The following is a 125,815-nucleotide window of genomic DNA, read 5'->3' as shown; positions in this document are numbered from 1 at the left end:
CCATGCTCACAAAGCATTCCTGCACTTCAATAAGCTTCTTGAGTTTCCTAGTCTTTTGACTGTTTACCTCCCTGTCATACTCTTTCAGAGTTTTTTTCTCTAGTGAAAGGGCATGACGAGGTACAGGGTCAGCCTCACGTAAATTCAAATCGCTCCCGACGAAACTGCTATCAGACACCCCTCATCCCCTGGTTGACTACTCTGGCTCTCAGACAACGTATATTCAGGGTTTTCCCTTCCAGTCTACTGCTGCAAATCCTCATATTCCAGTTCCAGCAGTCTCTTTTTTTCGCGCATCTCTATCTCGAGCAGTCTTTTCTTTTCACGCATTTCTAGCTCAAGCTGCTCCTTCTTAGCGCATGTCTCTTGCTCGAGCTTCTCTCTCCTAGCCCGTGTTTCTCGCTCAAAATCCTCTATCTTATCGTGTGTTTGCAATACAATCTGCTGCTTTCTAGCGCCTCATATCGCAGCCCGTTCCTCTTGCGCTTGAGTCATTTGCTTGTCGTACCACCCCTTGCACTCCGTTCCCTTGAGACCTATACTCTCCGCCAGATCTAATAATTTCAAAGTGCTTTTCATGACTTTCATCGCGTCAAAAAATCTACATGAAAAACAAACGGCTCTGTCCTGCCGCTGACACCAATTCGTCACGAGGCTGTTTAACGGGCAAGCTGTCGTGTCGGTTCGTGTAAAGCAAAAACCACCGATGACATGACCATCATTGAGAAAAGAGCCGACGAGACCGTTTGCTTCCACCAGATCCCCAACACTCAATATATTTAGAAACCCCTAAAAGACAAATAGCAGACAAAGAACACAGCATACATAACTATAAAGAAGTTAGCAAGAAGAAAAAACGGCTAAAGACGTGACCAGTGCATAGACATAAATGTTGAGAGGAAAATAAGCCTTGTCACGACATAGCGGGACGCGGTGCTTGCAGCGGAGACTCTGCTACCATGGCATGGACGCACTCACGCAAACGATGACAGCGGTGATGCGGGGCTTGCAACTGACGCGACGGAGTAACGGTGAAGACGCACTCTTGCAGCAAGGAAAGAATGGCAATTAGCTTGAGACGCTAACGTGGTTGACTGGCACGGAAAGAAGCGTCCGGCTGGTCGAAGCGTCGGGCTGGTGGATTTTTACCACTTACCTCTCCAGACTAGAACACGACCATGAGTAGGGCAGACCTAGAGGAACTGGCAAGACGCATGGGTCTAAAAGGCAATGAAATGGATGCTTGGTGTGAGGAACGCGAGAGGCGCATTCACAAAGACAGGGAGGAGGAAATGGAGTTTGAAAGTGAACTGAGAGAGAAGGAAAATGAAATTGAGGAGCTAAGGCAAAAGACGCTTCAGTTGCGGCTGAAACTGCCAGAGGACGAAGCCGTTTGTTTGACACCTTCATTTATTGACGCGGTTAAAATCATGTCGAATACGCGAGAGCTAATGGCCTTGGCGGGTCGCATGAGGATTGATGGGGTGGATTTTAAAGCATGGTACGAGGAGGAGGAGGCACGATTGCGAAAGGAAAGGGCTGCGGAACGAGTAGCTTGAAAGGAACAGTTGGAACGGGAGACGCAGGCCAAGAAGGACCAGCTTGAGCTAGAGACGCGCGAGAAAGAAAAACAGCTCGAACTGGAGACACGCGCGAATAAGGAGCAGCTTGAATTAGAGAACCAAAACCTGCAACTGCGTCTTAGACTTGCTGAAGCGAGGGCACTAAAAGGTAGAGACTGGCGAGAGGAATTTTTGTGTCTGAGTTCCAAAAAGCGGATAATCGATATGTGCTGCGATAGTAGAGCATTTTTTAGTAATTTCGTCTTTCTTTTCAACGGCAGACTTGAGAACGCTTGTGGTGAAACTTTAGGCGCAGATTCCCTACAAGTGGACGGCAGAGTCGAAGGGAAGAGTGAGGGCGAGACCAGTCGAGGTTTGGTGACCGTGATCAACACGGCTTCGTAGGAAGTTTCAGAGTAGGGACAGTCAAGCTCCTTAGATAGATATGTAGCTACACGAACTGGTGCAACCGAATTCACAGTTTTATAAGAGGTATGGAGTTCTCTAGACAACCCTGGTGAAAGGGCGGTCGATGTTCGCATCCGAAAACCAAGGGGCAGTCTCTAGAAGAGATGCCGATTCTTCCGGTGCACAAAGTAAAACAAGTGGTAAAACAAAGATCGTATGTCTTGTTGACGACTCTAAGTGGCTAGCCGTAAAGTCATCCTGCGTAACACTGCCAGATGTAGCAGTGGCACAGGTGTGGTCGAGGAACATACAGTTATTTCGCCTCAACTTGGCGCAATGATTACGTCATGTCAAAGTCAAGATTGTTGCGTTCCGTGCGAAGAGCAAGAAACGACTACGAAATCATTCAGTTTGAAAAGCAAAAGTGAGTCAGATGAAGGAGCGTGTGACTTGTGTGCAAGCTAAGCGGAAAACTCAGGGAGAGTTGTAGTGCCTGTCTGCGTGCAGCCAGCTAGAGTGACAAATGCTGTTGGTATGGCTGATGGCCATGTGGGTAACTATCTTATGAACAGACCGAACTTCATATTTAGTTCCGATGAGATTTACACAAGCGAGCTAACCAAAAGGGAGAAACACATGTCCAAGTGTGTATGGAGTGTCACAAGTGAAGCCAGTGACAAGTGATGATGATGAATGTCAGGAAGGCCAAAACATAAAGGTCGACTGTATTCATAGTAAAGCTGCTAGCCTTGCAGGAAGGGAACAAGACTGTAGCAAGCTAGCTCCATTTCAATGCTTTATGAGCAATGAATATGCTCAGGTGCCTTCTGAGGTGTCACCTAATCAGGAAATCGTTTGCGTTACAATTTTTGATGTCTCGAAGACTTTTGGGCATAGACGAGGCGATGATGCGACTAAGCAGGGCAGTGGAGCGTTCCAGACTGCTTACACTTGTAGAATACAACTACTGTTGTTGTCGAAGCATAGCCGCACTAAGGGAATCAGCTTGTTGAACTGTCAGATTACCTTGAGGCAGAACTACAAGCAGGTGTCCGATCGGAAACGCTGCAAGGTTTCAGTTTTGTATGCGGATAAAAAACAAATATGCTGTTCGTCTGGTGTGGAACGCTATAACCTCAAGGTCGAGTTTAAATAATCGGTGGCTGCATCCAGAATAAGACCACATAAACAAGGCCTTACATCGTTTGTATATATTTTGGGTTTAAAACTCCAACTTCAAAAGAATTGTGATTTTCCTAGTTTTGGGCAGGACGCTGTAGCCTGGCTGTGAACTGTGTACTGGACTTTCAGTAAATTTTGTCTGAACGTGCAAGGTATAATAAGTGTATTGATTGTAAGATTGAAGTGAACGTTGGGCAGCATATGTGTAGTGTGTGGTGAAACGCGCACTTATCTGCAGTTTTTTTCATTACAGAAAAAAACTTTTTGAAAGGGGCCCTTTGATTTGATTGCTATGTGGGGTTCAACGCCCCAAAACCACCATATGATTATGAGAGACGCCGTAGTGGAGGGCTCCGGAAATTTCGACCACCTGGGATTCTTTAACGTGCACCCAAATCTGAGCACACGGGCCTACAACATTTCCGCCTCCATAGAAAATGCAGCCGCCGCAGCCGGGATTCAAACCCGTGACCTGCGGGTCAGCAGCCGAGTACCTTAGCCACTAGACCACCGCGGCGGGGCTCGAAAGGGGGGCTTTTGTGATGTGATTGTGAGCGTTTATAAAAAGCACCACTCCAGCAACCAGAAGAAGATGAAGATAACGCTCGGTTGCGGAACGTATGGGCGTGAACTTTTTTGGTCAATGAGGTTCCTCCACGGAGATTTAGGAGAGCCACTGGAGAAGAACGGCGAAGCTACAGGCAGACGTGGCCGAGTCGGGACCGAGTGAAGGTGGCCAGGGCGTGGGAGTGGCGACCAGCAGAGCTCCTGCATCAAGGTCCCAGCGGGCTTCAACCTGGCCACAGAGCTTCTTCTCGTAGCCTGACGTGGGCCAAGCTGTTCTGGTCTTCTGGCGCTAGCCAAAAAACGTCTCCGGCTTCGTGTCCGAGCTGCGGCTCCCGAACGCCGAATGGTCACGGACTTCGACCAGCCCGACGCTTCCTTCCGTGCTTGTCAACGACGTGAGCGTCTCAAGCTAATCGCCATTCTTTCCCTGCTGCACAAGTGCGTCTTCACCGTTACTTCGTCGCATCAGTTGCAAGCCCCGCATCACCGCTGTCATCGTTTGCGTGAGTGCGTTCATGCCTTGGTAGCAGAGCCTCCGCTGCAAGCACCGCGTCCCGCTATGTCATGACAAGAATTATTTTTCTCTGAACATTTATGTCCATGCACTGGTCACGTCTTTAGCCTTTTATTCTTCTTGCTAACCTCTTTCTAGTTATGTATGGTGTGTTCTTTGTCTGCTATTTGTCTTTTAGGGGTTTCTACATATATTGAGTGTTGGGAATTTGGTGGAAGTAAATGGTCTCGTCGGCTCATTTTTGATGATGGTTAAGTCATCGGTGGTTTTTGCTTTATACGAACCTAGACGAGAGCTTGCCCATTGAACAGCCTCGTGACAGTCAGGAAGGTGAGGTTTGTTCACTGATACCAAAAACATGAAAATCAGCAGTGTTCGTTTCTCGCTAACGCATTAACACTGAGGCTAGCACAGCCTAAAAAAGAGTGACTGCGTAGTGCTGTTCACCGTCCTTCAGAAGATGCTACAATATTTTACTTGGTGGTGGCGACAGTCTATGGGCATTGATAATTGCAGTAGCGTTGGTTTTCAAGTCATGATTGTCATTTCTTCTGGGATCATATGCATACCAAACTGCACGTTTCCTCAACTCGTTTATTGATTGATATGAGGAGTTTAAGGTTCCCAAACCACCATATAATTATGAGAGACGCCGTAGTGGAGGGTTTCGAAAATTTCGACTACCCAGGGTTCTTTAACATGCACCCAAACCTGAGCACACGGGTCTACAGCATTTTCGCCCCCCTCGAAATGCTTCCTCAATTGTATGTTCTCTTAAACCATCCCAATTATACATATTGTTACAAGACTAAATCACGCTGAAAAAGCAAAACAGACAGCGAGAAAGACGACGTGATTCTGGGATGTGGGGGCGCGCTCTCGCTTGCCATCTCGGCTTAGATTTGGCGTCGTGCAAATATATCTCACCTGTCCCCTCGTTACTTTGTGTGCCCTCCCGTAACATTTTCGTGGAAGGTGCTGGGTAGCAAAGTACGACAGAGGTTCGCAGCGGACGCCAAGTTGCGGCTTATAACATGTCTACCGATAGGGATTCTGCGCCAACAGCCATGCCTCACGCATTGCTGGCGCCGACCTCACCTGTGATCATTGTGACCCCTCCAACCCACGATCCCGGGAACTTCTCGGGCACTGACAGCGAAGACGTCGACAAGCGGCTTAAACTCTACGAGCTTGTGAGTGAAAGCCAGAGGTGGGATCCAACCATGATGCTGGCAAACCTTATCTTTTACTCTAAAGGTACGGCCAAGGCGGCGTTAAACAGCAACGTGGAAGAGCTCACCAGCTGGGACGTCTGTAAGGCGAAGTTGCGCGAGTTGTTCGATCAATCTGCCGAGTGCAAGCATGTCGCTAAAAAAGAACTTGGTAACCGTGTCCGGATATCTACGGAGTTTTACCTGGCCTATATTCAAGATGTCTTGACCCTCTGCCGTAAGGCTGATACCACCGTGACCGAAGCCCACAAGGTTGTGCACGTACTCAAGGGCATCGCTGATTATCCCTTTAGCCTATTTGTAATTAAAGGCTGTTAAACAGTGCGAGACGTTTTTTAAGGAGTGACAACGCTTTCGAGAGGCTAAAATTCGTTGCATTGCCCACCACTTCGCCCGTATTCTTAACACCTGCAACGTCAACTTACGAGGACCTCCGTTTTGAGACCCAGCCCAATCCACCCTCTGCTGACATTACGAGGACCGTTCGACGCGAAATCGAAGTGATGTCACCAGCACCCTTGAGGGTCCTGATGCCCAATGATCCTCAGCCCACCATATCTCTCTCACAGAGCGTTTTGCGTCAAGAATTGGAAAACGTGCGTCTTCAAACGATCCGTTTTGTGCACCGACCCGATGTCCATCCGCCTACCTTGAACTCTCGTCAGCACTACCGTCGTCCTGCTCCACGTAACCGAGGTCCAAACGCAAGGAGAACGCCTGATGGCAGGCCAATTTGCTTCTGGTGCGATCAAGTGGGGCACATTTCGCGTCATTGCCAAAGCACGTGTACCTCGCCTCACGCACAAGCCCAAACTTCACGAACTTCGACGCATCAGCCACCCCTTTTTTCCAAGAACCACCCCGCCGCGACGACTCAGCTCATTACGATATCACCGCCACGACCAATGCCCAGTACAGCCGCTCGCCTTCACCACGACGTAGATTCCCACAGTCTCCTCCACCACCCCGTCCCGTTCCCCATCCCGGTCCTTCGCCCAACGGTTTCCTTCGAAAAACTAACTAGTGCAGCTCCTGGAGGTCACGCTACTGCTACTACTTGTCCTACAATTCCTCTGTTGACCCTCCCGACCAACCAGAACTTGATTGATGTAATAGTGGATAGTTTATCTGTTAAAGCTTTATTCGACACTGGCGCCCAAATTTCTGTTATGATCTCGCACATTCATGACCGCTTAAAGAAAGTCTTGACTCCAGCCCCTTAACACTGTGTTCCTGTTGCTGACGGCAGCGCAGCTGCCGTCGTTGGTGTCTACACAGCACGCGTTACTATAACCGACCATCGAAACTCCGTCCTCTTCACTGTTCTCACCAACTGCACCAATGATGTTATCTTCGCTCTAGTCTTTTTGTTCACCCATTCGGCTCTCATGGACTGTTCAGCTAGTAGGGTGCAACTTGGCCTGCCCTGTACGACTGATACGCCCAGTCCACCCCAAGTTCGTCTCTGATCTGCTGAACATGTCTGTTTGTCACCGCAAACAGCTACTTGCATTGCTGTAACAGCATCGCCACCTGTACCTGATGCAGACTACGTGCTCATGCCCATTACAACCGTCCTTCTGACACACAGTGTTACTTTCCGCACACTATTATTCTGTTACGGGAAAACAGAGCGTGCATCCCTTTGCTGAAGTTTGCTCTGTGTCCACAAGTGCTTCCGTGTGAAGTAGCCTTCGCCACGCTGACACCCTCTGAGTATTGCGTCTTCTGAGCTTTGTACTCCAATGATGTGCGTCGCCCCAACTGCACGCAAGTCTCTTCTTAGACAGAGTGTTCATCTTCTAATGTGGAAAAGTAATCACGGTGGACCTTTTGCCGCATCAAACTGAAGCGCTCCGTCACGTCCGCGAATCGTACTTGGACGTATTTGACTTCTGTGACCGTACGCTAGGTCAAACAAGCATTGTGAAGCACTACATTAACACTGGCAATGGATGGATATCCGGTACATCGAGGGCCGTACCACGTTTCTCCTGTGGAGCGTCAGATCATTCAAAAGAAAGTCGACAGGATGATCGCCAAAGACATAGCTGAGTCATCTTCTAGTCCATGGGCTTCCGCTGTTGTTTTTGTAAAAAAAAAGGACAACATTTGGTGATTCTGTGTCGACTACCGACATCTGAACTGGATCACTAAAAAAGACGTCTTCCCGCTACCGTGAATTGACGACGCCCTGGATTGCCTTCATGGCGCTAAGTATTTTTCCTCCATCGACTTTCGCTCAGGGTACTGGCAAATTGCTGTCGGCAACATGGACTGCGAGAAGACTGCTTTTGTGACCCCTGGTGGCCCTTATCAGTTTAGGGTCATGCCTTTCGAATTATGCGATGCTCCAGCCACATTCGAACGAGTGATCTACACTCTCTTACGCGGGTTCAAGTGGTCAATTTGGCTATGTTACCTCGACGACATCATTGCATTTTCTCCGACCTTTGAAACATACCTCTACTACCTTTCCTCCATCATTTCTGTTTTTCGTAACGCAGGACTGCAACCGAACTCATCGAAGTGCCACATCAGACGCCAGCAAATAACCATGTTGAGACATCTTGTCGGCTCCTCTAGCGTACGCCCTGATCCTGATAACGTTCGAGCTTTGCAAAGCTTCCCCGTACAGACCAGCACTAAGGAAGTCTGGAGCTTTTTAGGTCTATGTTCTTAGTTCCGAAGTTTTGTAAACAATTTTGCGGACGTGTCCCGGGCTCTTATGAACTTGCTGAAGAAGGATGTTCCATTTTCTTGGGGCTCAGCGCAGGCTTCGGCGTTCGCTAAACCTCATGACGCTGGTCACAACACCTATCCTGGCCCATTTTTACATGCCTGCCGCAACGGAAGTACGCAATGATGCCAGCGACCACGGAATCGGTATTGTTTCGGCCCAGCATCAAAGCGGCTGCACCAGCGTTGTCGCATATGCCAGCTGTCTGCTCTCTGCGGCCGAGCGGAACTACTCGATCAACGAACTGGAATGCCTTGCTCTAGTTTGGGCGGTTGACGAATTTCGGCCCTACTTAATTGGTCGCCATTTCACCGTCACAACTGATCAGCACGCCCTCTGCTGGCTCTCGTCCTTAAAGGATTCTGCTGGGCGTCTTTATCGCTGGGCACTATGGCTCCAAGAATATGACTACTCACTGTCTTACAAATCTGGCCGTTTACACAATGACGCTTACTGCGTGTCCAGCCATCCATTGGACCCCCGTGAGACTTTAGATGGAGCGCCGTCATGTGTGCTCTCTCTCTCTCTCTCTCTCTTTATTTGAGCAACATCCGTGATGAACAGCGCCGAGATCTCGTCTTGCGTGGCATTATTTAGAGGCTGAACACTCCAATGCTTCATCCGTCTACTCGACTGTTTGTGCTTAAAAAAGGCACCTCGTACCGCTACAATATCGATACAAACGGGCGCAAACTGCTCCTTGTGATGCCTTCCCACCTACATTCGAGTATTATCGCCCAGCTTCATGACGCCCCCACCGCCGGTCACCTTCATTTCTCTCGGACTTACTACCGCGTTCAGCGTCGATTTTACTAGCCCAGGCTTTATCGTTCCGTGCGCCCCTACGTCATCGCATGCGACCAGTGCCAACGTCAAACAAAAACCTATGTGTACTGCCAGACTCCTCCAGCCATTTGATGTTCCTATTGACCCGTTTTTTCGAGTTGGTCTTGACCTCCTAGGCCATTTCCCTCAGTCTACCTCCGGAAACAAAGGAATAGCTGTTGCTACGGATCATACGACCCGGCGCACTGTCACGTGGGCTTTGCAAACCAGCTGTGCCACAGATGTTGCCGATTTCCTTCTGTGCGTTGTCATCGTCTATCATGGTTCTCCATGCCAAATCCTCAGAGATCGTGGACGCTATTTTCTCTCTCGAGTTATTGACAACCTCCTTCGCTCTTGCGCAACCAAACAGAAATTTACGACGGCCTACCATCACCAAACTAATAGGCTTACCGAACGATTCAACCAGACTTTAACTGATATTCTCCCCATGTACGCCTCCTAAGACCACCTAGGCTGGGACGTTGCATTGTCCTTTGTTACATTTGCATACAATTCCTCCCGGCACGATACCGCTGGGGTTTCACCACTCTACCTCTTATTTGGCTGCAATACAACTCTATTTTTCGACACTATCTTTTCTACAGCTGCCGATTCGCCGACTGAATACACCCGTGACACTATCACCAGAGCTCGCAAACACGAGAAGTCGCTCGGAAGCGCCTCTTGGCATCACAAGAGCAACGGAAGCAATGTTACGACGCACATCATCGAGACGTCTTTTTTGTCCCGGGTTCCCTTGTGTTGTTGTGGGCCCCTACTCGGCATGTTGGTCTCTCAGAGAAGCTGCTTTCTCGGTACTCAAGACCCTACCGCGTGTTGCGCCAGGTGACCAACGTTACCTACGAGATAGCCCCACTTAAGTCGTCAGGTCCCTCCGCTCCATTGTCTACAGACATTGTTCTTGTCTACCGCCTTTAGCTCTACCACTCCTCAACACCATAGAAAGCACGAAGACGGTGCTTCTGCACCCGGGGGTGATTTTACAAGACTACATCACGCTGAAGAAGCAAGACAGACAGCGATAAAAACGACGTGATTCTGGGATCCGGGGAGCACTCTCGCTTGCCATCTCGGCTTAGGCTTGGCATCGTGCAAATATATCTCAACTGTCACCTCGTTTCTCTGTGTGCCCTCCCGTACAATATGCTTGTGAGAATGTTTGGTTCGGGAATATGTAATATGTGTCTTTTGTACTTCGTACGTGTGTCATTGGTGTTTGTAGGCACTCGTTTGGTTTGTAACCTGCAGAGGCAATCAGCCATCTGGTTTGGACGAGCCGCTAACTGGTTTGAGCTGGGACCAGCAAGTGGCAGCTGATTCCAGCTGGAACCACCTCGCAACTGGTTCCAGCTGGCAATCTTTCCTTAGCATAGTTAACTGGTTCCAACTTCAAGCAGTTAGAACCAGTGAACATCGCGGTTCTTCTATACTTGTTAACATGCCTTCTTCTTCTTTCACTCCCGTGTCTTTTTACATCGGTACTCTCATTGCCCTCGTCACAGAGTAAGCTATCTGTGAAACAATTCGTTTTGATTGTTCCGTCCCATACTCTGCCCAACACGTGACCTCTCAAACTGTGCGTGATAGGCGACAATCTTTCGTTCTTTGTATGGTATTTAAATTTGCGCGCTTGTAAAGCTGTCTTATTTTATTCATGACTGCTGAGTGTAACCTTAAAACCACCGCCGTACTATGACGACACCAGACATTAATGCGGCTTCAATCGGCGACTACAATAATTACTACTAGGCTTTTGTTGTCCTTCCTCCATGAAGTCAGGGTTTCGCGCAATTGCATTGTCACTTAAAAAAAGCAAAAGAAAGAGGAAGATTATGACAGCTTTTTTGCATTGATTATCTCCTCGCACTGCAACATGCAGTGCCTTTCTGAAAATCTGCCATGCACACCACAAATTTCATCCACCTAGGAATTCATTTATTTCTCAACGCCCTTAAAATTATGAGACTCATTTATATGTTTCTTTTTTTGTGCTAACGGAACACACTTTATTGGAAAGCAAGTCGACCTTACTGCCATATCCCCTAAATCTCTACTTTCATGTTTATCTCCTCATTTATTGCAGAATCATCACTCTTATTCACGAACAGCTTTATGTATGGGAACTCTATGCATAGCAACTCTGAGAACTATGCGTGGCAAGTTAAAGATACTAAAACTAGACACTGAGAGATATTTAAAGGCCAACATTGTGAATAACCTATCTGGCCAGGGGGACATGAAGTGCGATTTCAATTATCGCCATTAGTCTGACTAGCAACAATCTATAATAATGAAGTTTTTGCGCTAGAAAGTTGGAGGCAGTTGCGTTTCTCGCGCTTTCAAGTTGAAGAAGTGTTCTATCACGTCTGCGCTTTGAGATATCCTGCTGCAAAGTTTGATTGCGGTTCGAAGAAATACGCAAGCAGGGTTGTAAACATCGGCGCAATGTTGTTCGCTGATATGACGAGAAATCATTCTTTGTTATCACTAGCCCTTATTAGAAGGGTAACCATAATCGCTTTCTTCCGTGCCTTCGAAGCGTTGTCAGAGTAAACGTCATGCGCAAATGACATGGCACATAAGGCAGAAGTTTTGCGCCTTTCTACTCTCTCTTGAATGCATTATCACGCGAACGTACATGTACATTGCGTACAGGGACAGAGTGCTGCATGAATGTTCTGCGTAGAAAAGTAAGGGGAGGAGTGCTAGAAAGCGAGTGCGTCGCCTCCTAATCGGTGCTCCGTAAGAGTAATTGAATCCCTAGCTCACATGCTCACGAAGAGCCTATGCATAGTTTCGCCTTGGTTACTCGATATGTGGCTGTAAATTATGAGTACGAGCTTCCTGCAAAAAAAAATTAAAAACTGACCCCGTATTTGCATCTTTCACTGCAAATGTCGTCGAAAGGCGATAGTCTTGCATTTGGAGAGAGTGAACAAAACGTTCATTTGATGTTCTGCGTGAGAAAATTGGTGAATTGAATTCTGGAAGAGCTGGGTTAGAGATTCTCAATTCGTGCAGCGAACGTGAACGAGTGCATCGAGGCACGTTAGACACGAGCGCTATCTGGCAGGTATCTTCAAAAACGAAGGAAGGCATGTGCGCCCGCGGAGAAAGATGCGCGCCTGTTTCGGAGGCGATAAGGAGTAGAGCACAAATCGACGGGCAGGTGCCACCATCCTGTCGTCTTAGCAAAAAAAAAAAGCGTTGGAAACACTTGCCTTTTTGAGCATCGCGTCGCACTGTCAGCGCAGTGCGATACACACTACGGTACTTAGAATTACTTGTGTGCGCACTCTATAGTAAAAAGGCACACATACAAAACAACGACGTGTAGTTATGGTGCCTCAGATATGCGCAATAGTTGCTTTTCAATTGACAATCGTAAAAGTATGAACGCTGAAACTTGAGCCACATTGGTGGGCGTTGCGGATAGTGTTGGCTGTTTGAGGTATCGTTTGTTGTCATTAGGGGATCGTTAAAGCGGACAAACAGACAAATGTACCGACAGGCAGACAGACAGACCAAAATTTTTGCGTCAAAGGTCCCCATGCAAGACTATCATCTATAAAAAAAACAATGTTCGACAGTCAGTATTAATAAAGGAACCGATAACTATACAGAACAAGAATGAGGTGACTCCACTGATGAATAGATTGTCAATTGCATTAACTCAAGCCAACCCTGTCGTTTTTTTGTGAGAGATGTATTTAGATTTGTATTTGTTCATTTAAAGTCGGGAAGGATGACTTGTGGCGCCTCCGGCTGCAAATAATGAAACATCCGATGTGCCCAGCCACGTGACCGTTCATTGCTGTACGCGGTCACCAATTTTGTTTTGTTAACATTATAATATTACTCTTCCTTATACTCAAATATATTACCCTATAAAAATATGCATACAAACCCCTCTTAGTAGTGTGCATTAAAGTGACACGGCCTTCGTATGACGTAATTATTGCACTCGTCAGTGTGCCTTGAGCAACTTTTCAGCGCGCTCATGCGACCATGCACGCAGTTTACAGGTCGATAAAACTTGGAGTGACGTAGTTCTTCCACTTAGAGTTCATCTCAGAAATTACGCACTTTGCTGCTTGGTGCGCCCCGCCCCGGTGGTCTAGTGGCTAAGGTACTCGGCTGCTGACCCACAGGTGGCGGGATCAAATCCCGGCTGTGGCGGCTGCATATACGATGGAGGCAGAAATATTGTAGGCCCGTGTACTCAGATTGGGGGGCACGTTAAATAACCCCAGGTGGTCGGAATTTCCAGAGTCCTCTACTACGGCGTCTCTCATAATCATATGGTGGTTTTGGGACGTTAAACCCCAGAAATCAATCAATCAATCAATCAATCAATCAATCAATGCTGCTTGATGCAGCCGTTGGCGTTTTTGATGATTTGGCTTGGCTCATGTATCGAGATAGAAACGATGTTGCGACAAGCCAGTCAACCCAGGTGCAGGAACCCTTGGGCGCGCGCACGCATAGTGCTGAGGCTAACGGTGTACATATGCAAAAAAGGTGCGAAATATCACATCACCTCATTTGAAACAGCTTGTTATTTTCCAAAATAGTTAAAAAACTAAAAGTAAAGGTAGATAAGATTAGTTGCAGTAACACCTGCGAAAGCAGAACGACGACACCTTTCACTAATAGCAAGAAGCGCTGGTGGCATCACTATCAATTTTCAGCGTTGCTGAAGGAAAGGTACGTTTGTGTTCAAAGCTTTTGATATAAAGAATACTGCTTGAAAAAGAATTGTGTGCTTTTGGGATTAACTACTGCATATGCAAGCACTTCGAACGGTGAGCTTTCTGTCGCGCCGTAAAAAATTGGTAGGAAAAATAAGTTGCCGGTCTTTTTAACTTAGTTCACTGCATATAAATACAAGTTCTTATGACGTAACTCAGTTAACCGCCATCGCTATAGTGATATTGCAACACTAAAGAAATGATGGCGATGGAGTAGATGCACTGCAATAGCTTGTGTTATATTTACACCCTCTTCTAAATTCTCAGTTAGTTGTTAATACCCATTAAAGCCCAGTTTACTTTAGTGTGTATACTTTTTCCAAAATAGAAATTCACAGCAGAACATTATGTTTTTGCTCAATGGAATTCGCGACGCCAAAAGTTGCACTAAGACAACACTAACTTGGCGTATTGTCCCGGTTCTATTTTTTGTGTCCTAGTAATCGTTAAACTTTAAAAAAACAGAAATGCACTTGGTATGCGCAATGTTTCTCAACTTATTTGAGGTTTTACAATTTATATGTAGAAAAAACAGAATGCTCGTTCTTCGCCAAGAACAAAGCAATCATTGCAAAATATCAGAATCTTATAAAGTATATACTCTCTTTAGCACCTTATAAATAGCACTGCACAGGCTGAGCATTGCGGTCGAGCTGAAAATAGCTATACAATTTTTATGCCTGATAACAAGTGGTACCATTTTACTCAGATGATCGAAATGGTAGCCAACAGCACATACAGGGTCTTCTACTGCTCTGGAAGTTTCAAAAGACCCTGTATGCGTTGATTATTGCCCTTTAGTCGCCCAATAGCAAGACAATGAGTGAGTTTTGTTGTACACAGCAGATCTAGGAAGAAATCTCCAGCGTCCACAGTTCTTTCTGTTGCTCCCCCTACACACAGACATTTTTACAAGAAGCTTAGATAACTATGGAGGCCTGCCACAATACATTGAAATAGTGTGGTAAAAAGTGTGGTAGTGCGCTTTTCATAAAGCTCTGGTGCTTCAGTAAATTACATGAACCAAGATAACTTTGGATACGCTTGGAAGGGTCCTAGTGTATTCTCCATTCTTGCAACAGACCAGCCTTCAGATGCTATGCTGAGGACACAGCGTACTTTCTAATGTACAGTATAGTAATGCTTAAAAATGACTAAGAAAATTCCCGCGGGTTGTTTTTATTGCAGTTATTTAAATATGTGAAAGCCTAATAAAATCTAATCAGTAGTTCACGCAAGGCGCTCATGGGCTAACCAAATCTCAAAATCTCAAACGTGGTTGACCTCTCTTCTGAGCATCTGTATAACACAAAAGTGAAACGTGCCTTGACAGATGTAGTTGAGCGTATTTTGTGCAGTGTTTCGCCACAAGGGCAAAGGAATGAGTGCTACAAAAACCAATTGCAAAATTACGCGAACAACGACAACCAGCTCGAAACTTGCAGCGCGCACCTCAAGCAGAAAGCCCGCACAAAATGAGAATACACAAGATGCGCAAGCACTAGCAACTGTCGCAGCTTGACACTTAAAGCACGCAATTAAAAAAAACGACTCATGAAACGAACGCCAGAGTATACTCAATACAAGGTCGAGCAACTGTCACAATCCTTACTTCTTCGTGTGGGGGCCGCGTGGTCCTTTGGTAGGCGCGGCCTCGTCCACAAGTGAAGTGACCTTCGTGCTCTTCCGAATTACGACTCTCTTATGCAAGCGCGCAGAAGAGACGACTCTCTGTAGAGGTGGCACTGATCGAAACCCTAGAGGTGACAATTCTGAGAGCATGCCCAACATGAGACCTTCGTGCCATCTGGGTACCGGTGGCAGAAAGGCGCTCAAGCTACGAAGCTCTGAGAACCGCCGGATGGTATATGTTTTTAAATGGCTCGCCATTAGCAATCTTGCAACGTGCACTCTGTGGCGTAGTGGTTAGTGTCACGCGCTGGAGATAGAGATGCCACTGGTTCGACGCCACGCGATAAAATCTTTAAAGCCTTCTCGTTTTTTCTTCATGCAATCTGTTAAAATGAATTTTACATATTATCCGTGACGGAAATACGTCAATAGAGCCGTGGTAGACCCCAGCATTAAAACACTTTTATGTTAAAAAAGAACCTTATCTCATGTCAGACTTAGACGAAATGGTCTTCACTGAAGTTCTTTGCAGTCGTCTACAAACCAACACCTCGTAAGCTCATTTGCTCTTTTAAATGTGAAGCATTTCTCAGCGAACTTCAGCGACTTTGAGCATCTATCTATCTATCTATCTATCTATCTATCTATCTAGCTATCTATCTATCTATCTATCTATCTATTTATCTATCTATCTATCTATCTATCTATCTATCTATCTATCTATCTATCTATCCAACCACCAACGACTTGTAGCTCTTTTAGCATTTTCGATAATGGTATCGATACTACAATTGGTATGACGTAAAATGTCTGCATGACGAGCGTAAGTGACTAGTCATAAAATTAGTCATGACCTGTATGCCATAATCGTCATTATTTACATTTCATGGGCTTGCTGCTCCTGTGGTGGTTTTGTTCACATGATATGAGGCAAAATTGGTATGGAATGACATGGCTGCATTGTGAACACAAGCGACAAACCCTAACATAATAATCATGGGATGCGTGTCATGTAACAACATGACTACATGCCACGCTCATGATGCGCTCGCAGCCGTTTTGCTAGCTTCACTTATACCAAAATTGGTGTTACGTTATTTCTATGTGTGACGAATGTAAATGACAGGTTAAAACATAATATTCAAGATAAGCTTGTCATGTAAACCAAGACTACATGCCACGCATAGCAAATTTGGTACGAGGTGGCATGAATACATGATGAATGTAAATGAGACGTCCAAATATGATGATCACGACATGGAAGTCATGTACGGTACATTTACCTACGCCTCGTAACCTTGTGCTGATTTTAAAGTGACATGTTAACCTTTATCAATTGTGCTTTGCATATCATAATTGCCCACTGTATGCAGGATCTGACTTTTTTTTCCTTCGACGTATACATTTCTTTGAATTACAACCAACCTTGAGAATTACTACCAGCGCTTGCTTTAGGACTGTAACGGTGGTGTGTGGCATTTATCGGTGCACCTTGTAGGTAGAGTGATCTTCTTCAGTTATTGCACAACTGTTTGTCATCGCATCTTTGTAATTACGGAAGTTGACCTAGCGTCACCTTCACGCACTTCAGGTGCGCGAAGAGAAGAGGAAAAGATGAAGAGCGCGTCACGTACACACATCTCTTCGTTAGCAGAGTCAACTGAAATTGCTTGTACACTTTACCCTTAATTTCTTGCTGTCATTCATATCTGACTCACCAAATGTAATACGCTTCTCAAAAGGCCTTGGTGGAAAGTTGCGTCATGACGAACAATTAAAAAATGTTGCCGTGTTTCTTATGTTTGTTTTGTGACTGGTTGTTTGTTTAATTGTATCGATTATTTGCCGACGGGGCTTCGGCGAAATGGAAGCTAGCATAACTCTTTTACGTCAGTTACTATATTAGACTGTTCTCGAAAGTTCAGTGTACTTTCACCCGAGTGAGGATGCCATAGGACGACAACCACAATCAACCATCTCCTCTCTGGTGAAGATGAAAATGTTAATAATGAAGCATCTTCTTTGGTAAATTCTGGTACACCACATATAAAAAATTTTATACTTGAAAACATCGGAGTATTTTATTTGAAGACTGACGCTACGATGTTCAAAGCAAATACGAGTAATAATATATTATGAATTTGAGAATCGATCAATATATAATGGCGTGGTAAAAATAAAAAAAACAAGAAACGCCGATCAAGAAGTGCTGTAGATAAATATATAAGACGTTTCGCTTTCTACATGAAGTTTTATTCTTTGAGCTCGCAGGTCAAACCTTTCAACTTGAAGGAGCACTGGCACGTATTTTTAAATGTTTTGAATTGTTGCGTTAATTAGTAGTATTTGCGTCAGCGAATAAAAAAATACGAGTATTCTGGTGCCTGGGAATTTACAGGATATATTTTTATTACCACTACATTAAAATAACTCTTCCGGTTTCGATATCAACGCGGCGACATCTCATTGATGTGTTATAGCAGCACGACCTCACGGGCAGACAAAATATTGACGTACCAACTGAAAAGCTCTCGTCTACTTGTCGTGCACGTAAACAACTATTAGTGAATTGTCGTTCAGAGAACCTAGCAGTGACTTCTGTGATTAAGGGGCGTGCAAGACGCTGGGCACGCAAACTTAGGCATCTGAATTGAATCGGTGAAAAAATGACCGCTGCAGTGCTGCTGGTTTGCTAATGCTCAGCGACAAACATTAAAAAAATGGCACATCTCACGTTCAGTGGGAATCAATAATATATGAAGTATGAATGCGCAAGGTTGGTATGTTAAAATCAGCACGTCATTGCGAGCCAGACGGACGTAGTACCCAGTTAGCCCAAGTAAAATGTTATGTGCGCTCATGTATCTAGATAGCTTGCACGTGTGTTGTTTATAGTCGCGTAACGACAGCATGACTAACGCTTGCAATACCACCGCCAGCAGTGGTAGGCATGTAAATTATGCAATACATGACTTCCATGCAAAGATATTCACGCTGGCGCTAACATTTGTTTTCGTCGTCCACTTGTGTCACGCAATTCTAAATTAGGTATATGTGGAGTTACCGAAATGACCACGAGTGCATCATAAGTGTGACATGTAGTCATGTTCTTACATTGCACGCATGTCATGATTATCATGTTTGCACCAGTCATATACCTTCGTCATTCATACGAAAATTGGTAAATGTGAAGCCAAACGACCGCGAGTGTGGTATGAGTGCCACAGGTAATATAAAGCTTTACATAACGCGCTTATCATGATTATCATGTTTGGACGTGTCACTTACCTTTGTCGTCCATTCACGTTACTTAATACAAAGTTTCGTACATCAGCCAAACGCTGCAAGTGCATTATGAATGTGGCATGTAGTCGTATCACACACGTCATATGATTGTCAAGTTTGCACTAGTCACATACCTTTATCATGCCTTAACGTCACGTAACAGCAAATTTGGTATATGTGAAGCCAGCAAAACGGCGGTGAGTGCATTAAAGACAGCAGACTTTCCCCAGGCGGCGCTCCAAATAACGCCACCTTCAGCGCCCCCATCGACTCGCCGGCCATAATTGGGTAGTTCAAAGCGAGCCATCCGGAAGCGAACGTGCATAGGCCATCCTCTTTCGTTGGTGTTGAGGCGCGGTTTTCTGGAAATTAAGATCCTGGTAAGCTTCTTCTTTTAATCCAACCTCGCCTCAGAAAAGTAGGAAGCTCATCAAAACGAACGGCAGATACAATGCGAGAGATGTTTCAGTTATTTAGGCGTACTGCAACTGGCACGTCCAGTGCAAGCGAGCATTGCATGACATCGAGTAATCGCTCCGACGTTCGCTCTGTAAACTTCAATGCATTAAACTTGAGCCCACACATGACGTCAAAGCGATGAAGTACATACGCGAGCAACATAGCCTATGATCGATGGTACCAAGCTTGCTTTATCTGGCATGAAGAGCCCTGGCAATTTTCGCCTTTACAGGTACATTATCCACCGATATCTCGTTTCGTGTGCATTTTACTGTTTTATTACGCGTGCTAGAATGCCCTCTTGATGGTTGTCGTCTGTTTGTATCTACTGCAAATGGGGATGCATGTGTGCCCACTTTTTCGATGTACAACGAAAGGCATAGCTCCAGCAAACGCGGAGACCAACGGCAAAAAAAAATCATTTTGTGATTTACCTGTACCACGTACGTGTTCGCATTTCCTAGTTAAAGCTGCAGCTTAGAGTCTTCAAAGCTCTCAGACTTAAGGTTGTGCAACTTCAGATTATCGCTAGTCGCAGCGGGTGTGATACTTATCCCGTGCGTCACCTGTCTACAGCTGCATGGCACGCACCACGGTCAGAGGCTCTGTTAAGCTTCATAATCAAAGTTACCACGGTTGTCCGTCAAAGCTACAGAAAGCAAAAACCGGAGACCTACATGGGCACACTTTCTTATGCGAATTATTGTGGAGAACACGAGTAATTCGTCCACCGAACACGTTTGCAACGGCCCGTATCTTGCGCTCTCACCACTCTGCTTCTTGAAGGCTGCACAAATCAGTAAAACTGAGTCATTTACGTCCGTAGCAATTCACAACGCAACAGTAGCGTTGATTGATATCTTTTTTTTTTGTAGAGGGCGGAGGTGTTGCGTCTGCTTTTGTTTTCGTTGTCGTCCTGGTTAGTGAACCAGTAAGCACTTCACAGCAGTTCGTTGACGCATCTGACCAGCGGAGAGGAATTCGTAGCTGTTTTTCTGACTGTTCAATGCGAAAAGACGCCTAATATTTCGCTCAATTTTTGTTTCGTCCGCTGCAGCTGTACCTGGTTGCGCACCAAACTGTGCGAAGGAGTCGGGCTTTGCACTACCCAAAACTGCGTTGACTGGTGGCACTGCGTGTCCACAAAATTCAAGAGTCTATGAGCGTATCATGTAGTCATAATTTACATGACATGCATGCCGTGATTATCATGTTTAGACGGGGTATTTACCTTCTTCGTCCGTTCGTGTCACGTAATACTAAATTCGGTATATGTGTGGCTTTGTGAAACGACCGCGAGCGCATCGTCAGCGTGGCATGTAGTCATGTTCTTTCATGACACGCATCTCATCATTGCCATGTTTGCACCAGTCATATACCTTCATCTTCCATTCACGTCTCGTAATGCCATATTTGGTGTATTTAAATATAGCGAAACAACCGCGAGCGCATCATGAGCGTGGCATGTCGTCATGACTTACAGACATGCATGTCAGCATTTCCACGTTAGGGCCTGACGCTTATGTTCGCCATGCAGTCATGTTATACTGTCCCAGTTTTGCAACATGTCATGCGAACAAGACCACCGCAAGAGCAGCAAGATCATGACATGTAAATCATCACATTCATGATATACGTGTCAAGATTTTTATGTTATGAGTGGTCTCTTAAGCCTGTTATTGGTAATCTATTGCTTTCGTATATAAGCAGGGTGATTGTCTTCTGAACTGAAAAGAAGCATCCTTTTTTCCAGCGATTTTGTTAGCATAAATACTTATTTCTACGTACGTTTGCTTAACGTGGGCAGTCTTTCAAGAATCTATTAAAACTTATTTACGAATGCGTACTCTCGTCTCCTTGGAATGGCGAGCACTTGGGCATGCAACATCTGCGCCAACGAGAAAACGCTTGAGCACATTCTATGTCATTGCTCAGCATACCAGTCTCAACGACGTATTACGGAAGCCAAGCTCCGTCAGCTGGATTCACGGCCGCTTACAGAAGAAGGATCCTGGGACCTTGGCCGACGGTCTCCCATACACGCAAAGCCACGAAAGCCCTCTTGCACTTCTTAAGGACCACCAGACTTCACGACCCCTTGTGAAAGAACAGTGTGACACGATGCTGTGTAGTCTCGAGCTTACTATTCATCCTTCTCTTTCTTACTCCTCTTCTTTTCTATCTCTTTCTTTTCTATTATTCTCTCTTTCCCCCACACCATTTTAGGGTAGCCAACCAAGCCAAGCTTGGTTAACCTCCCTGCCTTTCCTCTCTATTTATCTCTCTCTCTCTCTATTAAACGTTGTTGCACAGTATACAATGGCACAATGCCAAACGTCTCATTTAAACGTGCTAACACTACTGCATTCCGCAGACTGCGCAGATAAACCTTCGTGCTCCGCACAAGAAAAAACAAATATAAACAAGAATGATGCACACAGCAGTTGACGGACAGCTGCTTTATGTACCTGTGTCATGCGAAGCGTTCAATCAGGCCCAGAATGCCCAGAAATACCACGTTTTTACCATACGTTCTTGAGGTAGCAACCTGCAGGTAAATAGGACTGTATTTCTTTATTTATCTATTTGTTTATTCGATTAAATATTTATTTATTTATTTTTGTTTCTCTATTTATGACTAAAATTTTAAAATAGGCCTTTTTATATGGAAGAATAGGATGAAAAACAAAAACAAATGTATGTATGACGTGGGTTAAATATTATATTCACGGGTATATAGGTTGCAGAAGTAGACAACAACTTTATTTGTTATTTTATACATATAAGTATTTCTTTTTATTGAAAAGTTTGTTAAAAATATGTTGCTGCGCGAATAGGGCACCAGCTGCTCTTTATTCCTTAAAGGTGTCTAACACACGTTGGGTGTAAATCTAAGAGCGTAACAAGTCCACAAAACATGCAGTATAGAACTTGGCGTAACATTCAAGGCTCGTACAGGTTTAGTGACGTTTCGCTAACACACTTATTCGCTAACGTTACTAAACCTGTAGGTATATATAACTGCTGCAAACAAGATAATCAGGACATGCGGGTCATGTAAGAAAAGGATAACATACTACGCCCAGGATGTGCTCGCTGCCGTTTCGCTAGCTTCACATATACCAAATTTGTTATTACTGACGTGAATGAAAAACGAAAATAAATGACAGTCCAAACATGATAATCATGATATGCGTGTCATGTAAACATGATTACATGCTACGCTTACGGCGTGCTCGTGGCCGTTCCGCTTGCTCCATATAAACCAAATTTGGTATCACGTGACGTAGATAGACGACGAAGGTAAATGACACTTAAAAACACAATAATCACGACATGGAGGTCATATAAGACATTATTTACGTCCTCCTCATAATGCTCTGCTATTATTGAAGTGACATACCAAGCTTTCTCATTCGCGCTTTGCAAATGATTGATTCCTAGTGTACGTGAGATCAGCTCATTATTATTATTATTATTATTATTATTATTATTATTATTATTATTATTATTATTATTATTATTATTATTATTATTATTATTATTATTATTATTATTATTATTATTATTATTATTATTATTATTATGGGAATTGTGTTGTTCTTGTTTAGACACATGAGGCGAAAAAGCAAATAAGGCAGAAATGGCTGCTCAAAGCCTTCCTGCTCCTAGGAGAAATGTTGTCACAAAGGAAAGGGGAAAAAAAGAAAGGGAAAATAAGAAACAAATATTACATAAGATGACAAAAATAATTAGTAATAAGAAAAAAGTCTTAGCTTCACCACAAGGGTGAAAAGCAATGAAGGTCATAGCAACAAATGAAAGAGTCACGCAAAGAACGGCAACCAGATATAACCTTCAAGTGCGCTACTCAATACAAAAGAACGCCCAAAAATAGCATACACAGGACTAGCGCGAGCTAACAACGTTCACATCTCAGCACTCAACGAGCTGCTCAAATTCAAAAGACGCACAAAACGTATACGCCCAGGTATGCACAGGGTGAGTGTGAGCTAACTACGCTTTAAAAAAAATTACTCCGAGGTCTGAGTACAACGCTTCTCTTCAGCGTCCCCCCTATTTGAAGCAATTTTTGCTCTGAATGTCCGGAGCAAAAAAAAATTTTTTTTCAGCTCGCCGGAGCGATTGCGTGGCGCCGCCGGAGTACTCTTTACTGGCATTTTCCCCCGGCTGGCCGGACTGATTCTGTGGCGCCTCCAGAACATTTTTCGCGGGTTTTTCACTCCAGCTATCTAGAGCTTTTGTATGGTACTTCCGGAGTATTTTACGAATGTACTTACTTCGTTCGGACGGAATTTCAGTAATTTGAACCAGTACTTTTTTAACGTGTTTGCTCCGCTCTTTATTTATTGTATGCTGATTGTTTCACGCATTGGTTCGATGAAGGAAGTCCCAATTCTCATGCAAGCACTGCAGAGGTACTGTGTATTCTTTTTCTACAGAGCTGTAGCAGATGAAATTCAAGGAAAAACTTGAGTTTTATTGTTTGATCTATTAAAAATAGATGCGAATTCTGGATGATTACCAAAAACTTCAAAAGAAGAGACATGAATAAACAAACATGCCAAAAGCCACCAAAAACAAAACACAATAAAACAGACCCTATGACATTAACAGCCCTCTTAATTTGTAGCGCAGCGCTTCAAAATGAACCCCACATAGCTGCGAAACGATGCACGACACACAAAGAGAGCGTGGCCACCGAGAACAACTCTTCACCACCCTCGAAGGACCATCAATCAGATTCATTGATGATGAACGGGTTGAGCTGATTGCTTCCTGCACAATTTTGCAAAAAAATAAATATACATGGGAACAGCAAATCATGCGAGAGGCACGTAAACTCAGCCACGGACACTATACAGTCTGTGAGTCTATGAGAAGAAGCAACATCTAAAACTGACCCCCCCAGACACACGAACACACGGGCACGCACACACACACGCACACGCACACACACGCTCACACACAGGCGCACACACACGCACACGCGGGCACATACACACACTCACACACGCACACACACGCACACACACACACACGCACTCACACACGCACACACACGCACACACGCGCACGCGAGCACGCACACACACACGCACACACACACACACACGCTTCCGTAGGAGACGGGAATGTTGTAGGCCCGTGTATTCAGATTTGGGTGCACGTTAAAGAACCGCAGGTGGTCAAAATTTCCGGAGCCCTCCACTACGGCGTCTCTCATAATCAAATTGTGATTTTGGGACGTTAAACCCCACAAATCAATCAAATCAATGAAATCACTCACACACACACGCACACGCGGGCACGCACACACGCTCACACACACACTCAAACACACACGCACACACACACGCGCACGCGGGCACGCACACACACACTCACACACACACGCACACACGCACACACACACGCGCGCGCACACGCACACGTGTGCACGCACACACACACGCACACACACACACGCATGCCCACACACACGCACACACACACACAAGCACACACACACAAGCACACACACAAGCACACACGCACTCACACACGCACACACACGCACACACGCACACGCGAGCACGCACACACAAACACGCACACGCACACACACACTCACACACTTTCGATGGAGGCGGGAATGTTGTAGGCCCGTGTATTCAGATTTGGGTGCACGTTAAAGAACCCCAGGTGGTCAAAATTTCCGGAGCCCTCCACAACGGCGTCTCTCATAATCAGATTGTGGTTTTGGGACGTTAAACCCCACCAATCAATCAAATCAATCAAATCACTCACACACACACACACACGCACACACACACACGCACACACACACGCACACACACACGCACACGCGGGTACGCACACACACACTCACACACACACGCAATCGCACACACACGCACACACACACACGCACACACACACGCGCGCGCACACGCACACACACACGCACACGCGGGCACGCACACACACACGCACACACACACACAAGCACACACACACAAGCACACACACACGCACACACACACGCACACACACACACACATAAACACACACACACAAGCGCGCACACGCGGGCACGCACACACACACGCACACACACACACACGCACGCGCACACACACGCACACGCGGGCACACACACACACACAAGCACACACACACGCACACACACATGCACACAAGCACACACACATAAACACACACACACACACGCACACGCGGGCACACACACACACACACACACAAGCACACACACACGCACACACACATGCACACAAGCACACACACATAAACACACACACACGCACACGCGGGCACGCACACGCACACACACACGCACACACGCACACACGCACAGACACACGCACACACGCACACGCACACGTGTGCACGCACACACACACGCACACGCAAACGCACACACACACACACTCACTCACACACTTCCGATGGAGGCGGGAATGTTGTAGGCCCGTGTATTCAGATTTGGGTGCACGTTAAAGAACCCCAGGTGGTCAAAATTTCCGGAGCCCTCCAATACGGCGTCTCTCATAATCAAATTGTGGTTTTGGGACGTTAAACCCCACAAATCAATCAAATCAATCAAATCACTTACACACACACACACGCACACACACACACACACACACGCACACGCGGGCACGCACACACACTCACACACACACACACACGCACACACACACACGCACACGCGGGCACGCACACATACACTTACACACACACGCAAGCGCACACACACGCACACACACACGCACACACGCACGCGCGCGCACACGCACACGTGTGCACGCACACACACACGCACACGCACACGCGGACACGCACACACACACACGCACACACACATAAACACACACACACACGCGCACACGCGGGCACGCACACACACACGCACACGCGGGCACGCACACACACACGCACACACAGCACGCACACACACACACACACAAGCACACGCACACACGCACACACACACACACACACGCGCGCGCACACGCACACGTGTGCATGCACACACATACGCACACGCGGGCACACACACACGCACACACACACACACGCAAACACACAAGCACACACACACATGCACACACACATGCACACAAGCACACACACATAAACACACACACACACGCACACGCGGGCACGCACACACACACGCACACACACACGCACACACAAGCACACACACACACACACGCACACACGCGCACACACACACACGCACACACGCACACGCGCGCGCGCGCACACGCACACACACGCGGGCACACACACACACACACGCACACACACACAAGTACACACACACACACGCACACACACACATGCACACACACACACGCGCGCACACGCGGGCACGCACACACACACGCACGCACACACACACAAGCACATGTGGGCACGCACACACACACGCACACACACTCACACACACGCACGCACACACGCACACGCGGGCACGCACACACACACACTCACACACACGCACACACACACAAAGACAGCAAGAGCCTTCAATATCAAGAAGCACATACGGTGTAATCTGGTTTCAGACAGCCGTCACATGATAGAAACACACCTCCCGGACGCGAACTAAGTTTAAAGCTGGGCAAAGTTTTCTATGTATTTCTAAATTAATAGCGCTACCTTTGCTGAAACATTCAAAAGAAATTTTTACTAAAAAAATTCTATTTCAGTACTTTTGTAGACGGCATCAGCAATGTTCCACCTAATTTCATCAAATGATAATTCTGAATATTACAGCCGCATTTTAGTGCGTGCTCATCGTCATACTTACACCAAAGTGGGCCTTTACAGTATGCATGGTTGCGGCCTGTTTTTAGAGAAAGCCTAGCTTCACCTCCTTTGTAAAATAATTTTCGAGATAACTTGGAATAATTCTAATTTGTAATTTGCTCTGCACGCTTTGTTTTGGTACTTGTCGTTGTGAACATTTTTCAAAGTAGTTATTGTATGAGAAAGCATTTCTTCAAGAAGAACAGCTTAAAGCACAAAATAAGGAAGAGTTCACTACAACGTAAAAAACAAATAGGCAATAATAGGTACAAACATTACTACATCTAAGCCAACTGCACTTTCACAGAAATAAGGGAAAGCCGACCAGTTTACTCCACTGTTCGGAGACTACAGAAGGTGGTGCACGTGTAAGCGTCACGACGAGCGTCTCACCCCCGTATTCTATAACGCCCTTTCGCTAATTGTTCCACCTTCACTTGAGAAAGCTGATGGGAGCGCCATCTCTAGGCAGGGAAAGTCACTACATATCAGTGATAAACTGTTGCCATTCTTGAGTAGCGCAGCGTCATTTTCAGCCGAGCAGCAGAGCAGTGCTCAACTATGTCAAGTGAAGGGTGACTGTCGGGCCGAGGAGCGTTTGTGAATACGGGGGTCAGGCTTAAAGAAATTTTCTCTTCCTTTCTTCGGTTAACAATCCAGCGTCGTTGCATTTTCTAGGTCAGAACTACGTGTCAGCACTGTTCGCACTTCCATCTTTCACCAAAAAAAAAACTGCAGCCACAGCCACGACAGCACGACTGAAAAGAGAAAAAAAAATACAGCAGCAAGGATAGTAATCTCCCCCGTCATACACAAAAAATATGGCTAGTTTTTCGAAAGGGTGCCTTCTTTCTCTCTTTCTTTCACTACAATGTCCCCTCCGTCTTAGAATGCTGAGCCGGGCTGTCATATCGGTTAACTTTACTACCCCCCCCCCTTTTCACAAAAACGTCGAACGCTGCACGACAAGTTCTGCCAAGCAACTGCTCTTCTTTTTTTTGTATTCCTCGTCTTTAGTATCGTCAATTTGTTTCGCCCCTCTCTTTCGTTTCCTGAAAGCACCACGTCCCGCGAAAAGTCTGTTATACTTCTAGATTAATATCTCAGATACCATTTATCCAACCAAAATCGCTTTTTCACAAGTATGAGTGTGTGTATGCGTTCTAAATGTATGTACCATTTACATTGCCCTACCTCAATTTACTACATTTTTAAAGAATTAACACTGAAATTATTTATTCTGGTTTTATTTGTTCAGCTTACATATTCTAACAAAATAAGTTTTTACGCAGTGGTAGACCTCGACCTGGCGTTTATTGATGTGGAAAGTGGACAAATTTAACCGATTATGTGTACTAACAAGACCAAAAATATATGTTAACCAGTTAGGTTTACCTATCACAATTATTAACGTTTGATATAATCAACCTAAAACTATGATCTTTTCTAATGTTGCATATCTAGTCAGCCTTCCAAATATTACAGTGACTTGATGCAATTTACCGAAGCTATTATGGCGTTAATGATGCGCAAAAAAGTACTGAACAACCACAAGCGCTTGTGGTGTTCACTTTTTTTCGCGCTACATTTACGCCATAATGATTCAGTACCAAGTCGCTGACCTCTCAATATCGCTTTACCGAGGTAATATTAAGAAATAAAACCCGTAGTACAAACAACGGATTATCGAAATTCCGCGGATTTCTCACTGACGTCTTGAGAAATTACCCAAATATTGAACACATCTTTGGTTTATCAACCGAAAATCATCTAATCTAAGCACTATCTCACAAGAATAACACAGTTTTTTCGAGGAGAACTAATTCACCACTTTTTCGCCGCACCAGCAACCGCCGGGTCCTTCAACACTCGCGAGATCACTATGTGTCATTCACTGCCAGGAACCATCACACGATTACCATTCGCACAACTCCCTGCTGTTGTTGATAACCTTCGTTGCTGCTTGTCGCTTGTGATATTCAGAAGGTGCTCACAACGATTTCTTTTTCTCCAACGCGGCCGAACGCTTCGCACAATCCTCACTGCACCGGCTTGGCCCGCGCGATTTTGGTTTGTGGGGAACGGCCTCCCGGCGGCGACGCTTCCTACGTCACTCCTCGAACAGCCAATGAATGTCAGTGAGCGATGACGTGGAGAAATTAGAGAGCATCCACCAAGGCAAGAGCGCTGCGCGGGAGCATTTCCGGAGGAACCACGGGAGCATAATCAGAAGAATTGCCCCATTTCTTTCAGGTTTCCTTTGTCCGGCATTCACTGGAGGAAAATGGTGGAAAACGAATGCATTTGCTCCGGTACAATCTGGTTTTAGTGAGGTCACCGGAGCAGAGTAGGCGCATCCTTCTGCGATTACTCCCAGATTCGTATATTTTTGTTTACAGCGATAGTCTGTCGCAGCTGTCACTTCACTTTGTTTGCAAAGCGCGCACTGTTCGCAAACGGAGAGACTGCCGCCAGCGAAGTAAGCTTTGTGCGCCCTGTGACGACAACGCAATCGTTCCGGTAAAAGCTCAAGACCAGCAACCACCCATTTTTTTTATATTGACGTGCGATCATTGGCCGGCTAATCTGTCAGCGCTCGTTCCGGGCGTCCAGTTATCTGATTCTCAAAACAGACTAGCAAAAGGCAGCTTTACAGGGCTGCCCATCGCAAGCGCGCACGTATTCTAGTTTGTTTTCCTGCTACGCTCCTTAAAACGCCGTTTATTCACTCGGTGGTCGAAACTCGCAAGTTCAGGTTACACGAAGACTGCGCCCTTTCAGCCATTTCGTAGGAAAAGCTGAGAACACGATGATGTATTCCCCGAGATCAGCCTACCGCAAGCGGTAATTGGCGAACATAAATAGGTAGCCGTTACTACGGCGAAGCACGTGCGCTTTTGTGGATCAGTAGCCATCAACGCGAACTGCAGAGTGACAGGTAGCCCGCTTACCTATATGGACGCCCTTTTACAGTCGTCACCGACCGCCACTCATTGTGTTGACTCGTCAACCTTCGGGATCCTTGCGGCCGTCTAGCGCGCTGGGCACTTCGGCTCCAAGAGTATAACTTCATAGTCTCGTACAAAAGCGGTCGACGACACGCCGACACAGATTGCCTTTCGCGCATGCCACTTAGCACTAAAGAGTGTGACGCCGATGACCTCGATCACCTCGTAGCTTCTGTGTCACCAATGTTTCCGAACCTCAGTACTTTCAAAGATGAACCGCGAAAGGACACCAAGCTATCATCGCTTTGCACAGCTCCTACGGCATGCCATTTCTGTGAACGCAATGGACTCCTATATAAGAAGAACTTTTCCAGCACTGCCGCACGTTTCCTCCTGGTAGTGCCAGAAAACCTTCGGACAATGATTTTAGGTGCTATGCACGACGATCCTACGTCCGGACATTTAGGTTCTGCGCGGATGCTTTACCGTGCTAAGGAACGCTTTTATTGGCCAGGAATGCGACAGTAAGTCGAGGCGTATGTGGCCAGCTGCACACAGTGTCAACGCCACAAACGCCCATCTACTGGTCCGGCTGGTCTTCTACAGCCCTTGCCACCTTCAAGCACACCTTTACAACAGGTGGGCATTGACCTCGTGGGCCCTTTTCGAAAGTCGGCTAAGGGCAATCGCTGGATAATTGTATGTGTCGATTACCTCAAGCGCTACTGCGAGATGGCGGCCATACCAACCGCAACTGCCAGTGACGTCTCTGTGTTCCTGCTGCAGCACGTTATCCTCCGACATGGCCCACCTCACGTGATCATCAGTGATCGTGGGCGACAATTTACGGCAGATATAGTAGAAGAGCTGCTTCGATTGAGTGAGTCCCGCCTTTGTCACTCGTCGCCATACCATCCGCAAACAAATGGGCTCACGGAGCGCACCAACCGAACAATTGTAAACATGCTCTCTATGTATGTGGCATCCGACCACAAGAACTGGAATGATGTGCTACCATTTATAACGTACGCGTTCAACACCGCTAAGCACGAGACAACAGGCTATAGCCCCTTTTTCTTGATGTACGCACGACGGCCACGGCACACACTCGACACAGTTTTGCCATTCTCGGCACACGAGAACCTCTCAGTCACCGAAATCCTCTGCCTTGCAGAAGAGCCGCGTCGTATTGCTCGTCTACGCACTTGGGCATCACAGGAAAAATCGAAGGTACGCTATGACGTCCGCCACCGGCCTGTAACTTACCATCCAGGCGACTTAGTGTGGCTGTGGACTCCGGTACGAAGACGCGGGTTATGCCAAAAGTTCTTGGCCACATACGAAGGACCGTTTGTCGTTCTCGACAAAATCACGGAAGTCACATACACAATAGCTCGCCTCACGAGAAGTGGTAGAACAGCCGCTAAAACCCAAGCAGTCCATGTCGCTCGGACTGAAGTTGTACACACCAAGGTGAATCAGTTACCTCGCCCGGCGGGCTTCGTTTGCGAGGGGAAGAATGTTACGCATGCCTGGGAAGAAAACGAAGATGGGTGAACATGCTGGCTGCCCCAAGCTGGAGGAAAAAAGGAAGACGACGACACTGCGATCATCAACCTGTTGGCCGCTCCGGCGCTTCCCTTCGCGACCAAAATAAACGGCCCCCTTCAGCCGTATACGTCCTGGTTCTCTTTGTGCGTAACAATATATATATATATATATATATATATATATATATATATATATATATATATATATATATATATATATATATATATATATATATATATATATATATATATATATGAGATACAACAGACAGTAATGCCAAGGAATGTACAAGGGAAGTTATTAGAACCAATGGAATGTAAATAAGAAGAAAGAAAAGTGGATGAAAAAATAAGCAGCCACGGCTGGTTATTTTTTTATCCACTTTTCTTTCTTCTTATTTACATTCCATTGGTTCTAATAAGTTCCCCTGTACATTCCTTGGCCTTACTGTCTGTTGTATCTTATTAATATTGTGTGAAAACAAGGAAAAACGAGCCCTTATTTATACACCTATTTCCCTTATATATATATATATATATATATATATATATATATATATATATATATATATATATATATATATATATATATATATATATATTGTAGTCAAGAATAGACGACGACGAAAGACACAACCAAGCAAGGAACCACCAGCATCACTATCAGCACCAGACTGCAGCTCACGCTTGCCCAGATTCTTGCTGCTTGACTCCCACCGCTTTTCGACGCTTCATGGTTAACGTTTGTCGGGCTTCTCTAATGCCCAGCTTCAATAAAACACGTCACAATACATATGTACGGGGAATGACGGCAGACACAAAGTCGACCGTCGATCAGCAACTTACATGCGGTGAAACGCGTCGATACCTATACACGTGCCGTTGAATAATCTAGCGTTATCGCTAGCGGCCACATAGGTTCCAGAATGAACGGTAATATTCGCGAAGTGGGCCTAACCTTAACGAAATTATCTATGACAGTTCCAATCCCAAAGCTTCTCGAACATTGCAGGTGCGATTTCCGCAGAGAATTCTGTACAGTGTAACGGGGCGATAACAAAAAAAAAAGCAAGGAATGTGACAATATTTCTTGATGAGCAGTGACTGCTACGTAGCGACACTCTAAAATAAGATGTTCACGTGTTTCACATGAGACGCGAGAGAGGCATAACGGACAATCCGCGTGTTTTGGACAATACGATCATTCACGCTTTATCACTGGGTGAACATTCACCTGACACCTATGAATGAACTTTGTCACTATAGGAGACATTCCATGACCACGCACGCAGAGAAAGAACGATCCGATTGTGAAACGCTGGCCTGGGTTATGGTTACAATCGCGATCAAGCAATAGAATGCCAAGCCGAAAAAATAACGTACTAAGGAAAATGTACCAATACATTTTAGCAGCAGCACAATTAGCTCTGAGGAAGCAAAAAATATTTAAAGAAGAGGAAGTGTTTTTAGGATAACTGAAAAGGTTTAACAAACCAATATAATAGTTTGAGCGACAAGTCAACGTACTGACTAAAACTAAGTTACAGCCATCTCTCCAGTCTCCTGTTGCACTTTTTGCCGCTCGCGTTTAACAAATTATCCCAATCTCAAACCTGGTTTAGTCTATGGGCTCTTCATAAGGTTTGCTGATTTTTCTGGTTGAATTTAATTTCATTTTTCTGGTGCATCTTATTCCACCTTCTTTGCAGGGGCACATCATTACGATGACATATGCGATTCACTTTAGCCACGTTGCATTGTCTGCCAGGCTGACTTTGAAGGTCGACCTATTCTCGGTGGAAACAATAATCCCGGCTTTGTTTTTGCCGACTGAAGAGAGGTCCCACTTCTTTTACTCTGCACATAAACAAGCCAGACACTTTTTTTCTCAATGTGCCAATAAACAAAATAGAAAGCAAGTAGCTGTCTTTAAGTTGGGCATTTTGTAGAGAATAACGTTGCAGTGACCGACTTATCGCATCAATGTAAGTGTAAAGTTAGTTTAGAGTAAGAATTTTTCGGCTCCTGTTCTAGTCAACTTCGCTGGGATGTTAAACCCCACTTATCAATTATTCAGTCAATTTTGTGACTGTCGCTATTTAGTGAAGTTTCTAGATTAATTTAGCGATAGGCACAAAAAGGGAGAGAGCAAGACGACATGACGCAGACCCAAGTGAACGAAGCTGAATCCGCCTATTGGCTGTTTTACACACGTGGAGAAGGATATCGGGGCGCATGCGAAATGCGATGCAAGAGTATTTTGCTCTTTTTTATTTATAAGTAGCGTTGAATATTGGCTACACTTTTTCTCTAATAAAGTGGTTTACTCATTGACGCACGTTTTCTCTTATGAATAATTCTGCTTCGATAGAACTTCGTGAATGCATTTGGGCACAGATTCGTCGTCTGCTCAGAACGAGTTGGAGCGTGTTTTCAGTGACGGCACACGAAAATCTGTTGCTTTCGGTATACGGCGAAAGCACTTGTGTAGCTGTCTCGCGCAGATTAAGTGTGATGTGGATTAAACTTTCATCATCACTAAGGCCTAGAACCGTACTGATAAGTAGAAGACTAATTTATGAGGCATATCGAATAAACGCGCATTTGTACACATTTTCAGTAATTCATTTAATCACTTCAATTACGAAAGCGGACGGTGTGACAATACAAGAGAGCATAGAGCAGGTAGGTATAAGTAAATATTCATGACAACAGTACGTCCGGTCGTCACAAAACGATCTATTGAAAACTCTTCGTTAAAAGAGCTGCCAGTGACTTGTGTTATGAAACCTATTAATACGAACGTGGCTGGAACTTTATAGGCGGCTAGTCAATGGCACACAGCACTGACGACGGAAACAAACTCGTGCGTTCAGCGCTGGAGTGGGACATATTTACTGAAAGCTTTCCCGGGGAAATTGTTTGTGAGATAAATTATTAACCAGACGTGTTGGCTGCATCTATACTCATAACGTGCAAATGGTCACTCAATCGAAAGAACAACTTACAAACAAAGAATTGTATATAGAATAAGAGCCAGAGAATAAATTACCCATGAAATGGTCCTTTTATTTGAATTACACATACACAACTGCCTTGAAAAAGTGAAAACAAGAGAGAATCAGTAGCAAGAATACCATGAAACTTTCTTAGGCTGCACATTTTTATTGTGCTATTACAATAATAAAAATCTAATTGTCTGCTAATTATAAAGCACTAATTTTCATTTGCAAGTTTGCTTTCATAGTGTTTGCGAAGGGCACAATTCGCGTCATTTGCCTTCAAATGTTTATTTTTTTTCGACGGTACTAAACCACAACAAGCCAGCGGTACAGCTGCAGACGGAACGACACAATGGGTACAATAGTAAACTCGAGAGTGACATACATGGCAGCCCTATCGCCGTCACACGGGCGCTTAGACAATCAGTTGTTCTTCAAACTGAGCGTGTTTAAAAAATTTCGCGCTCATAACCACGCCTGTCTGCGAGACTACGCTTATTTTCAACCGAATTCTGTATTCTTTTCTTCTTCGCTGTAGCCCACTCAATGTAAAACTTCCGTGTTTGGAGCCACTGGAAGCAGTTGCAATAAGGAGAAAGTTATGTTGGCAACGACCATTTGTGAGTAAACGTTGAAGTCTGTCATGCTCAGCAATTTTCACAAAAGCATTGATAAGTTTTCACACAAACGCCAACTTTAAAAATTTCTCATAATAAATAAATTGTCTATTGATACCAGTATTAGGTTTTCTCAAACTCACTTGGCGTAACAGTATACGCCTTCATTGCGAACCATACAAATTAACTGCACTAAAAATGTTATTCTTGTCCGTTTCTGATGAGACTGTATTGTTTTCATTGCACTACCAATTTTGTTGCAAAGTACTGCTGCTTTTAATGCAACATAAATGCTATGCATCTACCATGAGGCAAGTGAAAAGACCCTATGAAACTGAAAAGCCTTGGAAAACGAAGACAAATCACTACAAGGTTGGTACTCATTTGCTTATTACGGAGATATGTTTTCAACTTCCCATCTGCTGAAATAATAACATTTTACTGATATAAGAACGACGCACCATCAATAGACAACCCCCATCCGAATGTACGTTGAGGTTGCTTGAATTTTCTTCATATGTTAAGAACCTAAATGGCCGTTAGTTGACAGCCAGGTGGTTTGCAGCTGCGAGTCATCATTCAAGATGAATGAACTACTACCATCTTTCATAGCTCTTTAAGATTATAATAAACAGCTGATAGCATTACGGTCCATTCATGTAAAAGTGTTTTCAAACTAAGTGAGTATATCACTTTACACACTGATGCACACGGTAGACATTATCATCGTCTGTCTGAAAGCTTCATCTTTAAGATTCAGCGCAGTGCAGTGAAAGGTATTCAGCCCTTGAAATACAGTGAAGCACAGATATGTTGGATATTAATGCGTTGAGACACACAGGAGCCGAGTGCTAACATTCGCCGCTGTGATGCTGAATGCTTTCAAAATAACTGCGCAAAACACACAGAAGAGTTGTTCATTGATCGTTCATCTATTGTCGGTTGCATGGCTGCGCGTGCATTGCTAACAGACATGACAATCCACATTAGCACAACTCACGCAGTTCCCTAGACAATATACAGCAGATGGGCGATATGCCATAGAATATATTCAGGATATTGTATGACAGCATCATAATCCTTTCTAATAAACCATCTTTGAGCAGGCCCAAAAAAACTAGGCAGAGGAAGAGTGCCACCGTCAATCTTTCTGCACTATTTATGATTGGTGTTAAAATCAAAGGCCATACCAAATGGTGCTTTCATGAAGATATATCTCTGCCAGCGTGTCAGCTAAACCAACCTAATCAACAGTGTTGCTTATGTGTACACTGTAACCACGTGTTGAAAGCATGGAAAAAAATTCTCAGCATGTACAGAGCTGTCAGCATCCGCAAGCTGAAAAGAACTAGTGAAACATGATCCTCAAACATCTAATCAGTGATAACACATAGTGTGAACCAGGAGTAATGTGTTAAAGGGGCCCTGAATCACGCATCATGCCTGGGGAGATAACACAGACGTAAAAAGACATTCCTGTGAACTGTTCAGCTGAATCTTGTAGTCAAGCCTGGCATGAGTGTTCACAGTTGCGGAGCGCGCAATTGCCACTTTCTTATGCACCCTCTCTTTATTCAGAGGACTAGCTTCACTATCTTCGGAGGGCCGTCATACTACATATTCTACGTAGCACAGTAGTGTTGGTACTTGTGATCACTTTTCCTGACTCACTCTCATGTTCATGACTCATGCGTGACGTAGTTTATTTCCCCTGGCAATCCCTCTCTCTGTAGCTTCCAGGAAGCTCGTCAGGACGAAATAAAACAGAAAGCGCTGCGACAAATCGCTGTAACTCCTTTCGGTAGTTCTGGACAAATTCAAAGTTTCTTATGGTGATGTTTTCTTGAGGTAATAAAATGAGATACTGAGGTCTATCTGATTTTTGCCAAAAGTTGTGCAGGACCCTTTTAAAACCTAGGGATTTATGTGGTTGGAATAGCAACTCTATTTGGAAGATTTTGTGGCTGCCGTACTCTAGTCAAGTTTACCCGATGGTTAGCTGTGAAAATCATCCAAGCTTCGAGCGAGAATTTTTCATATCGCTCAGACACTTTGCTTTTGGGATGTTTATTGAGTCATTGCAATTTTCTCCGAAGAGTTAGCATTTCAAGACCTCAATAATAACCTTGTAGATGACACAGCAGTTATTCTCTTCTTCTCGTCGCCTCGCCCAAAAAAGACTGCAGGGCTAATCCTAAATAAAGTTTATTCATTCATTCATTCATACCATGTCGTTTACGTACAAGTAGTAGGGCACACATACTTCGTTGGAAAATTCATGACTGCGAGTATTGGTAAAGATTGCCGCTACGCTACTTGACCATGAAACACATGTGAATTGTAAGAATGATAAGAGATATATAATGCATGTACTATCTGAAAGGCTCACTTGACGTGGCGGTTTTATAAGACTACGTTTTAATGAACGTGAATATAACTATTATTTGTACATTATGGAACGTGCATACATTTTCGGAAAGCTTTAGGCAATTCATGAATATTCATACGTTAGAAATATCAATTTCATTGACGTATACGAGGGGCGACAGTACGTGTGCACGCATGTTCAGAAATTTTATTTCAAAGCAAAGTTGCATATTGCGTGATCTGGTTTAAAGGCCAGCATAACGAAAACTGAAACGGCTGGCGGCAAAGCGCGTCATTTATAAATCGTGTGATGCATTTCGATGCCCCTCTCGAGTGTTCACCCGTTTATGCAGCGCCATCGTGTGATGTTCTCGTGATTTTTTTTCGTAGCCTCCGAGATTATATTGGGGGTATGCAGGTGGACGCTAACGCTAATAATTTATTCCAAGCTTTGCTGTCCCTGGTCACGGTCGAAGTGACAAAGGAGCTACACTAAAACGAAAAAAAAAACAGTTCAACCCCATCCCCCCCCCCCCAAAAAAATTATGACAATGCCCTTGCCTCTGACTCTGGCCATCGCGACAGGGTAATTTTATTGTTTCATCAACATACTGCTCATATCTCGCTGCCTAGCCAGTTAATAGCGCACTATCTTGGCGAAAGCTCAAAAAGCAGGTTAAAAGAGCATTTTGGAACAAACTAATGCAGTGCAGCGTCATGCCCGCGAATGCACACACGTATCATAGTATTTCTTGGCAATACACTCATTTGTACCGAATGATTTCATAACGCTGATTGACTTACGAATGAATTATTGTTGCGGTTTAACATCCAAAAACCACCATATGACTATGAGAGACACCCTAGTGGAGGGCTCCGGGAATTTCTGCCAGGAGGGCTTTTTGAACGTGCTCCTAAATCTAAGCACATGAGCCTCAAGCACTTTCGCCTTCATCGAAAATTAGGCCACTGCGGCCAATATTTGATCCCACGATCAACCGTTAAGCAGCCGAGTGCTTAGCCACTAGACTACCGTGGCAGGTCAAAGCTGTTTAGCTTCGTAGGCTAGACCACACAATTCTATGAGTGTGTGGACAGTGCGTTTACTTGTCAATTACTTCCATATTCATGAGGGGAAGTGCCTGAGCACTTGCTTGCGGAGATGACGAAGAAGCTCTGTCAAGGTGGCCGCTTCAACAGAAACTATTGACTGTGACCGGCAGATGCGCCATGCTTACGAGTTCACAATTGAATGTACCACAACCATTGTCACCTTTAAAAGGGCATCATTGTCATGTAAACTGCTACCCAGCCTACCGTCTGTGATTCACCGCCGGCTATGGTGGCCCAGTGTTCTGGCTTGAGCGACTCCTTTCCTTCGTATTCTGGCACACTTTTCTCTATGGCAGGTAAGACACCAGCTACAGGTAAATGTGATATATCGATGCTGCTATACACCATAGCAAGCCTACTTCCCGCCCAGACGCATAAACTGTTCTGAACTGCCAAGGAACGCCAAGTTAGCAGGGTAAGCGGCTGCTCTGACACTTTAAAATCCAAAAAATCGCCTATTCGTGCTGCCAACGCTTACAACCAGCCGTCTGGGTATACCACTGCACCATTTTTGGATGCAAGAACAGCCAGTGTAAGAAGAAGAGATACAGGGCACTGTCTGTGAAGATTACAAGACAACTCGGGAATGGTGCCAGTGCGGTGTTTTCATGTTTTACAGATTTCCATCCGCAAAGAAACCTACCGATCTCCACCACCTGCGGATAATACGAATAACAAGAAAACTACGAGCCCAGTAAAAGGGTACGAGTAAGTAGACTGACTGCGTGTATTGAAGCGTGCCGCCAGCTGTTTCGCTTTACAGCAGTAATTTACATACAACATGTGGCACCAAATCATCGCCGTAGTCTTTCGCAGACAACATGCCAATGATAAAAAAACATTACGATTCACGCGTGCATGCACGCACTGCAGCCGCATGTTTAGTACAAATGCGACACCATACAATTGTGATGCAAAAAAAAACGCGAACAGCGGGAAGTGTGGATTTTGACTCGGTCGAACTGCGACATGCTTTGACTGTCGCTATGCAAATTTATTCTTTAAGCCGGCGTCCCCATAGCAGTAAAAAGTCAGGCTGTGGGGCGCTATGCCTTTGGATATGCAGGACGATCCGAGCTTCTCGGGCAGACGAGTTAACTCCGAGCTCCGTCTACGGTGGCCATGGCGCCAAGACAGTGGAAAACACGTGATAGCAGCGCTCATTAAAATGGCTAAAAGAACGCGCTTGCCGTCAGAAATGCATTCTGGGCATTTGCGCTGGTTATCAAAGAAACACCACATGCGTTCGCGTCAGCGCCGCCACTCAGACAACATTTAAGCAGTGCAGGAACGTCAGCCTGATTGTCACGCTATCTTTTTTCCAACTCAACAGACGCCTACCGCAGGCGTGTTCGTGGGAGTTTGTCCTCTTTCGGGCAAGTTTTTTCTGCCACCTGCAGCATAGCGATTTCCTCTCTCAAAGGCAGCAAGGGCGCACATGCAACACAGTCAAGCTCTTCGTTTTACTTATATCAACTAATATAAATAAATATAAGGACAGGTTGTCGCCAGGGGCGCTCGCATCATGGTGGCAGTAAGGTCCCTAGATGTAACAAGTTCCCAAGATAGCGGCACTTGATGTTCTCGATGCTGTCCTCCTCACTCTCTCGCTTACCCCTCCTTTTCTTTGTCATCTGCGCATGTAATCGGTTCATTCCTTGCTCGTGATCTTGCAAATGGCTGGAGGTGTTATTTATTAATATGCAAAAAGTTCAAAACGAGCACGCATGCACACATGACTCCAGCTGGTATCTCGCCTTGACCAGAGACGAAATCGCAGCCAGGACATAAACTGACGAGGAGGAGCATTTCAGTTGGCACCCAGTAGGCCAAGATGTTTTCGCGGTGCTCGTTCAATCCAATATCCGAGTTTTTCAACAATGCTGGGTTGCCGTAAAACAACTAAAAACGGTTTCGATCTTGTCAACACACATTGTGCTATCCTCAATGAAGCACGCTGGGAAGTGTAGCTATGAAATAGTTGACGGGAACGCTTTCGTGCAACTCTGTCGACGTACGTCGACGTGGATTCGCGAAACGAGTTTATTTTTCGGTTTTTATTGAAACGCCAGGAGTGTTTCTAAAGCGCGTTTAGTGCATACCAGTTGTTACAAACACTTGTGAGTATGTACGTATACAGAGCAGCTGGAGCATTTAATCAACACATCTCCAGTAACACTTCACGCTTGACGAGATGACCAGAACGCGCTGCTTCGGGACACCTCAGTAGTACTCTCACTTTTTAGGGAAGTCGGCGTACCGCACCAGAATCATCATGATTGTAATTATTATTGGCATCATGATTGTCAGAATGGGCACATTAAAAAACATCACCACAGTGCTGCTTCTCAAGCGCTGGTACTAGTCTGGCCGTGGTTTTTTCTTGTGTGTGCACAAGCCGGCTGTAATCACTCGTCACAACGTCACGCCCTGTGGTCACTGACAGGATCCCCAGTAAGAAGCGCGTTCACTGTGTCACAGCACGAACAAAACACATTTAGAGAACTGGCCTAGTTATAACAGGACGAACTACGATGTACGACGTGAGACGCCATGCCTAGTGGTGTAAAATATAGGACTGCACAACGTTGCCAGTGGAGCAAAGCGCATCCCGCTTACTCTTGTGTTGTACCGTTTATGCTATAAAATTAACCGTTTATTCTACAACTCAATTCGTTCTATTTTGATTAATTTACATCTATTCACCATCGCAACTGAACCCAAACATTCGCTTTTTGATGAAAGCTTTGAACCTTCTAGGTGTCCAGGAACATAAGCGTGGAGGTTTCGCTACCTTAGAAACTTGTTTCTTCTAGGGACCTTAGGTGGCAGTAGAGTAACTGTATATGGTCCCTATGGAACCAGAGTAAAGCAACTGTTTTCCAACGTCACCGGTTCCACCAGCAACCATGCAGTGCGAAGAAGCTGGCAATCAGGCCAATTTTGCGTTTTCCGACGGCGCTGCTGCATTGGCGCGAATCATCGCCAGTCAAGTTCAAAGCAAATCCGGCTAGTCTTCACGCCTTTTCTGAACGTGGTCCATGGATGCGTGCGGGTGACCGCGGATCAGCTTCACGTGCACAGGTCTACAGTTCTACCATCTCAGCCATCGGAATGTTACAATGACTGGGTAGACTGGTAAAAGACGTTTGACCCATTTTACCAGCTGCTGAATGCTCCTTCGTTCGTAGTGTACATGCTAAAAGAAAACTGCACTATTCTTTGTTGCGCATTCATATCTGTTCAAACGGAGCCTGGTGAATTATTTTCGCGCAAAAGAAATGTATTTATTCGCCACCGACGCAGCTAAAAGGTCGCGGTTGCTGAACTCGCTGAATTTTACAGCGAGAGCTCTCATGAGACCACAAGGGCTGATTCCGGCGCCGAAGCTGATCGCCGCCACCGTTTCCGTGATCAGTATTGCACGAAATAAAAATATATAAATAACCTACGTAAAAAAGCACACGTGCCCACTTGGGAATTGAACGTGTATTTTTGGCGTGGCAGTAAAGTACCATACCGCAAAGCTACGCCAAAACTCGTAGCAGAGCTCTAAACTTACTTTAAGTAGGCTGCTTACGGGGCACAAATTTGCATTTAGAAGTGTAAGAATTCATTTTGGAACACTGAAGGAACAACCGTGCGTCACGCAACGTGAATTGCGCAGAGTGCACCGTTCTGCTCTTACGCAATTCAAAAGCCTCGGGCATACTTCTTCATTGAGTTATGTTCACTGAGACAAATCTGGAGATTTCATGTACAGTCAAGGTCAACGAATGTCGCATCTTGTCAGTGCAATGTGAATACTGAATTTTCCCACTCGTTATCTGGCCGGAAGTCCCAATAAAAAGCGCAAAATATGAATGTCCCAAGACAAAAGAAGTTGACATTGTTCGCTCTGCACTTTTCGACACACGCTGAGCAAGGAAGTAAATTTTTGTACCACGTTATTTAGTCAGCTCCTATGTTACACTTTGTTGGCAATCGGGCAGAAAAGTGGCCTTCAAGCACTGCAAACAGCGTGCAAAGGACGCAAGCAAAGTGTGTCGATATGCAACACGACCGGGCTTATCGCCTGCAAAAACAGAATGTGACTTTGTCGCATAGCTGTGCTTGCAAGCCTAGCGACATGGCAGACCTATGTGCTACTCTGGTGCTGTAGATATATACAGTTACTCTAGGTGGCAGCGCGGCTGTAAGTCGATACGTCGTGAGCGCGGTGAAATTGAACGTGATACATAACAGCCAAGTGATGATATAACTTTTACTTGTGCGTGCGTGTTTGCATATATATATATATATATATATATATATATATATATATATATATATATATATATATATATATATATATATATATATATATATATATAGTATCAGCAAAAAAGGTAATAGGTGAGTCGTGCCGCTCGCTGAAATTGCGGCGTGAGCACTGCTCCTCGGAAAAAGTAAAAGTGGTGGGAGGACCCGATCTTCACCGCAGGCGCTTGGCAGGCGTTTGTCAATCAAATAGATTGACGCATGAACTCAGATACAAGCTCAGGTCGCGGGGTCGAATCCTGTCTGCGGCGGCTGCTTTATCGATGGAGGCGAAAATGCTGTATGCCCTTGTGCGCAACTTGGTGCACGCTAAAGAAGCCCAGGAGGTCGAAATTTCTGAAGCCCTCCACTAAACGTCTCTCATAGTGATATGCTGGTTTTGAGACGTGAAGTCCCGCATATCAATCAATCGGATACAAGCTCCTCGGTTACGAGAAGGCCCCTGTTCAACATGTGCCTGTCACGGTGCCTGTGCGAATGTCAAGCGTTTGATGCGGTTGACGCTAGGCAGTAGATACGTTTTACATAAAATAATGTGGTCATCTTGCACTGTTTTGCAAGGTTGGAGCCATAGAGGAGTTGTGATAACCTCGCTTCTTCCAGCTTTTTGATTCGGTCGTCTACTCATCCGTTGGTCTGCTTCCAAGGGAAGGCCGCATAAGCTCATTTATTTAATTGAATTAATTACCTGGGGCTTAATAAACATAACACTGAACAGTATTGTCTTAATTATTGTGGTTACAAATAAAACGGCAATAATTATCTCGAGTGCAATAAACAAATTCAACATTAGTGTAGAGCTTTCTAACGTAATTCTTATTAGCATGGTATAAAATATAGTCATAATGTCTATTTACCGCAGTTTTACGTAGTATGCTCCTTATTAAGATCACGTGTTAATCAGCATGGTTTACGTAATGCGTCAACTAGCATGCTTTGGTAGGCACAGTTCTACTTTCACGTGGCTTCATTACCATGATATTATTAGGATGTGGCGTAATTACCTCGGTGTAACTATGTCTTGGCCTAATTACAATGGTCATAGCATGTCCTGGCCTAACTAGCCAAGTATACCAGCCAGCCAAATAGCTGACCAGTCAGCTGTACCGGCTCGGGTGCTAGCGGATGATGAATAGGACGAAGAAGGCACGAAGCGGCCCAGCAGCACGCACGAATGCACAAGCTGACCACGATGATTAACACGTGGCCTCATGTTTAGCTCCGGTAGCAATATTTTGAAACACTCTGCCGGAACGAATCTAAGACGCTACCATGCTAATTATTCTAAAGCAGACGTAGTGCAAGCATGAAAACTTTCAAAATGAATCACAATAGCTCGTGCCTTTAAAAAGCTTCTGACGCTTTCATTGCATGGGTGCGCTTTTGCATTCAGGGGAAAGAAAAACAAATGAAAGACACCCCTGGTCTGAAAACACCACCCAAGTTTGTGGACCATTCTTGACGCACTGCCGGATTCCATCGTAACCAATGCAATGCAGTGCGCTTAGGGCTGGATTTGACTTCTTTGCTTTGTTGGCACATTCATATAGGGGTATTGCAAGAGCTCGGAACGATACCGAGTTTTCACTGGCTTTCGCCAAGCACAATTGATTCTGCATACCGCCCCTGGCGGGGATTTTAACGCAATAGAGTTAAAGAGCTCGTTTCGCAGAAAATCTGGTGTCGGCGTCGGCGTCCGTGTCGGCGTCATTGAATGTGAGCAAAAATCACCATCTAATGCGTGACCAAAAACTCGAGAACTATGCAAATAAAATACTTAATTGTTAAAGAAGCCTTGGAGCAGAGTGGAGACCAAACCAGTGTTGTTGGGGTTTGCGTGGCAAGTGGATGTTTTACCACACGGCCACTCCTCTGCTCATGAAAACAATGAAAATAATTACTCTGCTTGTAAATTCAGTGAAAGTAGCTTTCATGCCTCAGACACACGCCTCATGTATACTTGCTTCACAATGCAACATGAAATATTGCAGTAATAGTGAGTGGTTAAGTGTCCATTGCTAACGGGTGCCAAAATATCTTATTATCCTAATGACTCTCTGGTTGAAGGCAGATACACCACTAATTCATTGATTATTATGTGGAGTTTAACGTCCAAAAACCACCATATGATTATGAGAAACGCCGTATTGGAGGGCTTCGGAAATTTCGACCACCTGGTGTTCTTTAACGTGCGCACAAATCTGAGCACACGGGCCTACATTCCCGCCTCCTTCAGAAATGCCGCCGCAGTTGGGATTCGATTCCGCGACCTGTGGGTCAGCAGCCGAGTACCTTAGCCACTAGACCACTGTGGCGGGGCAGGTACACCACTACGAAAGGCAGACACGCTACCGCGCCTATTCTCTTAAGGCCAGGTAGTGGATGCATAGGAAATTCAAAAAGGTTTCATGCACTAAATGTTTGAAGTACACACTACAAACAGGATGACGCTATCGCGTTCAGCTCCTAAAGGCGAAGCTTTAGGGTCCCTAATTTTTCGCATGGCGTGTGTTTTACGAGTGCCAGGCATGACTGTCAAATTTAAGCCGAGCTGGTGCGTGAGCGCGAGCCGCAGGATAGCGCTACGGTGACGCCAGCTTAATGCATAATATTTGCCTAGCATTCATTCTTAGTGCATCAATTCTGTTTTTTTTTTTCATTCTGATGCGTATATCTACTCCTTTTATGTAGCACAAGCTTCGAATTTATTATCTACGTACACTTGGAATATTTATGTCCGCATGCCCAACCTCTATGTACACTCGCCACAGGCTGGGTTAACCTATTAACATAGACATGTTACCCAATACTCTTCTGATATTTTCTGTACAATTTAGTACACCTTTCACAACCATATTATTACATATACTACAATCATAACAATAGCTAAGCCAAGAAACCACGAAAGGAAATGTGTCAAAGAAACCTATGCAATACGAAATGGGTGGTAATATTCGAACAATATTGCAAAAACCTAAATAAATAAAAATGAGGAAAAAATACCAGTAATCTGATTATCCTAGCATATTTATGTAAAAAAATATATCAAAAAGCTGAATGTATAAGGACAGCCGCATGAATAAAAAAAACAGGCTCGTCTGGTAATTGGGCCTGCGGTCTTCTCCGCTTTTGGCGAGAATCGTAAGTCACAATTTATACTAACGAAAGCATATAACATTCTGGTGAGTTCCTTTGAGCTTGTTCAGAATAACTCTGTTTTACTTTGTCTAACTATAACAGAAGTGTTAGAATTTCAACCAAGAAAACTTGCCTTGCACTTCCTTCCTTACATCTCGCAGAATAGTCTCCTGTTTAACACTATTTTACCAGATATACAATCATCCCTTCTTGCATGACAACCATTTGTACGCCCACAACAGATATCTCGCCGCAGTGACCACCATTACAAAGTAGGAATCTGTTTATGCAACGCCAAAACTTTCTTCAATTCATTCTTGCCTCGTACATCAAACAAGTGAAACAGACTTCGCGGTGAGATTGTTACTAATATCAATCTTTTTTTTAGGTCTTAGTGTTGCAGTCACCAAAATTGTATAATTAGGTTCTGTGTTGTATTAGCTCACATGTATTCTATAGTGTATTAGCAGACGTTATATTTAGAGCAGATTTATTTTTACGATCTCACCGTATTCGCCACTTTTTGTTCATATAAATAATTTTTGTAACAAACCACCCCCTCTGTAATGCCATTTCACCCTGAGAGTAAAATCAGTGAAATTAAACAATAAATAATGTTAATTCGTACTATTTATGTACGTAAATAACTATAACATTAAAAACGCACTGGTATTTGAAATAACAATATTAATTACGATATTGATTATAATGTTACGGGTAACTTATTTAATAAATTAAATACGAAGCACTGTGCTCGGCGAACAAGATGGCGACTGTTCATAAACAACCAGCCACCAACGTCGTCTTTCTCTTTCTTCCAGACAGGCTGTGCCGGCTGTTGCGTATCATAACCCCCCGGTGGTAGAAGCACCGTCTCGGTGCTTGAGCGACTCGGATGCGGTAGAAGGAGGGTGATAGGGCTTGAGTCGAGCTATGTGCACGATGTCACTCGAAGGTGACGATGATGACGTTGAATCAACTGGAGCGATCTCGTATGTAACGTCAGTCACCTGGCGAACGACGCGGTATGGTCCAGTGTAGCGTGACAGCAGTTTTTCAGAAAGCCCTACACGCCGAGTGGGGGACCAGAGGAGGACAAGGGAACCCGGTGAAAAGTGCACGTTTCGATGATGGGAATCGTAGAGCTGTCTTTGGCGCTCCTGTGAAGCCTGCAGGCGGCTGCGGGCGAGTTGACGTGCGTGGTCGGCTCGCGCGATGGCTTCGCCGACATACTCAGTGACCGAGGGCAGCAAGGTGTCAAATGGTAGGGCGGGTTCTCGGCCGTATAGAAGATGGAATGGTGAATAGCCGGCAGTGTCGTGACGTGACGAATTATATGCGAACGTCACAAATGGCAAATGAACGTCCCAGTCCCGGTGGTCGGCCGCTACGTATTTAGAAAGCATGTCGATTATGGTGCGGTTGAGGCGCTCCGTAAGACCGTTCGTTTGTGGATGGTACGAAGTGGCAAACTTGTGCTTGGCAGAGCAAGAGCGCAGGATTTCATCAACGACAGCTGATAGGAAGGTGCGGCCCCGGTCAGTGAGAAGTTGGCGTGGAGCTCCGTGTACTAAAATGATATCATATACCAGAAAGTTCGCCACATTGGTTGCGCAACTCGTCGGAAGTGCTCGTGTGATAGCGTACCGTGTCGCAATATTAACGTTTATATAAACAATATAATTGATAGCAATCTCAGTGAATTACGTGATTATTCACCCAGAAAATATAATGACCAGGCACAAAATGCGTTGTTACCTAAGGCCGATGGTGACCACCAGGAAGTGGCAGCCTTGAGACAAGACGGTCAGATGGTGCTGCGCCGACGTCCCTCTGTACACAAGCACACTCTTGAGGATGAACTCCTCGGCGCACATGTGTGCATCCTGGGCTATCCGGGTGGGCCACTCGTGGGTTGGCGACACGACCACTACTTTCGGAGTTTCCACGGACTGGTAGGATAGGTTTTTGAGGCCAGTGTCACTCAGCAGCGTGTGCAGAATGGGTAGCACGAATGCCACCGTCTTTCCAGAACCAGTCTGTACGCAGGCTATGAAGTCCCGGCCGACCAAAGAAATATTGACGGCGTACTTCTGTACGGGCGTCAGCTTGACATACTTCGTGCCTCAATTTCCGCAACTGTAGATCCTACAGGCTCATTTCACCAATGCTGGTTAATGACATCCAAAACTGATGGTCACTAACTTCTCCGGGAATGACATTGTACTTGTCGAATTTGGTAGCGGTGGAGATGGTCGACAAGAGCGTGTCCTCATCCGTAGGAAGAGAAGCCGAAACACAGGGTGCCTCCATTGGTTTGCTGTCGAGAGCCCATTCGAGACAAAACCTCGTTCGTGCAGCATTGGCCATGTGGCCCTTCTGCTGGAACTTCAAGAAACCGCGGGGCCGGTAACCCCTGTCTTTGGAGAAGTCTCTCCCTCTTACGCCACCAGCGTCTGGGTTGGGGCACTCGCCACTCGTATGCCCCTCCTCGCCACACTTGAAACATTCTTTGGAGCACCACTCCTGCTGAGGATTTAGGTAGTGCCGGCTCATCTGAGTGTGCTATTCACAGATGAAGAAGCTCTTTCTGGGTCTGTTATCGCAGGAAGCTGTTGGGCAATCCCGACTGATGCAGATCTCCTCGCCATATTTGAAGCAGCCTATTTAACCGCCTCTACCACCATGGGAGGAATTAGTGTTTGTGCAGTCTCGAGTCATATAGCCCTCCTGACCAAACCTAAAGCAACCTCTACCATCAGGGCAGCCGCCACCCAAAGAAGCGGAGTCTACTTTGGGACATTCAGGACTCACGTGACCTTCTTCACCTCACCTAAAACAACCTCTTTCACGACCGCACACAAAGATTGCGTACGCACAGTTTTTACTGAGGTGTCCTTCTTAGTTGCACTTCAAAGAGTCTCTGCTTCCTCCTCCTCCTCCTCCTCCTCCAGAACAGTCACATCCGAAACTGCCCCACCACCAACCTGCTGGAGCCTCGCCCAAAACTGGAACTGGGCTCCGCCTTCCAGCCGCTGCTCGAATCTTGCTCTTGCCAGGAGTCGTTCTAGGCTGTCGTGCCTGCAACATTGTTGCTGTCACCCACATCTGATGTGGGTGACAGCAACAGCGGGATCGAATCCCGGCTGCGGCGGCTGCATTTCCGATGGAGGTGGAAATGTTGTAGGCCCGTGTGCTCAGATTTGGGTGCACGTTAAAGAACCCCAGGTGGTCAAAATTTCCGGAGCCCTCCACTACGGCGTCTATTATAATCATATGGTAGTTTTGGGACGTTAAACACCACAAATAAATCAAATCAATCAATCATTGCCGACTGATTGCTTTAACGAAGACCATGACGAAAGCAAGTTTGGTCTTTCAGCGTCATCGTCTTTCTTCTAACTGCCTCGGAGCAGTAAGCATGTACACCGGTGTTCGTTTACTTCGTCCTTGTACTCAACAATATTAAACAGTGTGTAGAAGTCCTACTATCTAGTGAGCCATAGGCAAATGCCAAATACGTCACCTGAAATAAGTGAAAAAAGGTTATTGGAGTTGTCTTGGCAAAAATGAAAGATAAAATCAAATAACACACCATAAATTCTCTATAGGCGATCATCACTTAAACATTTATGTTAGGAATTTTTGTTATTATGACATTCTTTTCCTCGTGAACAGTGCCAGAGAACGGAACAACAAGAAGGAAGACGAACACAGGCGTCAATAGACAACTGATTTTAATGTTTGATGTTGTCGCCTAGAAGATCTTAGCTCATACCCACAAGAGATATTGACTAAAGTGTACCTTTAACGTAATTTTGATACAATGCTTGTTAAAACAGAGAGCAATCGGATGAGACCACGATGAGTAATAACGTACCTTAAATAGTGCAAAGGATAAAAGGAATGAATTAACTAGATTTCTTAAATAGCAAAAAAGAAGAAGGGGGACAAAGAACTGGACTTATCTGGCAATACTAGTAGCAGCGTATCCTTCCAATTGCCCGAGCGAATTTATGTAGCACTCACAGAATAACTCTACGTCCCGCACGCTACTGAATGGCTTGAAACGCTAAAAGGGTGGATGTAATGAATACCAATCCCAGCATACCAATCGCCCTATCAAGAACTATTTGACAGAGTGGGTAGAAACGACGGAATTTGAGAGAAACGTGATGTATGGTTTCCTGTTCATTGGAAACTGCACATAGGTAACATAATGAAAATTCGGATTTGTGAAAATAATAATTTAACTGGGGAACTCTACAGCGAAAGCATGTGAGGGTCAGTTCATATTGACGGCAAATGTATTTTACGGTGTTCCATGTGAGCTGCAAGTGCTGAAACTCTTCGGAAAGTAGGAGCAATGTTTCCTTGTTCTTTAAGACTAACCGGCTTTTGAATTGTTCTGCAGTAATCAAAGAAAACTGAGGAGCTACTAGTACCACCAGGAAATTAAAAGACGCGGAAGCGAGTGAGTCAGCATGTTCTTTTCGAACAATTCGACTTTAATAAGGCGGAACCTCATGCATGAATATTCATATACAGCGTAGGCACCACGTTCCAAGGAATATTTACACTGTGACAACAGAACATTAAGCAGCTGCTTTAATACCTTTTCTTTGCTGTGCTCCATCAAGCGTTGTAGCGTTTACCCTACGCAGATTTTATTTTATGTAGATACCTGAAGAATTGTGTATATTCAGGAGCTTGTTATCTTTGTTAGACTCTAAGTTATCAAATGCTCACGCTACCTAGGAGTTCCCACAGGCCACGGTGGTCGCATAGTACTTGCGGTGCTCGGCTGCTGACCCGAAAGACGCGGGTTTGATGCCAGCCGCAGTGGTTGCTTTTCAATGGAGGTGAAATGAAGAAGGACCATTTCCCAAAATTAGGCGTTTTTAATAAACACATAAGACGCCGAAATTCCGGAGCAATTAAAAAGAGCGTGTCTCAGAATCATATTGTGCTTTTGGCCTAAGAATTGCCGGAATTCTTAAGCAAGAGTTCAAGTGATATAAATCTTCCCGTATAGTGAACTGCCTAAAAAAGTCCAATTTTAGAAAACAATAGCGTAATTTGTGAAAAATATATAAAAATGTACGGGTTCGTCTGGGATTTTACCCTGGAACTTATCGCACCCAAACCCCGAACTATACGCCCACACCCACGAGCTAGACAGCAACAGCTTCGTGACACCTTTCTAATAACTCACCGAATGCAGAACGAAATAAACATGAATAGAAAGGTGAATGACTGTGAAGGTAAACATTTGCAAGTCTCTGGTTTGCCATCTGGATAGCATTTGGCAATATGTGGCTCTAAATAGAAGTGAGCAAAGTGAAAATTTAGAACCTCATGAACACAAGCGTCCATTTCCAGCGAAATGTATTGGATGGATAAATTGACGATGTTTTTATACAATCTCATGTAATGGTTACAAAAAAAGGTTTCCAAATATCACTTACAAAATTACTCTGAAGAGTACAATACCATCAGCCTCTCATGCCGAGGAAATAAGCACCTATTACATATCGCTTCCTTACGAAGACTATGACGGGAACAAGTTCTTGCACTTTTATCTAAAGAGACAAGTTTAGGGATTGTACCTCAACCGTTCTCATGGTATTGAATCAATCGCCGTAAAAATCAGTGTGGCTGGTTCGAGGGCAAAAAAAAAGAGGAAAAGGATGAAAAGGAACAAGAGAGTAAACAGAGCGCTTGCCAGTCACGATTATGACAGCTTTCTCTTGGCTATGCATGAATTAATGGTCTGTATAATCAATTTGCTGGTAAAAGTAAAACTGGCATTTGAGACGAACAAGCATTGTTCGTCACGTCATATAGCTAACTGCTAAAAAATGACTATAAATTTGCACTCGCCCAGGATTTGAACCCGGGATCTATCGCACCTAAAGCGAGAATCATACCCCTATAGACCAACGAGCCACACTGACGTTGAGCCAGTTGTACAGTTTCACTTTTTTGGTATCTTGTTCGCATACCAGAAGACTGTAATCCAAACCCTAAACAGGTAACATTTATCACATGCGAACTTATCACTGAAATAAAGAATGATTAGCTTTGTCCAAAATTTCATCACCGGTGCTTCTTCACAGTACGACATTCTTTGTCTTTGACCAAAGATTTTCTCATCGTTTCTTTTTTCATTTTTTTAGTACCATAGAATGCAATAACATTAGGTAGCTGACCTCTATTCTTTATCTTTAGCAACAAATATTGTTACGTGAACGACGAGTCAATAGACTGATTTATTCACCGGTCCTTCCTCACAATGAGACAATCTTTCTGTTTGTGCAATGACTCTCATTATCTTCTTTTTTTATCTTAAGTGGCATAGAGTGCAGTGTCATTTAGGTAGCTGGTGTTCTTCGCTTTTCTAAAGCAGAACATTATGTTACGTGAATGACGAGTCAATAGACTGATTTCAGAAACGTAGCTGAGTGTATAATGAGGACGCTGGCGATAAGTCGTGGAAAGCGTGGCGCATGCGCGATAGATGACAAGCAAGCGAAGCTTCACACTCTATTACATTTTCCCTTGTTTGAAACAGAAAAAAAACGATAGCAAAAAAGGAAAACAAAACTAGTGTTACAGGAAATTTTCTGTTTGAAAACATGAATAGCTTTGCTATTTGTTAAATTCGGGCAGTGGGTAACGTTGCGGCTTTCGGCGTGTACGCTCACTTCTTCGAAGAAAGTGTCGAGTTGCGTCTGTTGGTGCTGCTTGGGTTTCTGCAAGGGACTCGCGCACAGGCGCTGCGACTACTGTGGCTCTAAGATGTTATATTTGCAAGATTGTTTCAGCGCGCGAACAAATGAAAGAGGACAGGGTAGACAGAAAGAGCGCTGACTTCCAACTCACTTTATTTCACAAAGTGGCAAGAATATTTACGTCTAAAAAGGATGATTACAGAGCATGAAGGTAAAAAGCAAGCCTAATCTGTACACATCAGTAACAAAGCACGTGTAACGAGTCCTCTATTGCCTCAAATCCCAGCCAGGTAATGACGTTCAGCCTATAATAAAGCAACCGATGAAGTGCTTACGTACTTATCTCCTAGCACGTGAATTTTTTCGGCTTCGATGATTTCTCGGGTAAGCTGGTCCCTGTGCCTTGCCAACATAGAGCACTGATCAAACAGGGGGGTGCACCCACTCATTGTATTACTCAGTTACGACCGCGTTGGCCACGATGGACCAACCACTATGGCGGGAGTCCACGTTCTGCTGTGTGTGGCATATACGTACAATATGTTCCCACTAGGAAGGTCTGGCTGACTCCGTGTCATGCTGTTGTAGTAGAAACGCTGTTATGTCGTATTTCTTGCAGTCGCTGACAAACAGTTATGGGGGGGGGGGGGGGGGGGACCGTCTTCGACTTTAAGTGACAGTTGAGGACGGGAAGTTGGCGTCTGGTGTGGCGTCCCATGAGCCTTTGAGGTGGCGATGGTAGTCATTCGTCCCTCGAAGTATTCCGCCTATGCAACAAGGCACTGTAATATTTAAAAGTGGAAAATGGGTATTCTTTAACAGTTGTTTAGCTTCCTGTACTGCACCTTCTCTTCAGTCGTTGTCACAAGAATTGTACGCACTAGAAGTGATGCGGTTGATGTTGAATTTTCTTGTAAAAGCGTTTAAAGCTGCACTGTTGAAAAGTGGGCCATTGTCACTGCTCAGTTTCGCTAGAATGTCATGTGTCGCAAAGATTTGTGCACTAGCATTAATTACCGCAAAGCTTGTGAACATCAAAGAAAAAAGAGTAAGAGTCGAGTGCCATCAGGTACTCGTTGCCTTTGTGGTGAAAATGATCCACCGTGACAACTTGCCATGGCAGCGTTGGTAGCTCGTGGCTGAGCATGGGTAGCCCTGCATTTCCTTTTTTACTTGTCGCACACAGCACGTGACTTTGTTTCATCTGAAATGTTAGCATTAATGCTAGGGCCAATACATCACCTGTCATCCTCTTGCCTTATTCAATTTATCTTCCCCACAACGTGCAGCGTGGTACAGGCTGAGAAGTTCTCTGCGTTTCGCTGGCCGAATGACAAGCTTGTAGTTTCTGAGAAGCAATCCATGCTCGACGGGGGCTCGTCACGGAAGCTCCAAAATTGTTTTAATCCTTTCTGACGCCAACTATCAAGAACAGTTTGTAAGTGTGTCAAATGGCTACAACGTTACGCCAAAGCACTCTATTTCCTGTTGCAACAAAAGCAACAAGATAATTCTTGAATATTTTTGTGTCATAGTCATCATTATAGTCAACATCAGCCTGACTACGTCCACTGCAGAACAAAGCTCTCTCCTATGTTCCGCCTGATAACCTGGTCGTGTGCTTGCTGCTGCCAATTTGTACCCGCAAACTTATTAATCTCATCAGCCCACCTAACCTTCTGTCTCCCCTAACCCGCTTGCCCTCTCTGGGAATCCTGTTAGTTACTCTTAATGACCAGCGGTTATCCTCTCTATGCGCTACAGGCCCGGCCCATGTCCATTTCTTCTTCTCGATTTCAACTATGATATCCTTAACCACCGTTTCTTCCCTAATCCACTCTGCTCTCTTCTTGTCTCTTAAAATTACACCTACCATTTTCTTTCCATTGCTCGCTGCGTCATCCTCAATTTAAGCTGAACCCTCTTTGTAAGTGTCCAGGTTTCTGCTACGTAGCTAAGTACCGGCAAGATACAGTTAGTATATACCTTCCTTTTCAGGGATAGTGGCTATCTACCGGTCATAATTTGAGAGCGCTTGCCAAATGTGCTCCACCCCATTGTTATTCTTCTAGTTACTACAATCTCGTGGTTCGGCTCCGAGATTATTACCTGCCCTAAGTAGACATAGTTTTTTACAACTTTAAGTGCGTTATTACCTATCTCGAAGCGCTGCTCCCTTCCGAGGTTGTTGTACATTACTTTCGTTTTCTGCAGATGAATTTTAACACCCACCTTTCTGCTCTCCTTGTCCAACTACGTAATCATGAGTTGCAATTCGTCCCCTGAGTTACTCAGCAATGCAGTGTCATCGGCGAAGCGTAGGTTACTAAGGTAATCTCCATTAAATCTTATCCCTAACTGTTGCCATTCTAGGCCTCTGAAAACCTCCTGTAAGTGCTTGGTAAATAGCATTAGGAAAATTGTATCCTGCTGCCTCACAACCTTCTTGATTGGTATTCTGTTGCTTTCTTTATGAAGCACTATGGTAGCAGTTGATCCCCTGTATATTTCTTTCAGGATGTTTATATATGCTTAATTGACGCCCTGATTCCGCAGTGTCTGCATGACGGCTGATATTTCTACTGAATCAAACGCCTTCTCGTATTCTATGAATGCTATGTATAGTGGTTGGTTATATTTGGAGCATTTCTCTATTACCTGATTGGTATTACGAAAGTGGTCGATTGTTGAGCAGCCTGTTCGAAATCCTGCTTGTTCCTTTGGTTGATTAAATTGCAATGTTTTCTTTACTCGGTTAGCAATTACCTCTGTAAATAGCTTGTATACTACGGAAACAAAGCTGATCGGCCTGTAATTCTTCAAGTCCTTGTTATCTCCTTTCTTATGTATTTAGATGATGTTAGCATTTTTCCAAGACTCTGGTACTCTTCCCGTCAGGAGACACATCGTAAACAGGGTGGCTAGTTTTCCTAACACAATCTGTCCTCCATCTTTCAGCAGATCTGATGTTACCTGATTCTCACCAGCAGCTTTGCCTCTTTGCATGCTCTCCAATGCTTTTCTGACTTCTATCAATACTGCTGGGCTGTCGTCTAGGTTACTGCTAGTTTATATAGTATTAAAGTCGTGGTTGTCCCGGCTACTGTACAGATATCTGTAAAACTCCTCCGCCATTTTAACTATCCTGTCCATATTGGTAGTTATTTTGCCATCTTTGTCCCTTAGTGCATACATCCGATTTTTGCCTATCCCAAGTTTTCTCTTCACTGCTTTGAACTTTCTTCCGTTTTTGAAGCTCGATGTCCTGTGGAGGTTTCCATCCAGAGAACATGATTACGACGTTGCGTCCGGATCGCGTGCATTGCAGTACAGGGAGCTGCGATGCGATATTGTCGCGTAGTTCCTCCTCCGTGGCTACTGGGTCGATGTTGTGGATTACTCCACTGCAGGTGTTGGTTGACGCCTGCCTGGCACGCACGGAGATCTCGCAGATGTCGGAAACTGCGAGGAGGGGCGCGAGCGGTGCTCCCGTGGCAACAACGTCCGCGATAACATTGCGGCCGTAGTTAATTTGCACGCGGTGTGCTCCCTCAACTGCCGCTAAATGTGCGGAGATTGCCTCTTGTGTCGCAGACCTAAAGGAGTTTTTCCTGGCGATCGGCCTGTAGAGGACGGTCTCCAGCTGAGAAGTGGACCCAGGGCTCGCAGGCAGCTGAGAGGGTGGGGTACATTTTTGGGTTGAAACCGCAGGTTTCTGTACCTCCTGGCTCTTCTGCCGTGTGTTGGTAGTAGGAACCTGTGCTTCGCAGAGTTTGGTGTTGTTTGGAGCACCTATGGATGGCAGTGAAGGAAATGGTTCCTCGGGCGGCCCCAGCACATAGCTGTTACGAGCAAGAGGGCGCGGCTGCGTTTCTTGAGATGCGCTGGATTTGTTTACATACCGGTATAGCTGAGTAGACGGTCTTGAAAGAGGTGTTGTCGGGACCGAGAGGAAAACTTGTTTTTCTCCCTCGGCTTGTGGGGTAGTGAGGGCTGCCTTTCCAGGTGTCCCTGTGTCGTCAGTCACCAAAGGGGAGGAGGAGCCCAGCTCCTTCTGTTCCGGGCTGCCCTCTTCTACAGAGGTGTTGGGACACGGGGCCGGCGTGTTGTGTGACCACGACGAGGAGGAGGTGGGGGACGACGTTTCAGTGATGGCGGAAGAATCACTGCTGGCTGCGTCGCTCTTCTGAGGGGAGAGAGACAGCTCACATTCTGTCTTTTCTGGGTAGCCATCCTCATTACTGCTGCTGGCTTGAATTTCTGTCTCCTGGCACGGAGACCAGTTCTGCAGGATGGCGGGCGTCCCTAAAATGGCGGCGGTGCTGTCTGCCTTCTTGTTACTGGGCGCTTTTTCGGTAGGAAGTTTTTCGTCTTTCATGCCCGGAGCCTTGAAGTAGCGTTCTTGCGGTCTGCTGCGGAGGTTTGGACAGCAGGCTCGTGGCTGCCTTAAGTCTCTCTGCCCTGGTACGTGCACTGGAGGTAGGTGAGGGACGCGGTGGGCTTGGTCGGCTGGCCATTCCTGTGTGCAAGACCTGTGCCGCGGTTTTGAGCAGTAGGTCACAGGCCTTGGCTCTTTCTGCCAAGTCGAGGGCATAACCTGACGGGAAGCCCTCAGGCAGGCCATCCGCCATCAGCGATGGGATTGAGGGACCGTCCAGAGTGATGCCATAGAAATAAAGTAAACAATGATAAACAAAGAAAATAGGAGGGATGGAGAAATCCCATGCTAAACCTTGGAGCCCTAAAAAGGGCTGCACTCCAGAGTGCTATTCAAGGTTTAGACGAGAAATAAATACACCCACAGGATTGACCAAAAACTGCCAAAATTAAAGGACTGGGGACGGGGAAAAACACGTTTGCGCCGTGCGAGGCTCTCCGCGACTGAGTCAACGTGCCACCTAGGGCTCTTCGCTCATGACCGCGTGAGCTTCCAACGTCTGCAGAAAGTATTCTTCGTCATCGGCCATTTCCACTTGCATGCGCCGGCCTTCTGCCCATGTTTTCAGGCTCCGCATGTGGCCACAGTTGCAAAGTGGTTCAGGCCGTTATACTTGTTGCAAATCCTTCTCGCCAGATATTTTGTAGCTTTGTGGTTGCGTAACCCGCATTTCAAGCAGGGGCGTTTTTTTTTTCTTGTACTACGTTAATGCTTCTTTCAGGTTCAAAAAAAGTGCTGCCTCAAATTTTAGTGACCTGTTCATTGCACTGCTCCTTAGCACGACAAATGGCAACTGTTTTCGCATAGGAGGAATTTTCATGGATAAGCTTAAGCTGAAGTTTGTCTTCTATCCCAAGAATTATTCTACTGCATGGATGCCTATATGGAAGCTTTCCGAATTCGCACTGAGCTGCTAGAACTCTGATCTCTGCGAGCCATTCGTTAAACGGCTCGCTTTCTCGCTCATTCCTGTAACCAAACCGATACGCTTTGAAGGTGAAGTTTGTTATTGGTTTCTAGTGATGCGCGAGCTTCTGAGTGAAGGCTTTCATATCGTTATTCTGGTCCTCGTCCCCGAACAGGAAGGTTCAAAAACATGCTTTGCCTTTTCGCCGAATATCATTGAAAAGATAGCGGCCTGAACATGCTGCGGCTGTAGCTTTAGCTTCGTTGCTATTGCGAAAAGTTTGAACTTACTTTTCTAGAAGTTCCAGTAATGGTAAACGTCTCCAGTGTTGTCGAGAGACTTGGAGGGTGGTGCGAGTGTCGAACTCATTGTTGTAATTGAACTTCTGTGTGATCTGGTTGTTGTCTCTGACTTGACTATGAGCGACGCTCGTCCCGTATTGCCTTCGTTAACGCTGTTCTGCACGGCAGAGGCTAACTGCCGTGCCCGCTTCTGACACCATGTAGGCCAGACAAGTAGCAAGGAGCAAAAGTGGTTTTTCAGCAACGCAGCTGAGTATATAAGGATGCTAGCGATAAGCAGTGGCGGCATGGCTCATGCGCGTTGGATGACGCGCACGACTAACTTCGGTCTCCATTACAACTTTCTCATTGTCTTCTTCCTTTTCTTCAGTGACATAGAATTCAGTGTCATTTAGGTAGCTGGCGTTCATCCCTTTTCTTTTGCAGAACATAATGTTACGTAAATGACGAGTCATTATACTGATTTCATTTCAGTTTTTCTTCGTCACAATACGACAATCTTTATCGTTGTCCAGCTACTCTCTCATTATCTTCATTATTTATTTTTTTAGTGTCGTAGAATGCAGTGTCGTTTAGGTAGCTGGCACTCTTCCCTTTTTATTCTGCAGAATATATTGTTACGTGAATGACGAGTCGATATACTGAGGTGTGCAGCCTCTTTACTCGATATATCTACAGCAGCGGTTACAATATATATATATTGACCGGTTCAACTCAGAGCCCGAACAAAGAGAGAGAGATCCAGCTCCTCTCCGTCTGGCGCACACGCGCTTTGCTCAAGAGGATTTCACTATGCATGTAGCAATACTCCAAGTATCCGCCATGACGTACGAATTGTGTAGATGTATCGGATTTATTTATTGATTTGTTAACTTGGTTATTTATTTATTTATTTATTTATTTATATGTATTCCAAACGTTTGCAACAAGTGTTATAGAATAGGCGCTTTTCCTCGAAATAAATTTGTTTGAAGTGAGCGCACTATGATTTCAGCAGTGACGGATTTCATGCACTCATTAGACGAAGCATGCAGAAAGCGTTGGCTCGAAATTATTTTACGCTTCTAGCTGCCGTATTTTTCTGCGTACAAGTATTAAAACTTCTTGCGGAAAACGATACATGCGTCCACTCATAAGATGACTCGTTACAGGCCACCATAATATATGCGCTCTTGCGTAGGTAAAAATCGCCATGCCTTATTGCTGGAGAGAAAATCAGGACCATAGCAATGCTGCAGCAAGTAACGGGATCGTATGGGGTGGGGTACGAGGATAGCAGTAGCATACAGCTGCTGCAACAAGTGAATGTTCCAAGCTGTCTCAGCACGAAAAACATCAGGTTGCTACAGTTGCCGCAACAAATAATTAAACTATAGGCTAATCTCTGTTGTTTTGATCGATGGTGGCTAACGTTGTCATATCCAAGTAGTGATTACGCTAAGACAATTTCTCAGTAGCGTGTTTTGCCTAGAATCTTCTGTTTTACTCGGTCAGGACTGTTGGGTTCACTACTTTTCTTGCATTTTCTCGGGTGAATTGTCAGGATTACACCACGTTACAAATTCAAAATGACGTTGATTGTCAGTGCGAGTGCTTACAGGCGCTGCGTGAACGTCACGACCTGAAGGGCATGGCATGGACAAGAAATAATGGTGGATGACAGTAGGTAGCCTCAGCTTGCCCACATATGGCCAAATAACCCCAGAGGCAATGCGCACTCTACACGTAGCAACGATGCAGAAGCTGAATTCCCTTGAGCCGTAAACTGAAGTAAATTTAGGTATTTTCGATTCACCAGTATGCTGCGCCTTAAGCGAAAATGTTGACGAGGTGATGACTTGCCAGTTTTCTCTCAGCGATGCAGCGATGCAACATTGTGACATACGGCTCGATCCGAAAGGCGAGGGAAAGCTTCGCTATTTTCATTTGGTCTACCTGCATACGGTGCCGACTTGTGTAGATGGCCAGGTACGAAGCAGCAATAGAGCAGTCAATCAATCATGGAGAATAGAGCTTCTAAAGTGCACTGCTGCGGCTATATGCACGCCTGAGTATTGTTCTCGTGGAAATGTGCAAATTATAGCATGCTGTGTGTAATTATGCCATAGCCCGCAATAAGCTGTGCTTCTTGATCAAGCTAACACATCATGTTTATTGAAATAACACCTTAATGACAACATTTTCTGGCACTGGCAATTTCCCTTCTTTCTTTATCGCCTTGTCAAGCAGATGACAAAGCAAACGATAGAGCAAAAAAAAAACCCTTCCATACTTTCGCCTGCACATTCAATGAAAACATATCAGCCTCGTATATCAAAGAAGTGGCTCCTCGATTTTTCAACCCGACGAGCCCATTCATGCTTTCTTTAGTGTTGATGGCTCGTTGGTCTGGCTTGTCAGACCAACGAGCCGGCTACACTAGACAGCACATGGAAGTTGTCTAATATACTGGGGGGGTTAGAGAGGAAACTTCACAAAATAAAAGTACAATCAATACGAAGCAATAGCCACAACTTACCCTTCCGACATAAAAAAAAACTGGGCTCGTCCAGGAATTGAACCCGGGAGCTCTCGCACCCTAAGCGAGAATTATACACCCACACCAACGAGCCGACAAGGCAGCTTAGCGTACCTTTACAGCTTAGGTTGCTTGGTATGTTGGTCAACTGCCGAAAACTAAGTCAGTAAAACGAATCGCTAATTAGGTAACGTTCATCACTTGCCAAACGAGCCCTAAAATTGAAAAAAGAATAAATACCTCTGCGAGTAATTGACTCCCGCGTTCTTCCTGAAAATTCTACAATATTTATTTCCAACCCACGCCCCACCACGGTGGTCTAGTGACTAAGGTGCTCGGCTGTTGACCCGCAGGTCGCTGATTCAAATTCCGGCTGCGGCGGCTGCTTTTTCGATGAAGGCGGAAATTCTGTATATATATATATAGGTCCATGTGCTCAGATTTGGGTGCACGTTATGGAAACCCAGGTGGTCAAAATTTCTAAAGCTCTCCACTATGGCGCCTCTCATCACCACATGGTGGTTTTGGGACGCTAAATTTATCATCATTAAGGAGTAGAAATAGAGGGCTCTTGCCTTTCATAAGCCTGCTAGATGAAAAATTGCACCATAAAAAAGCGTGGGTCAACAATGAAGATATATATATATATATATATATATATATATATATATATATATATATATATATATATATATATATATATATATATATATATATATATATGTTCCAATGAGTGTTATTGGTAAGAAACCTTTGGCAGATACCACGTACCTTGGGAATCGAAGTTATGCGAAACATGCAAGGGGAACGTGACCGTGCTCTTGTTATATAGCGACACGTTACGAAGTGACGCAAAATATATACAAAATTGTTGTGCGCACCCACATATGTTCAACAATCGCACATGTTGTATGCAGCCAGTTGTTTACACTTGCGCAACGATGCCAACAGCAACACGAGAAGTGGTAACCTGATACGTAACGCTTGTACTCGCGAGGATGGTAGCCCTGGACACTGCTACATAAGTTAACATCAGTGAATGGCACTGATGTTAACTTATGGTAAACTGGTTAACTTCGGGTAAACGTCACTACCAGTGACGTTTACCCGAAGAGACAGCTGTAACATAAGAGTACATATGTTATGTTTATAAATTTAAACCGCCACCATTACAACCACAATTGACGTTTCGCCAACGTTGCACCTAAATTGTGTATTTTTCCGAAGCAGTACCGAGACGTGGCATGACTCTTTGGTGGAAAGCTTCATTGCCACGCAGAATGTTTGGGTTCGATTCTTTCTAGGACCCTTATGTTTATCTCGTCAACGCCGCCGATGTCGGTTTCTTTCATAGCATTTTCGCGTTTAAATTACTAATGCCTTTTGTCGCCGTTACTGGGTACATACAAGCTGACAATCACCTGTGCCGCATATCCGCATACCAGTGGCACATACCCGCCTGTGGGTATGTGTCACTGTCTGGCGAAAGGTGTTTGATGACGTACGTGACGAAATCGGGGCATTATTGATGTCACGTCCAGCAGGTCATATTCACAAAATCATCTTAAACTTTTATACTAACTTTGGCTCACCCCAAGTTAAGGGGATAATCACGATAGAACTCAGACGTAGGGGGCTCTATAGATTGATGAATTGATACGCAGATAAATGCCAGAAGTTCCTTCAGTGCGTAAGGAAATTGTTCCCATATAATACCACAAGTTTAGTGGGTTCTGGCTTTGCGTGTATATCGACTGCTAACTTCTGTGAAATAAACGTGTCGATGGCCAGTGAGAACTACCATCTTGTGTTTTAAATTGCCTAGGGTATCTTATTCTTAGAAGTGGATTCCTTATAATATTTGTGAAATAATAAGGCGAGTTCACTATTCTCGTAAAAATGTGGCTTATACGAGTAGTCGTAGCAATTTATATAACAATTTACTGTCACATAGCCCATTGGAAGTTTTAGGTGAGTAAGAAGAATAGCGGTTCATTGAATCGAGTCACATTTGGCTGTGAGAGTGGGTGAAAAGCCTGAAGGTGACCTATTTTGACCCTGTCACAATCTATGATGGGACGAAGTCACCGGGTAGATACCAAGGATTGATGTATCGGCCCCCCGATATGAACCATGAAGGCACGGGCAATTTAAGGGTTGTCCATTTAGCACGCCAGCATATCTCGGTTGAGAATCAAAGACCGAGTCAGAGCCAAGAATTGACAACACAGACAAGTAGTTTATTCTTTATTGAGGCAGTACCAACGTCTCACGTACATGACACTTGGCCAGGCAATTATTGATTGCTGGGGTTTAACATCCCAAAACTGTTATATCATGCCGAAAAAACGCACTCATATAGGCTCTAGTACTACCCTTTCAGAAACACACACTCATATAGGGTCTAGTAGACTGTGTACAACTGTTCCGCAATTTCCCTTTGATAGTGGTGGATTACACGTATTATTCAGCGTCACTGTCTCAGAGATTTTTCTCACTTCAAAACATTACTGTAGTGATCGTGCATCGTCACCTTACAAAACTTCTTGCTGGAACGACGCGCTGATGGCACTACGTCATAACTCTGCAGTTCCTCATACACAGACTGAAACGACTCCATTTGTGATGTCTCCTCACGCCTATATTATGTTGCACCCGGGATTAAAATTCTTCGGCATGACTCACCCATGCGTATAGTACAGCCAATGCTTGGAAAAGAAACGAGTACCTTTTCATACGTTCATCTGTCAACCGAGGAAGCGTCTACGTAAGTGACCTCCCTTCGACAATGCATTGTCTCAGCTTCTCGATTGTTCTAGAGTTTGCCCGAGCACTAAATTCGAAGTGCACTGGCTGTTCTCGTGCATGCCTTTTTGGTGGCGGTGGGGTCTGGAGGCGCCCCTGCAGCATCTTGTAATAATTGTTTTGTAAAAATACTTTGAGACGCCCAGGTAAGGCAACTGTTTAATGTGCCGGACTGCAACGAGACAGCAGCCAGTTGTTTCGACAGAAGCAGCACGAACCTCGGCAACAACAAACGTCGTCTTCGTCGTTGCTCCAGCAGTGCCCGTATTTGGAACTACAGTTTCTTTTATAAAATGGAAGTGACATATGCCGAGGTCAACCTCAACTTCACTGACGTCATTTTCGTCGTAGAAGTAGTGTAGGCAAAACCCACACAAATAGTTGACAAAGAAAGAACTTCATCGACTCCGTTCACACATAACATCGCAGTCCACAACTATGGGTGCCGAGTTCTCTACCAACAAGACCCTACCTTACCCTTACTCTGGTAAAATCACGACGCTTTGAATGAGTCCAAATCCAGTACTAGAGTTTATTATGAGCTTGTTGGTGTCCTCTTTACGCGGGATTGACCATATGTTGGGTCCAATGTATACGTTAACTGATTAAGCTACCACAAGGGTTCAGTCATGATCATGGAAGTTAGTTGTCCGGACGCAAATGTGCCACTAAGCCTTAACGTGGACTAATGGTAATCAAAAGGTGCTATAGCTGCAAACGCCCATAGATCCCCACCATAGTGGTCTAGTGGCTTTGGCACTCGACTGCTAACCTGAAGATCGCGGGATAGAATCTTTCCACAGCGGGTGCATTTCCAATTGAGGCGAGAATGCTTGAAGCCCATGTACGTGAATTTAGGTGCACGTTAAGGAACTTCAGGTGCTAGAAATTTACGGAGCCCTCCACTACAGCATCTCTCCATATAATATCCTGTTATTAAGATATTAAACCGTAGACGCTATCATTATTATTAGTAAAACAGCACTACACATTCTAGAAGCACCCGAAAATAATTGTGCTATAAAAAATTAACTGCTGATGTCAGGAAATGGTTCACTGTTGTTGCTATACCGATACTTATGACGGAGAGATCAACCTTTATTTTTTAAAGTGCGTGCTACGTTGGCGCAGTGATGTGATGCTGGCGTTTGAAGATTGCTGGCGTTGAAGAGCGTGAGCTAGGTGTAAGCACTTATTTGTAAGAAAACTCAAGTAAGATTGGGAGTGCAAGAATGGCTGCACCATATCTAGAGACGCCTTTTTTTTAATAAATGTAAATAAGAAGAGGTTGGTGCCAATGCGTTGCGTCGGCTATTCCTCTTCTCTTACACAAAAGTTGACATCGCATATTTTGTAGCAAACACAAGGCTATACACAATTACATAGCGCAACGCTTACGCAATGAGTCCACGCTTTTCAATACTGAGTGCTCATACTACATAGAAATGTGTCCACACTACACAGAGTTTGTAAAAATAGAAGTAATCACGCCAACTTAAGTGATCACACAAAACATGAAGGTTCAATAAAATGTCTAAGGTGATCTTGTCGCTTAAGTACTCAGCTGTATTCAAAAAGGTTTTCCCAAAAATATCGTAGTGAAACCCGAAAATATTGTTTTGAAACAAATCGGCTAACAGTGGCGATAATACTTTTTTGTCGTTGAGTAGTTTTGAGCTATTTCTGATTCCTCCAGAAAGTGAACGACTACACGCGCTGCAGTAGCTTGTAGCTTTTATTTTAGCCACGAACCCAAGATTTTTGCAATTTATAAAGGTCGCTTAACTAAAGAATTTAGTTTTTGTAAAAGGTTCTTGTGAGGTACGTCATAATATTTACAATGTAGAAGAATGTGCTCCACATATTCTTGAGCTTCTCCACATGAGCAGGTAGGAATACTAGCTTTCCTTCTTCTATAAAGGAAGGCCTTTGTGTATGTTGTATCAAGTCGAACCCTATGGATGACTGTTTCTACCGATCGGCTAACCTTTAACGAAATATTATATGCTATACCAGGATCAATGTTGTCTAACTAATAGTTTTGCGCACCATTTTCGAACAACTTTCCCATAGACAGTTGACGGCTCTGCTTATTTATTAGGCATCGTGCATCGTTCATCAATAGAGGTAGCAGTGATATATTATTTTCCTAATGTGCTTCACGTGCAATGTGATCAGCTATGTTATTTCTTGTGATTTCACAGTGGCTTGGCACCGACTCGAACATTATGGCGTGGTGTAAATCTTTTGCTACAGCGTACGTCTTTCGTATTTATTATGCGAGCTTACTAGCTTTGTCGCCAAGCTGACTCCTTTTAAAGAAACCAATGAGGACTATGAGTCACTTATAAACATCCATCGAAATAGACTTGACTGTCAACATATAAAGCGTAAAGCAGGGAGTATTACATAAAGCTCTGCCATTGCGGAGGATGGTTTAGCTTAAAAGCTTTTTTTTTGGCTTAGTATGCAGGTACAAAAAACGCCAACGTAGACCATTGATTCACACGTTATCCGCCGGTGTACCTGTGAATATAGTATTCATAATTGGTATAAAGATGTGTTAAAGTTAATTGCTTTATTACAATTATAGGCATATTATTCTTAAGAGGTAATTCCGGGATCGAAGTTGTAATATCTGGGATAGGGAGTCGCTATGGTGGGTGGGATGCACATGGAGGCCAGTATTGGTGCGTAGTCAGTAAAATCTTGCAATATAGCATAATTTTATGCATTCTTGCAGCTGATCTCTCCCGAATAGCTCAGTATGGGGCATGATTAGCGTGTTGAGTTGCCAACCGAAAATAATCGCGATAGGTTTTTGTAAATCTCATAGCATGGATAGTGGGTTGACGAGACTCCGCATTTACCAAAGCACTGGCAGACGCTCGGGGTATACCAAGACATATTCGAGGGCTTCTGGCCAACAGTCTTTGGATCTTCTCCTCTAAGTTACGGGATATCTAATGTTAAACCAGGGCAGAGTAAGCTATTCTTTGTCGAAAGATTGCTGATTGTACACGCAATAAAGAAGAACATGAACTACCCGATCTCACTCCCGTCAGTCGACGTATTATATTGGTTAGGGAGTTGACTTTTTCCTCTAATGGTTTTATCTGTGAAGCCCAAGACAGACGTCTGTTTAAAATAACCCCTAAAAATTTGTTTTTAGGGGTTATTTTCTTGCATTTTCTTGTGAATGGAAGTACAGCTGTTTTCTCATGAGAAGAAATAATCATGCCTCTGCTCTTAAAAAGTCATTAATTATTGTCAGGCCATCTTAGAGTTTTTGCTGAACCGCTTGAATACTCGTGTCTGGCGCCCAAATGCACAGATTGTCTGTATATAGAGAGTATTTCCAACTAATAGGTAAGATATGAGATAATTCATCCATAACGCAAATAAATAATAATGGGCTTAGTACGCTACCCTGTTGACCTTCTTGACTAACTTCATGATCTTTACTTTTGCCGTCAGCTGTGTCAATGAAAACTTTGCTGTCTCTTAGGAATTCTGCATTTCATCTTAGTGTTCTTCCAGCCATTCCCAACTGAAATAAACCGTGTAGTACATGAGCGTAGCTGGTTGTGTCTTATGCTCGTTTTATACCTAGAAATACTGCAACGACGACTCTGCGACAGCTCCTCTCATGATCTACATAAGCTACCATGTCTAGAATGGCATACATGCTGCAGCAGCGCTTATGTAAGCCTGCCATATTTTCTGGAAGCACTTTCGTACATTCCATTTACCACTGAAGTCTAGAGTTCATCATCTTTTCCATAAGTTTACAAAGACAGCTAATCAGGCTGATAGGACGGAAAGAATCTATGGTTACAGGTGTTTTGCCGGGTTTGAAAATCGGGACCACTCCTGCAACTTTTCCGGAGGACGGAAGGCACTCTGTTTTCCATGCATCATTAAATATCTTCAAAAAAGTATTTGTGGCCACAGGGCCCAGGTTTTTAATGCCACATATGTTATCCTATCAGAACCAGCTCCTGTTCTTTGTCAGCACGCTGCTAGTGCGTTATTTATTTCCTCCAATGAAAACGGATGACATAGGTCAGCATGATATCTATTAAGTGACAAAGTAATCAATATTTGAATATCCCCAACAGACTTAATGTAATCAGGCGTGTGTATGGCTGCACTTAATCGTGTAACATCCTCACAAAATTCGTCCGCAACGGTCGCTTTCGGCACATTCTTCACTAAAGGTAAGGCCCTAAATGGTTGTTGATGTGTTACTGTCCCACTTTGAAGAGCGTAGAAAACTTCATAACTTTGACTCGGGTGTAAGTGGCGTTAGCAAAGTGCAGATTTCCCGCGAGCGCTTTGTGCCTAGTCTATCCAGTTGTCGGCTCATGCGGTCATGCGTTTTTAGACAGTCACGGTAATCTTCAAGTAGACCCGTGCGTCTGCATTTTTTTTCAGCTCTGCGGCGAATGGCCCTAAGTTATTCATATTCAGTGTCTACTCCAGCGTAACCTTCAAGAATTTATTGAACTTGAAACACTGGTTTAATTTGTTTTCTATGAGTGATACTAAGCTGTCAGTGTCAGTAACAGTATCAGCTTTGTGTGACATATGATAACGAAATGCTCGCTAGTCAGTTATCTTTGCTGAGGACCTATGTTTAGAAAAGCGTAGTATTGGTTGCTGTATTCGGATAGGTAGGCTCTTTTATGCAAGGCCGTACAGTTGTCCAGAGGCTTCTCCCTGATTACAGAGGGTGACGTTATTTCAAACTATCATGCTTGGGGCTATCCGTACGCGCACTCGTAAGAGGGGGGGGGGGCTGTGGAGGGAGGCGTTGAACCAGGACCTAGTATCGTAACAGACCCTGCGTTTCCAACAAGATGTGGTACTTCGTCCACTAAGGCACATGACACCAGACCTCACCTTCGTCCGGAACGTAGTGGAGGTCAAGTGGTCAAACCTCAGCGTAGACTTTGGCAGCGACCATTAACTCCTCACTACTATTCTACAAATTGGCCAGACAAGACCACGTAAGTTCAGGGTGACCGACTGGGACTTGTTCCACAAAGTAAGGGAGGAACGATCTGACGATGAGGGGAAACTTGAACTGGAACACTGGACGGCGCAGATAATAGACGACATCCTGGCTACCACTAAGGAAGTCACCACGTGCCTGCCTGTATAAAAGATGGACAGCAGACTGGCTCATCTTCTGGAAGTCAAACAGTCCCTCCTGGTGAGGAGGAAAGGGCTGCGCCTCAATCGCAGGCTTCGCAAGAAGATTGCTGAGGTGAACAGAAGCATTAAGGAACACTGTAACGTCCTTTCTAAACAACAATGGGACTATATTTGCAATTCGGTAGACGAGAAGATGCGCAGGGCACCCCCTTGGAACCTCCTGTAGCATCTGTTGGATGACACCAACTCTAAATTGAACCAGATGTGCACGCTGACTCACACACTTCATGCAGCTAGGCAAGAATCCTCGGACACTCAGGTACCGGCAGAACTGATTCAGAAGTACTTGCCAATCGCTTCCGTTCCACCACCTCCAGCTTCCATTCACCGAGCGGGTGCTAACCCAGAACTGGACGCAGAATTTTAAAGGGAGGAGATTAATCAGGCATTGCATGACTTAAACGGCAGGTCATCCCCCAGTCCTGGTAAGAACACCAACAAGGCTTTAAAAACCTGGATGAAAGGTCGGTGGAGTAGCTGACGGTGTCGTCAACCAGGTGTGGAAGAGTGACAGTGTCCCAGAGATGTGAAGCATGGCCACCACCATCCTCATCCCCAAACCGGGCAGACCTTCCAGCCTCGACAACCTCTGGCCCATCTCCCTGACATCATGCGCAGGTAAGGTGGCTGAACATGCTATCCTTAACAGGGTTACCCGATACCTTGAGGAACACGACATTTATCCCCAACACATGATAGGCTTTAGGGCGGGCCTCTCAACGCAAGAGGTCATGAAGCTAATCAAATTTCAAGTTATTGATACGAACACATAGGACATAAGAGCCATAACGGGACTGGACTTGGAGAGGGCATTTGACAATGTTCGGCACCAGTTCGCGCTGAGTCAGATCTCAAGCCTTGGTCTTGGCAAGCGCTTCCACGACTACATAAAATCATTCCTGGCTGACAGAGAGGCTATACCTTCGATGGGCCATCTTGTTTTGAATCCAGTAAAGCTTGGCTTCAGAGGAACGCCACAAGGCTCAGTATTATCCCCCACCCTCTTTAACCTCGTCGTGATCAGTCTGTCTCTAAGTCTCTCCAAACTCGATGGCATTAATCATACCGTCTATGCTCACGACATCACCATATGGTGTACCGATGCCAGTGATGGACAAATAGACGCTGTGATACAGGTAGCTATTGAATTCACAGAAAACTACCTTAAACCGACCGGTCTTCTGTGCTTGCCGCAGAAATTGGAACTGCTTCTGTACAGGCCCAAGCGCAGGAGCCCCAAACCAAGAGGGTGGAAGCCATTGGAGGATACTGACATCACTCTTAAGACACGTGAGGGCAGCTTATCCCCAGGGTGAGCTCCCTGTGGGTTCTAGGTATGGCCGTCAAGTCGAACGGCTCCGATAACCTGAGGGTCACGAGTCTTGACAGAAAAACTGACAATGCCATCAGAATAATAAGAAGGGTTGCCAACAGTCAACATGATCTTGCAGAAGATAACCTCGTAATGTTGGTGCACTCCTTTGTGATGTGTCATTTCACCTACGTTGCAGTCGTGCACAACTGGCAAAGGTCGGAGCGTGATAAGCTCAATACGTTAATCAGAAAGGCTACCAAGAACGCTCTCTGTCTTCCCATGTACACAAGCACGGATACACTGTTTCGTCTCAGCATGCACAACACGCTGGAAGAAATCGCAGAGGCACAGGAGAGGGTGCCATTTGCCGAGCTGTCCACCACGCAATCCGGTAGAAACATCCTGCGGGAGCTAAGAATTCCACTGATGGATATCAAGTCTCAATTTTGCTGCGTTCCTCGTCAACAACCAGAACAAATCACCGTTGTCCCCATCCTGCGAAACGTACACCCCGAGCATAACGAGGGTAGAAGACGGGCCAGGACAAAGGCTCTACTACAAAGGGCTCAAGACATGCCGAGGACTGCTCCTTCGTCGATGCGGCCCAATATCTCGAGGGAAAGGCGTATGCGGCAGTGAGCATCAACCACGAGGGTAGTATCACCATCTTGACAACGGTCCGGACGACGGTGGCTGAAATAGCAGAGCAAGTGGAGATTGCGTTGGCCTTGCTGGATAACAGGAGCTTCACAATTTACAGCGACTCAAGCTCAGTAGTCCAAGCATTTTCCAAGGAAACAATATTGGAACTAGCTTTGCAAATTTTTCGGGACAAAGACATCAAGTCAGATACACTCGTTTGATTTCCAGCTCATATAGAACGCATTAAGGGAGCCCCGCCCAATCTCAATGAGTCATTCTACATAGCTGCGCCAGGACTAGTTAACCGCGTAGCTATCGGGAGTTGCGGCGCTGATGTCTTGGAGAACCGCAGCCCTCCCATCTCGTATAATGAATTGACAAACCATTGTTAGTTAACGCGGAGACAATACCGTCCACCACACAGGAAGCTAAGCAGATCTCAGGCTCTGACACTCAGGTTTCTTCTGGTCGGGGCGTACCCTAATCCCGCGCTATTGAACAAAATTTATCCCGAAATACCGCCAACTAATACATGTTCCTATTGTCGCGATATACCTACCTTGGAACATATGCTCTGGCGGTGCCCCGCGTTGCGCTGTCGGGAAGTCATCACGCCCACCAAGTGGAAGGGTACTATTTCAAGCTCCGGACTTGAACAACAGCTATGGTAAGTCTACCGGGCTTGCGGTGCAGCAGAGAGACTTGGTCTTTCTTTTCCGACGTGGGTGCAGCCCGCAACGTGCTATAGCACGTTCCGAAGGACCCGATAAAGTTCATCTATCCATCCATTCATTAGGATTGGTAAATGATCCCTACCCCTTCTTTCAATGTCTGTTCGCCATGAAGCCCCAGATGCAATATCATGTGAGCAGAGCGACAGGTCTAAGCAACTCTAGTAATGGAAACCCCGTAAGAACGTCACTGTACCGTCATTTAAGAAGCACAATGAACTATCCTGAATTGCTTTTTGTAGGTCTTCTCCGCGACGATCGCAGTAGGCACTTCCCCGCATGACATTGTGAGCATTAAAATCTCCGCAATATATCACAGCTTTTGTGTACGTCTGAAAAGGCGCTGTGAATGTAGAAAGCGAAGTATTTGTGGAAGGCTATAGATAAACGCTGACTATTATTATATTTACTCGACGAAATCTAACCTAACATGCTACATATTCTTGATATACGATGATGTAGCATTTACCTGTACTGGTGGCAGATCTTTTCTCACACATATCATTGCTGTAGTTGGTCCTGTAGATCTAGAGGACATATATATACAACGTAGTTCGCTAACCTAAAGGTAGTGTCTACCCCGTCCTGTGTAATACATAACACTAGAAAGGAGCTCTGAGCCACAAAGTTTCTAAAGTCTGCACACTTAGGGCGAATACTATTCGCATTCTACTGGTAGGTCACGGAATTTTGATAACAATTATTCATGTCTTGCCTGCGCAGTGACTGTTGTGGCTAATTTTAACACTACCTGTTGAATCGACAAGATGGATTTGACCTCAGGAAGGTTGTTAGCTTGATGAATCGCGGCTAGTAAGGTATTTAAAGCCGATAACAACATTGGTATGACAAGATGATCGAGCTATAGATACAGAAGCGTTTTCTGGTTGAGTTACACTTACTGGGTGCGATGTGCTCGTGCTTTCTCGGATGTTAACCACATGGGTACTTTTCTCTTGAGGTTTCTCCTGAGGCTCTTGTCGAGCTTGTTGCTGGCTTGTTGATGTACCTGCACTTTTCTCTTGCATTCGTTGTCCCCTTGCAGCTTGCGCGTACGTCATTACGGGGTCCTGGCGTTTAGCTCCTTGCGGTCGAGGAGGCCATGCATGGTTCATGGTGTTCATGGTGCTCAGGCGCGTCATGCTGTTGCGTGCGAGCGTATATTATGCCCTGTTGATATTGAAGAGAAGCCGCCTTGTTCTGCTGTCATCAATAGAACGAAGTAGCATGGGGCCCCTCGCAATTGGCACACTTAGGTTGTGTTATCGATTTGCAGTCATTGAGATGATAGTCTTCGGCAGATATTTTGCTGCACCTGATTCCTCGGCAGTTTTTCGCCAAATGTCTGAACCTCTGACAATAATAGCAGCGTCTTGCTGGACCAAGGTATTCTTCAACTGAATGGCTGTTAAATTCATTGAATACTTTCTCTGGAAGAGGTCTGCATCGCGCTCACTGAGAAGTGGGATTTTACAATTCAGATATGACAAGTAGAGACGTCGTTCACGTAGCGCCTAAATATGCACTCAAGTGCTTTTTCAATAGAATGATTGAGTGATCTTGTCTGTACGTCCTATGTTTTGCATATGAAGGAACATATAGTTCAATCTGCAGGCATCCGAGCAGAGGGTCTGGCTTTTCGCTAGCTGCATGTGCTTTAGGATGATATAAGTGTATACGCACGCTGTACATGAACAGAAATGGTGGATAGAATTGGTTTTCCAAAGCGGCAGTCTTTTAATCCTGATGTTCGATTCACAACAAAAGTAACGCCGAGTAAAGTCTGGTGAATCTGTATTATCAGATGCTTTTATCATACCGCGCAACCGGTTTCGTTCTCCCGGAAAGTTCTGTGGAGCTTAATGGGGCATTCTTTCGCTGTTTTTTGCTAATTTCGGCCACGTGTTTATGCGGTACTTCTGTGGCTCTTAAGAAAAAAAGGTGCCTTTGAGTGTTCTCGCAGAACTGTCGTATCATATACCTCGTGGAAGAAAATCTAAATTTGATTGCCGTTTCTTTGTTATTGATCGTTCCTTAATTTTTGTTTTCTTCTAAGGAAAGAACAGCAAAGGGTGAAATTTGCTACGCCGATGTTGGCTGCTTCTCTCTGCGTGACCGACTGACGCTTCCATCTGATTTGCCAAGTGACCCAAACTTTCTCAAGCCTCAATTTTACCTCTACACAAGAAATAAACGGTACTATCCAACAATTTTCCAGCTGAGGCCAAAAGGAAATTATAAGGAATTGGTGGAGTTCAGCCGAGCGAAACCGCTGTTCATTCTGGTGCATGGTTGGTTGGAGTCCGCACATGCTTTCTGGGTGCAGTCTGTCAAGGACGCTCTTCTTAAAGAGGTGAGTAGATTTCACATCACTCATAAAAACTCATATGATAGAAACAGAATTCTGAGTCCAGAGCAGATTGTGTATGAGTAATAAATGCTAAGTTTCTGCGCATTCGAAGGTTGGATGAAAAGGCAGTTTTACCACAAAGGTGAATCAGTGAATGCGAGAGCAACATATTGGAATGTCACGCAAAGAACAGGTGGATCGAACCTTTCAATGGTCTGCTTGAGCGCACAGGACGCACAAAAAGAACAAAGGCAGGACTAGTGCAAATTAACAATCTTCACCACTCAACACTTGAAGCGCTTTGCTCAAACACAGAGACCGACGCATCAAACGAACGTACAAGTATGTACAGGACAAGCGCCAACTAATAACGGTAATAGCGGTTTCAGCTGTGCCCTTTCGTGTTTATGCAGCGTGATCATTTCGCAAATGCTGCTGCTGTAGCCAGCGAGATTACCTTCGTGCGCTCTGTAATTTCACGCAAGCTTTGCCGTCAGTGTACCAGACATGCAATACAGCCCCTCACGAGATAGAAGCCCGCACACGAGTGGCGGCGCCCAGTAGGCAAAAGTAAATTCTCACGCTCGCATCGCAATGAGCATGGCACCCTTCGTGTACTTCGCGTCATCTCACTGGGTATTAGGAAAACACTCGAAGAGCTCCGAAGTGCGTGTTTCAGTTTAAGTGAAGCTAAGCTGAAACTGAAACCTGTGCTTCGAAGCTCTTTGTATATATACGCCAGCAGTAAATGGTGTATATAAATAGCTCACCGTTAGTATGCTGACGAACGTACGGTTTATGGCCGAGTCATTTAGCGCCACGCGCAACGAAGCGAGGAATGGTGGGTTTCATTCCGGCTGACAGAACCTCCTCTTCTCATTTTTGTCATCTATTCGTTTACATTTTATACGTCATATTCGTGACGGAAATACGTCAGTGAAATGATATTGGTAAATAACGTCGTAAATCACTTTGGTGTTGAAAAAGCACTCACTCCTTTCTTTCTGAATAGATGAACAGCGCTACCTAGAAGTCGTGACGGCGTAACTACGAAAGCAGAAAATAAGAACATAAAAAGTCGCTCAATTTTCAGTTACGTCCTACCAACTTGCCCAAGTTTCCGTGGTTCACACTTCGACTCTGTTTTTTTCATTCGCGTAGCTCACAAATTATCTTTAAAACTTTGTCATCATAACCAGTTACCACATAGTTTGTACACAAAGAAATACGCTTACTTTTAGATTAGATTAGATTAGATTAGATTCCACATAGCAGCGACTGCATTTTCGTTGACGGTGAAATATGACGGTATACGCATGTATACCAGTACCCGCAAAAGAACTTCAAGTGATCAGAATCAGCTCATAGTCCTTAATTTAGACACCTCTTTAAATTCTTGATTACTCCTTATCTGTTTTTTCTAGAAAAAAAAACGGGCGGGAGAAAACGTTGTATATGAGCAAGAATCTACAACAAGCGTAGCTTTATGAGGTTTTTGGCGCCAACTTGGCACAGTGATGAGAACAAAACCATTCAATTACACCCCAGAAATCAAAAACACAGGTGCAAAACACACGTAAAAGTGAAAGAATTCGCATTTGCACACAAGAAAAACTAAGAAAACATTCACAATATTGTTTTTTCACACAAATTATGTAGATAGTGGAACACATTGTTAGCATAATGTTTGAATACAGAGCATTAAAACAAGTTTTAAACTAACATATGTGGGGCACATAAATGTCACAGATGAAATAAACATGTAGGAGTATTTATTCAATCAGAGGTATCATACACCAGTTTAAAAAAGTGAAGCATTTCAGAAGGCACAACAGTACTCGAAGATGGCGTAATCAAGTAATCTTCAAAATGGGAAAGCTCTTAGACTCTTGCATCTGTAATGAGAGTGTCGAAAGTAAACCGTTCCTTCATGTTTCTTAGGGGCGTCAAATAGTAGTCATGCGTCAATTGAATGCATTTTTCGGTCACCTGCTCGCCACAATATGCGCCCGATTAACACTCGGATGCCTAACTTCTTTTATGTATACCTGGCCGTCCTAATAATCGATTGCACGCAATGCATGTGACTAAGTTGTTGGACTACTTTGTTTTTACTACTCAACTGCCATGGAGACATTGTATTCAATTTATTGATATTGTGAAAGTATTGATAGGAGGTCTCTCAGACCTATTTAAAACTTGGGGACGTCTTTCTGTACTATGATGAATAAATAGTTAAATAAATCATTCTACCTAATATAATCATGCGCACAGTGAGGTATACGAATCTGTATATACAATAAATCATGTCACTTGAGGCGTGATTTTTATCTTTCCGTGGAATTCCCCATGCAAACTTTTTTTCGCACAGCCCAGACGTGATGAACAGAATTCTTCGTCTGGAACATGAAATCACAAGATTCTATGCAAGGATTTGCGTTTAAACCCCTACGAGCAGACAAAGGCAATGCATAAAACTGCATAGCAATATATCACAATTAGGGAGAACTCTTCTTTACTGAAATACAAAGCGAAAACTGCTTGTCAGAAGTTTTTTGCATCCTAACAAAACTTACGCACAGGCTGTTACTGAACGAGCCTGCCGAGTAACACGCCATAAGAAGACTAGGCTAGAAAGACTTGCAGGCAATAAGGACCAAGGGGGAGGAATATTTAACTGGTGCATTTTACATTAAATTTTAAAAACGTCAAGCCAAACTATTTCTTTACTGAGAGTGTTCTACAGTCAGAAATACTTTTAAGTATACAGGGAATAAACAGGTCTTTCGTGCCACCACAATGCATACAAAAGAAACTATCAAAGCGCGTTCTAGATAACACGCAAAGTAACGGAGGGGGAGCGTAGCAATACAAGAGTAATATACTCCGATGGTTCATATTCATAATTATATGGTAGAAATGAAAAATTCAGATTGTCAGCCTAGCTGAGTCTTTTTTCAGAGACAAAGTAAGGTATCTTACATTCTTTCCTAACAATTCACTTTTTCTGAATAACCATGCACAAAAAACCGCTAGAACTGATATCACTACCATTTTATTTCTGTTAAGCTTTTTTGTTTTTGCCTGGAAAAAGAAATTGACCTGTAATCCGCCGCAAATGACGCGTTGTCAAGGTTACGGTAGGTGATGCGACGCATGACTTAACATAGGGAAAATACCATGAACTGCATTAAAGGAGGTTTTGCATCAACGTTAAAAAAAACCAAATGTGACGTTAACCAACCATTTACATAATTTGTTACAAGGGGCTTGATGTCATAGGGCGACCTTGAAACATCTGTCTTTTTATCTTTATCTTCACAAAAAACACAGAAGAGATTTTTTCTTTAGAGTTCTCTGCTTTTTTCCCAGCCCCCCTCCCCTTCTCCACGTGCGTACGCTGGATGCGTTTAAGCAATGTCAGCTAGCTATAACCTGTCACTGCGGATGGTCTTTTGCAATTCATGTTTTTAAACCCGTTTTGTGCGATAACTGTTCAAGGAAAAGGAGTTAATTAATCGTGGTAAAAAAAAAGGTAATCTCGGTGGTCTGCGAACACAGGCCTTACTGGAAAATACACAAGGAAAATCCGGTCTGAGATTTTTGAATTGATTGAGCAAAATAATTCTACTTGAGTTTCTCAACGAATGCGAGTCTGTGAAAGCACACATGTTTTTTTAGCAAAGTTTCTTCTGCACCATTTCTATTGAAATATAAAATAAACAAAAGAGTTGTCACCGTTACTTGGCGATGGCTACTCCTTTCTGCTTGATTGTGACAAATGAAAAAAAAATAAAATACTATATACACTTATACACAATCCTACATAGGTGAGTGCAAAAGTTCTCATATAGGCAAAACAATCACGAAGCCGCCACGCTCACTTTTAACTATAGTCCACTCAGTACTGGTCACAAAAAAAGTGTTGCAGCACCTTCATTGCTTTGCCATTCATTTTAGATGGCCATGGGCCTAGTATTTTATCCAACGCAAGCGGTTGCTCGGAATTTAGTGTATGAAGTTCCTGTTCGAGTCGCCTTCAGTGTGTATTGTGTTTCGGAAAGTTGAGCAAGAGGTGACAGATATCCTCGTCGTCGTGGCCGCATGAACAAGTTGATGATGTCGCACGCTGAGAACGAAGTCGGAAGTGCTTTGTGTAAGCACTTCCGAGTCTTAGGCGATGTATGAGAGTGTCGATATGACTGGGGAGATGATGGTCCAATCGGAATTCAAGATTAGGATCAACAACATATAGGATCAATTCCTTTGTTTTGTCAGTGAACCAGGTAGACAAGTATAGTTCACATTTTGTTGTTCCTAAAATTATATTTACATTGTACTGAGCAACAGGAATGAGGCGTGTTTGCGTTGAATTATGGGCCGTATTCGCCAACTTACCTGCCATTTCAATCCCCTGATTCCGCAGTGATTGGCAAACAACAATATTATGCCACTCGATGACTCCCCTTCGTAGCTTCTGAAGCCTCCTTTAATATAGCGTATACTATACGCGCATCAATGTGTCTCTAAATAGCATTTTCCACACTTGCGAGTGACACCAGAGAGTCTGTAATTAAGAGCCAATTTTGCGGTGTTGCTGACAATTTAATAAAGATTATGGCTAGCAAAATCACTATGAGCTCCAACGTTGTTGAAGAGGAGATATGGCCCAACCGACATGCATATTTTTTTCGCATGATTCCGGAATTATAGATGCGAATGCCACTGTCTGTTTAGCAGTGGAGCCATGAGTGTACACGTGAGTGTAGCCTTGGTACCTGTCAAACAGATGATATGATGCCAGCTGCTGTGCGGCAACAATTGGAACTTCATGTTTGCTGCGAATTCCTGCTATTGACGTTTCAATAGTTGGTAGCTCAAGCAGCCGTGGCGGGTAGTTTAGGTCCAGGGGCCAATGTGTCCACACAGGAAGCCGAGAAACGTACTTTTGGTACACATTGTGTATTTGCGCTCCGGCACGGTTCAAGATGTTTGATATTAACGGATGTGAAGGGTGTTGTGGGACCAGGCGAAAGAGATGCCGACAGGTCTTGATATTTCGAATTACTGTAAAGTAGGGTTCTTTTCCCTCTGCCAGTGTCAGAGAACTTGATTTGCCTGTGGAACCCCCAGATATATGCGTAAGCTTCGTGCTTGTAACAGCTGAAGTTGGGGTACAGGCGTCTGAGAGATGTTGTGGAGAATTGGCACGCGTAGTAAGCAATCTTCTGTCGTATAAGTGCACAATGAGCGTGGAGTAGAGACGCTGATGTACCACTTTATTTCGTTCCCGCTATGCCACATAGAACATTTATGGTGCAGTTAACTTGGGTTTCTAGATTGTCAATATGCTGACACAATATGAGTTGGCTGTCTATAAGGTAACACAAAAAAAGCGATGATTTCAAGCGATTTTGATTCTTTGGCCATCCACAAAAAAATTCACGTTTTTCGCTGCCTTTCTCGTAAACGGAAGAACTACCGATTTGGCATGAGAAATTTGCATGCCTCACTCTTTGAGGTAATCACTTAATGCGTTTATTCCTTGCTGAAGCCGATGACATATGTCATCTGCATACATCTACATGTTCAAGGCTTCGGGCAGCACTTCTACAAGTCCTGCCATTGCAGCATTGAAAAGAAGCTGACTTAGAGTGCTTCCTTAGGGTACACCTCTGCTCACGTTGAAGCGATCGCGTTTTCCCTTATTGGTAGAAATGTATATTTGCCTGTTACGAGAAAGTTGGTGATCCATTGAAGGATGCGACCATCAATCCCTAGTGAGGAAAGGCTGTACAGTACAGATAGGTGACTGACAGAGTCGAACGCCTTTCTTATATCAATGAATGCCACAACAGCAATGTTTCCACAGCTCGTATCATGTTTTACAAATGTAATGAGGTCAAAGACGCAGTTCATGAGGCATTACCGTCGTCTGAAGCGAGTTATCTGTTCTAGAAGAGAGTCGTTAGCTTGAATCCACCACTGTAACCTTCTGTCAACTATTTTTTTCATGACTTTAGATACGCAGCTAGTAAGGCTGACCGGTCAAAATGAGTGAAGCGAAAGCGGTGATTTACCGGGCTTTAGCAGCTGGACTATTTCCGTGACCTTCAAACACGTTGGAACTTACGCCTTCGTCCACTTGTGTTTATGTATCTGTAGAAGAACTGGCATGCCGTTGGGGCCTAGATTTTTCAGAACACTGTACTACACGTTGTATTGACCTGTTGCCATTCCAACGTGGTTAAGTGATAGAACAGTACGCAACTCTAGTAGAAAATACGTCTTATCCGGCTGAACATGTGATAAAACGTATGCATCTTCAATTTGCTTCTCTACAGAGTTAGGCAGTGCAGTAGTGTCGCGAACCTATTGCCCAGTTCCAGTCAGAATAGTGTAAAACTTATTAGCAACATCACGTTCAAATAATCCAAGAGATATGACCAATGCTCTAAATGGGCGATATGACCAATGCTGTGAATGGGCTTCGCTGGAGTAGTGGATGACTTAAAGCAATGATTGTCTGCCAGATTTTCGGAAGTGGAGTAAATGGGGTCAAGGAATTGCAGAAATCACGCCATTTTCTCCTACCTAACTTTTGCATCTGTATGTTCGATTACTTTTCTTTAGCCTTCTGATCGGCAATCTCGTTTCTTCTGTTGTAAGCCATACTGAACCATTCAGTGGAAATGATTAAGAAGATCGCATTACGCGGTCGATATATTTCCTTTTTATGTTAACGCAGCTTTGCAGAATAATTCAGATTCGTTTCTCGCAATTATATCGGTGTCACCTGGCGAATGCTCTTCGTGCGAGTCCTTCTTGCACGTTTGAAAAGAAAGAAGAACCTGCATAGCTTTTGAAAGTACCTTACTTTACGTAAAATATATTAATGCATGCTCCTCATAGTTGAACTGAAAAAATGGACATGGACCAGGCACGTAGAACGTAGGCCGAATGACCGCTGGTCATCAGGCGAACTCACCGGATTCCTAGAGAAGGCATACGTATGAAGGGGAGACAGAATGTTAGGTGGGCCGATGAGAGGAAAACGTACGCAGGCATAGCATGGCCGCAGAAAGCATGAGACCGGTTAGATTGGAGGGTCATGGTAGATGTCTCTGCCCTGAAGTGGATGTAGTCTGGCTAGTGTTCATGATGATGCATGCTTCACTTCATTATTCTAGTATTATAAAATGGCGAAATTCCTACATTGATAACCTCAATACGACATAATTTAATGTTTTCTTTTTTTCTCTTTTTCAGCTAGATCACCTGATATTTTTGGTATACTTCTGACAGCACGAAGTACAAAGAACAACGTTTTACAACATGTTGCCGCAGGCTAGTTGTTGCGTGTGCTGACCTTTTGTCTGTTTCATAGTGGTGTTAGACGCTTATTCGCATGTAGAGCTTCCACTATCGCAATAACGCGTCTACGATTATTACAGTCATTTGGGGCTAACGAGCTCTGTGCATTCAATAGTTTGGGTATATATATCTGCCACGTCATTATTACCTGTCTATCAAAAATTCCTGGGAAAAACCAAACGTAGATACAAGAGCCGCTAGCATTATCACCTCCATCGAGAATGCGCCTGCCGCAGCCGAGATTCGATCCCTAAACGGTTCGATCAGCCGTCAAGCAACCTAGTCACTTGAGCCCTGTGGCGGGTAGAAGGTTTCTCATAGAAATGGCTTGAGTCGACGCATCTTTTTAAACCAAAATTTCACGCAGGCGTACACCATCCAAATTTTTAACTATCACCAAAGAACTGCACTTTGTTCTGTGTATATTTCCCATATATGAATTAATTAAGCTTCAAAAATGTTTAGGACAAGCATTTCCTTAAAGCACATGTCCATGAATTTTTTTTCAAATTAGTTTTAGCATTTGAAGCTGACAAAAAAGCCGCCGCTGCTCATGATACTTGAAGGTTTGGGCTGTTGCACATGTGTTTCCATTAGGCGTACAACTCCTATTTCTTGAGGGGACGTTAGCAGCTTGTTTTAGGTGCAAATTCCAACGGCACCACAACGCATCCTAGACATCGTTGCGTCCCATAGAGCATATAGAACTTCGCGTTGGGCGGTCCACTTTTTCATATTTATCGATTGCTCACAGCTACTTATGCGGGCCAATAGTACGACACACGTAAGAGCCATTTGATTGACGAACTAGCCGTTTGATTGACGAATTGACGAACTAGTGATTTGACCCCTTTGAACGTTGAGTGTGCACTTGTGTGTAAATAACAACATGAAATGGACAGTCATAAACAGACCACCGTCACACCTGGGTCTCATTAACACCGTGCCGCTAGGACCAGTCGCGCGACCAAGTTGGTTGCCATGCGACTTCTTTCTCTCGGTCGTTCGTGCAGGAACAGGACATCAGTTTATTTTATGATGCAATTATAATGCGAGGCATTAGTTGGTGGACCTGAATTCAGTGTGGCGATGGGCATATGTCACACGCAAGCATGAACGTCGATCACGTCGAGTCGCTTTTTTTTTTTTGGACAACATTCGCAAATGGTCACGCGAGCAGCACTATTCGCAGGGGTGAATAAGGCGTAAGGATCGTGGCAGTTGGGCAAAAGAACGTGTTCCTATATCGCACATGGGGTACGCACTAATAAAGCACATTACTGATAAGTGCCGGTCTTTTGTTCTCGCAAAACTCTGATCGGAGGCCAATTTAGCTCAGCGTCACCTATGCGCCTCGCTTAGGCACGCGCTAATCTAGTTTCGCGCGACAATGCAAGAAACTGCATAGATACCACGTTTGCAATGAGCGTTTTTATACGAGACGCAGTCAGCATGGCTGCAAAACAATGGTGAAACCAAGCGGGTGCACTTTCACCCTACGCTGAGTCGACTTCGTAAGTTGAGCGACAGGCCCGTTATGCGTTTTACTGCGCACACGATCATTTGGCAATCGCGCTCTATACCGTTCTTTAAACGCGTTTGTGTGAAAATTGCTGCCATCAGCAGGTCTGGCAGGAGCAGAGTTTTGGAAATTTAGCCCATCAGGGGTTTTTTGAACATGTACCTGAACTCAAGTACGCGAGAGTCTAGCATTCCCGCCTCCAGCCAAAATGCGACCACCGTGGCTGCAGGATCGAATTCGCGCCCTCCGAAACAAAAAGCCACTAAACACCGTAACCACAGTTCCACCACACTGGCTGACATGTTAGCCGAAGAAACATTCAGCTATAATACGAATGTGAATAGCTGTTAAGGAATATTTCAACAATGTGTGGTCAGAAAAAGAGAGCGGCCCATTTCGCTTTCTACTTCTACGCAGGTGGATGGCAATGTTGTCGTAGTCGACTGGAGTGGATTGGCAGCAACGACGTATGCAAATGCAGCGGCCAACACGGCGGCCGTTGGGCGCACACTGGCGCTGGTCGTCCAACGGCTCGTCGAGGAGTTTCCCCTTAGCACATCGCTCATACACGCCATCGGATACAGCTTCGGAGCGCAGGTGGCCGGTTTCTTCGGGAGAAACCTGAAGAAAAAAATGGGCACTGTCATCGCTCGCATAACAGGTGAATCGTGAAAACTGATACCACAAAACTTAAATTTCCGGACGTGTTCCCCACGATTTTGCGCGGCACATCAGTAACGCTTACGCACCTAAAATACAGTCCTGTTTCCTTCTTCGGGGACTACAGCACCTACAGCCTGCATAGTATGTATTATGCTGTCACATTATTTTTTATTCATAATTTACCACAGAACCACACGTGATTTCCATGAGCGTGCGCACAGACTTGGCAAGGTTCTCCCCAATCATGTAAAGGTGGCGTAGAGGAAATTCCATTCATTGGTGATGGTGATCCCACGACCAACGCTCTGTCATTAATGTTTGCATTCTGGAGCTGATGTTACAATAGACTTCAACACGTTGCACACTGGTCTATATGGGTTAACGACGTCATAAAAGTTTGTCACATATCAGTATATAATTAAAACGATGCTCAAGAGAATTTGTGCGAAATGCTGATGCCGTGGTGCAAATCCCGAGAGCTTCAGTGTTTTATAATAGCATTTAGGACTGTTTCAGTTATATCATTTCAAACGCATGCTTTCACGCAGTGTCTACGTTTTGCGTCCAGGTTTTTTTAACAAACTTGTAAGGCTTACTATATATGATTTGTTTGCAATCACTCATTGTTTCTTGAATTTTTTATGTTTTTCTAACAACACAGAGCTCGCCTTCTCAGTATTTCCTAGAGGTACTGCATGAATATAGCATAGTTGCACGTCTGTTTACCAATGGCTCATTTTTTTATCTCGTCAGCCAAGTTATTCGCCTGGCATGAGCGTTGACGAAAAGACGACGCCTGCTAAATTGTAGTTCGGCTTAGCCACATTGCGGTGACGGCAAGCGAAACAACATGGCTCGCCTACACGCAACTGTGCTACCTAAAGGTAGCATACAGAGTATACGATCTATAGACTACGGTATGTTCAGTTGTTAACTAGAGCAGCATAAGTTTTGGGGGAAAGAGAAAGGTTTATTATTGTCAGTTTTTCTGTGATGAACAAACTGTGAGTTTACAACGGACTTTGTAGTGGTATGAGGTTTTCTGGGGTGCAAATTTGCCTACAGAAACGACAGGCAGACTTGTCTTGTAATCATGTAAACGGTAAGAATGCTTCAGAAAATTCAAGGGCTGTATTCCCAGAACTTTCTTTCGCAGGTTCTTTCTCTCTCTCCTTATTCGCCCTCCCTTGATGTGTCAGGCCTCAGAACTGGCCAAATTGTTCACTCAAAAATGATTGTAGCTCAAGGGCTAATTTTGAATACGGGTCTAAGTGAACACTTTTTATTTCGGCTTTGCACAGTTTAGAAATAATCTTTGTATAAATAGTATATATACAAAGTATATATAAAGTATAACTATATACTATATATATATATATAGTTTAAGTAGGCTTTGTAAAATTGGAAAATCGATTGCTACACAAAGGAGCTGCTCAGTTATAAGAAGCAGATTTCAGAAACAAATTCCACAAACTTTTGTTTCCCAATAGAGAGAAAATGAGCAGAAAATGGTTACAAGTTTCTGCTAAAATACTAATCTTTATTGTTTGTGCAACATATAAGGTTTGCTATTCCCCCACTCTGCACACACACACTCACACACAAAACGAACTAGCCCTCCCAAAATACTAGCATTATTTACCTTCTACCTACTAACTATCAGCGACTTCTTGGACGGATGTACCGACTCAGTGTAATCTTTTTATCCTGTGCTCTTCATAAAAGGCTATTTCAGTGACTGCACTCGATGGTTTTTTAGAACTCAACAGACCGCGTCTTTGGCCTACACTTTTCAAGCTAACAGGAACATCTGTTGGTGCAGTAGTCACGCGACTGTATAAAATGTCAGAAAAAACTTTTTCACATTTTCGCCATATGATGTGCACCCTTTGTGTGAGAAATTTGTCCAGCACTTGAGTGAAACTACATTCTTAGTGGCCGCTTTGTGTGCGACATTCTTGCGTGCGCGCGCTCATTGCTTATTTGAAATTATCTTCAAACTTCCTCAGCATATTTACTATCAGACACGCAACAGAAGCGTCTCGGAAACATTAACTCTAGCCATAACCTTCACTTAGTAAAAAATAAATTGCCCGAGTCCAGGTTTACGTCTTTTCTAGCAGCCAAATTTTAACATCAATTTTGCGAACAGTCATGACAACTCTTTCGCAACAGCAATAATTGCTCCTCGTAGTAAAACATGCGCGCGTTTGCTTCCGAGTACCACAAATCGCATGAGATGTGGCTGTTTTCAGGGGAAACCACAAGGACTTTTTTTCCGAAAGTGTTGCGCCCCTCATACAATAATAAATGTGATAGGTACTTGCATGTTTGGAAATGTTTTTTATTTTATTTTTTGCCGCATGCCCTGTTCACGAGAAACAAGTGAAGCCTCAATTTGTAAAGTTGGACTAATGTGCGCTTGGCTTCTTGGTTGATAATTTTATTTATGAAAATGATATTACACTGCAAAAGAAGTTGTTTTTGGGCTAGTTGGCAGGTCATTTTTTAAATAAAATACACTTATGTTTGCGGCAAATATTGGATTTTGAAAAAGTTGCAGCTTTGCCGCAAGGGCGAAGCAATGAACGCGATAACAACAAATTGGAAAGTCACGAACATAATGACAAGCAGATGGAAATGTTCTCCGCGTTTCTCACGCACAAATGACACACGAGGCGTACTCAAGGTACAGATGAACGTGAATAAGTGTCGCAGTTGTTACTTCGCTGTGCTGAAAAGCGCGCCCTTTTTGCAAATGAAGGATGTGCAACGATTGAAGTAACATTTGTGTGCCCCGTGACTGCAACAAAATTGTTCCAGTGCCAGCGGAACGCCAGCCAAGGTGTATGATCCTCCCAACCTGGAGATAAGAGTGCGCGAGAGATCATCCACTCCCTTCCTCTTCACGGGCCAAAGTACGCGTCGTGAGAGATTAGAGCCGCCACGCGCTCATTGCGCCATCTTGCTGATAATGCTGAAAACACAATAGCCCACCCCCCGCCCGAGACGCCCACTAGCAACAGTAAGTGGTAGATATAAATAGCTTGCCGTTAGAGCGTTGAAGGAGGCACCTCTCGGCGGCTCAGTGGTAACGCCTCTCATTCACGACGCGTAGGTACCACTCTCGATTCCATTCCCCGGAGTCTTTTCTCTGAATTTTTTCTTTCTTAAGTTTTCACAATGTAGATACATATACATATACAGTGCATGACATATACGGTGCATGATTACGGTGCATGACATAATTACACAGTGCATGATTAATATTGCAATAACAATTTAAAAGCATCCAAAATTGAAACGAAGTATTTTACCTGTACGTTGCAGCTTCTGCCCAGCCCCGCAGCACTTGGACAAATTCTCAATTCCCTGTCTTCGGCTCAATATTAAAAATCCCGGGTTTTGCGCAGAACGCGCTGCACATTCACAGCGATAGCTGTAAAAGCGGCCTTTCTGAGCCTTTTCTAAACACTCTTGGGTGATTGCTTGAAGCATGGTACATAATTTTTGTTTAGTAGGCCGGAAATCACTATGCTATCCTTTGCCATTCTTCGGAAAAGCCTGGTATCCGCTGCACCATTGCAAAGAATACGGTGCAAATTTTTCTGTAGTGGTTGACAACAATAAAGAATTATGCCGGAAGTGGGTATGCGTGCCACTGCTAATTGGTGAACCGAAACAAGCATTTTTAAAAGGTTGAAGCATTGGACGACCCACTGGTTACGCTATTCGCAATGTGTGAGATCCGGTTGTTCCTTTGCTGTTATAAAACGCTTTATTACTCATACTAACTTGATTCCTTTCCCGACATCAAACCTGCCTAAAAGAAGTTTGCAACGTAGTTTCAAGCATCAGCGGAACCCTGCAGTGGCATACTGGGCTGACACACAGGTGACCCGGGTTCTAATCCCACTAGGTGCTTGGTGTTTTTATTGACTAAATTTTTATTCTGATTTCGTGCGATAATGATTACGGACACCAACAGCGGCGGCGGACAACTACAGCGCACGTGACTCTTGTTGCGATCTCCTAACAGCTTTCGCTGTGAAACATTATCAAGGCCCAGAAAATGAACGTAATCGGGACACGTTTCTAGCTTGGTTTACATGCCATCTCAGCTCTTAAAAATGTTCGAATACAGACGTGGCAGACAAAATATTCCTACAGTCCGAAGCACTGGAAGCACTAGCTGGTATGTACGGTGTCAAACCTCCTCAATTTATTTCCTTTCCACTTTAACACGCACCGTTCTACCCGCATAGGAGTTATTAGTGGTACGAGTACAAAACAACACTACTCGTTATCTACTATACCGTGCACGTTGTCAAGCGCCGGTGTGCGTTGACACAAAACTCTGATAAATATAAATACTACATATATAAAACCAATGGAAGTAGTTACGCTGAAGGTTATATGATAGAGGAGACATTAGGTATAATGTAACCTATTAAGAGTGGAGTTATATAATAAGTAGAAGTAAGTATGAAGAGAAATTAGGCCTCAGAAACTCAGTGGATCGGAATCGTTGAGGCATCTGATAGATCGGATCTGCACTACGCGCTTTTCTCTGCGTGACTTCGACAGCCCGAAAAACACACCCTTCGCCTAAGGACCTTACCAGATCAAACGAACCCATAAAACATGTATAAAAAGGATGGAAGAGGTTAATATAAGAGCTGTATGCGATAGAGCTCTATGGATTCATTTAGGCAGCCTAATTGTCTCACGAAGCGACTACCAAGAATATTTTTACAGTCCGTCAAGTACAAGTGAAACACCACGATTTGCCGCACGCTTTTGAGTGCTTTTTCTCTCCTTTCCAACTCGCTCCCTGTGCGCTGAACGCTACACAGGGAACGAGACGTCAAAAGAGTGAAAACATGCGTCCTTTCGTCCCCGCGTTTCATGAATAGGCACTGTATTATGACCTTGAGCCTTTTTTTTTCCTGATTTCTCCGCACGCGTACGATGTGATGGTAAGAGAGCGCGTGTGGGTGTGGCGGCATATCATGTTGGCCATGTTAACTATGCAGCTCACGATGCTCAAGTCTACCGACTTCTGTAGACTTTGTGCTTATAACGAGGTCATTTGGGTATATTGAATAATTTGCTGATTTAACAGGGTCTCATTTCTAGCTGACTTTGAGAATTATTGTAAATTTTAGGTCGCATGCTCCGCTAAAATGTTGGTCTCGTACGTTCTTACGAGGCCTCTCTTACCGATTTCTAGCCATGCAAGCGTTAAAGAACTCTTAAAAATACATTAAATGACCACTCGTGTGTGGCTTGTTGGCGTCACATTCTCCTTGTCGCACGCTCTCTGGCATTCCTCCCTCCCGTTGCTCCCCCTGTGCACTGATTTACGCAGTGTTCGCCACGCGTACACGTACCCCCGTGAGCAAAAGCACAGAAGCGTGTGCCGCAATATCGGTGTGCGCCATGTAGTAACAAGACGTGTGATACCGACAGTATTGTTGTGGCGGAACTTGCGTGGACAGCGTCCATGGCTCAGGCGGAATTCGTCAGAAAAATGCTCACGACAGTATACGCGACGCCAACGGCAATGGTCTGAATAGTTTTGCTCACGGGTATGCATACAACCAAAGGAACAAGCAGGATTTCGAACAGGCTACTCAACAATCGACCACATTCATACTATCAATCAGGTATTAGAGAAATGCTCAAACTATAACCAACCACTATACATAGCCTTCATAGATTACGAAAAGGCGTTTGGTTCCGTAGAAATATCAGCCGTCATGCAGACACTGCAGAATCAGGGCGTAGATGAAGTATATATAAACATTCTGGAAGAAATCTACAGGGGATCAACTGTTACCATAGTGCTTCATAAAGAAAGCAAAAGAATACCAATCAAGAAGGGTGTAAGGCAGGGGGACACAATCTCCCCAATGCTATTTACCGCGTGCTTACAGGAGGTTTTCAGAAGCCTAGAATGGGAACAGTTAGGAATAAGAGTTAATGGAGAATACCTTAGTAACCTGCGCTTCGCCGATGACATTGCATTGCTGAGTAACTCAGGGGATGAATTGCAACTCATGATTACGTAGTTAGACAAGGAGAGCAGAAAGGTGGGTCTTAAAATTAATCTGCAGAAAACGAAAGTAATGTACAACAACCTCAGAAAGGAGCAGAGCTACAAGATAGGTAATAGTACACTTGAAGTTGTAAAAGACTATGTCTACTTAGGGCAGGTAATAACGGCAGAGCCTAACCACGACATTGAAGTAACTAGAAGAATAAGAATGGGGTGGAGCAAATTCAGCAAGCACTCTCAAATTATGACAGGTAGATTGCCACTATCCCTCAAGAGGAAGGTATATAACAGCTGTATCTTGCCGGTACTTAGCTACAGAGCAGAAACCTGGAGACTTACAAAGAAGGTTCAGTTTAAATTGAGGACGACGCAGCGAGCAATGGAAAAAAAATGGCGGGTGTAACCTTAAGAGACAAGAGAGCAGAGTGGATTAGGGAACAAACGGGGGTTAAGGATATCATAGCTGAAATCAAGAAGAAGAAATGGACATAGGCAGGGCATGTAGCGCGTAGACAGGATAACCGCTGGTCATTAAGGGTAACTGACTGGATTCCCACAGAAGGCAAGCGGGTTAGGGGGAGACAAAAGGTTAGGTGGGTAGATGAGATTAAGAAGTTTGCGGGTATAAGTTGGTAGCAGCAAGCACAGGACCGGGTTAACTGGCGGAACGTGGGAGAGGCCTTTGTCCTGCAGTGGACGTAGTCAGGCTGATTATGATGATGATGATGATACATATTGCAGGACAACGTTAACGTACGGTACACTTTCCACAGCGCTCGCCAGGTGTCACGCCTATTGACCTTCCTCGTCCCCTACCCGATATAAGAGGTCCACCCGCTAATGTGAACAGTGGCTACTATGGAGTAGCCACTGTTCACACAGTGGCTACTCCACAGTGGCTACTCTCCGTGGTATACTAGAGGAAGAAGAGTGCTTGACGTTTCCGAAATCTCCTTGGGCACAGGGCCCACGAACACCTTGTGAACGAGTGCCCCTACACCAGACACTTGTGATAATAATTGTTTTGTAATAGGCTGACTATGAGCGGTAGGCGTCATGAATGAAATATAAGTGCTGCATAAGAATCAGTGCATTATGCAGATTTCGAACAAATAAAGTATTTGAATACAATATATAAGAAATTGTAAACTGCACTATAGGTCTTTTTTAACTAACATGACTATCTCTCTGAAAGCTAGCAGAATGCTTTACGAGCAATCCTGCATTTTGCTGCTTGTTAACTTTTGTGAAGATGTCACGATGCAGTGTGTCCAAGCTACCTTTAGCCAGAGTTTAAACATATAACGAAGCAGTCTATGAGAGTGCGACCAAATTCATGTTACGAACGATGCCTGGAGTACATGTCACACTTTTTTGTTTGTTTTTCTCAATTGCCTACTCAGGCATGTTTATTTACCTAACTTTTGAAGCAGTGAGTCCCGGTGAAAATTTTCTATGTGAAAATTGTAAATCAGTCCCCGTTTAGACAAATTCTACCTGTCTCTGCACTACGTATCTGTTCTGTTCAATTTACTAGAGATGCACGTGAAATAAAAAAATACCACGTGACATGCCTACTTGCGCGCATGCGCGCGCCATAATTGCAATGCTCTCTAAGATTCCGCGTACAAGCGAATCATGACAACAATACGCAGTGGTTATTGCTTGTGCTGCCGCTTGCAATACGTGCGTCATGGCAAAGTCCAGTCGAGGCAGCACCACTGACCAAATGCTATGGTCGTTTTCACGAAGAACGTCAGGAAGCACTGCAATACGGCGCGCAAGTGGATTTCACGTGGTATTTTTCAAACATTTCGCGGGAATATGTCGTAAGCAGCAAAACACTATTACCTAATAGGTATAAAGTGAAAAACTGTTTAATCAGACGTTCTTCAATGTGATCTACAAGTTCCTCACTCTAATTGTTTGCCCAGCTTGGTTGCTTCCAAAGCTAGTTATAAGTAAACATACCTAGTAAGGCAACTAAGCAGAACCCATAAAAATAGTGTGACATACTCCAGGCTATAGTGTAAACAACCTTTATTTGATCTTGTCATCATAGAGTGCATTAGTATAATATTAAACACTGATTAGATATAGCTCGGACACCTTGTATGCACTTCACAACATTATTTTTTCATAATTCTTCCTTCCCACAAATATTAGGCTTGATACACAGACTACATCTAGGTATGCATACAGTACACGGGCAAATTTTAATGCGCTCTTTGCCCAGCAAAGCTGATATTTAAGCACATAACGTACAGCTCGCTAAGTGTAGCCTTCATTCCAAACACGCGCGGCACGACGCCGCCGACTACTCGAGAATGCTTTAAACAGGTAAACTAATGTTAATGCACAGAATAAGTGGCAGAAAAGCCATCCTTATCAGCAAATCTCATGTCAAGTGAGTTTCACCACACAGTAAATAGCTTTAACGAGATGTAGGACACGGCTGGCAGAGGTTTCATATCTTAAGAATTTTCCAGATAAGAGCAGGATTGGAAGATGGCTACGTTGAACACTGTGTCCTGTGGTTCTTTTTCAATTCAAGTGCACTTACAGTGTAACGTTTGCCATCTTAACTAAGTGAAGCGAGTTGTGTAATTAAATAAAAAAAGCGACGTTTCACATAACGTCGATGAAAACACTTAAGCCTGACAGGGGCTTGGCAATGCTTTTCTAAATAACCGTCGAACAGCTCTACTGAAAGAGTTTATTGCCTCACGAATTGAGCACCGCAAAAGCTTAAACAATCTGGTACGCCTTGCGCTGACTTATTCTCGTCAGTATGAACCAACTAAACCCTGAAAAAAAAGACATATTGCCATTGTAACAAGCGCGTGAAAGATGAAATCTCATGCAAACGTAAACTAATCAGTGGCAACACAAGCAAGAAGCGTTGCAGTGGCCAACAACCAATTTTTATGGTGCATATTTTTTTTTTTAATTTTTGCTCAACGTCCAATTTACCCTTTAGAGTGTCTATCACCGAATGGTAATGCTGGCTGAAAACGCCTTGAAACATTTACAATCAGGATTCTTTTACCTGCACTGTCTACGAAGCCGTATACACGCAATACGAGAGCTGTTCGTGTTTGTGCGCAGAGTTTTCTGCATGCGCAAAAAACGGGCCCGGCAGCGCATGCGCAAGGAGTGCGTTTGCTGCGCATCTCTTCACTCCACACGCATGCACAATACGCCTCATTATGTTGCGCTATTTGCCACGAAAGCAGCGAAACTTCTGCACGCGAAACCCTTTTCACGTTGTCAGTAGCACAGAACAGGGTTGCTGCCCCGCCGGAGTGGTCTAGTGGCTAAGGTACTCGGCTGCTGACCCGCAGATCGCGGGTTCAAATCCCGGCTGCGGCGGCTGCATTTCCGATGGAGGCGGAAATGTCGAGGCCCGTGTGCTCAGATTTGGGTGCACGTTAAAGAACCCCAGGTGGTCAAAATTTCCGGAGCCCTCCACTACGGCGTCTCTGATAATCATATGGTGGTTTTGGGACGTTAAACCTCACATATCAATCAATCAATCAACGTTAAACCGCACATTTCAATCACAATAGGGTTGGTATGGATACGCATAGTGTGATTTTGAGCTATAATTATGGAGCTCATGAAAGCATAAGACTACGCACAGGAAAGTGAGTGACTCCATAATTCATATTGAAGATTTCCTGTACGACATACCAAATTTGGCGAACTTTAGGTGCAATTTATTTATAGAAATTCTACTAGGATCGCCAAACGGACGCTTGTATCTGTCAATGTAATTTATGTTTTCTTCTTCGGCATAGGGGTTTAATTACGTGCTTTGGCTAGTTCTTAGTGCTTCTAAACGTGTTCGTAAAAAAAAAGTAAAGCATTCAGGAAGGATGCTGGACAGATATATACGGAAGTTGTTAAAATGTGGGTAATTTCAGGCAGAATGCTAGTGTATGACATGGTAGCCAGCGAGTAACTCACTAAGGTTAAGCTACTATAGCTGTTCCGGTATGTAGGGTATATCATTACACGCCATCATCATGGCCTTGACCTCTCAGATTCGACAACTATCTCAATCTCTACTAAATGTGACTCACTTCGGCCCAGCATTGGATCCGGCGGGGCCTTTGTTCAACGAAACCGACGTCTCCGTGTGCCCTGAGGATGCCGCCTTCGTAGACGTCATCCACACCAGCGGTGGCTACAAACACCAGCCATTGCAACTGGGACTCCTCAGGCCCACAGGTCACGTGGACTTCTACGTGAACGGTGCCAAGAACCAACCCGGATGTGGTGGCTGTGAGTCACTCCAAAAGCGCCCTTTATATAATCAACATTTCTAATACGTTTATCAATGCACTCGTGCGAAGCCTTCTGCCAAGGTTTTGCGTTTTTCAGGCGCAATCACAGCGAAGTGTGACACAAAGCTGCCAGCACAAGTAACGCTTTATTAAAAATAATTCAGGCATACACACGAACACCTTTACGGTTTGCGGGGCTCGTGAGCACGGCACGCTTTGTATGTCGGACAGTCATATTTTTCTCATAAGACTGCGAAGCAGTTTCATATTGCTTCCACTTCGATGCCTCGGTGAAACGGACAAATTAACTGTTGGCTAATGGCCAGTGTTCACGCGATATAGAACGATGGTACGATAACCGTGTCTCACTAGCTCTCTTTTTTTGTCTTTTTTGCTTATACACGCATCTCAATAGTAAGACAAAGCACCTCTTGCCCTCTAGGAAGGGTTATTACATTACTTTTGATGTCAACCCAGCTGTCTGCCTAAAAAGCAGCTTAAAAGCTGTCGACCCAAGCTGTTTAACGTCATCTATTTATCTTCGTAAGATTAATGATCTCGTACTTATGAAAAAGATGGCATGACCAGGTTCGCTGATACTCAAGTACGAGCGTACTGCGAGTGTATCTTGGCGAGAAAATTTCACTAGGGAAGTCGCGATAGCAGCAAAACTTTCTAAGCGATGGCAAGGAAGATGGAGACAAGTGAGTTTGAAGGTTGCGTGATGGGCTTGTTCGTGATTCATATCGCCCCAAAGGTACATGTATAGCGCATTCAAGACGGGCAAAAGCGAATGACACATAAACCCAAAGCACTGTGTTCGTGTGTTTATGTGTCATTCCCTTTGTCCCGTCTTTGATGCGCTCTATCTTTAGATGCTGTTAGTTGGGAGGAATGGGAGATTATTTCGATAAATATCAGCTTATACGGCATAGTTACGAGCACAAGGCCATGCCACAATACTATGCACGAATACTAAAATACCGAGAACGCGCTTAGTGAGATTTATGGGGACTGAGTCCGTTATTCATCTCTGTACCAGAAAAGCGAGAAGAAAAGTCAGTAATGAGAAGAGAAAATTCAAGCATTGTTACAGCGGATGAAGCAGTTTCGCAATTGCAGGCTCGCTGCCAGAAATTTTTCTCAGAGAGGGAGGTAGGGGGCACACACACTTGAAAAACATCTTCCAGACGGAGAAAGCGCTTCTTCTAGGTGATATGGAGCAGTATGGACATCAAGTCTTTTATTTGTGTAAGTCAGGCAGTAGCATAAGATGTGTTGAATAGCGTCTTTGGCAACACAGTCGTTGCACTCGCTGTCCTATGTCGGCCATCTCAATCTTAGTTGTGTAGGTATTAGCGAGTGCCCCAACTAGACGCAGATGACATATTACCGTATCCTCCTTAAAAGACCCGCTAGCTGCCGAAGTCGTAAAAATGCGTCGAGAGAATACAAACGATGGTGTGTTATTTCTGATGCTTGTCACTTCTGCAGTGTCAAGTTCAGCGCTATGCAGTTTACTTGTCGAGTCGCATCGGGTGTCATGAAACGATGCATCGCTTTTGGTACGCACACTCCGATAATAATAATAATAATAATAATAATAATAATAATAATAATAATAATAATAATAATAATAATAATAATAATAATAATAATAATAATAATAATAATTTATAATAATAATAATAATAATAATAATAATATATTATTATTATTATTATTATTATTAGTATTATTATTATTATTATTATTATTATTATTATTATTACAAGTAATATATTTTTGTAAACAACCTGAAACTGGTAATTTTTTTTTTTCAATTTTGGGCTTCAGGATACCTAAATGGGACATTTCACGAAATTTAACTTTTACAGCCACTGAAATCAATTATCTGGATGCTGACTCCTCATGGTCATAGCACTGAAAGCGCTACACTTGAGATCGCCGCTTTGCTTCGTGGATACTACGAGTGAATGAGCGAATATGGCGGGTAGCTTAGTGAATGTGACAACTTCGAACGCAGTGGCGGCAACCATTTTTCTGGAGGAGCGGAGAGATGCTGGAATTTGCTGCATAGGGGTACGTTCAGTAACCACCAAAAGCCAATGCCAATACAAAGTTTCCGCTACGGCACGTCTCTTTTGCGTACCCCAAAATTTGTTTACATTTGTTTATTTCTATATTTATTTATTAAGATCGTGACACATGGTGACTGCACCTAAGTAGGTAAGTGTGTTCCTTCAGGGTGCATCGCTCTACTTCATTGCCCTCTTAATTTGTTAAACTTTTCAAATTCTTCGCTCAATATTCCTTCCATGCATTTTTCCCTCTTCTACAGTCGACGTATGTGTATTGCGCTTGGTGACCGAAACACGATACTTGGAGCATACAGCTGCTTGCGGTAGGGTGATGGCAAGGGCGAGTGCATTCCTTACACTTGGTGGCTGCATCCGGTAAACAGTCGTTCTGAATGTGGTTGGCACTTGCGGAGCTCTGCAATCCTTTGTAAAACCCTCTAGCCAGCTCCAGCCGCGTCGCACGGCGCAGAACAAGAGCCTTCTTTTTTTTTACTATGGTAAGCCGAACTCCACCGGCGCTACGAAAAACCACAGACAGAACTGCCGCATACCGGATGGAGTTATCATTTGTCGCAAACGCCACCACCCTCAACATCAGCGGTTACGCGCTCCGAGTACCGCGTTTCCATCGCCATGCGCTGAGATCATCTTGGTGGCAGCTGCACGCTACCTTTCTTACTCCAGTCAATCTCGTGACACAAGATGTGAATCCTCATTTACGAAAAACTCGCTACTTATATAATTATTCGTAAGAGATGACTTTTGCCAATAATGCGGGACGTTGCTAATGCTCGTCACGCCACTTAAAAGCGCCACTCCTCGCCGCCTGGGCTAGGAATGGCGCTGGCTGATACTCCATAGACACATAAATACCCCAGAAAAAGTTGACTCTGAGCATTCTTCATTTTATCTCACATGCATGGTAGTACATCGGACAAGTAATTTGGAGGTTGTTGGTTCGGATCCCACCAACAGGAAAGGTGATTTCTCATCTACCGTTCTTTTAATTTAGGTGAGAAGTAGCACAATAAGTATAAGAAACCTCGAAATAATGTCCCCTGAGCCTTTGTTGGCTTAATTGTGTCTTATTTATTAGTTTACAATGTGAAAATTAGCCACTAAGACGATTTCTCTACTGTCATCCTACTTACTGTGACATCGTAACACTAGTGTTGCACGAAAAAGACACGAATAAAGAAAGGGACGAGGAGGCTGGGCTTTGTCCGTGTCTTTTTTGTGCGCCACAAGTTTCACGATGTATGCGAACAAGCCCGCTTTTACATCCTGTCACACTATGACACTTTGCAGCGGCACTGTGCGACCACATGAGGGCCTCGGTTCTGTTTCTCGAGTCACTGGTGAACAAGGCATGTCGCATGCTGTCACGGCCCTGCAGAGAAGGCTTCGCGGCTTTCTTGCGTGGAAACTGCAGCCCTGCCGATGCTGGACATGAGCCCGGCGAAATGGGATTCTATAGCTCTCGGGCTACCGGCCGCGGTATTCAGCTGGTCTCCACGGGTGCCGGACCAGTCGGATATTTCTGTATTAAACAAAGCAAAGGGTAATTGCAGGTGTCCTTTATTCTGTGTTTGAACTAACAGCCTGTCAGCAACAATTTTCGCTGGAGATCCTGCGTTCTACTCTGCGCGCACACGCATGCGAAATCACAGCTTCGTACACCACAGCCGTACTGGGAGTCAGTCATTTGTTCTTTAGGATGAAACTGAGGGGATGGAGCAGCCCTAATTTGTGGGGTCTCTAAATAGAGAGCGCCACGTTCTTGGAGTGCACGGACACAGTGGACATGGTCGAAACGAACCAAAACAACACACATCTATTTAACTACTTTTAGAAGGACTATATAGTCAGCCGAATTAGTATGACATCAATTGTGATCAGCATGCTAAATAACCTTATACAATGTTGCACAACACTCAACAACATGACAAACACAAGAACACACTAAAGGGTGCGTTGCCAACGCTTGACTCACCCGAGGGCCCACGAGCAAAGACATGCGGCGCCGTCCTCACGGGCCCACCACGAGAAACCACCGCTCGCTCCGACCACCACACGCAAAAGAGAACCGCTTCTCTCTCCTCTGCCACCACCAAGGCTTTCCGCCAGGCGTCATCGCCAGCTCTACCGTTCTAACAACCATAATCATCATCATCATCATTTATTTTTCCCTTAAAGGCCCCTCTCGGGGTATTACATAAGGGGGGGGGGAGGTTACATAAAGAGTTACAAAACATATCGGATCACAATACTGAAACATAACACATAGAAATGCAGACTTATTTAAAAGCACAAAAAATTTTACAATTAGAATCGGGCATATAAAGGCGAAAAGAAAGAACAGTGTAAAAGAATTTTACAGCGTAAGATGATCAGTGAGCAACTGCTTAAACGCAATAGGGTTGCGCTCAACGACAACACAGTCTGGCAAGTGTTCCATTCTGCAATGGCTGTTGGCAAAAAAGATTGAGTAAAAGAAGACGTAGAACCGTGCGGACGCTGGACGCTGCACGAGTTAAAAAGGCGACGAGATGTACGGCTTGGCGGGATAAGGAGTTTACCGTGAAGATGTGGGAAGTTATAGTAAAGCCTATGGAACAAGCACAGCCCTGCAATCTTCCGACGGAACGACAATGACTCGAGTCCCAATGATGACTTTATGGCACTGATGCTTTCATCACGGCTGTACCTAGAAGAAATGAATCTGGCCGCACGGTGCTGTATAGATTCTAAAGTGTTAATGAGATATGCTTGATGAGGGCTCCAAATAGCTGAGGCATATTCAAGCTTACTTCGTATAAATGTTTCGTAAGCCAGTTTTCGCGTGGATGAGGGACACAAGGAAAGGGAACGTCTGATGTAACCAAGTGATTTAGTAGTGTCGGCTGCTAATTTGGTGATATGATCGGACCATGTCAATTTTTTGTTTATTGTGACACCAAGATAACGATAAGATTCTACGAGGGACAAAGCTATCGAGTTAAAGGAATACGTGTAATTACTGTTGATGATGGTGGTGGTGATAAACGTTCGTGAGCACAACGCCACGTAGAGCTCGGTAATCGTGAACCCGAAATGCGCCCTATGCGCGAGACACGTGCGCCGCGAGGCGCAAACAACTTTACAGGGGTGATAACCCCCCCCCCCCCCAAAAAAAAAAAAATTAAGTTATTTTTATGGATAGCACCTCATTGGGCTGGCTGTTAGATTAGTAGGACAAGAACAAACAGCGTTGCACACGAGAGGAGGAATGAAAGAAAGATGAGGGTGCTGACTCTTTTATGGTTTTTTAAATGGCTCATTCTACTTGAGGAAAGTTTCATGTTTTAAGAGGGAAAGGTTTCATAAAAAGAACATTGAACAATGTATGTGATACTGTCATGCTGCATCTACGGTCCAGAAGTCATGCCTAAGAAAACATGACCTCTGGACCACCCTCACATACCAAAATAATCGAATCGACTCACTGTGGCAAAAACAGCATTTGGGTATAAATGTGATCTTGAAGAGCAGTGCCTCTGAATGTAGGTATAAGCAACAACATATAAGTCCTGTTCAATGTATTTACTACTTCATAAATTACTGGGATGATTTCTACGCATCAGTGAAGTTATTTTTACGTGATGGCATCAATATGAACATCAGAGGGTTCGTCTCAGGGATTGAATTTCTTAACACTATCGACAGACCATCTCTCATGATGAACAGGGTGCTTGAACCACCATGTTCTTATAAGTGGAGGCGTCTCGTCAAATTTTATGCAGTTCCATTCTCACTATTATAGACCGCCTATAAATTGCCTGATGGCTTGTACTTGCTTACATTGTTTCTTACCTTTTTAACCCGCTGATTCCATAATAGCCTTTTTTTTAAAACAGTGAAACTGTTTAAGCTATTTTTAAAATGGTGCTCATCGATCGAAAATCTCGCCTAGCTGTCTTCTCACCTAGCATCGCCATGGAAACCAGGCCAGCTGTGCTTCACCCGCAGCCTCTGCCAAGCTCCGTCCATCTGCCTCGACACTGCACACGGACTCACTGACTCGTCGCCACCGCTTAGACGTCGCTCGGAGACGTAGAGCCAAAAAGGCAGCCGCCAAGCGTCGCCGGCAAGTGGATGAGCCAGGGTACACCACTTGGCGAAGAGAATACAGGCCAGAGCACCGCGAATCTGTGCCAGCCGACTTCGTGTGGTCGAGAACTTTTAGGGCAGAGTCCTGCAGAGTACAGCTTAGCGGATAACCGGTTTTATCAAGAGTTTCTGAGCAATAAATTGAATACGCCTGTGCTGACAGTGCTAAACTATATACATATAGGGAGGCCTATCGAAACCGAGAAAAAAACTTAAACCTTGAGAAGTGACCAGATTTGCTGCCTTTTACAGTTCAACGCATGATTTTACAGTTCATGATCACTGAACTGGACACAGAAATCAGAAACGTAGGTCTGAAAATTAATATGTACAAAACCAAAGTACTGTGCAACAATCTCGGCAGAAGGTAGAATTTGTGGTACGTGGAGAGGTGCTGGAAGTCTTTAAGGAATATGTGGACTTAGGCCGGGTAATAACCGTGGAGCTGAACTACAAGATTGAAGTAACTAGAAGAATAAGAATGGGGTGGAGCACATTTGGCAAGCACTCTCAAATCATGACTGGTATATTTCCGCTATCCCTCAAGAAGAAGATATATATAACAGCTGCATCTTGCCAGTGCTTACCTACGGTCTAGAAAGCTGGAGGCTTACAAAGAGGGTTCAGCTTAAATTCAGGACGACGCAGCGAGCGATGGACAGTAAAACGATAGGTGTAACTTTAAGAGACAAGAAGAGAACAGAGTAGGTCAGGGACCAAACCGGGCTTAAGGATATCATAGCTGAAATCAAAAAGAAGAAATGGACATCGACTGGACAAGTAGCAAGGATAACCGGTGGTCATTTAGGCTAACTGACTCGATTCCTGGAGAAGGCAAACGCATGAAGAGGAGACAGAGAGTAGGTGGGCCGATGATATTACAAAGTTTGCGGGTATAACGGAAAGCACAAGTCCGGGCTGATTGGCGGATCATGGGAGAGGCCTTTTTGTTGCAGTGGGCTTAGTCAGGCTTGTGATGATGATGATGATGAGGAGGAGGAGGAGGAGGAGGATGCCTTTGAAGCATTTGGAGACTTAGCGCAAATTTTGCCACTTTTTCACATGAAAGTGTTTTAGGCCGGGTTTTACCAAGACTTCAATGATGTATTTTCGTGATGGATTTGACGGAAGTAAAATGCCTAATAACCAGTGACAGAAAAACAACTTGAAGAAAAACTTCCACCTATGGGTGTCGAACCCATGACCTCAGGATCCGCGAGAATAAATGGCGGGCATTTCACGAATTGCACCTCCGACGTCGGACACGTACGAGACTCCGGAAACGCGCCTGAAATCTCTCTTACAATCTTTCCTGCACTGTGCCCTTGCTTTGTGATGTGGTGTCGCGATCGGTGAGCATTGAAGAGAAGTACTGTGTCATGACACTAACGAGATCGGCAAAGGCGCAGTTAGGCGTCTCGATTCCTGCGAAGAATGCTGCCCGCGGTGGCATCGAGGATATACGCAGTTCCTACTTCGCCTTTTGCATCGTGTTAGCGTGTGATGGCTCATCTGAGTATTACAGCTTCCACATGCACCAACGATGCATCTCCGTCGCCTACTGCTTCGAGTGCGGTAGCACCAACTAATAAAACTGCTGCAATAAACGCTGCAGAAATGCAATAATTTACACGGGTAAATTTCGTTCCTCGATAGGGCGAAACAGAGGCGACAGTCGGGACGTCCAACGCCTTCGCGTTCTCACGGCCCAAACTACAAAAACTTTTCAACCCATGTTGTTGAAGCTCTGTGCGGTAATGTAAGCATGAGCATTGGCATAGGTGACCCGAAGCGCACACCCGGTTATTTCTGTCATCAATTAACAACGCTTTCAAGGAGTGCATATAGAGTGCCAGTGGTTATTATGTGCTCATTTAGGCAATGTTTTAATGATGGGCGATGTCCAGGTATATGATAGCGATTTCAACCACGGCAATGGTCAAGTCATAAACCTGGGCGTTAGTCGTCGGGATGGATATTTGCCACTAAGCGTCAGCAGGGGGGCATATCCGTCGAACGTTGCTATAGCTGTTGTAAACGAATAGACATTGTGGAAGCTCTCGGATATCAGTGCACTGCTACCCATTTTTTTAAAGGCAAAGGATGAGGCTTGTCCGTCTATGGTGTCTATTCTCACGGCTAGATTTTAACGGGGCCACGCTTGGGTATATAACGTATGGTACAGTCGAAACATATGTAAGACACACACAAAAAAAAAAGGTTGAACAACATACCAATATCAATCCCATTTGTGAGAGAACAATTTAAAACACCAACAAGTGCAAACCCTTTATACAATATTCGGCGGCTGCAACGCAGACATTATAGACCTGAGGAACTATAGCTTTGTCATTAACCCTTTAGGCCAATTTATGTCAGTCAATTTACATTATATAGGGCAACGCTCAGTAACGTATGAGAGACAAAAAGAAAACGTGGTTGATCTCTCATTTCAGGAATCGGTAAACCCGACAATGAGACGTGTCCTCGCAGAGGCAAAGTTGAGCATTAATTGTGCAATGTTGGGCTTCAAGGGCGAAGGAATGAATGCTGCAGTGACGCGAAGAACGGTGAGCAGCTCGAAGCAGCGCACACCTCAAGCAGAGAGCACGCACGAAAGGGCACACACAGGACAAGCGTCGACAAACAACTGTCACAGCTCGACCAAGGTATATAAGCTCGTTTCATAGAAACCCACGTATCCAGTTGTTGGCGGCTTGTTGCCGCTGTCGCCATGTATGTATAGAGGTAACAAGTAACAGATACCCAAAAATAAAAAAGAAAGTATGACGTCACAATCAGAACCGGTAGCGTAGTCGCGCACTTGCTCTACATCGGGCGAAACTGAAAATTTTCCGAATTGCTGAACTGTTACATGCCGTTAGGAATACGTGATTTTGTAGCGCCTCATCACTCGCTAATTCCGTGCGTGAGGGAAAGGAAAGTCCAACAATAAAGATAGAGGGAGTGAAGTTGTTTTATTAGCCAAATGGTGTACTTGCAATATACACTGATAACTTCGCGGATGAAATTGTGACACAACTGTTCATGAGCACCACGCATAACAGCTCGAAACCTCACGTTGCCCGATCGTGAGAAACCACTACCGCCACTACGCCACTACATCGAGAAAGCAGCCTTGAGAATATCGCTTAGGAAACCGTCAAGTGCAGCGTCTCATTGCTTAGCGCGTCGCATTCACCGTCACCAAAGACAAGGGCATGCCAGCCGTGCTTCAGCTAAGGCAGTCGGCAGTCATAAGACATCTACTCACTCTGTGAGCTAGTTCAGCTCTGAAATGTCACGCCAGTAAACAGCACATGAGCAAATAAATAAACTACGGAAGGTACGCATGAAACCACCATGTAGAAGTGAGTGATGCGAAGTTGCGCCGAACTAAACACAATCTCTTGTAGCTGATTGCCTAGCGAGACCCCCCCTTCTCCTCCATTTATGGCACTCGACCAAAATATGAGCCAATTAACCATTTATTTAGGCGTCAAAGAAACCGTAACGTAAATTTATAGTTAAATATCACATATATAAAGAGAGAGAGCGAGAGAGATAAGTTTATTTACAGAAAGGCAGAGAGGTTGGCCTGAGCGATAGCTTGCTCTTGTCTGCTACTCTACGACATATATAAAATTACGACTATTGTAAAAGAATATCTATTGAGTTCTTAGTTTTGGTTTTTGGCCCCACCTTACCTAGCCGCGCTTCATTCATCAGCAGGCCTCAATGCCTGCGGCAATGTGTTTTCAACACTTTTTCTTCCAGGTTTCGCGACCCATCTAATTTGACCATGGCTCGACACTACAAGCACGCTGCTCTACCAGAAAGAAAGACGCACGAAACGAGCGCATAAGTATACACCTGGGCGATCGTGAACAACCACCACAATTTTCACTCCTTCGCGTGTGAGCTGCTTCCTCTATGGTGAGCAGCACGCTCCTTTCGTAAACGCAGTCATGGCCGCGATCGCAGAGACGTTCGCGCAACTACTGTAACTTCTACGAAAACTTTCGGTGGTAGCACAAAAGGTATAGAGAGCTCCCGAAAGCGCGTGTGCGATGGAGCCACTATACGCTATAACATCTATACGCATTTCATTACGCCATGTGGAGACAAGTGAGCACATCGACGCATGGAGTGGCGTGGCACAACGAACTTTAAAGCACGCTCGTCGTGACGGGCTCAAGCGTCGAGCTCTGAGGAGCACCCGCTGTACATGGTAGATATATATATTGTTAAGGCGTTTATTAGCCGGCAACGAGCGAGAATATGCAATGGCGACAGTCACAGCAAAGCACGGGCTCTCAGCGCGAGCGGCGTCCTTGTTGGGTAGCCCCACTAGAAGGTACGCAAGAGTTCGACCCATTTCATAGTTCGGAGGCTTCGCTACAATTACCCCGGGGTCGAAGAGGGAGCCGCCTGGCGACCTAACAGCTTGTTATTATTAGCGGGTCATAATAAGCCTTCAGGCGCTCCACGTTGACGATGTCTCGCCCACGGCGGCGCATGTCCGAAGATATTTCAACGGGTTCGATCAGATAGTTGACGGGTGAGGTGCGCTCGATGACACGGTAGGGGCCTTCGTATTTAGGACGTAGTTTGGAAGAGGGGCCAGCGGCAGAGGTCGGGGTCGAGAGTCATACAAGCGCACCAGGAAGGAACATGGGCTCAGAAGTGGTGGAGCCATCACGGATACTCTTCTGCCGCTTTTGATCTTGCGTCGTAAAAGTCTTGGCAAGCTCGCGACACTCTTCAGCAAGCCTGGCTGTCTCGGAAATAGGTGTACACTCAGATGGATCCGGCGTGTACGGGAGTATCGTGTCCATGGTGTGCGACGGGTGCCTTCCGTACAGCAAGTAGAAAGGTGAAAAACCAGTCGTGCTCTGAGGGGCGGTGTTGTAGGCGTAGGTGACGAAGGGCAGTATATTATCCCAATTAGTGTGGTTGGCAGCGACGTACATAGAAAGCATGTCGCCGAGGGTGCGGTTAAAGCGTTCGGTGAGGCCATTCGTCTGTGGGTGGTAAGCAGTAGTTTTGCGGTGGACAGAATGGCACTCCGTCAGAATGGCTTCGACGACTTCCGACAAGAAGACACGGCCTCGATCGCTGAGAAGCTCTTGGGGTGGTCCGTGGCGCAGTATAAATCGATGCAGCAGGAAGGACGCAACATCGCGCGCAGCAGCCGCAGGGAGAGCGGCGGTTTCGGCGTATCGCGTTAAATGGTCAACGGCAACGATGGCCCAGCGGTTACCAGCCGACGTCAGAGGAAGTGGTCCATACAAATCGATACCTACGCGCCCAAAGGGACGGTCAGGGCAAGGTAACGGTTGTAGACTGGCGTGCGACATGTGGGCTGACGGTTTACGGCGTTGGCAAGTGAGGCAAGAGCGAACGAACTGCTGCACATAGCGGTACATCCCGCGCCAGAAGTAGCGTTGTCGAATGCGATGGTAGGTTTTGAATACCCCAGAGTGCGCGCATTGCGGATCAGAATGGAATGATTCACATATCTCTGACCGCAGACTGCGGGGTATCACAAGTAACCACTGCCGGCCGTCGGCGTCGTAATTGCGTCGGTGTAGAAGGCCGTCACGAATGGCGAAATGGCGAGCTTGACGACGCAATGCACGCGTGGATGGCGTTGCGGATGGATCAGAGAGCATGTCGATGAGCGGGCCGATCCAATTATCCTTTCGCTGTTCGGTAGCGATGATGTCAACATCAATGGCAGAAACAGCAGCCGAGGATACTGAGCAGAGCACATCACCTTCAGGCAGAGGGGAGCGCGAGAGGGCGTCGGCGTCAGCATGCTGGCGTCCGTTGCGGTACAGCACGCGGATATCGTAGTTTTGTAAGCGAAGAGCCCAACGGGCGAGACGGCCTGAGGGATCCTTCAATGATGAAAGCCAGCATAGTGCATGATGGTCGGTGACGACATCGAATGGGCGACCATACAAATAAGGTCGAAACTTTGTAAGAGCCCAGACGATCGCCAGGCACTCTTTCTCCGTGACGGTGTAGTTTTTCTCGGCTCTCGTGAGCGTACGGCTTGCATATGCTACGACATATTCAGGGAATCCGGGTTTTCGCTGCGCCAGGACAGCGCCGAGGCCTACCTCGCTGGCGTCCGTGTGCACCTCCGTTGGGGCTGTAGGGTCGTAGTGGCGTAGAATGGGAGGCGACGTCAACAAATGGCGGAGCTTCGCGAACGCGTCGTCGCACTCGGATGACCACGAATTGAAGGGCCCGTTGCTTCCAAGGAGCTTCGTCAGCGGTGATATGATCGTGGCGAAATTTCGTATGAAGCGTCGAAAGTATGAGCACAGGCCCACGAAACTACGCAGTTCTTTGACAGATGCAGGTTTGGGGAATTCGGCCACGGCCTGAAGCTTGGCAGGATCAGGAAGAATGCCGTCTTTGGACACGACGTACCCCAGTATGGTGAGTTGCCGTGCTGCAAAGCGGAACTTTTTCAGATTTAGTTGTAAGCCGGCATTGCTCACACGTGCGAAAACTTCTTTCAGACGTTGGAGATGCGTGGAGAAATCCGGAGCAAAGACAATGACATCGTCGAGGTAACACAAGCACGTGTACCATTTCAAGTTGCGCAGAATGGTGTCCATCATGCGCTCAAAGGTCGCAGGTGCATTACATAGACCAAACGGCATGACGTTAAACTCGTACAAGCCGTCTGGCGTGACGAAGGCGGTCTTTGGTCGAGCGTCGTCAGCCATGGGTACTTGCCAGTACCCCGAGCGCAGATCGAGAGAAGAAAAAAAATCGGCTCCATGAAGGCTGTCAATCGCGTCATCGATGCGTGGCAGTGGATAAACATCCTTGCGAGTGATCTTATTGAGCCGTCTGTAGTCTACACAGAACCGCACAGAACCGTCTTTCTTCGCAACGAGAACAACAGGAGACGCCCATGGACTGTCGGAGGGCCGAATAACGTCGCGTCGGAGCATATCGTCAACCTGATCATTAATTACTCGACGTTCAGCAGGCGACACGCGATATGGACGTTGCCGTAAAGGTGGATGGGCACCAGTGTCGATGCGATGCGTAACAACGGACGTGCGACCGAGAGAACTTCGCCCGACATCGAAAGAAGAACGATATTCTTGTAACAGGTCCAGAAGTTGGGAACGCTGTGCGGCCGTAAGGTTGTCAGCGATGGAGGGGCCAAATACATCAGCAGACGACGAATCAGAAGTGGAAACAGCATTGATGGTACACGACCTGGGAGCGCGCGTGTCATCGGGTACGTCCAGGACTTGTGCGTCGTCGACTGGTTCCACTCTGCCGAGACATTCCCCTCGAAGCAAGGTAACAGCGTACGGGAACGGGTTAGTTACAAAAATAGCAGTGTTGCCCTGGTTGACCTGCACGGTCGCGAAAGGTACTAGCAACCCTTTCCTGCTGCAAGCGCGGTCAGATGGCGAAACAAGTCCAATGGTGTCGGAGAGACCAGCGCAGTAGACAGACACAGCCGTCGTCGAGTTTGGAGGCACTGTTGTATCGTCTCTCGTTAGAATCTTGCTCAGTGTCGGGGGACTGTCTTCTGGCGTCAAATGCGAGAAGGGTGAGAGCTCAATTTCGGCAGCGGCACAATGGATGACGGCGTCATGGCGGGAGAGAAAGTGCCATCCCAGGATGACGTCATGAGAGCATGCCTGAATGACGATGAACTGGGCGACATACAGAACGTCCTGGATGACAACGCGAGCTGTGCACCCTGCTGTAGGATGAATCCGGTGCAAACTCGCAGTACGAAGGGATAACCCAGAAAGTGGCGTCGTCACTTTTCGAAGTAAGCGGCAGAGTTTTTCGTCCATAACTGATACGGCAGCTCCAGTGTCAATAAGAGCCGATGCACAAACACCGTCCACAAGCACGTCAATGACATTCGAGGGGCTGCTCTGAGGGCTTTCACATTGCGATAGCGTCGCAGTCCTTGCCTCAGGGACTGCGACGACTAGTTTTCCCGCTCATGAGATGCCGCACTTGGCCGCATGGGAGACAGGGAACGGCGTCGTGGAGACGGTGATCTTCGAGATGGACCTGGGCGAGATCGAGGTGGCATAGACGGCGGTTCTTCGCGATAAGGACGGCTGAGTTGGCCAGCAACCGGTGAAGAAATTGGAGCCGGCTGTACGCGATGGCAATAACGGGCCACGTGACCGGCGTAACCGCAGGCAAAGCAGATGGGCCGGTTGTCGGGTGTGCGCCATCTGTTCACCGGGGTAGGTCTCACCCATGTCGCAAGGGCTGATGGACGGAACGGTGGCTGCATGGTGGACTGAAGCTGAGGCTGAGGGGTTACGTCAACATACGTAGCGGGAATACCCGCTGCAACGGACGGAGGTCGTGCAGCAGCTTCAGCGTAGGTCAGAGGGGCGGGTGCTTGAACGACTTGGGGTGGCCTGGCGACCACTTGCGCGTAACTCAGGGACGCAGGAGCCGGAGGCTGTTGGGGGTGGTAAGCAGGCATTACCTCCGCTATTTCTTGTTCAATCGCTCGGCGGATGGGAGGGAGAAGGGTAGTAGCCGATTGTTGAACAGCAGGTTGGTGGGACAAGGGCAGGAGGGAGAACTGACGCGCGATTTCCTCACGGATAAAGGACTTCAGTTCTGCCATCAACGCCACTTGGTCACAACTGGCCTCCAAGCCAGCAAGCGTTGCAGCTCGTGGTGGGGAGCGTCGGGTCATCGAACGCTGCCGGCGGAGCTCCTCGTAGCTCTGGCACAGTGTGATGACCTCAGCCACCGTGCCGGGGTTTTTGGCGAGCAGCATCGTGAAGGCATCATCGTCGATGCCTTTCATGATGTTTCGGATCTTGTCAGACTCGGACATGGTGTGATTGGATTTGTTGCATAGGTCCAGGACATCTTCAATATAGCTGGTGAATGACTCACCAGCCTCCTGAGCCCGTTCACGCAAGCGCTGCTCGGCTTGCAGCTTGCGAACAGCAGGGCGGCCGAAGACGTTGACGATTGCGGTCTTGAAATCGGACCAGGTGGCAAAATCGGACGCGTGGTTGTTGTACCACAAACTGGCGACACCGGCAAGGTAAAACACCAAGTTTGTCAGCTTGCCGTCCTCGTCCCATTTGTTGGGGACGCTCACGCGGTCGTAAATGGCGAGCCAGTCCTCCACGTCAGTGCCATCAGCGCCAGTGAAGATGGGTGGATCGCGGATTCTGGGGACACCGGGACAAGGGGGTGGCATTGGAGGAGGCGTTTGCTGAGAAGCGTCTTGGTACATAGTAGATGGCAGGGTACGTGATCGTAGCTCCAAAGGCATAGACAGGGATCGCAGCACTCTCCACCAAATTGTTAAGGCGTTTATTAGCCGGCAACGAGCGAGAACATGCAATGGCGACAGTCACAGCAAAGCACGGGCTCTCAGCGCGAGCGGCGTCCTTGTTGGGTAGCCCCACTAGAAGGTACGCAAGAGTTCGACCCATTTCATAGTTCGGAGGCTTCGCTACAATATATATATATATATATATATATATATATATTGTCACGGGGTCGTGTCGTGGCCAAAGACAGAAAACTTCGTGTTGGAATTTAACTGTTTAATTGGGCGAACCTGTACCCGGTAAAGGGAAAGTCTAATTAAAGCAGCAGTCTTGCACAGATAGCAGTCTCGGACTGATAGCGGCGAACGCAGCGTCGGCCTTCGATCAACAACTGACAAGCGGCGAAGCGCGTCGGCATTTATACCCTTACCGTCAAATGTTCTAGCGTTATCGCTGGCGGTGGCGTAGGTTCCAGAACAATCTGTACCGTTCGCACAGTGGGCGTGATCTTATCGAAATGATCTACTACAGTCCGGAACCTTCTCGAAACCTGCAGGCGCGGTTTGCGCCGAGAATCGTGTGGTGTTTCGGAACGATAACAAAAACTTGTGAAATGGAACGTGGCATTGCCCCCCTCTGAAAAAAGGCATCGTCCCGATGCTTTAACTAAAGATGAAGGTACAATAATAATGCAAGAAAGTACAATGAATAAATTACAATACAACAATAATAGAAAAAAACACTGTTTCAGTTTGTTAACGTGCATGAAACGGCTTGAGGCGCGCGACATGGACGAATTCAGGTCGCGATCGGCGTCGTTGAGAGTTCGTGATGCCGTCGGGGACAACCTCGTAATCAAGTGGGCCGAGACGTCGAACCACCTTGTACGGTCCGAAGTACCGTCGCAGAAGCTTTTCACTTAGTCCACGTCGGCGTATCGGCGTCCACACCCAAACACGTTCACCGGGCTGGTATTCCACGAAGCGTCGTCGAAGGTTGTAACGGTGGCTGTCGGTCGTCTGTTGATTCTTGATACGAAGACGCGCAAGTTGTCGGGCTTCTTCGGCGCGTTGAAGGTACTCGCTCACATCGAGGTTTTCTTCCTCGGAGACGTTGGGTAACATGGCATCGAGCGTCGTTGCCGGGCTCCTTCCGTAGACCAATTTGTATGGAGATATCTGCGTCGTCTCCTGCACCGCCGTGTTGTATGCGAAGGTCACATACGGAAGAATGGTGTCCCACGTCTTGTGTTCGACATCGGCGTACATTGACAGCATGTCGGCGATCGTCTTGTTAAGCCGCTCGGTGAGGCCGTTGGTCTGTGGGTGGTACGCTGTCGTCCGGTGGTGGTTTGTTTGGCTGTATGCCAAGATCGCTTGATTTAAGTCGGCAGTGAATGCCGTTCCTCTGTCGGTGATAAGGACCTCCGGGGCGCCGTGACGTAGGACGATATTTTCGACGAAAAACTTAGCTACCTCGGATGCACTGCCTTTTGGCAGGGCTTTTGTCTCGGCGTAGCGGGTGAGGTAGTCGGTAGCTACCACGATCCACTTGTTTCCGAAAGCCGACGTCGGGAACGGCCCCAGTAGGTCCATACCAATCTGCTGGAAAGGTCGGCAAGGTGAATCAATTGGCTGCAGAAGTCCTGCTGGCCTTGTCGGTGGTGTCTTGCGTCGCTGACAGTCCCGGCATGTCCTCACATAACGAGTGACGTCGGTGGTAAGACATGGCCAGTAGTACCTTTCTTGTATCCTCGCGAGCGTGCGGGAAACACCGAGGTGCCCTGCCATCGGATCGTCGTGCAGGACCTGCAGGAGTTCTGGTCGCAGAGCTGAAGGCACCACAAGGAGGTACTTAGCTCGAAGCGGTGAAAAGTTTTTCTTTTGTAGAAGACCGTTTCGTAGAAAGAACGACGCAAGTGCGCGCTTGAATACCTTCGGGACTTCGGTGGTCCTGCCTTCGAGGTATTCTATTAGGGCTTTAAGTTCCGGGTCGGCCCGCTATCGTTCAGCGAAGTTGTCGGTAGTTATCGTTTCCAAGAAGTAGTCGTCATCCGAGTCGTCGGGTAGCGGTTGGTCGACAGGCGCACGAGAGAGACAGTCAGCGTCGGAGTGTTTTTTGCTGGACTTGTAAATGACAGTAATGTCATATACTTGAAATCTCAGGCTCCATCGTGCGAGGCAACCTGAAGGGTCCTTCAAGGTGGCTAGCCAACACAAGGCGTGGTGGTCGCTCACAACTTTGAAGGGCCTGCCGTAGAGGTAGGGGCGAAATTTCGACGTAGCCCAGATGATGGCGAGGCACTCCTTTTCTGTTGTGGAATAATTTGCTTCTGCTTTGGATAGCGATCGGCTGGCGTAACTAATAACCCTTTCAATCCGTCAGCCCTCTGCACAAGACCGGCGCCAAGACCTACGCTGCTTGCGTCAGTATGTATTTCTGTCTCGGCGAATTGTCGAAATGGGCAAGTAACGGAGACGTCTGGAGGCGATGTTTAAGCTCCTGGAAAGCGTGTTCCTGTGGCGTTTCCCACTTGAACTCCGAGTCGGCCTTGGTAAGTTTAGTGAGAGGATCGGCGATGCGGGCGAAGTTTTTCACGAACCGCCTATAATAGGCGCACAGGCCCAGAAATCGGCGCACGGCCTTCTTGTCAGTGGGCGGCGAGAAATCGGCGATGGCGGCTGTTTTCCATGGATCGGGACGAACTCCAGACTTGCTGATAACGTGCCCAAGAAACAAGAGCTCCTCATACGCAAATCTGCACTTTTCTGGCTTCAGTGTGAGTCCGGACGTCTTGATGGCTTGAAGTACAGCTTCAAGGCGCTGAAGATGCTCATCGAAACTTGAGGAAAACACGACGACGTCGTCCAAGTACACAAGGCAAGTCTGTCACTTCAATCCTGCCAGTACTGTATCCATAACCCGTTGAAAAGTTGCAGGCGCTGAGCAGAGGCCGAAGGGCATCACCTTAAACTCGAAGATGCCGTCCGGTGTTATAAACGCCGTCTTCTCTCGGTCTCTTTCGTCGACTTCGATTTGCCAATAGCCAGTCTTGAGGTCCATTGACGAGAAGTACTTGGCGTTATGGAGCCGATCGAGGGCGTCGTCTATTCATGGGAGAGGATACACGTCCTTTCTTGTGATTTTGTTCAGGCGGCGATAATCGACGCAGAAACGTAGGGTCCCATCCTTTTTTTTCACTAACACCACGGGGGATGCCCACGGACTCTTGGACGGCTGGATAATGTCATCTCGCAGCATTTCATCAACTTGTCTCTTCATTGCCTCACGTTCTCGCGTCGAAACCCTGTACGGACTCTGACGGAGTGGTCTGGCATTTTCTTCGGTTATGATTCGATGTTTCGTGATTGGGGTCTGCCGAATTTTCGATGACGACGAAAAGCAATCTTCGTAATGCAGGAGCAGGGCCTTGAGCTGTTCTTGCTTATCGTTCGGAAGTCTGGGATTGACGTCGAAAGCTATGGGAGGGGCTTGGTTCCTCTGAGCAGGTTCCGCAGAATCGGCGAGGGCGAAAGCACTGGTGGCTTCGACAATTTCTTCGATGTATGCGACCGTTGTTCCTTTGTTCACATGTTTGTACTCATTGCTGAAATTCGTGAGCATAACCGTTGCTTTGCCTGCCCGCAGCTCTGCGATTCCTCTTGCGACGCAAATATTTCGGGTGACCAACAGATGCTGACTGCCTTCAACGACGCCTTCCCAGTCAGGTGATTTAGGAGCGCCGAATGAAATAATGACGCTTGAGCAAGGCGGAATGGTGACTTGTTCTTCCAGCACATTCAAGGCATGGTGTCCTGACGGCGTGCGCGGCGGTAGTGCTTCTTCTGTGGATAACGTTATCGACCTTGTTTTTCGGTTGACGACAGCAGCATGGAGGCATAAGAAGTCCATGCCAAGGATGACATCTCTCGAGCAATGCTGTAGGACTACGAAGTCTGTAGGATAAATACGGCCGTTAATGGTGACTCTCGCTGTGCAGATTCCTGCAGGCGTTACGAGATGACCTCCAGCTGTGCGGATTTCAGGGCCTTTTCAAGCTGTCCTAACTTTCTTTGACTTCGCGGCGAACGACCCACTGATGACAGAATAGTCGGCTCCAGTATCGACGAGAGCAGTCACACTGTGGCCGTCGATAAGAACGTCGAGGTCGCTAGTTCGCCGTCTCGCATTACAGTTATGGCGTGGCGTCGGGTCACGGCTGCGTCGGCTTGTTCCGCTGCTTCCATGTTGCGTCGTCCGCTGACCTTCGGTAAGTGAGCTTTTGCCTTCAGGGCTTTTCCTGGTTGGGGTTGTGTTCAAAAAGCTCCGTCGCGTCGGCGTCGTCGTTGGAGGATCTTCGGTAGTTCGTCGCACAGCAACCGCACCTCCATCGGTTGCTGCCCTTAGTTTCCCGGATACGGGCTAGGAGACCGGCCCCGCGTTGGGCCAGAGTACTGCCGGGGCTGCGGTGACATGCGGCGGCTGGGCGACGGCGAACGGGAAGGACTTCGTGGTGTCCATTGAGTTCCTGCCAGGTAGTCGGCGATGTCACGTGGCCGATCTCCTGGCTGCGGACGCGGCGAATTGACGGCGAAGCCACGCAGTCCCATCTGTCGGTACTGGCAACGGCGGTATGTGTGCCCGGCCTCGCCGCAGTGGTAGCAGAGCGGGCGGTTGTCAGGTGCACGCCAAACGTCCGTTTTTCTCGGTGCACTGCGCTGGCCCGCTGGGGAACGGTAGAACGTCGGTTGGGGTGATGGCGGCGGTGGCGTCTGGCGACGGAAGTGTGACGGGGCGGCGTTTGGCGTGGACGGGGAAGAGCGTTGTGGCGTACTGCAGCGGCGTAGCTCATAGTTTCTGGCTCGGGCGGCGGTGTTTCGGGAATTCGAAGCGATTGCCGGATTTCTTCTCGCACAATGTCCGTGATCGAATCCACTTGAGGCTGCGCCGAAGGCAACAGTTTGCGCAGCTCTTCCCGCACGATCGCTCGGATCGTTTCACGCAGGTCGTCGGAGTCACTCGCTTGAGCAGCAGCGCATTCTGGAGTCAGGCGACGATTATACTGTCTGGTGCGCATGTACAGCGTTTTTTCGATGGTGGTCGCCTCGGATACAAATTCTTGGACGGTGTTCGATGGATTCCTCATTAGTCCCGCGAAGAGCTCCTGTTTGACCCCTCGCATGAGGAAACGAACTTTCTTTTCCTCAGGCATGTCTGGGTCAGCGTGACGGAATAGACGGGTCATCTCCTCTGTGAAAATTCCAACCTTTTCGTTTGGTAGCTCAACCCGGGTCTCCAGTAGAGCAGCGGCCCTCTCTTTGCGAGCGACGCTTGCGAACGTTTGAAGAAATGCGCCGCAGAAGACATCCCACGTTCGGAGCGTGGACTCCCGATTCTCTAGCCAGGTCCTTGCGGTGTCTTCCAGGTAGAAGTACACACGACGGAGCTTTTCTTCGTTGTCCCAGTGGTGGAGGGTGGCCACATGGTCGTATGTTTCTAGCCAGGTTTCCGGGTCTTGAAGCGATGAGCCATGGAACGTTGGTGGTTCCCTGGGTTGATGAGTGACGATCGCGGGCTGGGACGCTTCGGTTGTCATTGTCGCTGCAGTCGAGGTCATGGTCTTGGTCTTCCGCACCTTGTCTTGTAGCAGGCCGTACTCCGGTGGGAGACCTTGCTGTCGGCGGCTCGTTCGCTGCTCTTGGTTAGCGTCGGTGTCTTCTCCGCGAAGGGGGCTTGGTTCACGGCTTGACGGGGGCGTCCGGTACATGAACGAAGCAGCACCTCCACCAGATGTCACGGGGTCGTGACGTGGCCAAAGACAGAAAACTTCGTGTTGGGATTTAACTGTTTATTTGGGCGAACCTGTGCCCGGTAAAGAGAAAGTCTAATTACAGCAGTAGTCTTGCACAGATAGCAGTCTCGGACTGATAGCGGCGAACGCAGCGTCGGCCTTCGATCAACAACTGACAAGCGGCGAAGCGCGTCGGCATTTATACCCTTGCCGTCGAATGTTCTAGCGTTATCGCTGGCGGTGGCGTAGGTTCCAGAACAATCTGTACCGTTCGCACAGTGGGCGTGATCTTATCTAAGTGATCTTCTACAGTCCGGAACCTTCTCGAAACCTGCAGGCGCGGTTTGCGCCGAGAATCGTGTGGTGTTTCGGAGCGATAACAAAAACTTGTGAAATGGAACGTGGCAATATATATATATATATATATATATATATATATATATATATATATATATATATATATATATATATATATATATATATATATACACCTTGGTTCCTTCTCGGAGAGAGAAACCGTTCCTCGAAGGTTTTGGTGCGCTCAAGTAGGTATAGTACCTTTACTTTTCTGTTTCATTTTCTTATACACTTTTTTGCCTTTTTCTGTGCTTTTTTGTTTTTTGTTTTTGTTTTTTTCTTACTCATGTTTCGCTCTTTGTGCCATATGATTTTTGTCACATGGTTCTTGTCTCCTCTATATATTTTCGCGCTCTGCGCAATAAACTCTGTTGGAAGTTAGCGCTCGTGTCCTTCGTCTCCTTCTTGTCTCTGTGTCATCGTTTTGTTCTCGCGCTATAACTATCGTCATGCCATACCAACTAGCCTAAGCTGCTACACTCAACGCAGGTGGTTCATTTGCGGCAACTTGCGCGCCACACTAGAGCTGCAATTTTTAAATGGTGATTATAAAATTGAGAACACTGAGGCAACCGTAGAGAAAATAATTAGTTTCTTGCAAAGGTCATTAGGGCGTGGTCATTAGGGCGTGGCATGATAATTAAATAAAAGTTTTTATGGGGTGTTCTACGATGCGTAGGTTTTTCTGCCGCATGAAAACATGCTGTACGTTTGCATCCTATGTAGTTACGCTTTTGGCATGTCCGTCTGTGTTTGTATTTTTTTCGTGCTTGTGCGCCAATACACGACACAGGTACTTACAGCGTCACATATAGCAATGACTTCGGGGATGGTGGATCGTTTAGCCCTGTGTTCATTTTCTCGGCTTGAAAGTAGCTTTCCGGAGTGGTCTCCAAACTGAAGAAGGCCTTTGAGCAATGTATATACGATTTAGTGTCGCCAACAGTGGCTCATCTACCACAATAACAGAAACATAGGAAAACAATTATTTAAAACTGCGTTTTAACGTTTCTTTAAGAAACTTGCAATTGGGTTACTTGTTAAAGAAGAAAGTCTGCACCAGGAATGTCATCATAATCTGCACGTCGATAGCGACAGAAAAATCCTATCCGAACTGACTGATCCCGGTCAGAAGTACCCATTTGACACTGGTATAAAAGATAATATAGTTTCTTATTGGGGAATAGAAGACATGCTAATGCAGGCGTGACCAAAATGATTGCAGCCATGGTCTCCTGGAAACTGGCTCACTCGCTATCACTGTGCTATAGTTTTTTTTTCGTTGTGCCTCTGCATGTTTTTATTTCTTTGAATGGACCGCATCTCTTTCATCATTTTGCGTGTTAATTCCCCCTCATGAAAAACAAATAGCAAAATAAATATCCTGATAGAAACGAGTGCCAATTCAGGGTTCTCGCACTTTCTGAACAGAGACACAACATTGACGTGGTTGGAGACTTCTGTACCAGATTATCTGGACCACTCACAGTGCCCAATAGCCTATTGCCCTCGAACAACTGTCCACAAACACTGAATTTCCGCATGAATATGCCTTTTTTCATCGTTGAACTCAGAGCAGCACAAGCTCTGTGTGGACGCACGTCGGCACCAGGGCCCGATAGAATTTCTTATAGGGCCCTGTGTCATCTGTGTGAATGCGTGAGAATCCCGCTCCTAGAATTGTACAAGAAATCCTGGCAAGGTGGGACGCTCCCCACAAGCTGGAAGACAAGTCGCCTAGTTCCTTCTTCTGGACCCAGCCAAGTCACCGTTGGAGCTATCATTCTATCGCCCGATTGCATTGGCCAGTTGTGTCGGCAAAGTTACGGAGAGGGTGATCTTGGGGCGCCTGGAGTGGTCTTTGGAGTGCAACATCTACCCAGATGACATGGCAGGATTTCAGCGAGCTCGATCATCAATTGACAATGTAGTCGACCGGGTCACTTACGTCCAACACGAGAAAGGCCGTAAGCGTCTCTGTGCATCTTTGTTCCAAGACGTAAAACGGGCGTATGGCAACGTTGCGCATTAGGCAGTTCTCACCGCTCTCGAAGATGTAGAAGTAGGTGGTCGGATGTATCGCTGGATACGTAGTTTTTTGTCAATGTGATCCTTCTTTGTGGGAACTGAAGACCGTCAAACCTCTCCATATTACAGCCATCAAGGCGTCCCCCAGGGACGCCATGATGGCTAAGCGTACTAAGCCCTGTGCTGTTCAATCTTACGCTAATTGCTCTCACTGAGTATCTGCCAAGCACAATCAGGCTATTAATGTACGCAGATGATTTGGGAATCGGCTGTAACATGCCTGCAGTGTCGAGCGAGAATTCAGAAAGTTACCACTTAAAAATTACATTACCTCCAAAATCGAGGCTTGGAAATTTCTTCTGAGCAAAGCTTCTTACAAGCCTGTGAATAAGTACACCATAAGCATCAGTGGTCGAAGTGTACCAAACGCACAAGTTTTGTACCATATGCACAAGTTTTGTAACATACGCACTTGTACCATATACTCAAGTGCACAAGTTTTTGGGTGACATAATCAACAGGAGTCTAACATGGCGCGATCACGTTTCATACATGAAGAAACGGTTAATAGACACCTGTAATGTACTGAAGTTCTTTGCAGGGAAGGCTTGGGAAATGTCAACCAGTGCAATGATACAGCTGTACAGGGACCTTTTCTCGGTTTCCTGTGGTACAGCTTACCGGCATTGACCAATGCAAGCAAAACAAGTCTACGAACGTTACAGAGTGTTCAGTCTCAGGCACTCCGGGTTTGCCTCGGCTTGCTTCGTATTGATTTGATTTGTGGGGTTTAACGTCCCAAAACCACCATATGATTATGAGAGATGCCGTAGTGGAGGGCTCCGGAAATTTTGACCACCTGGGGTTCTTTAACGTGCACCCAAATCTGAGTACACGGGCCTACAACATTTCCGCCTCCATCGGAAATGCAGCCGCCACAGCCGGGAATTGATCCCGCGACCTGCGGGTCAGCAGCCGAGTACCTTAGCCACTAGAACACCGTGGCGGGGCATCGGCTTGCTTCGTAGTGCGTCGACGATGGCTACTATAGCAATCACCGGTGATCATCTCATCACGACACATATTGACGTTGTGACACTCAGGACATATATAAAGCATAATTCTTGGACACCCTGCCACCACCTGGCCTCTTTACCAGCAGACAGACCAGGTTCGCCATTTTTCCAAACGGTAACCACATACCACTACTCTTTGTCTACATGCTTCACACCCGCCGCAGGCCTTCGACTCCTCCTTGGGGCCTGACTCAGGCTAACATCAGGCTGACTATACCTGGCGTCCAGAAAAAAAGCAGATATGTCATCACCTGCTCTTAGGCAGCTTGCTCTGGTCTTCTTATACGAGACGTATAAAAGTTGCTCTTGTTATACGAGACGTATAAAGACTGTATACACTATACACTAACGGTTATGTTTTACAGAAGAGTTCAACGGCATAATTTGTTATACCAATAAGAGACGCAACAAGCCAATTCAAGACATCCCACCTTTCGACATCAACGGGAGTGGAGTTCACAGCTCTTTTTGCCGCATTGCAATTCATAAGCGACCAACAGCCACAAAAATGGGCAATTTTCAGTGACTCAAAGGCGGCACTGCAATTCCTTTTATCACCTTTACGCCACAGCCCGTGCGAACAACTGGTATTCGGGATTGCAGAAAAGACTCACCACTTTATTAAGAAAAGACATGAAATAGCCGTTGAATGGCTTCCAAGTCATTGTGGAATAATTGGCAATGAACGGGCCGATTGAGCTGCCCGTTCTGCTTATGCTGAAAGCGATCAAATATGAATTACGCTCTTCGGAAGCTCCACAGAAACTCCGCATGCTTGCTCGCAAGCGCACCACATCGCAATGGAACGAGTTTCATTTCACCCATGCACGATTATCTACCTTAGACCCAACTCTCAGTCTTCCAATTTCTCCGGAACTTTGCCGACGAGACGCTACTATGCTGTGCAGATTATAGTTGAGTGTCGCATTTACCGTTGCGTACGCGTTCCGCATAGCAATAGCCGACACTGCTGCATGCGATCGTTCTGGCAGTGACGAAACAACTTGGCACATCCTATGTGAATGCCCATTATACTTCTCGCTTAGACAGTCACTATGCAATGCACTAGATGAACTGGACAACCAGCCTCTTTCGGAAGAAAGAATCCTGTGCTGCCGAAAGGACTTTATGTCGCAGAAGAAGGCTGTGAAGGCACTCCTGCGCTTCTGACGTTCAAACGGCCTGTCCAAATGACTGTGATTGGAACGCCCTGAATGTGTGTGCATGTGAATTTTTTTCTAATTTATTTTATATGTCTCTATCTCTATCCTCTTTCCGACCCTTATTTCCCCGCCCCTGTACAGGGTAGCAAATCAGTTATTTCTGGTTAACCTCCCTGTATCTTCCTTTTATTCATCTCTCCCTCTCTTTCTCTGTCTCTCTCTCTAGTGTCATCTCTATTCATCCACTCATTTGTTTTCTCCAACAAACATTCTCTTACATTATTCCTAATAGTCACAAAAAAAGCGACCGATAAGCTCTGTCATCCCACGTAATTGTTCGCAGCGAAAGCAAACTACAGTTGTGCATTTTCGACGATTGCCGAGGTGCGTGCGAGGTGACGAAGTATGAGCTGAATATTTTTATTTCTTTTATTCATTTGTTTAGACATACTGCAGACAAGCATATACGTCCAGGCAGGAGGGGCATAAGAAACGTCAAGTGATTCATAACAGCAAAAAAAAAATCCATATGCTAACAGAGTTCACATATCTGTGAAACAGCAACAAAATTTATAACACATTTGAACACACTAATCACCAATCAGATAACGTTCAAGCAACACAGCAATATCGTCTGCCGAAAAAATTTTATGAGGCAGGGAATTGCATTCATCAACTCTTCTGGAAAAATAAGTGTATTTCCAAGCCTCACTACGAGCAAGTATGGGTGCCAAGGATCGATCATGTTTACGGAGGGTATTTCTAGCAGTGGCTGTCTGAAGCAACAAGGTACACTTGAGGCAACTTTCCCTGACATTATTGTGTATAAAAACGTTAGACGATTCAACTTTCTTGTTTCTAACAAAGGAATTCAGCGTATTGATGACAACTCCACTTTGCATCAACGCACGAATAGCCGATAAAATTATCACGGCATATCCACGAGGTGAATGATGACCAGTGGGGCGAAGCGTGCGGACGGACGGACGCATGGGAGGACGGATGGATGCACATACGGACGCACGGAAGCATGGACGGGCTGACGGAAGCTTCGTCCTACTCATCATCATTCACTCCTTGGATATGCTGTGACACCGTTTTTATTGAGATCCAATGCAATTCAATTGGCTACTACAACGACATGGGGCATACGACCCACGGCGCAAGGAGCTTCGCCTCTAAAAAAACAAGTATGTTGATGAGCAGGCTGAAACAATATTTTAAATGCAGCATTCAGTGATGCTTTCAACGAGCAATAAGAAAGGCGCCTTACCTCTCAAAGTACATCATTCTTCATCGGAACGAAGTTTTTTCGGCCGACGTTATGCAGCCACTGCTGCTTGTGCAAGCCATCGCGTTTACCTTGGGGTATCATAAAAAGTGCGTAACCATTTTCACTGTGGTTGTTGCAGTCATATGCGCCTAAGGGCGCCTTAGCTCCCGCACAAAGTACAGAAAATAAAGCGCGCGCTACGTTTGCAACGCAGAGCGTCGGTGTAAAATAAAAACACAAGCAAAGCGCAACATCCACGCGCCCTCAAGGGTAACCACGAAGAAGACCCATCATTGTTCATAAAAAGTGTAGGACACCGGGAGAACGCGAAGGGGGGCAAGGAGGGAGAAAGGAGGTCCAGCGCGCGGAGGCGAGTGCAGTGGATGGCGGTACTTTTCCAAGATCAAGGGGTTTCCTGCATAGGGTTTCCTGCATAGCACCCCAGCCTGAAAATCGCTACTTTTTCTGTCTTGAGAAACGGCCTTTACTGTGCATGATCGCATCTGGCTTCTCGTGCAGAGCGCATGCTCGCGTCTCGTGCCGGCCCAGGAAGACACCCGCAAAACTTTCGCTCCCTTCCCCCTCTCTCACCTCGCAAGGCCGACGCAGACAGCGTATGCTAGTTAAAAAAAAAAAAACGACTGCGCGCTGCCCAACCGTTCATGGTCACCCCGTATATCTAGGCACTGGATCGCGCGTTAGGAATTCAGTCAAGGGCGTCTTTACTTGGCTTTCGCTTGATGTCGAAGGCAGCGCTTCTCTTTCATTCAATAAATAAGAATAATAAAGACGAAATAACAATGAAAACAGTCACAAACCACAGTAATTTACGCAACATTCACGCGATACCCCAACCACTCGGGGACACGTTTACTCCAGTTCCCCCCGTGCGAAGATGCGGGCGGCATTTTTAAAATTTTATTTGCATCTTTCTCGGTTTTTCGATCATGGATAAGATAAGTTTTCGCTCACAACCCACCATGCCGAACCGACACCAACGCCGGAATTTCTGCGAAACTACCTCTTTACACGCCTTCGCGCTAAAAATTATTTGCATAGCGGTTATAAGTAAAGTACAACTGCAGTGAGTGAAATTGTGCTTATTCTCGTTCTACGTAATAGACGCTGCCACACTCATTCAAATATATACAAACGCAAGCACCATGAGACATCGACACATCGACGTCCCAAAAACTACAACCCAGAAATGCTGCTGAAAAGCCATGATTAAGGAGAACAAATAATGTTCCGATAATAGTCTTACCTGCGGACGCCGTACTTCAGTTTTGAAGAAATGCCTAAGAATTGCTTCTTGAAGACTCACGAAGTGTCAAAAAGAACAGCCACTATGACTAACGAAGGTGGCTCGTTTTCTAGATTGAAAAGTGGCGATGAGATGCGTCAAAGCAAACTGCAACAAATGTGAAGCTGTACTTGCAGTGCAGTGGCAAAGTGTCACGTACCATTTTGGATGATTCGCAAATAATAATACTAATGTTATTAATGGATACCGAGGAGCGTAGAAGTATTGTGCAAACATGTAAAAAACTTTTGAAAGTAAACAAAAAAAGCATTGAATATTATATAATATTTTACTGATAAGAGGTCATTAAAATGGGAGAATTCATCGAGCCCCATCGTATTGCCGTGTTCTTCTTATTGTGAAGAATAATGTTAGGTAGCATTTTATGGCACTAAAGCTTGTATGGTTATAATTCACGTGAAGAGTTAAGTTGCCAAAGGCTAGTTGTACATAGCAGTGTTGTTTTTGTCTGACTCTATTTATCAATGGACTACAGCTTTTATGATGTTCGTTAAAACCTAAATATATAGAACACAGACAGGCTAACTGGCATCATCATGTCTATCCATCACATGCTATTCAAGTCCGTTTACCCTTCCCGGTCATGGCGAGGTACTGAACCACCGACTGAAGTATACGCAGAACCATGGCGCGCGAGAGAAGATATATTTGGTTCAGGCATTTGACACGAAGATATTGCGCAGAAATTCAAATGGCAATGTGTTCGTATGGCGTGAAAAAGTGAATGCGAGGGAGTAGTTTCCTCAATATTCATACGCCCTTCGACGTGATAACAATCCAGCACATTGTAGATACGGTATGCGTATTCGTGCAGCTTATTAGTTTCATTGAATTGCTCCCTTTCAAGAGTGCTGCTATGGAGTGCTCAACCAAAGGCGAATTGCGAAAATCGTGAACTGTGAAAGGAGAATTGCTCAGCATTTACTCTTGTCAAGGCGAACAATGACGTCAAACGAAAACATAAAAGCTGCTAAAATTAATGAAGTAGAAAGGACAAAACGACAATATTTTGCCAATTTCACTTAAAACTAGAAGAAATGAATTAGCTTGTGGTAATAATTAGCTTTTTCTTTATTTATGGGAATTTAACTATCTACTACGCAATCAATAGAGGGGCTACTCTGCAAGGGTAACAAATCAATACTTAAAACCTAAAAACATCAAGATGAAAACTCGCACAGGTCACAATGCAAAGATGCCTAAAGACACGACGCGCTAGCTATAATATTACGCGCCCTGGCGTTACGGCTTTGTGGAGTTTAGTGCACATTTCGACGAGTTCAATATCTTGGGGGCCTCAAGTACGCAGTCTGTCTCGGGGCTACCGACAAAAGCCACTCAATAAGGTCGACATCAACGCTTCCAATGCCAAATCGTTTAATCTCCTTAGAAGCAAGAGAAAATCAAGGCCAAGAAGCAAAAGAACACTTGCAGGTTGGATGTTCGCCAAAATGATACGCAAGTGTCATTTCGAACGTGTGCGTTTAAAAGAAAGCTAGTTCGTTGTAGACAGCCAACGTGTGCGGCTTCTGATAACGATCAACATGGCTTTCCTCTATAGACGGTGCCCGCGTATCCACGGCTAATCTTCGTTATGACGTTCTTTATGCATGGTGACGCCGTCGGCCGGTCAATGCTACAGATCCCACGCCATCGATGGTCTCGCCTCAAGAGGCCTTCACAGCTACATAAGTTTTCATTAAGCGGCTTCGTCGGCAACAAGTTTGTACTTGAGTACAAGTTAATGAAATAAACAATAACACGTGAATACGAGTGCCGGTTCGCAATTACGTCTGGCAAGTAGGCGCCCACTGGACCGGTTTTTGCGGGGTCATATGTGCTTTGTCTTTTCTGTGCCATATAAATGTAAATATATAAGCATCTGCACTATACTACCTGTGAGTGAGAGTGCAGATACATGTAGTACGATCGTCCACATGTTCGAACTACTTGATATATTTTCTGATAACAAATAATTGTCCACGAAGCAAGATATATTAAATCACAACAGACCGCTAAACAGACCTTGAAAGTGCCATTAAACAAGTACACTTGTTGAAATTCTAAGCATTTCTCACTTGCAGCCAAGCTCGTATGTATTTAACGTTGTCTATTGCAATTTTTCTTGATAGAACTAAAAAATGATCGCGAGACACTTTGCGTACTGTAGAACTCCGGAATAATTTTGACCACATGTGGTTTTTCTCACGTTTACGCGTGGCCGAGCACTACTTGAGATGTCTCGAATGCCACACCCGTCGCAATGCTGCCACCACGACGGGGTTTTGACCCATGACATCATCCTCCGAAGGCAACTTATTAGCGATTTTGAGTGTCGAAAAACGTCACCACTTTTGAACACCGTGATATCACTCTAACAAGAAAAACTTATGGCTTATCAATACCACAATAATATTGCGACGCATGCGATGATGTTGGACTCTAAATTTCTTTTTTTTTTTGTGATCTGGATTTATTTACCGTAAATGGGTGCCTTTACAGTATATTATTTTAATTTACCCCACCAAAACGTAGCCACCATGGACGAGATTCAAACCCAAACCCTTCAGCTTAGCCGCGCATGGACGATGAGGTTCAACAGTGTATGCGCATTAACTGAAGAATAGTTATTAGTACAAGTAGAATGTCAGTGTATATGACTGTGGTTCATGTCAGCAGATGTGCATCTAATACAGTAGTGCGACAAAAGCGTAAAGTGATTACAGAAGTAAAGAAAAATACACTGTTCACATGCAGGTCGTAGCTACCGAACACTAAAAACGCTCAAAAAACACATAAGTATGAAAAAGCTATTGTATATATCGGAACAACAATAGAGGCACAAGCCATGAACATGAAAAACAAGACCGGAAGGTAAAACTATCAGTTACCTACCTTTTAGAGCAACTTTATATTGCCAGAAACAACTCGATTTTGCTTTGAAAGAAAATCGACGCGTTCAAGAGCGCGACCGGCTTTCAATAGTGGTGTTTATTTAGTCTATATTTGTCTGAGTACTTCGAAGCGCTCGTGAAGCGTCTTTATTAAGACGCAGCTGCAGTCAAAAGTTACTTTACGCCGCAGCTTCTTTGTAAACCCCGGAATTTCTGTTGGGAGCATAACATTACAAAACTCTCAAGACCATCACGTAAGCAAGCGTGTGTGTGTGTGTGTGTGTGTGTGTGTGTGTGTGTGTGTGTGTGTGTGTGTGTGTGTGTGTGTGTGTGTGTCTGAGAGAGAGAGAGAGAGATGCCTCACGTGGTTAAAGTGTTTAAGCTTAAGCGACCCAGAGTATCCTATGCTGGGT

The 125,815-nt window shown here is 45.3% G+C and overlaps 1 protein-coding gene and 1 long non-coding RNA gene across 5 annotated transcripts; one reads left to right on the top strand and one right to left on the bottom strand.

Moving 5' to 3' along the window:
- Positions 1–21,671: 21,671 nt before the first annotated feature.
- On the top strand, positions 21,672–97,610 carry LOC119168311 (endothelial lipase). 4 transcript variants are annotated; one of them, XM_075879232.1, is made up of 7 exons: positions 21,686–21,735; positions 35,062–35,143; positions 35,406–35,512; positions 73,747–74,043; positions 83,354–83,597; positions 93,756–93,947; positions 97,339–97,610. In XM_075879232.1, exons 2-7 carry the CDS (start codon positions 35,125–35,127, stop codon positions 97,593–97,595), a joined length of 1,116 nt encoding a protein of 371 aa, XP_075735347.1. In that variant the 5' UTR covers positions 21,686–21,735; positions 35,062–35,124; the 3' UTR covers positions 97,596–97,610. The 4 variants fall into 4 exon arrangements, with proteins under 4 accessions (XP_075735345.1, XP_075735347.1, XP_075735348.1 ...); XM_075879230.1 differs by lacking the exon at positions 35,406–35,512 and having other exon boundaries at positions 21,672–21,735; XM_075879233.1 differs by lacking the exon at positions 21,686–21,735 and having other exon boundaries at positions 34,940–35,143; positions 73,909–74,043; positions 97,339–97,595.
- On the bottom strand, positions 96,901–121,463 carry LOC142776139 (uncharacterized). Its single transcript, XR_012887339.1, has 4 exons — positions 121,185–121,463; positions 99,995–100,264; positions 98,024–98,180; positions 96,901–97,570 (listed from the first exon to the last, which is right to left on the bottom strand). It is a non-coding gene; the product is annotated as an uncharacterized LOC142776139 (long non-coding RNA).
- Positions 121,464–125,815: the final 4,352 nt, after the last annotated feature.

The sequence above is a fragment of the Rhipicephalus microplus genome, chromosome X (genome assembly GCF_043290135.1).
Source record: "Rhipicephalus microplus isolate Deutch F79 chromosome X, USDA_Rmic, whole genome shotgun sequence".
Taxonomy (NCBI): Eukaryota; Metazoa; Arthropoda; class Arachnida; order Ixodida; family Ixodidae; genus Rhipicephalus; species Rhipicephalus microplus.
The sequence above is the reverse complement of the archived record's forward strand: the minus strand, read 5'-3'. Positions and strand labels throughout refer to the sequence as shown.

Excerpts from the sequence above, each read along its gene's own strand:
- LOC119168311 (XM_075879230.1), top strand. The coding sequence starts at position 21,683 with ATGCCCAGAAATACCACGTTTTTACCATACGTTCTTGAGGTAGCAACC. Across the intron at positions 74,044-83,353 it reads AGGACGCTCTTCTTAAAGAG|GTGGATGGCAATGTTGTCGT; the intron begins GTGAGTAGATTT and ends ACTTCTACGCAG. Across the intron at positions 83,598-93,755 it reads TGTCATCGCTCGCATAACAG|CATTGGATCCGGCGGGGCCT; the intron begins GTGAATCGTGAA and ends ACTTCGGCCCAG.